General features: G+C 46.2%; 3 protein-coding genes across 6 annotated transcripts; all 3 read right to left on the reverse strand.

Moving 5' to 3' along the window:
• Window positions 1-1,024: 1,024 nt before the first annotated feature.
• RFWD3 (ring finger and WD repeat domain 3) lies at window positions 1,025-33,794 on the reverse strand. Of its 2 annotated transcripts, XM_020889184.2 has the most exons (13): window positions 33,653-33,794; window positions 28,684-29,263; window positions 23,766-23,968; window positions 22,898-22,968; window positions 16,774-16,965; window positions 16,583-16,674; window positions 12,738-12,852; window positions 12,035-12,257; window positions 9,570-9,720; window positions 8,616-8,792; window positions 7,763-7,977; window positions 6,329-6,540; window positions 1,025-3,441 (listed from the first exon to the last, which is right to left on the reverse strand). In XM_020889184.2, the coding sequence occupies exons 2-13, from the start codon at window positions 29,259-29,261 to the stop codon at window positions 3,298-3,300; spliced, it is 2,373 nt and encodes a 790-aa protein (XP_020744843.2). In that variant the 5' UTR covers window positions 29,262-29,263; window positions 33,653-33,794; the 3' UTR covers window positions 1,025-3,297. The 2 variants fall into 2 exon arrangements, with proteins under 2 accessions (XP_020744843.2, XP_070318975.1); XM_070462874.1 differs by lacking the exons at window positions 28,684-29,263; window positions 33,653-33,794 and adding an exon at window positions 26,333-26,496.
• Window positions 33,795-37,820: 4,026 nt separating this feature from the next.
• MLKL (mixed lineage kinase domain like pseudokinase) lies at window positions 37,821-66,770 on the reverse strand. 3 transcript variants are annotated; one of them, XM_070462875.1, is made up of 11 exons: window positions 66,546-66,770; window positions 61,661-62,126; window positions 59,629-59,700; window positions 58,334-58,529; window positions 57,194-57,291; window positions 55,998-56,133; window positions 53,493-53,577; window positions 50,636-50,787; window positions 50,259-50,308; window positions 49,885-50,025; window positions 37,821-43,210 (listed from the first exon to the last, which is right to left on the reverse strand). In XM_070462875.1, the coding sequence occupies exons 2-11, from the start codon at window positions 62,112-62,114 to the stop codon at window positions 43,179-43,181; spliced, it is 1,416 nt and encodes a 471-aa protein (XP_070318976.1). In that variant the 5' UTR covers window positions 62,115-62,126; window positions 66,546-66,770; the 3' UTR covers window positions 37,821-43,178. The 3 variants fall into 3 exon arrangements, 2 of the variants coding, with proteins under 2 accessions (XP_070318976.1, XP_020744847.2); XM_020889188.2 differs by lacking the exon at window positions 66,546-66,770 and adding an exon at window positions 66,155-66,539; XR_011486093.1 differs by lacking the exons at window positions 37,821-43,210; window positions 66,546-66,770 and adding an exon at window positions 66,155-66,539 and having other exon boundaries at window positions 49,977-50,025; window positions 50,259-50,787.
• A 4,705-nt stretch (window positions 66,771-71,475) lies between these two features.
• FA2H (fatty acid 2-hydroxylase) lies at window positions 71,476-127,322 on the reverse strand. The gene is made up of 7 exons (XM_020889189.2): window positions 126,989-127,322; window positions 96,461-96,553; window positions 84,025-84,167; window positions 83,195-83,301; window positions 75,798-75,970; window positions 74,268-74,520; window positions 71,476-72,901 (listed from the first exon to the last, which is right to left on the reverse strand). The coding sequence occupies exons 1-7, from the start codon at window positions 127,256-127,258 to the stop codon at window positions 72,822-72,824; spliced, it is 1,119 nt and encodes a 372-aa protein (XP_020744848.1). The 5' UTR covers window positions 127,259-127,322; the 3' UTR covers window positions 71,476-72,821.
• Window positions 127,323-143,522: the final 16,200 nt, after the last annotated feature.

Below are 143,522 nucleotides of genomic sequence, written 5' to 3' on the forward strand. Positions count from 1 at the left end.
AATGCTAAGTATAGAATATGTAAAGTAAGTATAGGATATGTAAAATTTAATCAAACGCCACCTACATGTTTTCTCTCGAACTTGATTTTTAACCTATTTCTTCTCCTATAAATTGGAATAACAATATGTACTCCACAACATTGTTTAAAAATGAATGTATTAGAAAGGGGCTGTGTAAACTACAAAGGGATAAACAAACAAGAGATTGTTACCAACAAACAAACTGATTAAAGGACAAGGACACACAAATGCTTATTTTTATAAATTTCACTTACAGTCAACCACTGAGATGAGAAACCAAGGAAAGAATACTATGGAAGACAAACAGTGGTGTTAGGTTTCTTAGTAATTTGGGGTTTACTTCTTTACCAGGCACTTTTTACCTTTTTTTTTTATTGGAGCACATGGCTCCATGACAATATTAAACTTATGGATTTAGTCCTCCTGCGATCTAGTGTACTCTGTTTGCTGTTCAGCTGGAAAACATTTTCAGCCTTTCCAGTCTAATCCCAGAACACCATGATTTACAGCAAAAGGAATTCCTGAACTGAACAAAGAAATTGAGGCAAGTGGCCAGAGCTGTGCTGAGCAGAAACCCAGGAGTCCACACGTGCCCAGTGCCGCTGCCACTACCAGGAGCACTGCCAAAGACTAGGAGAAAGAGAAGAGGAAGTCCTCTCCTCCCCACACAGAAGCGTCTTCTGGACTTAGAGACTAATAGGAAGCCAGCAAGCAAATGTAGTTTACAGGATTTAGACCCTTGAATCTGAGAGTAAACAGACAAGTGACCAGTGCTGGGGACTTAAGAGGCAACAGTAAAAGAGAATTACCAACTACTGCCTCAACTTACTTCATTAATTTAAATAAGATGTTTACTTTCGATCCAAGGGCCATCCTGTGTAATTCTGACCCAGTACTACATGAAATGAAGAAATCTACAAGGCAGTCTGGGATTAGACCCCTTTTCCAAAAGGCACACAGGTTCCTGCCTCTAGCATTCAAAGAGACACAAGACATCAGGAGCTGAAACATATGGTAAATGCTTTATTTTCATATTTTATGTTAAAACATAAAACACAAACATTAGAACATAGGACATGAATAGAGACCCCACTGTCTGGTTTTCAAAGCAGGTACAAGGATACAGATAACAAGAAAATATTTTTGAGTCTGTTTAATTCCAAACCCTCAAATGGGAAAACAATCTCAGAGACTGGGTGAGGGAAGATGGTGGGGCAGAGCCTGCATCTATAGATGTCATCTCCGCTGCCAGGCGGAGGGGAGCAGGGGTGAGGGGAAGTTCTTCCATTGGAGACATCAGTCACAGTCACAAAAATTTTTGTTTCTCAAACATCTAAACTTACTAGGGGAATGCAAGGACTGGTAAGGCATGAGATTCTTCCAACTTCTCTAATAATACAAGTCCCTTGGTTCCTACGCTTGGGGGTGGGGATGGATCTCAATCAGCATCAGCTAAGTGTACTTCAACTTTAGCCAAATCCTAACCCTGTGCCACATTCTGCCCTAGCAAAAGACAATGGGAGCCAGGGCCTGACCACTTGTTTCCTCTCTCTTATCATCTGCTGAAACCAGATTGTTTTTTAATTCAAATCCTTTTCTGCCCCTGATGCTCCAGGCCTGGGCAGTTAATCTTAATCATCAATGTATCAAAAGGTTATACCTCTTCTAGAAAGGGGAGGTCTTTCCCAGGTTCTGGAAACTGGCTTTTTGAAAGATGTCCTTAAATAGAAGGAGGCCATTCTTTAAAAAACACAACTAGAACATGGAACTCTGGGGAAATCTACTGCAATAAGCCCCTGCTGGTGAGAAATGCTGGCAACAGCTCAGGAGTTGACAGATCAGAACTGTTTTAAAATAAAAATAATGATAACATTTCTACAACAATTATTTAAGAAAATCACAGTTAGTCATCCTGCTCCCAAGAACAGGGAGCACGCCTTGAGACACGTTCTGTGGTGGACAGTAGTTTAGTAGAGTAGCCTTTTGCAAAGCAAACAGATATAAACTGAACCCTCTACTGGAGAAAAATACAGCTCCAAAAGTGGGACAATCCAGGGTTGGAATGAAAGCTGGTGGGCATCTCCCTGCAATCCACGCAGGCCTCCAACCACTGTTATCTTCCTGAGAAAAACTATTTTACTAAAAACATTTTCTTAAAAAAAGTTAGGGAAGGAGGCAAATCAGAGGAATTTGGAATCAAACATCAGATTCACCTGGTGGCAGGTTTCAACCTGGGAATTCTAAACAGGCTCAAGAATAGCTCCTTACTCCAAGGGGTGGACTTTATTCAGAGAGAAACTCTTTAAAAATGCGAGACAAGTCCTCTTCTGCTTTCAACAGCAGTCTAAGCAGCTTCTCTTTTGTACGCCTCTCTTGGTGAGCCCCTTGCTCCTGATCTCTCATACTAGTAAGAGCTTTGACATATGGCTCATCTTTTCCTAGTGAGCACAAAGAGTGGCTTTCAAAGCACTGGCTAATATAAAACCAATCCTGAGATCTTAGCTGGCTAGAAAAAAAGTGAGTCTTCCCCACTGCTCAAACAACTGGTCTCTCTCCTTGATTCGCAGTGTGATGAACCCCATACGCTGGCATCAGCTGCGCCATCACTGGGTTGACCGCTGCTCTGGCACCGCTTACCTGAACAAGGCTGCTCCCGCTACAGAGCAGACCAGATGAGCTCTGCCACACAGTCTGTGGGGCTGAGACCAAGTTACCGAAAGATTATCAGCCTACACGGTCAGAAACAGGTCAAATCCTTCAGAAGACTGTAGAGTGCCCTCTTGTGCTCAACTGAAGACTTCTGCATCCACGCTGCATCCAAGGAGCATCAAAATGGTTAGTCCCATCAGGAACATAAGCATTCCCAAGTCATGCAGTCAAGTGACAAGACAACTTGGGTGGGATGTCACGTCCGGAGATGCTCAGTGTACATTCATATCCTAAGTGACTGCAGGGAGGATACTCTCTCCAAGGCCCAGTAGAAAGTCTGGTCAAACATAATGATTCTCAACAAAGATTCATGAAGGCTTTTAACCCAAGAAATGGATAATGTTGATGGAGTACCCGTCACTTACTCTTTTGATGGACCTTGAAGATACACCATCTATAGTGTTTTGTTGACCTGGAATCCCAGGATCATATTAACCTAATGGAACCACGATCCCACAAGTTCTAGGCCACAGACAATAAGGACAGATCTTGCTCAAGGCTGTGAGGTACTAGCAAATAACATGTAGCATTAACCAGCAACATGATTGATAAGTTTCAAGACCATGGTCACTCCCACCTATAGACGTGGACTGTCTTTTCTGTTAAGGTAGCCAAGTAGCTGTTATGATTCACCTCAAATGGGCAGATGTCCAAGACAGGCTGATCGGCCTGCAGATCCTGAAGCAATGAGCCACTGGCAGCATCCCACAGCTAAAAAAGAAGAGATAAAGGTCATGAGTCCTTCAATTCAACTTGGGACTTGCAGTCTTTATCATCACACAACTCTGAAAGCACTGCAGAGACAGCACTGCCCAAGGAGTAAAACAGAATGTCCCTAACCTTCACAAGGTTGCACAAAAGCAGCATATCTGACATAAGTCACGCACGGCCTCACCTACTATAATTCGCAAATACGGTCTACCTGTGAGTGGATCTGAAAACCAAGCCTAGTATTCTCCCCTTCAGTCTATGTGCCAAGAACTCTCTTAGGGGAAACAAGGATCAACAAGACAATAAGTCCCTATCTCTGCCCTCATGGAACCTGTATTCTAACTGCTGCTTTCTTCTCCTTTAAAAAAATTTTTTATTATGGACAAAAAATTCATGTAATAAAAAGTAGAATAGTACTATGAGTCATCACCCAGATGACTAAGTTTTTACCATACCTGCTTTATTGTTTTTCTCTGTGCTGACATCATGTCATTTTACCCTTATACACTTAAGTATACATTTCTTAAAAACAAACATTTTCCTACATCTCAATGTCACTATGCCTAACAAAATGAACAGTAATTTCATAATATTCTCTAACATATAGTGCAAAATAAAAATTTTCTGATAGTCTCTTTTTATATTGGTTTTGTTTGATTCAGGATTCAAATAAGGTCCACATTACCCTTGGTAGTCATAAATTTTAATAAGCCTCTCTTAATTTGAGCAGATCCAACTTCCCCACTCTTTTCTCCTTCTGCCACTGACTTGTGGAAGCAGGATCTGTTGTCCTACAGAACGTCCACAACCTAGATGTTTGTTGCTTTCTGTGCTATTACTTAACTTATTCTCTTATCCACTGCAATTCCAGTAAATAAAAGCACTAGACTGAAGAGTGACACTATCCAATATGGCTGCCATTAGCCACATACACCTCTTTACATTTAAATTACATAAAAATTTAAGAATTAAGTTTTTCATTCACATTAACATTTCAAGTGATCACGTGGCTAATGTGACTTAACTGGACAGTGCTATTCTATGGGTTCAAGGACACCTAGGCATCATGTACTTCATTTTGCCTTACACCAAGAGGCAAATTATTTCTGCTTAAGCCACTAACAGTGACACAATAGTTGATCATAGGTGGTAACAGGCTGACTCCTCCACTGTAAAATTCCCCATCAACCTTTCATCTGTTACTGTCATCTTGAATTGATCAACTATTTTATAGAGGTTTCAGTAGTGCCTTTTTCCCCCTAAAACATATAGCTATATGTCTATCATCACAAAACTTTGAAAGCACTGCAGAGAAAGCACCCCCTGGGGGGTAAAACTGCCTGTCCCTAACCTTCACAAGGTCGCACAAAGGCAGGATATCTGACATAGGTCACGTAAAACACTACAGCTCACATATAAAGAATGATGTCAATCTATAGATATTGGTATGGAAAGATAACCAAAACAGGAAGTTAAATGGGAAAGCAGTATGTACTGGGTTGGCCAAAAAGTTCCTTATGTTTTTTTTTTCCCCTTATGTTTTTAAGTAAAAATAAAAGACCATTTTCATCAAGAACTTTCTCAAAAGTTTTGTTATACTACCTTCTGCCATTTTTCAGGCAACTTCATAATTCCATCTTCCAAAACTTTTTATCTTTTTGAGCAAAGAACTATTCCAGGTGCCTTTTACAGTCTTCCCAGGGAATTGAAATTTTTTCCATTAAGAGAATTTTGTAAAGACTAAAATAAATAAATGGAAATACAAAGGTGCAATGTCTGGTGAATAGAGCGGATGAATCAGAACTTCCCAGCCAAGCTGTAACAATTTTTGCCTGGTCATCAAAGAAACACACAGTCTTGGATTATCCTGATGGAAGAGTATGTGTTTTCCGTTAATTCTGGACACTTTTCATTGAGTGTTGATTTCAGTTGGTCTAATTGGAGCAGTACTTGTTGGAATTAATCGTTTGGTTTTCTGGAAGGAGCTCATAATAGAGGACTCCTTTCCAATCCCACCATATACAATATCACCTTCTTTGGATGAAGATGGCCTTTGGTGTGGTTGGTGGTGGTTCATTTTGCTTGCCCCATGATCTCTTCCATTCCACATTATTGTACAGTATCCACTTTTCACTGCCCATCACAATTTTTAAAAACAGAACATTTTCATTACATTTAAGTAGAGAATCACATGCAGAAATACAGTCAAGGTGTTTTTAACTTACGTGGAACTCAGACACCAAAGTGATTAACATAATCAGGCTGATATAAATGATCTTCCACACTTGATTTGGATATTTTGAGTATGCTGGCTATCTCCTGCATGGTATAATGTTGATTGTTCTCATTTAATGTCTTGATTTGATTGCTAACAACTTCAACTGACCTACCCGACTGTGGAGCATCGCCCAGTGAGAAATCTCTAGCACAAAACTTCGAAAATACTTTCGACATGTTCAGTCACAGCACTTTTTCCATATACTGCACAAATCTGTTTCTGCATTTCAGCAAAGTTTTTACCTTTCTTGAAATAATAAAGCATAATATGCCAAAAATGTTGCTTTTTTCCCTTCCATCTTCAATATTAAAATGGCTACACAAAAATTCACCAATTTTGAATAAGTTTTTTTTTTTAATGCACACTGATATGACAGCTGTCACAATACAATCTAACAAAATTGTTTCAAATGAAGTTAAAGACAACTAAGTGCTACTAGAGCCACCAACAGAAAAAAACAAACTTTTTGGCCAACCCAATAAAGTGTGACTTCTATAAGAAATAAACTAAGCAACCACACATATACACATATGAAGGTACGTGCAATTATGGAGAACTTTGGTTTTTTGCTTTATACACATCAGTATAAAAAACTGACTGACTACTCACCAGGGCCGATTTTGATGCTTCATCCCCGGTACACACCAGGATGCTGCCATTATTCTCTGGATTTTGGAAAATGGCACTCTTGGTTAGCAATTTGCAGGAAGGTCCCCCAAGGAATGTTTGTACAGGATGGCAGGAACAGATGGGCTCTCCAGCATTATCCAGTTTATAGGACATCTCCATGAGCACACTTCGTAAGGTGTTGTGATTTTTATCTAAGAGAAAGAGAAATCAGTATTGATCTGTAGGGATGGTCCAAAGAAATTAAGCAAATACCTAAACTTGGCTGTAACTCAGTTGAGTAGAAAACGCAGTTTTATCAAGCCATCATGAATAGCTACCAAACATAGTAAGAACAAAATGATATAGCACAAATCAAATTCAGAACTCTGGGCTATAGGATGAAGTAACTTATCTACAATAGGTTTTGTCTATGAGGGAAACAATTCTGAGAACGAGCTAGCCTTTTTAGGAAAATCACTGTATCCAGCTGGATTTCTGTTTGGGTTTTTATCTTCCTTAAGGGTTCGGGCTACAAGGTCTTTCCCTCCCCCCAGTGAGGACCTCACTAATACCCAGAACTGTACAAATACAGCAAAAGCATATTATCACAGAAGGGGAAACGTATCACTGTGGTTCTGCTGAGAGACAAACAAAAGCTAGAGAACAGAATGGGATCTCCAAGCTTTCTACATATCATAGCAAATCCATGGAGATAGACGACCTAGGAGATGGGTCCAAAAGGGAAAGGAGAGTCTGCTGACACAGCTTCTCAGCTCAAACAAAACTTAAAATGATTAGGTCAACCCACAACTAGCAGAAGTATGGGCACTTTAATGACTATTTCTGACCAAAACATCTACTTGACCATCAATATAGCTCACCAGATTAGATTCATTATCTTTCAGCTAGAAAAAAAACCTGTGTATTTAAGCATAGTTGGTCAAGGGTTGCAGTCCTGGGTCTGGAAGCTGTGAGAAGTTCAGCTGGCTAGGACCACCATGGTTGTCCATCTACTCCCCCACTTAACTTTGGGGCCCCAAATAAGGAAGAACAGCTAACAGCTTAGCGTCTGGGCCCTCTACATGACTGCTTTCATCTGGGCCTTCCTTGTAAGTGAAGTGAGTGGCAAGCAGAAGACATGAAACTGATGTAAGGGTAAGCTCAGAGGCTGGAAGAGCAGGTCTCCTAATTCCATCACTGTTGTAAGTCAGAGAGGATCCTAAAGCAGCTAATTCCACTTCCAAGGAGTACCTGGCCAAGTACGTCCCAGTTCACACAAGCGAGGGACAGGGAGGCAGGCTCCACAGCAAGAGCTGTGGGTCCGTGAGGGGCTGACTGGCACCACCTGAAAGCTAAGGCAAGCTCTCCTTTCCTCCCCTCTACCAACCTGCTTACAAACCAGCCAAGCCATGAGGACACCCCAACGACACTCACCAGGCCTGTAGGTCACAAGACAGTGGCAGGTGCTGCTCTCTACCTGGAAGTCTACACAGCCCCCAGGCTCCACGGGCAGCACATGAGGCCAATGAGTAAAGCCCATTTTCAGCTCCCAAAAAGAGGCATTCTCCAACGTTCCAGCCAACACTCCACCATATGGAAATGCAGCAGAGGCAGCTCTGGGTACATATGACAGGGATACCAGCGGGCATCTGAAGGGAGAGGAAGGAAACAAAGTCTCACCTGCCAATATTTGAACTACTTCAGGCCCCACTATGAGGAGTCAAGGACATTACTACCTCTATAGAAGAAATTTCTGTGAGTCACTGTCCTCTGATATCTGATAAAAACTACCAACCCACTCTGTAGGAACAAAAGGGCATATATATAATATTCCACACCCAGATTCAGAGGAGATTCTGCATGCTCTAAAATCAGTGTGGAAAAAACGGAGTAGGAAATTTAACAGTATAAGATTACAAACACAAGGTAGCCTGACTGGTGTGAAGCTTCTGGAAATGGGGTTAGACACACACACACAAGAAAAGTCAGGAAGGAAATTCAGCTCATAAATGGTAGAGCTGGGTTCTGAACAAAGTAGTGATTTTATTTTGGCACACTGTGACATGTAATTCTATTAATCTGGTTATACTTGGTACAAGGACTTTCTGCCATGTCAACTATCATGAACACAAACTCTAGGATCTTACTGATTCTGAAGTGAGAACAGATCAGAGGACTCAGAGGTCTGCCCTCTGTGAGAAATTCTGATCAACTGTGAAACACTAGTAAAAGAGAGGATTAATATAATAGTCCAAGAGAAAGCTGTTACTTTCAGGTGGCTCCCTACCTAGCTCTCTGAGGTACTAACTCCTGGACGTGAGAGCTTGTATTTCGAAGGTCATACAACAGAAGTGAACCATTGACCAGTCCAGCATAGACGTAATTGTTTTCATCGAGACACCAGCAGCAGCTCCAGACAGGCCGCCCAGCATTGTAAGTCTGGACCACGGTATTTGTTTCCAGGCTGTAGAGTTACAAAAGACTTTTACAATTATGCATTACAAAAATCAAATACAGACAAAGATGTAAAGATAAGAACACACCCACACACCAAAACTATATGGATTCCCAATTTGCCCTCAGGTCTGCAGACAGAACTCTTAATTTCACAGTATTTGTTTTGGAGGATACAGATTTTCCTCTTAAGCTGTAAGGAAGAATAAGTTAAAGGGACAGATAAACTGTACATTCCTTCCCCTGATCCTATATCCTTCTCCACGGCGACCTATGACACAGGTATTCAATATTTAATACTGAAAAATTAGAAAACACATATAAGAAAAATAAAAAGTTATAATCCAACTATACAGAGGTAGTCATTAATGACACTCTGGTGTTTAACCTCTCTTTTTTTCCTTCTATTTTTCAATACTACTAAAATAAGTCAGAGCATATATATAAAACATAACAGAATTGATACACTGAGTTTTGGGGTAAAAGTAAGCTGAAGCATTCTTGAAAAGTCAAAATATATATATCTGCATGGTTTAAGATATATTTTGTAGCATATGTAATTTTAAAAGAAATGGACCACCACACATTCAGTTTTGCAACAAGCTGTGTCCACTTCTTAAAGCAATACATTTAAAATTCAATGAACCTGGATCTGAGAAAACAATGCCTTGGACAGCTCCCATCCCATCCCCACCCCAAAAGCCAAGGTCATCATAACACAGATACTAATTTCCAAGCTATTCAACACTAGGCATCCCAAGGCCCATCTTCCCCACAAAGCACTCACCTGGTCAGTTTAATTGTGCTGTCCAGGGAAGCAGAGAGAAGTAAGCCTTTGGATCGACTGCTGAAAGCCAGTCCACGTATTTGTTTGCCATGCATAGGAATATACTGACTGCTTTTCATGTTGGCAGTACTCAACATCTTAACACCAAAGCCTGCCAAATTTATGAGAGTGAAACAGATCACTGAAAGTCGATTTAGGGCAAAGAAAACTACCATTTCAAGCAACACCTTTGTTCACCTTTCTTGGCATGTCAGTTTCTGGGGAAAAACTAGTCGAACAAAGAAAATAACTCCCAGGTTATAATTTATTTTAACAAGTACATGCTATACCAAATGTCTATCAAGTATATGAGAAACCATCATATATACATACAGTGGAATACTACCTAGCAATAAAAAGAAATGAACTACTGACAGACACAATAATATGGATAATCTTTATAAAGTTATGTTGAAAGAACCCAGACAAAAAGATTAACACTGTATGGCTCCAGTTATGTACAATTCTAGAAAATATAAACTAATATATTGAGATAGAAAGTAGATGCCTTGGAAGGAACAGGTGGATGATGGATTACAAAGAGCCTGAGCAAACTTTCAGGGCAACTGATATGTTCATTACCTTGATTGTTACGATGGTTTTAGAAGTGTATACATATACTGATACACACACCAATACTCACCAAATGGTATATCACATTAAGGATGTGCAAGTTTACTGTATATCAATTTTACTGTAATAATAAAGCTTTTAAAGGAAAGCGAGAGATTAGTCTTTCTGAACCACAGAGACTCAAAAATGTAGATGAGAGAGTGAACAACAAAGAATGGAGATAAGTAATTTCTGTGTCATGTGGTCAAGACGCTACATTTTTCTGAAACAGAATGAAAATAGGTAAAATCAAGTATCTTAATGTATATCATTCCAAGAGGGGAAAAGAAAGCCAAAAACTTGTCCTTTTATTTGTTACTCTGTTCTCTTACCACATTTATTTTATCAAGTATATATTTTATCTGAGTTATACACTAACAAAATTTGTCAAATCTTAGATTTAAGAGATCCTTGAGAGACTTCCCTGGTGGTCCAGTGGCTAAGAATTTGTCTCGCGATGTAGGAGATGTGGGTTCAATCCCTGCTCTGTAAACTAAGATTCCCACATGCCACAGAGCAACTCAGCCCGTGCACTTCAACTACTGAAGCCTGTGCACTCTAAAGCACGCTAGTCGCAACTAGAGAGCTCAAGAACCGCAAGGAAAGATGCCGCATGATGCAACTAAGACCCAATGCAGACAAATAAATAAGCGAGTTAAGATACTTGAAAAAAAGATAGCCTTGAATCACACTTCTCCTTTGCTAGGGAATCAAGCGAGAGAAAGTTTATTGTGATTTCTGCTAAAACAGAAATAGCAGAGCCAGAGAAACAAACACGGAAACCATAGGTTTTAAATCAACAAGGCAACTCGAGATTTTGCCTAGTTAATCATTAAAGGAAACAAGAAATTAGCATTATCAGTCTATCAGGAAGAGCTGGCTGGGCAGGACAGGATACACTAAGAAATACAGGAACAGATTACACCCAAATAGGGGAACAACTGGAATAAATATTTTTCCAATTAATGGGGAAGGTTTCACTCGAAGATAAACCTCTCTATTAAAACTGTGAATGGAATATAGAAACATCATGAACAATCCTTTTACTTTCCCCCTCAGTTGGAGCCTCCTGTTAGCCTCTCAGTGTCAGTGAATAGACAAGTATATGACATTCAAGGGACTCCACCACAAATCCTGTACATGCCTCAGTATGGGGACACAGCTGTGAAGCATCTGAAAGGACTCTAAGTGGGGAGATACTAGGTCAGGCAGAAGCTAAGGGACCTTATTATACGCTGAAGAGAGCAGGAAAAAACATCTACAACACTGGGCTGTGAGGTTTGGTTTTCAACACTAAGAAAACCTAAAATGAAACTTGAAAAGTGCACAAGAAAGAGAAAATCAGTACAATATTAATAAAATAATAATGTTCCCAAATTCTTTTACTTGGACTTTGTCAATGTGCACACTACTGAAAATAAGCATTCAATCTTGTTTTAACTTGAATTAGACTTTGGGGTAGTGTTTTTTCAAACATTTCTAGTCTAAAATTAATCTGTATTTTAGCAGGACATGCAAGCAATTATAGTCCTTATCCTTGGACAACTCACACTTCTAAGTACGTCTTCTCTCACTTTACCATGGTTCAGCATCTCTGCCCTTCTGGTGAACAAATTTAAAGTGAAACAGACAGTACAGGCATCTTTGTAGTACCCTCAAGTATCTATATCAAGGAAACTAACTAGGAAAAAAGTGATCTGGTGGGCTGTGGACAGTGTTCACCTACTAGTGAGTCCTGGATTATCCAAAAAGGGAGGAAATAAACAAATAGACTCCAACAATGAACATAAAAGTTGAGGTTCTGGACTATTCACCTGGAAGGAAGGCGGCCTGAGGAGAAGGTTGTGACACCACCAGGCAGCTCAAAGCATCACAGTATGTCATGACTCGACAGTTTCCTGTTTGAGACACTGTGAATGTCTTCTGGAAATGGTACTTCTGTTGAGTCTGGCTGGAGGGCAGGCCACTTAGGAAATGTGGTTGGGAACCCCCAGGCTGTTGTGAGAGCTTATCCTGACCGATAAGTTTTTGCAAGTCCTAAAACATAAAAGATTTTGAAGATATAAAGCTATTTCATCTGGTATTACCCTCAAATACAATCCCTTGGTCTAATACAAGGATATGTATCCTTTACATGAAAATGTTAACATGAATTCTAAAGAACTGCTGCAGTTTTCACAATATTTCAATAAGCAATTGAAATAGGGAGAGCACAGAATCATAAAGGGCTTAAAGTCTTAATGATTTAGAAAAGTCACTTTATTGGTAGATTCAAGGAAGTGAAATGACCTAAACAAGTTGTGAATTATCAAGGTGGCTGTTCAATTTTTTTTTTTTTCTAATTCAGGATACAGTAGAATTCATCATAAAGCACATATATAAGTTCTAATAAAGTTGATCATGTTTCCTTCCTGAAAAACTTGGTAAATCCTATTTGTATCTGAGTGAAACTAAATATTTAGGTGCCTTCTTAATTCCTATTCCAACAGGATTTTGGGTTAGAAGAGGCAAACTTACCTGAACACGACTTTGAAGCCTGGAGCATTCATCAGTAAGGGCTTGAAGCTGTAGCCGACACTGTGCCGAGTCTAACTCGGCCTTCTTCCTTAGCTTCTGCTCCTTCTGTAAGGAACTAACGGGGAAAAGCCAGCAACAGGTAGAGATTAGAAAGGCTACAAGACTTCGCATCAAGATGCATGGTGAATTTATGCTGTGATAGACACACTTTGACTATAAATATGTCATGATAGGGAATAAAATATAACAAGAGAAAAATCTCTCAAACCGAGAAACGTCACAGAATAGCAGACAAGGCTGAGCTCATCAGCCTACTGGAGTTGGTCTCACTGTTGAGGTAGGCAAGGACCAGGAATTTGGCTCTTACTAAGGAATGGGGACACAAAATGCAAAATGAGGGATTAGAGCCAAGCTCACTGCCTGAGTTAGAGCCAAATTAAAAAAGAGCAAAATGACCTGTTAAAAGACCAAGATCATCTACCAGATAAAAAGAAAATCAGCTATTAGATGTTAATGAGATATTAAAATAAAGAACACCATAAAAAGAGGTTGTTAAAAAAAAGTATACACCAGGGAAATGCTAAAAAAAAAAAAAAAAAAAAAAAAGACTGATCACAATTAAAAAGGATGGATAAGCATAAAGAGGAATAATGTACAATGAAAGGACACATTCATAGGTATGAAAATCATAAATTCACATTTCAAAATATGAAACGCAAATAGATATTTCCACTCCAATAAGATAGGAGAGAAAAAAGATGAACATTGGAAAGGAAGGGAAAAAGTGGCTCTTATTTATCTTCATAGAAAATTCAAGAGAATCCACAAGCTATTAAGAGTTTAGTAAGGTTACTAGAGTTAAGATCAAGAAAATTAGATCAACAGCATTCCCATAAACCAGACAGGTTATTTGTAAATGTAACAAAAAAAAATTCTTTCAAAACAGCATTCTAACAGCAACCTAGGAATAAAGTTAAGGCCTTTAAGAAGCAAAATACAGTTATAAAAGACACAAGGAAACACTGAATAAGTGAAAGGATATTATATGTTGATGGCTAGAAAGACTAAACTGAAGCACTAGAACTAACAGATCCTAGAACAAAAGAGTAGTCCATTTATAATATAGAAACTTAATTGAGAATAGAAGTAGCAATTGAAATTTATAGATAGGACATACTTCGCTAAAATTAAAAACTTTTTCAACAAAGGATACCATAAACAAGTCAAAGAGACAAGTCAAAAACTAGAAGATGGCATGTGCAATGTGCACAACCAACAAAGAGTTAGTGTAAGGAAAACAAAGAACTATAAATCAGTAAGAAACAAATAAATAATATATTTGGCTCAATATAAATGAGTAAAATATTTGAACACAACTTACAGAAGAGTATGTTCAACCTCATAAGCGACTGAGGAAAAACCTCATAAGAAAAGCAAACTAAAGTAAATGCTATTCCACTCCATGAAACTGGCAAAATTAAGTCTGATAATATAAAGTAGATGAAGGGATGAAAAAAATGAGAAATCCCTTACATTACTGCTGCTGGTATAAACTGGAAAAGCCTCTAGGAAGAGCAATTTGACAATATCTAGTAAAGTTGAAATTACATGTACCCTATGATAAAGCAAATCCACTTCTAGACATAATGAAGCTCTCACCCATTTCTCTGCAGCATGGCTTATACTAATGAAAACTGGAAACTATCTGTCTACCAACACAAAATTACATATAGGAAAACTACAGAACTAGAACACTTTATAGAAATTAAAATGAATCAACGAGAGCTACATGTATCAACCAGGATATGTGCCTCAGAGTAATAAACAAAATCAAGCTACAGAAGAAAAACTATAATCCAATAACATTTGCATAAAATGTGAAAACCTTCTAAATCACACTGTATGTGCTTTATGGCCGTAGATCATCTGAGGAAAAAGATGGAATTAAGAAAAACTTGGTGCACAAGGAAGTCTCTTAGGTATTTATAAGGATATATTTCTTTTGTAGAAGACCCAAAACAAATACGGAAAATGTTAAGATTTGATAAAGTTGAGCCTGTGGGTATTTATCTTGTTAGTCTCGGTATGTATCACCTTTTTGAAATTCTTCTCAAGAGGCTAAGGAGTACACCGATTGTAGTAATCAGCCAAGTTTTAAATACAGTTTTAAATACATGCATTACTAGCCACCCCTACTGGTTTCGCCTTTTCAAGAAAATTTCCCCCACCACATACCTGTCATTTTAACATACAACAAATAAATATTCGTTGGAGTGAAATTAATACATCTGTAATTCCATTTTACAGTGACTACTTACATGTTTTTTCCAGTTTGCAAAAATATAATCACACTAACAACATGCTTTCACATGACAACATACTATATGTACTTTAACATCAGTTTTAATCAATGTATAGTGTTTCATCACATGGATATGCCAGAGTTTACTCAACCAATCAATCTTCTGGATTGGTTTGGATTATTAACTAAATGAAAAGCCTGATTAAACACATTTTTGTACATATCCTTAATCATTTTTTTAGAATGCCTAAAGCAGAATTACTTTTAGACTTCTGAATTATATTGCCAAGGGCCTCTCTAAAGGTTAATATTTATGTACATTTTTACCAGTAATGCATGAGCGAACCCACCTCCCCGTACTCTCAATGCAGGGGGGGTTTTTTTTGGCTGCTGCGGCATGGCATGTGGGATCTCAGTTCCCTAACCAGGGAACAAGCCCGCCTCCCCTGCATTGTAAGGCTGATTCTGAACCACTGGACCACCCGGGAATTCCCTATCTTTACTGTTCTTAAAGCATATTTTATAAGTAGTGTTTTTAGCAATTGTCCATGGGCTTCCCAAATCCCAATAATTTCTTGCATTGTATTGCTTCAGTTATGAGACTTCTTTGTAGAATACTGTGGCAGGAGGTCTTAGGGACACAAGAAGCAAAAATTCTCTTTTTAAAAAAGTATTTTTAAGCCTAAGCCTATTCTAACGACAAGGAGGTTGAGACCTGGAGTGTATTCTAGATGGCCGTGAATTGGCTACAATGAGTAACACAGGAGATTCCCTGATTCAGTGTTCACCGAATTTAGTGGCAGAGGCAGGCAGTAAAGGTAATCCCTTAGGGAAGAAGCTGGGCAGGCTACCAAAAAATCCAGGCTATCTTTATGTGTGGGTCTGCTGCCCAGCTTAGGTGTGAGGTATTACTGTATGGCTAAAGGTTTCTCTATGACTTGATTTTACCAGACCACGTCTTGGCCTCCCCAAGTCACATTACCAAAGACTTAAGTCTTAGCGCTGACTCCAAGGTCACAGGAATGCCAAAGTGCTCCTGCAGAGCCACCTGCTCCGATCAGCACACAACCCTCAGGCCTGAAAATGGAGGCTACGAGGTGCTGAGCACACAGATGAGCGCAGCAGTCCACCACCTGTTGCTCTTTTAGCCCCTGTCTTTCAAGAAAGGAGATTTTCATCCTCTACTTCTCAGCTCTGTTTTCTTATGCATTGACTTAATTTTCTGATAGTCTATACTAGCTTTTTTCCCTGAAGAGTTCACGCAAAAGTCCTGGGGCTTACATTCATTGAGCTATGTGAAGGCACAATAATTTATTACTCCAGATCATCACTTTTAATCCTATATGGAGAGTAAACCGTGCATCACGTGATCAGACATGTATCGTAAGTCACAATTATAGATCGCCAACAATCCCCAGATTCCTAGTCACAGTTCACGGAAAGCCTCAGAATCACACTAAGAGTGACTCATACCCCCTTTTTCAGATGAGCCTACAAAGAACCAAAAGGGAATATTCCAGCTAGACAGACTCTTTCCACCTACCTCTTCATGAGCTCCTGCTCACTAGTGTCCAAAGCTCTCAAGGTCCGGGCATAAAGGACAACGATATCACTTTGCTTGGCTTTCTTGTTGCACTAAGGAGCCCAACAGGACATAATTAGTGTGGTTCTAGGAGTCCTCCTGGCTTAACATGTTGACTGTGCACATACACAGCTCTTAACTACAGTCTATACCTGGGGACATTTTCGGGTCTGTCCTCTGAGCCACTTCAAAATGCAGTTGTACCCAAAGAGGTGACCACAGCGCAAGGCCGAGAGCCGGTGATCCCCAGCATTGGTCCACTGCTCCAAACATATCGTGCAAGTGTCCCCTTCTTCCTCATCCACAGACGCAGGAGTCAGAGGAGGGTTAGACTTCTGGGGAGACTGCAGGATGGAAACCAGAATACATTCAAATAGAGAAAATGCACAATCTTTCTTGAATATATGAAACTAACAAATTAACAAAAATCACACAAAAATGAACAAGCCCAACTGAAAAATGCCAAAGGAAAACCCAACACCCATGAATCACTTCCCATTCTTTCCAGATTGCAATCTTGTCAAAGATAATATAAACCGTGAAAATATCATCATCCTTTGAACTCACGAAATTCTTGATTTTTTTTCATTCAAATGACAAAAAGGAGCTATATTTACGAAGATATTAAAACCAAACAAACCCAGAAGTGATCCAGTTAAAAAACAACAGAGAATATTTCTTTTATACATTCAAAATTAGGTTCATAATTCAAGTAGCTATAAAATATCTGGTTCATGTGAATAAAGAAAAAAATACAAGGGAAAAGAGAAAGGAATATAAACAGCTCACACAAAAATACAAATGGTTAGTAAGTGTTTGGCTATAATTAAAGAAACAAAAATTAAACTGTTTTTACTTCTTTTCATCTATTAGATAATGTCTGGTAACACGAAGCACTGCGGGTGAGGGAGAGATGGGCATGCTTACATACCGCTATTGCAAGTAGAAACTGGCACAAATTTTCCAGAGGGCAACTTGGCATTATCTATTAAAACTAAAAATACAAACATCCTTCCTTTGATAAAGCAACCTCTCTGGAAGAAATATATCCCATGAATATAACCACAAATATTTGCCAAGACAATAATGCAAAGATGATCAGTGCAGCATGATCTTAGAAGGAAGCAAGAATAGTGCACACAGCAAGGGAAGAAGTAACTAAAAATTTATTCCCATGTAAAAACACTATGCAGCTATTACTACCAGTAAGAATGAGGTTCACTTTTATGTTGGACAGTCACTAAGTCACTCTTTGCGACCCCATGGACTGTAGCCCACCAGGCTCGTCTGTGCATCGAACTTCCCAGGCAGGAATACTGGAGTGGGTAGCCATTTCCTTAAATTTTATGTACTGACAATAAAAAACTCTCCAAGAGAAACTTCCCTGGTGGTCTAGTGACTGGGAATCTGCGTTCCAATGCAGGGGACATGGCTTTGATCCCTGGTGAAGAACTAGGACTCCACATGCCACAGAGCAACTAAGCCTAGGCCCTATGACGACTGAGCCTGTGCACTGCAGGGCACAGAGGAGAAGAGAAGCGTGTGCTGAAACTAAAGAAGCCCCTGTGCGCTGCAACAAAGACCCAGCACAGCCAGAGTCAATTAAAAAAAAATAAAAAGACATGGCAAGGATCAAGATTAGTTGAGCAATTAATCACACATTTAATCACCTAGTCCTACAATTAAAAAAAAACCTCTCCAAGATACAAGTCAGAGGGAAAAGAAACAAGTTCTGGAACAGGATAGTATGCAATCTCTCTTGTGTAAATTTTAAAATAGAGCATTTAAATGAATTCAGTAAAGTTGAAGGATACAAAATTCACCTACAGAAATCTGTTGCATTTCTACACACTAACAATGATCAGAGAATTAAGAAAATATAACCCCATTTAAGAACCGTATTAAAAAGAATACAATAAACTAGAATTTAATCTAACCAAAGAGGTAAAACACCTGTACTCTGAAAACTATGACATTGATGAAAGAAACTGAATATGATACAAACAATTGGAAAAACACATTATGCGCATTGGAAGAATTGGATTGGAAGAATTAACACTGTTAAAATAATCACATTCCCATCAAGGCAATCTACAGATGCAATGCAATCCCTGCCAAAATATGAACAGCATTTTTCATAGAACTAGACTAAATGATTTTAATTTATATGAAAACATCTTTAGTATTAGTCCTTCCAATGAATATTCAGGACTGATCTCCTTTAGGATGGACAGGTTGGATCTCCTTGCAGTCCAAGGGACTCTCAAGAGTCTTCTCCAACACCACAGTTCAAAAGCAGCAATTCTTCAGCGCTCAGCTTTCTTCACAGTCCAACTCTCTTATCCATAGCAATTCTTCGGCGCTCAGCTTTCTTCACAGTCCAACTCTCTTATCCATACATGACCACTGCAAAAACCATAGCCTTGACTAGACGGATCTTTGTTGACAAAGTAATGTCTCTGCTTTTCAATATGCTATCTAGGTTGGTCATAACTTTCCTTCCAAGGAGAAAGTATCTCTTAATTTCATGGCTGCAATCACCATCTGCAGATATTTTGGAGCCCAGAAAAATAAAGTCAGCCACTGTTTCCCCATCTATTTCCCATGAAGTGATGGAACCAGATTTTAGTTTTCTAAATGTTGAGCTTTAAGCCAACTTTTTCACTCTGCTCTTTCACTTCCATCAAGAGGCTCTTTAGTTCTTCTTCACTTTCTGCCATAAGAGTGGTGCAATCTGTGTATCTGAGGTTATTGATATTTCTCCCTGCAATCTTGATTCCAGCTTGTGCTTCCTCCAGCCCAGCGTTTCTCATGATGTACTCTGCATATAAGTTAAATAAGCAGGGTGACAATATACAGCCTTGACATACTCCTTTTCCTATTTGGAACCACTGTTGCTCCATGTCCAGTTCTAACTGTTGCTTCCTGACCTGCATACAGAGTTCTCAAGAGGCAGGTCAGGTGGCCTGGTACTCCCATCTCTTACAGAATTTTCCACAGTTTATTGTGATCCACACAGTCAAAGGCTTTGGCATAGTCAATAAAGCAGAAGTAGATGTTTTTCTGGAACTCTCTTGCTTTTTCGATGATCCAGTGAATATTGGCAATTTGATCTCTGGTTCCTCTGCCTTTTCTAAAACCAGCTTCAACATCTGGAAGTTCACGGTTCACATATTGCTGAAGCCTGGCTTGGAGAATTTTGAGCATTACTTTACTAGCGTGTGGGATGAGTGCAATTGTGTGGTAGTTTGAGCATTCTTTGGCATTTCCTTTCTTTGGGCTTGGAATGAAAACTGACCTTTTCCAGTCCTGTGGCCACTGCTGAGTCTTCCAAATTTGCTGGCATATTGAGTGCAGCACTTTCACAGCATCATCTTTCAGGATTTGAAATAGCTCAACTGGAATTCTATCACCTCCACTAGCTTTGTTCGTAGTGATGCTTTCTAAGGCCCACTTGACTTCACATTCCAGGATGTCTAGCTCTAGGTGAGTGATCACACCATAGTGATTATCTGGGTCGTGAAGATCTTTTTGTTCAGTTCTTCTGTGTATTCTTGCCACCTCTTCTTAATATCTTCTGCTTCTGTTAGGTCCCTACCATTTCTGTCCTTTATTGAGCCCACCTTTGCATGAAATGTTCCCTTGATATCTCTAATTTTCTTGAAGAGATCTCTAGTCTTTCCCATTCTGTTGTTTTCCTCTATTTCTTTGCATTGATTGCTGAGGAAGGCTTTCTTATCTCTCCTTGCTATTCTTTGGAACTCTGCATTCAAATGGGAATATCTTTCCTTTTCTCCTTTGCTTTTCGCTTCCCTTCTTTTCACAGCTATTTGTAAGGCCTCCTCAGACAGCCATTTTGCTTTTTTGCATTTCTTTTTCTTGGGGATGGTCTTGATTCCTGTCTCCTGTACAATGTCATGAACCTCTGTCCATAAGTTCATCAGGCACTCTGTCTATCAGATCTAGTCCCTTAAATCTATTTCTCACTTCCACTGTATAGTCATAAGGGATTTGATTTAGGTCATACCTGAATGTAATTATCAGGGACATGCAAATTAAAACCACAAAGAGATATCACCTTACACCTGTCAGAATGGCTATCATCAAAACAACAACACACAGTAAGCACTGGCGAGGATCCGGAGAAAAGGAAACACTTGTGAACTGTTGATAGGAACATAAGTTGGTGCAGCCACTAAGGAAACAGTATGGATTATGGACAAATACCATATGATCTCACTTACATGGAATCTGAAAAATAAAACAAGAAAAAACCCACAGACTAAGAGACACAGAGAACAAATGGGTGAGTGCCAAAGGGAAGGGAGTGGGGGTGTATGACAAAACAGGTTGAAGGGGATTAAGAGGTACTAACTTGCACTCATCTCACACGCTAGCAAAGTAATGCTCAAAATTCTCCAAGCCAGGCTTCAACAGTACGTGAACTGAGAACTTTCAGATGTTCAAGTTGGATTTAGAAAAGGCAGAGGAACCAGAGATCAAATTGCCAACATCCGTTGGATCATCGAAAAAGCAAGAGAATTCCAGAAAAACATCTATTTCTGCTTTATTGACTATGCCAAAGCCTTTGACTGTGTGGATCACAACAAACTGTGGAAAATTCTGAAAGAGATGGGAATACCAGACCACCTTACCTGCCTCCTGAGAAACCTGTATGCAGGTCAAGAAGCAACAGTTAGAACTGGACATGGAACAACAGACTGGTTCAAAATGGGAAAGGAGTATGTCAAGGCTGTATATTGTCACCCTGCTTATTTAACTTATATGCAGAGTACATCATGTAAAATGCCGGGCTGGATGAATCACAAGCTGGAATCCAGATTGCAGGGAGAATTATCAATAACCTCAGATACACAGATTGCACCACCCTTATGGCAGAAAGTGACGAACTAAAGAGGCTCTTGATCAAAGTGAAAAGAGGAGAGTGAAAAAGCAGGCTTAAAGCTCAACATTCAGAAAACTAAGATCATAGCATCTGATCCCATCACTTCATGGCAAACAGATGGGGAAACAACGGAAACTGACAGACTTTATTATCTTGGGCTCCAAAATCACTGTGAGATAGTGACAGCAGCCATGAAATTAAAAGATGCCTGCTCCATGGAAGAAAAGCTATGACCAACTTAGAGAGCATATTTAAAAGTAGAGACATTATTTTCCTGACAAAGATCCATCTAGTCAAAGCTGTAGTTTTTCCAGTAGTCAAGGATGGATGTGACAGTTGGACCACAAAGCTGAGCGCTGAAGAATTGATGCTTTTGAACTGTGGTGTTGGAGAAGACTCCTGAGAGTCCCTTGGACTGCAAGGAGATCCAACCAGTCCATCCTAAAGGAAATCAGTCCTGAATATTCATTGGAAGGACTGATGCTAAAGCTGAAACTCCAATACTTTGGCCACCTGATGCGAAGAACTGACTCATTGGAAAAGCCCCTGATGCTGGGAAAGATTGAAGGCAGGAGGAGAAGGGCATGACAGAGGATGAGATGGTTGGATGGCATCACCAACTTGATGGACATATGTCTGAGCAAGCCCTAAGGAGTTGGTGATGGACAGGGAAGCCTGGTGCGTTGCAGTCCATGGGGTCTCAAAGAGTTGGACACAACTGAGTGATTGAACTGAACTTCCAGTTATAAAATAATAAACCATGTGGATGTAATATATAGCATGAGGAACGTGGTCAATAATACTCTAATAGTTTTGTATGGGGACAAATGGTTACTAAATTTATTGTGGTGATCACTTTATAATGTATGCAAATGTCAAGTCACTTTGCAGTACACCTGAAACTAACATATGTAAACTATATTTAAATAAAGTAAAAAATTATACATGTAAGTAAATTTACATGAGCTAATTTTTCTAAAGAGAATAAATAAAAACAGAAACATGCAAAAAGTGAATCAATGATGTTTCCAAACTGGCAGGGTCCACAGTTTATATAAATACATCTCATATTAAGGACAGTGATGTTATTTTTAAAAATAAAAACAGTTTATCTCATAGCAAGCATTCTGCCAGACAGTTCATAAACTGCATTCATATTGGCTGTTTTAATTGATACATAACCTTGTTAGGTGGGACGGACAAATATTCAAACCTTCCCCTACCCTCTGTTTTTAAACCTAAGGGTAGCACTCACACAAATAATGAGTAACATCTGGGCCCCCTGCCTACAAAGTCTGTGAGTTTTCCATTTTAGCCTGCCAGTCTCCTTTTTAAATGTAAATACAAATCTAAAAGGATGTTCATATTACCTGTTTGCGGAGAGTGTCTTCTCCCCCAATACATGTAACTTCTTGGTCTGTTGAGATATCTTCTAGTTGCTCTGCCAAGTTGTTTCCAGAAATGATGGGACAGGTAACATATAAAAGAAGATATGAGTCAGGTATGAGGCTGGCAGGAGAGCCTAACTCACCACAGCTTTCCCTTTTATGGCAACACTAGAAATGGCAGGGAGAGCAGATTCAGTCTCTGGATGGGGAACTAAGATCCTGCATATCAAGGAGCCAAAAAAAAAAAAAAACCCAAAAAGAATTCATTGATGCTATTTCAATCTAAGACCCTATGAATACATTCATTATTTTTTTTTAATGCTCAAATTGCCCCAAAATGCTCAAAGTGCCCTAGGCCACTAGGTTCTCTTTCAAGGTTGCACCTATGCCTACTGACGTAACTGTAAGACAGGCTTTGCTTTCTACCACAATAAAATGCCCTAGGCTCATCTTGTATATCTCCTATCACAGACTTGGAAAAAAGTGACCAACTCAGTGGGTCACAAATCACATAAAACTGCAAGCCAGATAAAATCCTTTCTGTATAGTTATGGCCCGTGTAAGCTCATGGCATCACTAACTCAACGGCCACGAGTCTGAGTAAACTCTGGGAGCTGGTGACGGACAGGGAGGCCTGGAGTGCTGCAGCCCATGGGGTCGCGAGGAGTCGGATATGACTGAGCGACTGAAGTATCTGACTGACCGAGTGTAAGCTCTGCACTGTAAAGCAGTAATCTATGACATCCGGCGTGAAAAGTAAAAGTATCAAAACACAAGTCTAGAGTTTCTAGCCTTCTGGAGCCTAAGCTTGTCGGCTGCTGACCTTGTAGTCTGGAGAAAGAGTACTCACCTTCTAAAACAACAGCTTCAGGCTCCTCTGCCGGAGCACCTCCCTCCTCAAACTCTGTGGAGCTGTCACTGTCGGAAGCAGAACTGCCTGATACCTGCATGTCATCAGAGACAGGATTCCTGGTCTCTGAATCATGAGAGGTGGCTGACGAATGAGGCTGGGTCCTGCTCGCTTGAAAGAAAGCATCCAACGGTGCTCTCAACCTATGCACGGAGAAAGACAACAGAATTCTAGTACAACATACTAACATCACAAGAATAATCCACAGTAATCTGGAGGTAAATCCTAGTCATTTTAATGCATCACCAGGCCATTAAATGTTGAAGTAGGAACAGAGATTCAGGCAGATGCTGACTGGACTACATATGCTCTTTCTATTCAATTATTCCATCAGCTCACACTGAAGCTTGACCCTTCTGCTAAAAGCTAATCTTACTTTACTGGTACTTCTTTTGTCAATATCTTTTAAAGACATGACTCATTAATACATTAAAAGAAAGAGAGAGAAAACTAACTTAGCAATTTGTCTGCTAATATTAGGGGGCTGAAAAGAGTGGGCAAGACAAAAAAACGGCCCTATTGATCAAATACAGCCTCATAAATTCTGTTGCTGCAGCTACTCAGACCAAGGTCTTTGGGGGTATTAAGTCTGGCTACAGTCATTATTGTTTCAACTCTCACTTTAAGCCATTTTTCTTTTCAAGTTAAAAATGCTTAAAAAAAAAAAAGTTAAAAGCTCTCTTTTGCCCACTCAAACTTTCTGCTGAAAGTCTGTGTCAACTCCAGTATTTCTACTTTGTACATTTTTATAACTTCAGTCTCTTTATTAAAATTATCTATCTGGTGACACAGTGTTTTATCCTTTGCTTTAGTTTTTTTAATATATTTAAATAATCTAGTAAGTTCAACATTTTGGTTTCTTCATAAACTTTGTTTTTCCTGTGTAATGACTATACTTTCTTTACACATCTTATATTTTCTTGAAAATTGGACATCTCATAAAACATAATGTGATAACTCTGGAAATGAGAATTCATTGTTCCCAGGGTTTGCTGCTGTTATTTCTTATAGTTGCTACTGTTTGTTTAGTGACTTTCTGAAGTAATTCTATAAAGTTTGCACTCTTTGCTATGCGTGCTGTTTGGTTAGCTTTGTGCTCAGTTCATGACTAGACAGAGATTTTCTTAAACACCTGGAATCAGTAAGGCTCCCAGTCTTTGCTGAGGTATCTGATGTGTGTGTTGGGGCACATCAATAATCAGCCAAGCAGGTGACAACTCTACGTTAGACTTCATTTCTTGCTTATGCAGAGCCTCAAGGTCAGCCAGAGATGAGAGCTAACTGCTTTAGTGCCTTCTGAGGCCTGCCCTGAGCATGGGTACAGCTGCACACAGCCCTCGACATGTATGTGGCCTTTTAGATTCCCAGGAACATGTCAGAACTTTTTAAAACCCCATATGAAGATCACATTCCCCAGCTTTTCCTTTTAGGCTTTTTGGTTAGTGTAATGTTTGCCCCAGTGACCATCCACTGCCTCAGACAGATCCTGGGGAATAGGCTTTAAGCTTTTAAGACTAAGACAAGCCAGGAATAACCTTTCAAGTGGCATCTTCCAGGAAACCACTAAACAGGTGAAAAAAGAATTCTTTGGTATTGAGGTTTCAAAGTACCTCCAATTCCATTCTACTCTCTCTAGTTGCTTCTAGGCTACTGGCCTTTCACTGTGATTACAGGCAGTTTTCAAGACTACTATGGAGCTGAAGAGGAGAATGGGAATAGGGAATGCCACAAAGCTCACAGTTCTTACTGAGACTCAGCTGGCTTTCTTCGAGACTCACTCACTGAACTGTTACAAGCACTGGATAATTTCCAGAATACTGAAAAAGTTGATTTTGATAAATGTTGCCAGTTGTTTCACTGATTCGATACAGAGGATTTTTCTGAGGTCCTTATTCTGCCATTTGCACTGATGTCACTCAGGTTTGCTTTTTTAAGAAAATGCTAAGCAAGTTTTAAAATTTATTTTTAAGAACTGTGCATGAGCAGCAGCTATAGCTATTCATGAAAATAAGCACATAAGAGCAGCACTGCCTAAGAACATTTGAACTAAATGAAACATATAATAAAGTTAATCTATTACATGCATAGGGCTTCCCTTATAGCTCAGTCAATAAAGAATCTGCCTGCAATGCAGGAGATCCAGGTTCAATTCCCGGGTCGGGAAGATCCCCTGGAGAAGGAAATGGCAACCCACTCCAGTATTCTTGCTTGGAGAATCCCATGGAGTCATAAGAGATGGACATGACTTAGCAACTAAACCAGCACCATTACATGCATATCTGTAGCATTCTGCATAGAAACCAGTAAAAATTAAATGATTAACTTTCTTTAAAAAATCACTCATTAATATTGCTTTTATTAGCAAATAGGCATTTCCAAGGTCAGGAGGGGACTATGAAAAGCAACTGGGAAACAGTGCTTAGGAGTATAGTCCTGTAATTTTCTTTTCCTGCACTCATCATCTCTGGATTAAATAACAGTAGAATAAATTCTTGCCCCTTGCTTACCCTCTGTAGTCCTAGATTCCATAAGCTCCATGAAAACTGGTACCCTGATCTGTCCTGTTCAGATGTATATATCTCCAAGGCAAAAGTTCAGTTTTTCACATAGTGGAGTGTTACAAATATTTGACGAATGAATGATGACGCTGACAGTCAGAATTAAGCAGCCTCAAACAAAGAAATAGGAAAGGAGTTTGTGACCTTGACTGAGAAGTAGTTGGGAAAAATATCCCATTAGGTAGGTTTCCCCAATGTGGTGGAGCCTGAGGCAAAAGCGTCTCACCTTGGTCCAGGCTCTCAACACCTGGCGCAGGGGTAGTGTCAGGTGAGTAAATGCCACCAAACACCATAATGAGAAATTCACTTCAAGATATTCAGAAGGTATAAGCAAATCAGTCCTGGGAAAGCTCAGACTTCTGTGTGAATTTAGTGTGGAATTAATTTACAACACAATATTTAACAGCAAGAAATTTTAATGTCTCATTTATCAGGCTCCAGAATCCATGTTCTCTGCACACAGTGCTTTGCCTTGAAGGTTTATTCTCTTTGTGGAGACAAACTGACATCATTTAACATCTAAATTCTGTAGCTCAATCCCTGAGCACAGATTCTACATACATCAAGAAATTTTCTGATTATAGAGTCTGGCTTCTGTGTGTCAGTACCCTCTAGGAGAACCATGCTGACAATGCCAGAGAATCTGGTCTCTGTGCTGTTTCTAATTTTCTCTGTAAATTGGCATCTGGTTTATGAGTGTCACTCTCCTGTGAACTCATTACACTAATGTCCCCAACCAAGTGCAATCCCCTCACCCACTCACCCAATGTATGAACAACCAAGCCTGAGGACAATTTAAGAGTCCACTTCACAGTTCCGGAGGACACCACTCTCAACTCTCAGCCCCCTTATTATTTCAACAGGGTCCCCAAATTGCACTACAGGGTACCTTCGTCTATGACACAAATATATGAAATCCTACTTTGCTTTGAAAATCAGCATAAATGGCACCTTAAAATAACAGAGTAGCATGGACTTGCAATTCCTGTCAACACAGAATGAGGCTCTTCTCATCCAGCACTGACCAGGCATTAGAGACTAAAGCCACAGTGACAGCAGCCCTGATACACTAACAGCAGGATCCACTGAAAAGGATGCTGAAATCCAGAATCAGAAGGCACAACTTCAACTCCAGAGTCATCTTAGTCAAACCATAAATCACCCCATCATCTTCCTCATTTGCAAAACACAGGCAACAGATGGCCCAGCTACCACTTTTTAGTGCCATCTCATTCTTTTTGATATTTATTTTGTATTATTTACTTGTTTGGCTGTGCTGGGTCTCAGTTGTGGCAGGCAAACTATCACGTGCCACACGTGGGATTAAGTTCTCTAACCAGGGATTGAACCCAGGCCCCCTGCATTGGGAGTGCAGTCTTAGGCACGGGACCACCATGGAAGTCCCTCATTATTTTCATAGTGTTAGAAAAATGGATCTGATTGAAGCTTCCTTTATTTGCTTTTGTAGACAACAGTCAGATCCAGGTTCCAACATCAGCTCTAACCTCCTCTGTACTGTCACTCTGAGACCCTGAATAAATCAATCTCTCAGGGTCCAAGTTTCTTTCACATTTAAAATGAAAAGGTTGAATTCAATCTCTTTCAACATTATGAAGACATTTAGAAAGCCAACTATGGAACTAAGTATTTCAAACAAAGCAGGAGAAGTTAAAAAACAGATTAAAATATACACAACTGTTATTCTTCAAAATAACTGTCAAGACTTGACAGCTAACCCCTTCAAGAGGCAAGTTCAAACCAAAACCTATGGAAGAAAATTATTTTTAACTCTGCAACACAGTATCAGGTGAGGAGAGCTAGAATGTTTCCTACTAAGTCAGATAAGTTCTATATTAATTCACACTCTACTTTTCACAAGGGTTCTCTAAATCCAGCCTGCCCATCTTACAAAATCTACTGTACCACTAAGTGGAGTGCCAATGAACAATGAATCTCAGGCAAGTGGAGTGGACTTGCAAGTTAAATATATATGTATATATATTTGATGTACAAGAGACAAATGAGCAAAAGAAAAGCCAGCCTCTACAGACACCATTGCCAACAAACTACCAACAAGTTTCAAAACATATCTGTGTACCTTATCCTCTCCACTACTTTGTGAAGTAAATAAACCAAGTAATTTTATTTTCATCTGATTTATGAGGTACTGGGGGTTCAGAAAGGTTACTCGACTTGCCAAGTCACAACGCCAATTCCTGGCAGCACTGGGGCTATCATCAGGGCCTAAGGTTCATAATTCCCAATCAGGTACTAATCCCACTATTTACACATCTATTTACCTGGCACTGTTTGTCCTCTGGGACCCTCCTGTTCTTGTCCTCCGTGAAGCAGAAATCCTCCTACTCCTCCTCGCTCTCATGGGCCCCACACTGCGGCCTGAAGTCGGTCGCAGGAACTCCAGCATGCCATGAAGTCTCTGCAGCCCATTGATGAAGCTGTTCACTGAATCCAATGAAGGCACTTGGGGAGCGTCGTTAGCACCAGATCTCGGCCTAAACTCCTCTAAAACTCCTGGACTGAGGTTCCCCACAGTCTCTGTTCCTGAGAGCTCCACTTCCTCTGTCAGATCAACAGATATCTGTGGAATAGGCGGAAGCAGCGGCACTCTCTCTGGGCTGTTGAAGATCTCCTCAGGAATGGGTTGGAGCAGGGGTGGTCCTCCTTGGATGCTGACCACCTCAGCAAGTACAGGACGCAACACGGGTGGTCCCTCCTGGCTGCTGACCTCCTCAGTGTGAGGAGGCCGGAGCAGGGGTGGGGCCCCTTGGCTGCTCACCACCTCGGCAGGAGCAGGCTGTTCTGCGGCACCATGATCTAATTGCACCTGAAGATCATATCCCACCGCTTCACGAGCCATCACTGAGGAAGTAATATTTGCAAAAAGTATTAGCAAAATGTATCAGCTATGTGGCATGTTTTATCTAATTATGTCTATCATTTAATGTTTCTGTTTAAGATCATTCTTGACAAAACTGAGAAACTTAAAAAGATGATTTTAGCTCTTTTCCTATAATAAGGACTTTTAACCACTTATCCTGTTTACACTTCGAAAACATAAAGTCATGTGATCATAGCACTGGTCTTTAAAAGAATCTATAAAATAAGAGAATTGAACTATTGAAAATAATCCCTCAGACCTCTTGCAGTTCTGTCATGACCTGTATATGGACATTTACTACAACAAATGCATACAATGCTGTATTTAATTTTAGTAGGCAATATTCACCTTTCATGGCACTGAAGCGCAAAGACTAAACACAGAAAGAACACTTCCATAAAATAACTCAAATGATAACTCAAAATAGAAATTTACCTATTTCCCCCAAAATGCTGGGCAACCTTTATTTACTTCAACTTTTTCATTACTTTTGTTTTCTGTCTCTAAGTCCATTTGTTAGTCCGTTCAACAAATATTTATTAAGCGCTAGTTATGTTCCTTTCATTATTTGTTTCCTGTCTCTACTCCACTACATTAGTCTATTTTTCAAGAAATATTTAAGCATCTGTCATATAGTCAAGACACTTCACAGAGGCAAACAGATAAGTAGATAAGACCCAGCGTAATACAAGTTACATTCTAACAAATGAGAGAATAAACAAATCAATGTGAAAATTATATATTGTGCCATTTGGTTTTAGGAGTGGGGGGCAAGACACAACAGTGAGAGGCCGCCTCTTATAAGACAAGAAGGATTAAAAGAAGTTGGTCACATGAAGAGCCAAGAAAGAGTTTCAGAAGAAAATCAATACAAGGTGTCTGCTAAGTATGGGTTTAGTGCATCAGAGAAACTAAGAAGCCCAGCATGACGAGCACAATAAGAAAGAGCAGACAGTATGAGGCTGAGTATGAGGAGTGAAGTTGAAGATACATGACACTTTCACTAAAAGGGCTTGGTAAGGAGTTTCTTCTGTGTTAGGAATGGACTGTAGGGGAGGAAAAGTGCAGGCAAAGTGACCACTTTATAGGCTATTATGGGAGTGTAAACTAGTGGTCACAGAGGCAAGAAGAGTAGCAGTGGAGATGGAAGAGTAGACAGCTTTAAGAATCCTCAGTATAGTCATGCTACTTAAAATCTTGGGATAGATAAACTACCTAAGAAGGAACTGAGATAGAAAAAAAGCAGGCCAAGGACTAATACCAGAGACATTAACATTAAAAGGATAACAGCTTTAGGAAGAGAACCCAGAAACCAAGATCATGAGGTAGGAGAAAACCTGGGAGAGTGTGGTGTCTTAGAAGAATGATGCAAGGAGGGGACAGTCAGGTGTGTCAAGTGCTACTGAGGGGAAGAATAGCCACTAGATTTAGCAATGTAGAGGTGACAGATAATCTAGAAAAGAGCTGTTTCCCCAAAGTGATGAGTAGAGGCCAGACTGGAGTGGTCAGCATAAACGCAGAGAATTCCAATAAACACAGCAGATGAAGTATGTTTTTCTTTCTTAGTCATTCCTGAAAATCCATGAACATGACCCCCATCCCCGTGCAAGAAATAGCAATAAAAAAAGGATAAATCACAAGCACAAAGCAAAGACAGTATGAGACATACGAATCAGTTTTCTGTACCAATAACTGGTAGGACTGTGTGCTATTGAAAAGCAACCTAATTTCCACTGAGCGAACTGTAGAAACCACATATCACAGAAGATAGCATTGAAAGATGGAGATGGACAGGAGGATTAGCTGAAAGTCTATGAAAGCAATCTGTTCCTCTAGGAAACAACAAAAAAAACACCTCCCCCGATGCTGCAGAAAACTGGAATTTTGAACCACACAGACTTAAGACCAGCAGTAAAAACAAGGAGTTAAGTAAAATTCTACAAACTTTCACAAGTGTGAAACACTTCCAACCCTTCTCCCCAGCTGCACAAATCCAGAACGCAATATTCTGGTTTTTACACATTCTCTATGCCTCAAGGCAGGAGACTAGAGGACTGTTCTCTAGAGAAAACCGGCTGAAGAGAAAAGATCTATAAATACTAACACTTGTAAATCTCAAGAAAATGGCTGGGTCTCTGTCCTTATATCTAATGGTAAAAGTCCCTTGGTTGGTAAGGTTCAGTCATTCATACAGAGCTTCCAATCTTTTCTGAGGGAAGTGAAAGTCGTTCAGTTGGGTCCAACTCTTTGCGACCCCATGACTAGAGCCCATGGAATTCTCCAGGCCAGAATACTGAGTGGGTAGCTTTTCCCTTGTCCAGGGGATCTTCCCAACCCAGGTCTCCCGCATTACAGGTGGATTCTCTACCAGCAGAGCCACAAGGAAGCCCTTGTGTCCTTATATCTAACAGTAAAAGTCCCTTGGTTGGTAAGGTTCAGTCATTCATATAGCTTCCAACCAGTTTTCGGGGGCGGGGGGGTCTCTCTGCAAAACAAACAGCTTAAGAACAACTGACATTCAAGAAAAACCTCCAGCATGAGAGGAAACCAAAGCAGACCAAGAGAAGAAACTTGGAAAAAAGAAATGTGATGCAAGAAATGGTAATAAGTAAGTAAATAAAATAAATCCAAACTTAAAAAAATGCCAAGGGATAAAAATAAGTTAAAATCAGAATGCAAGAAAGAGGTCTTAGAAATTTTACAATCAAAATAAAAGCTTCAATAGAAGGACTGTAAGATAAACCTGAAGAACTCTCAGAAAACAAGACAGTAAAAATAGTAATATTAAAAGGTTAAATCAGAATACTTGACTAACTGAAGTACAAGAATGAGAACTCAAAACGGAGAAAGAAGTGAAGCAAAACCTCTGGTCAAGATGGAACCATAAACTCTCTTCCAACTAAGAATACCAACTCAGTAAATTTCCTCAAAAACTATACTGAAAATAAAAAAGCAGACTACAGATGAAACTCCATTATTAATTCCATCTTTAGGGCACTTAAAAATATGCAAAACCACACTACTATATGGTAGTATAAAACTACTTTATATTAAAGTAGTTTATATAAAAGTAGTTTATATAAAACTACTTTTTCAAGCCCAGGCATGAAAAATACCCAATTCAGGAGACGGAGGGTGATGGAGTACACATGAGGCTTTGACTATAGAATTTATTTATTTAAGAATAAGAAAGAAAGAAAAACTCTTATCAAAAGGTCAAAGTCAAGATTTGTTAGATAGGGGTGGTGAATGCACGAATCTTTTAAAAATTATTCTGTGCACTTTTCAGTATGGTTAACATTAAAAAGTGAAATTTCTTCCCATGATATGTCAGTTCTGATTAGAGAACAAAAGTTCTGATGAGATGTGAAAGGCCCAGAGCCAAATCCCAGCCTCATTCATCGGTGTATCCTACACAAGTAGTACACAGTAGATGCTAAATACTTACTGAATTACCCACCATACATACACCTAAAAACTCAAGACCAATCAACTTCTAAGAACACATCAGCACCCAATATTGACAGACAGAAGAGATAGAGAACGTCATCCTGGAATAAAGTTCTCTACACGGCGCTGTCCTGGAGCAAAGTTTCCCCATCAATGTGGGCCAACACAGAACCCGCCAGGCCTGGGGTTTAGGAGGGGGGCGTCGGCGGGCCCCCTCCATGCCGTGAGCAGCCCAGTCCTAGACATCCTGTGGTTTTCCCAAGCTTTCTTACTCAGATTTCAACCAATGTCCACGATGGGCGCGATGAAGACTACAAATTAAAAAGAAGCCGAGGCGCGAGCGGGGAGTCGCGCCGACCTGGGTTCGAATCCCTGCTCGGTCACGTCCTACCTGAGGCCTACTTAGGACGGTTGCCCAGCTTCCCTGTTCGACTTATTCGTCTTTAAAATGTGGGGCTAATACAAGTATTCACGTCACAGTGCTGCTATGAGGTAAAGTTGGATAGAACGATAGGTCTTTCGTTCAACTTGAAAGTGAGGCAAGCAGCGGGCACTCCGTGGGACAAGTTACTTGCACATGAAGAGTCCGAGGTCCCTGGAGAGCGACCAAGGACCTCTGACTCCGGGCCGGCGAACTCTGCTCCTTCCAGGAATCCGGAGTTCCTTCCGGCCCCGCCCCGACCCGCACCTCGGGGGCCGCCCCAGCAGCCCCGAAAGCACGGGAATTTAGGTGCCTCGGCCCCGACCGCTGGGGCCGCTCGGAGCGGCCAAATCTGCGACCACCGGGTTCAAGCCCGCCTCGCCCCCAGCTCAACTCGGGCCCTGCGTCCACGGACCCAGGGGAAGTCGTCCCGGACCCAGGGGAAGTCGTCCCGGACCCAGACGCCCAAGGCCTGGGGAGAGGTAAGTGCCCACCTCACCTGAAGCCAGAGCACACGGTCAGACTCGCCAGGTCGCCGGAGGCGCAGCAACCCCCTTAGAAAAACTTGCCAGACTGGCTACTATAGCCACTTGCCAGCAGCTCAAGCTGCCCGCCCGAAGTGCTGGCTCGGTCTGCTCCTATTGGGCAGCAGTTCCAACCGGTAGCCAATAGCCTCTCTTCTTCTTTCTTTGGTCGCCGGCTGACTGAAACAGCGGCGCTCTCATTGGCTGACCCTTCGTAAACGAGGTAGGCAGGACCTTGCGCAAGGAAGTCTCGTACAATTGGTAGAAATCAACGTCCGTCAACACGCGCCCAGCCCCCAAAGAGAAAAAAACGGAAGAAGGAGTTTTACCGCTCTTTATTTGAACTTTGTGGCGGGAGAAAGTCGTAAGGGAAAGATTTCTTAGTCCATTTTGAAAAGATGAAAATATTCAAACTGTGCCTCATGCTGTTTCTCCTAAAGTCTTTGGTGAAGAAGATGCCTATCACCAAAGCCAACCTTAGCATTGTAATTTTTTTTCATCTTCCTGCCTTTAAGGGAGCTTCTACTGAACAATGGAGAAGGAAATGGCAACCCACTCCAGTATTCTTGCCTGGAGAATCCCATGGACGGAGGAGCCTGGTAGGCTACAGTCCACAGGGTCACAAAGAGTCGGACACGACTGAGCGACTTCACTTTCACTACTGAGCAAGGTTAATAAGAGGAGAAAGGAATTTTATTTTGTAAACAAATACAAATGTTATGGAGTAGAAAGAAAAACATTTTGAATGATTCTCACTGTTGTATAAGTAATGGCAGAGGAGGCTCCAGGGAGCGGAACCTCAGACTTTTCATGTGCAGATTAGACAATACATAGAAGCAAAAAAGAAAAACTGTCTCCAGAGAAGTCATTGTTAACTCTGTTTAAAATCTTCATCTATCTTAATATGGATATTTAAATATAGATGGAATTGTTTTAATCCATAATATATCTTGAATTGCTTTCCTTGTCAATGAATACGTAGGCACATCATCAAATACGGAATGATCCTTTAAAAATTTTTTAGATTAAAAGTTAACAGGTAATACATAGCAAAACATTTTGGAAAACAGAAAGAACAAAATTTGGACAATTATGAACCATTCTGAGAGTGTATTCATTTATGATCCACCTAATGGTCATGTTTACTAATCAGGAGAATAAGAGAATAAACACACAAGCCAGAAATTTATAGTCTTGTCTCCAACCTCCAAAAGTTTCCTATAATTAGAGGACAAAAGTGTTGGTTGTGTTCCATTTTAGGGGAGAAATTCCTGTTTACAACTTAGTGGGTGATTACTTACAACACCAACCCCCTGTTGCACTATGCACCACTTCACAGAAGAGTTGTTTAGATGTATGTCTTTTTTTCCCCTTCACCAAAAGATATAACTAATGGGTGCCCCGAAACTACATGATGGGAACTACTGTTAGGGATCTGAATGAATAAATAAAATAAAAAATTTGGAAGAATTCTCAAGGTTAAAATATGCCAAAGAAACTTAACACTTTTGGTAAGCCTTCTCCCCAGGCTCTAGGGAAAGCCATTAGTTTTTCTGTAGCATTAGGAGTACCATCATTCATTCATTTTCTAGTCCACTGAGTCAACAAATACTTTATTAAACCACTACTTGAATCCCAGCTCTGGTCTATATGGTATATTATATATACGCTTAGTGGTTCAGTTGTATCCAGCTGCGACCCCATGAACTGTAGCCTGCCAGACTTCTCTCTTCATGGAATTCTCCAGACAAGAATACTGGAGTGGGTAGCCATTCCTTTCTCCAGGGGATCTTCCCCATCCAGGGATCAAACTCAGGTCTCCTGCATTGCAGGCAGATTCGTTACCACTGAGCCACCAGGGAAGTGGGATATGGTATAGAAAACAGAGATGACTCTTGACTCAATGGAACTTACATTCTACTAAGTGGGGGTAGGTCATAGACCAATAAACAAGAATAACGTAGGTAATTTCATATGGTAAATATGAGGAAAGAGGAAAATCCTCTTTTCAATTGAAGGTTCAAGAAAGGACTCTCTGAAGTGCTGATATTAGAGCTGAGATCTGAAGACCTCAGAAAATGTTTGAGAAAGGTTCATAGTCCATAAATGACTATAATAAAAACAGAGTAAAGTAAGTGCTGTGATGGCCATGTGTGACTGGATAAGACTTCAGTACACCTGGGTCCTGCCTCTCCTTCCTGATCATTGCCACTATTTTACATGAGGTGCTGCCCATTTTTGGACCTCATTTTTTGCATGGTAAAATGAGGTAGCTGGACTAAAATGAAAAGTTGTCCCTGTTTTAAGTGCAGCAAATCTAGAAAACAACAAAATGTTGCAGAAGTTCAAAGCAGGTTGAGGAAAAGAAAATCTCCTCTACCAGATATTAACAACCAGAACGATGGTGGTCTGAAATTTCTCTGAATCGGCCTTTTGGAATGCTATGGGAATTGAAGTGTGCACAGGTTGATATTAATATGTACCAGGAATTTATTCTCCATGTCACCACTATTCTACTAATATAGCATGAGGTCCCAGGAAGTAGCCTTGAGTGGATGCAGGCTTCATGAGGCTTGATGCTTAATGTGGAGGAACCTCTTAAAAACTAAAAAATTAAGGACTTCCCTGGTGGTCCAGCGGCTAAGAATCTGCCTGCCAATGTAGGGTGCATGGGATGCATGGGTGCATCTTCCTTTGGCCAGGAAGATTCCATATACTTTGGAGCAACTAAACCTGTATACTACAAGTGAGCCCAAGCTCTAGAGCCCGCAAGCCACAACTGAGCACGTGTGCCTAGAACCCATGCTCCGCAGCGAGAAGCCACCACAATGAGAAGCCTGCACAGAGCAACGAAGACCCAGCACAGTCAAAAATAAACAAATATTTTTTTAAAGGACTACACAATTTAAAATATAAAATTACTTCCAAGAAAGGCCAACCATCTCCCGTTAGGCAAATCCTTTAACAGAAAATAAATAAAAGCTCTGGATAAAATATTAAAAAAAATAATAAAGCTACCTGGAGGCACTGGAAAGCAGCTAAAGGCAGGTAGAAACTAGAAGAGCAGGGTCTATAATTGGAAAAAAAAGACAGCAGTAGGGGAATCTCCTGCTTTTTCATGGCTTTTATCCCGAGGGTAAGACCCCGTCAGCCCATTTGCAGTGGCTAAAACTTGGAGAGAAGCTCTCAGTCTAATTTGGTTGACAAATCAGAGGACAAAGTTTGGAGCCACCACAGTAGTTAGAAAGTGAGAGGGAAAATTCAGGAAGGGAGAAAGCCAGAGAAGAAAAGCCTCAATTCTGTATATAATCTCTGCCCAAATCTCTATCTTACCTCTGAGTTAGGCATGTGTGGAGCAGATTTCAAGCAGCCAGCTAAGCCTAAAAGACGGCACAGCGATTTCATAGGTATGCAAGTAAAGGGGAGACACAGTTTGGAATTTAAGTCCAGCCAAATTAATTGTCTGTTAAAAAATATTCTTTGAAAAACTATGACACAGTCCATACTCCCTGTAACTATCAGGAAAGGTATCCAAGAAAAATTCCAAATTACTGGAGGTATGAAGATACTTGAAACATAATCCATAATCAAGAGAAAAGTCCATCAGTGGATACTAACCCCCAAATGACCTAAATGTTGGCTTTAACAGACAAGGGTTTTGAAGCAGCTATTGTAACCGTTGTCAAGGATGTAAAAGAACACATGTTTATAATGAAGGAACATGCAAGAAACCTCAGCAGAGAAATAGAAATAACAAAAATAGGACCAAATGGGAATCCCAGAACTTAAAAATACAGTATCTCAATTTAAAAACTGACTGGATGAGCTTAATGGAAAGTTGGAGACAAAGAAGAAAGAGTCGATTAACCTGAAGCTACAGTAACAGAAGTTATTCAGTCTGAAGAACAGAGACAAAAAAGTAAAAGAACAGACCTTCAGAGATCTGTGTGACAATATCTAGAAGTTTAATATGTATGTAATTGGAATCAAAGAAGAGAGAATAGGGAAGAAAAAATATTTGAAGACATGAATATCCACATCTTGCCCTCAATATAAAATTAGCTCAAAATAAGTCATAAACTTAAGTATAAATTCTAAAACTATAAAATGTACAGAAGAAAGCAAGAGAAAATCTTCATGACCTTGGGTTAGGAAAAGATTTATTAGATAACTCCTAAAGCATGATTCAGGAAAATAAAAACTGACAAGTTGGACTTCAAAATTAAAGACATAAATGGAAAAAAAGAAAAAAAAATTAAAAACGTATGTTCTTCAAAGGATGTTGTTAAGGTGAACTGAATCCTGGTAGAAAATACTTGCGGGACTTCCCTGGTGGCCAGTGGTTAACACTCTGTTCTTCCACTGCAGGAGGCACAGTTTTGACCCTAAGATCCTGCATGCCTTGTGGCATGATCCACTCCCTGCCCCCCCAAAAATGAAAGCTGATAAAAGGCTTGTATCCAGAATACTATATATAGAGAACTCTCAAAACATGATAATTAGTAAAACGAAACAACCTATGAGCAAAAGCTTTGAACAGACCAAAAAAAGAACCAAAGAAGATACATATAGATGGCAACATAAATGAAAGAATGATTAATAAATGAAAGGATGATCAACATCATTTGTCATTCAGTTCAGTTCAGTTCAGTTGCTCAGTCGTGTCCAACTCTTTGCGACCCCATGAATCACAGCACACCAGGCCTCCCTGTCCATCACCAACTCCCTGGAGTTTACTCAAACTCATGTCCATCGAGTCGGTGATGTCATCCAGCCATCTCATCCTCTGTTGTCCCCTTCTCTTCCTGCCCTCAATCCCTCCCAACATCAGGGTCTTTTCCAATGAGTCAACTCTTCGCATGAGGTGGCCAAAGTACTGGAGTTTCAGCTTCAGTCCTTCCAATGAACACCCAGGACTGATCTCCTTTAGGATGGACTGGTTGGATCTCCTTGCAGTCCAAGGGACTCTCAAGAGTCTTCTCCAACACCACAGTTCAAAAGCATCAATTCTTCAGCACTCAGCTTTCTTCACAGTCCAACTCTCACATCCATACATGACCACTGGAAAAACCATAGCCTTGACTAGAAAGACTTTTGTCAGCCAAGTAATGTCTCTGTTTTTCATATGCTGTCTAGGTTGGTCATTGCTTTTCTTCCAAGAAGCAAGCGTCTTTTAATTTCATGGCTGCAGTCACCATCTGCACTGATTTTGGATCCCCCCAAAAAATAAAGTCTGACACTGTTTCCACTGTTTCTCCATCTATTTCCCATGAAGTGATGGGACCAGATGCCATGATCTTAGTTTTCTGAATGTTAAGCTTTAAGCCAACTTTTTCACTCTCCTCTTTCACTTTCATCAAGAGACTTTTTAGTTTCTCTTCACTTTCTGCCATAAGGGTGGTGTCATCTGCATATCTGAGGTTATTGATATTTCTCCTGGCAATCTTGATTCCAGCTTGTGCTTCCTCCAGCCCAGCGTTTCTCATGATGTACTCTGCATATAAGTTAAATAAGCAGGGTGACAATATACAGCCTTGACATACTCCTTTTCCTATTTGGAACCAGTCTGTTGCTCCATGTCCAGTTCTAACTGTTGCTTCCTGACCTGCATACAGGTTTCTCAAGAGGCAGGTCAGATGGTCTGGTATTCCCATCTCTTTCAGAATTTTCCACAGTTTCTTGTGATCCACACAGTCAAAGGCTTTGACATAGTCAATAAAGCAGAAATAGATGTTTTTCCAGAACTCTCTTGCTTTTTCGATCATCCATTGGATGTTGGCAATTTGATCTCTGGTTCCTCTGCCTTTTCTAAAATCAGCTTGAACATCTGGAAGTTCACAGTTCATGTATTGCTGAAGCCTGGCTTGGAGAATTTTGAGATCATTACTTTACTAGCGTGTGAGATGAGTGCAATTGTGTGGTAGTTTGAGCATTCTTTGGGATTGCCTTTCTTTGGGATTAATCATTAGGGAAATGCAAACTAAAGGCTCAATGACATAGCTCTCATGATATACCTATTAGGATCACCAAAATTAAAATGTTGACTGTACCAAATGTTGACAAGGATATAGAGGAGCTCTATATGCCACTCGTGGAGTGGAAAATAGCTCTACCATTCTGGAAAACAGTTGGACAGTTTCTTAAAAAGTTAAATGTACACCTACCACATGATCTAGCTGTTCGGTTTTAGATATCTATCCAAGAGAAATAAAAGTATATACCACCTGAAACTATCACAACATTGTTAGTCATCTATGCTCCAATATAAAATAAAAAGTTTTTAAAAATTTTTAAATAACATATATTCAAACAGACTTGTACGTTAAAATCCATAGCATCTTTATCTGTAATAGCCAAAAATAATAAACAACTCAAATGTTCATCAGCAGATCAAAGGATAAATAAATGGTTACACTCATACATTGCCATAGTTTTCAACTGTTTTTCAGCTAGAAAAAGGGAATAAATTAAGGATACATGTGATTACATGGATGAATCTCAAAATAGTTATACTGAAAGAAGGCAAACTTATCATATATCATATGATTACATTTATATAAAAATTTAAAAAATGAACTAATCAGTAGTGATAGAAAGCAGGTGAGTGGTTGCCTAGGGAATTGGGGGTGGTGGAGTGGTGGGAGGGAGGGATTATAAAGGAGCATGAAGCAGCTTTGGGAACTGATGCACATGTTCATTATCTTGATTGTGGTGGTGCATATATATGTCAAAACATCAAATCACACATTAACATGTGTAGTCCACTGTGGGACAATTACACCTCAAAAATGCCATTTAAATCAGAATTGCGGGGCAGCAGTGAAGAGGGGGTTTGACTGTATGCACACAATAGGACTTTTGGGCATGATGGTAATGTTTGTCATCTTGATGGGGTCTGGATCAGTCATGTGTATGAATTTATTAAACTCATCAAATGGTATATTTAGGATTTGTGTATTTCACAACATGGAAACATTACCTTCCCCCATCAAACAAAGAATACCACCCTGTAAACAAATATTGAACTGCAGTTAATATAAATGCTGAAATGTTTAGTGATGAATTATGTTGATATTTGAAATTTTCTTCTAAATGCATAAAAATTAAGGATGGATCAACGGTAGGAAGAAGAATGGCTGAATTGATAAGTATGTGATAAAATATGGTGAATTGTTAGGTGTAGAATCTAGGTGGTGACTATTCAGATGTTCAGAGCATAACTCTACTGACATTCCTGAGTATTTGAAAATTTTTATATTTATAAATGTTGAGGAAAAAAATAGGTATAGGGCTTTGGAAGATGTCTTGTGAGAGTCAAGGGTCCCTGAAGATTAAACTTTATTACTAATACTTTCACAGTGAATCCGCCTCTGCGTGTGGGTCTACCAGAACATGTATAACCTATAAGGGAGAATTTATGCCGTAGCCCCTATAGCTACAGAGAACATAAGATTTCAAAGATGAAAATAGTAGTACCCTATGATTAGCTCAAGAAAAGCCTCATTTTCAGTGTTCATTCTGTCCTTGTTGATTCTTCTCTCTTTTTTAACTTAAAAATGTTCTAGGTTTAAAAACATCAAGAATAAATAAAAGATAAAAAGGAATAGAAATGAACCACAATTTTATTCCCCAGAGATGATTACCAGATTATAAGCTCCAATTTATTTTGCCTTTTTTTAAAATTTTAATTTTATGGAACTATAGTTGTGTTAGTTTCAGGCGTACAGCAGAGTGATTCACTTACACATATAAATATATTCCTCCTTTTTGAGATTCTTTTCTCATAAAGGCTACCACAGAATATTGAATAGAGTTCCCTGTGCTATTGAGTAGGTCCTTGTTGGTTATCTGTCTTCTATATAGAAGTGTATGTTCATCCCAAGCTCCCAACTGACCCCGCTCCCTGCCCCGTCTATTGCTGTCTCCTCAGTGATCGGAACAATGCCCAGCACATTCGCTGTTGAATGGTTTGGGAGGAGTTCAGGCGGAAAGAAAAGCAGGGACAAGTAGAGGTCCCCTTACCAAGAGCAAAGGTGTAAAAAAATTCAGAACAAACAGGTCACATCCAGGAGACACGGGTTTCTGAGAACTCTTAGGCTGATATATTTTGTTTGGCCTGTACAGCATAAAAATAATTCTTAATGAAGTGCCAATCTTTAAAAAGATGGACAATTTACCAAAAATGTGACAAAGTGGATGGCTCTGGAAACACTGGGGTCCCGTTCCTGTCTGATAAAAATAGGCTGGAGCTGAGCAGAGGCTGGCCTTTCCGCACAAAGCTCAGCGGTTCCCTGAAGTCTCTCCTTCAGGCTCAACTCACTTTTTAGGCTCCCACTAGACCTCATAGGTGTCAGAGTTTGCAGTCTCTGGTGGGAGCACTCTGCGACCGGATACTGGAGATCAGGTTGGCGTCAGAGATAAAAGGCCTTGGGGATCCAAAGCGGGATTCTGGACTTAGTTCAGTGGGAAAGAGGAAGGATCGGCATTTGCCCAGGTGTTTACTGCTATGTCACAGTTCACCCCGGAACTTAGTGGCTTAAGACCAGAGTCATTTATCTAGCTCGTGTTTTTGTAAATGGGCCGTCTGGGCTGCTTCTGCTGTGTGGTTCTTCTGGTCTCAACTGGATTCACCCCTGTGACAGCTGCTGGCCTGGCTGGTCTAGTATGACCTCGGCTGGGCCAGGCTGTCTTGGCTGCGCGTGGTCTCTCCTTCTCCAGCATGCTTGCCCAGCTTGCTCCCGGCGGGGGAGGGCTCCAAGAGACGGGGTGGGAGTTTGTAAGGCCTCCTGAAGCCTGGCCTTGGAACCAAAACACCATCACTTCGACATTCTATTGGTCAAAGCCAGTTACAACACCAGCCTAGGTTCAAGTGGTGGGGATGTAGATTCTACTTTAAAAAAAAAAAATCTTGTTTATCTTTTTATTTTTAGCTGTGATGGGTCCTCACTGCTGCGCAGGCCTTTTCTCTAGTTGCAACGACTGGGGGCTTCTCTCCGTTGCAGTGAGCGGGTTTCTCCTTGCAGTGGCTTCTCTTGTTGCAAAGCACGGCCTCGAGGGTGCGCGGGCTTTAGCAGTTGGGCTCAGTAGTTGTGGCTTCCAGGCTTAGTTGCTCTGTGGCATGTGGGATCTTCCCAGACTAGGGATCAAACCCATGTCTCCTGCATTGGCAGGTGGATTCTTTACCACTGAGCCACCAGGGAAGCCCTAGATTCGACTTCTTGATGGGAGGGGCTGCTAAGTCACAATGCCAAGACGTTTGGATCCAGAGAGAGAGAGACACATTTTTTTAAAAACAATCAAGTTATTATCAAAGGTGTATTTTTGACAGCATCATTGGGAGTGGGATGGATTACTGGAGCTGTTTTCTATTTGTTACAGAGAAGTGCTGCCTCCCTGTATCCATAAATAAATCCATGCTGAAGGGTTTGAGAGAAAAAGATGCCCAACTCCTGTTCTTCCAGCTCCTTGTTCAGGGACACAGTTTCAGTTTCAATACTTGGTTTAACAAAAGGGAGACAGTCTCTTTAAGATTTCTGTGAATGAATGAACAGAAAGTTAGACAAGCTCAGGAACTGACAGTCATGTTAGAAACAAAGACATTTCCATACTACAAGACAGTGTAGAAACTGCACTCCCCTTGGTCTGGCTGGAGTCTAAAACACCATCAGCATTTATGCCTTTGGAATGTGATGTTCTCTCTCACTTGGACAATTTTTGTTAGTTTATTTTTATTTTATTTTTGTAATTTTACTTGGACAACTTTTAAAATACAACTAGCTTGTGGGAGATGTAAGCTCACATCTTAGTGTGAATTAGTCTCAGGTATTAGATTCTCTAATACCAGGAGGACCTGGGTTTAAGGGAGCCTGGAAAGAGGAGGAAGAAAACAAAGGAGAATTTGGAGGAGAGGAAGGTACTGTAGAAAATACTGTCAGCTTCTCATCCACCCTGAAGGATTTTTCTTTAGGAAGCACCATTGAGTCTGCTCTTCTGTGCTGTGAGGGCAAAGAGAAAGTTTCACATAGAAGCTAGGCCAAGGTTTTGATTTTGTTAGGGAAATTAAAATGGAAGTAGTCTTGTTCAGGCTTCAGAAGCAGGAAAGCAGGCTACAGACTGACTTCTGACCCTGCCTGGACTACGTGCCTGCTTGCAAACACACCAATTGTTACCAGGAAGCCAAGCGGCACCTTAGATCAGAGAGGGAATGGGTCTTGGATTTCCTTGAGCCCTTGGAGGCCTGGCCTGCTCCCTGGGGTTCCAGAAAATCTTGTGACTCACGAGGTGAAACAAACAACATTGTAAAAGTTAAGGAAAAACCATCACTGCATTTTTGCATGCAGACTGATGCTCGTATCAGTTGGCAGCCTGGGATTATAAGCAGATGGGGTTGAGAGGGACGGAGTCAGCTCTCGACTGAAACCGACAACTTTATTGAGGAGTAACATGCTTATATATGCTAACAGGACTCGCTAAATTTAGATCAAGGACATGTATACGTGCAGAATCGCAGGCATTAGTCTTCGCTCAGGAATTTTATCTCAACTCTTTAAGACTATCAGAGCAAGGGAGTGGCGTCTTAGTATGATTACAATCAGTTAAAAGATTATCATGATTACAATCAATTAAAGATTATCTAAAGATTACCTAGACATAAACCATACACAGGAGCCTGACAATCTCGTCAGGAAAATGGGTAAAAGGTCGCTACAGCAATTTCCTTGAGGGAGGTGAGAAAGGCCAACCTGCACTTTAATAAATCAGGGGTGGCGGGACAGAGAGGGACCTCTTGATCTCTCTCAGGGCCAAGAAGGAGCCTGAGCAGTCAGGCTGGCTCCCCGCACTCTATTAAATATTGAAATTGTTTATTTGTGTGTAACAAGCAGTTTCTTTTGTTAATGAATCTTTTGAACCTAAAATGAAAAGTAAAACTTTTGGCAAAACAGATTTTCATTCCAAAAGGTAGGGATGGGGGCAAAGGAAGGGGAGGGATGAGATTACCCTCTCTAACATGACTGTTAGCGTGATTCCCAATGGACCACCAATGAAAAGGCCTTGAAGGACGTCTTTGTGCCAGAGACTTCTGTAAATAGTGGCCCTGTCCTTGGCGGGGACTTCCCCCAAAGCCTGGACGCCTATCTTTTTAGTTCTCTCTCTCAAGGCATTTAATCTTTATTTATTAATACACTTCACCCCCAGGTCTCTAACTCAGGATATTCTCACCTGTGTGTCTCAGGATACATACACAAGAATGTTTAAGGGTGAGGTTCTTAAAAGGACGATTAAAATATCCATAGATAGAGGAAGGGGTAAGTAAGGTGCATGGTTATCTAAGTGGCCTACTATACAGCAGTGAAAAAGAATGAGTTGAAACCATCACATTGGCATGGATGAATTTCAAATCATTTCTTCACACTAACTGATCAACTGAAGAAAGTTGTGGTAGAATATAGCATGATACCACTTACAAAAAGTCCTTATACATTTGTGCTAAGTCACTTCAGTCATGTCTGACTCTGTAGCCCACCAGGCTCCTCTGTCCATGGATTTTCCAGGCAAGAATACAGGAGTGGGTTGCCACTTCCTCCTCCAGGGGATCTTCCCAACCCAGGGATCAAACCTGCATCTCCTGGGGCTCCTGCATTGCAGGCAGATTTTTTTACCGCTGAGCCACAGGAAAGCCCATAATTTAGTGTACCTTGGTTATAAAACGATAGACAAACTTTTACCAGGAAGTCAGGATAGTGGCTCCTCCTGGAGGAGGGGAGAGGAATGTGAAAGCAAGGGACAAGGAGGTGGTTTCTGAGTTAGTGGTAACCTTCAAGTCTTTAACCAGGAGGGGATTTGTGATACTCTTTTTCTTCGACTTAAAAAAAATGCACATATATATTTAATCATTGCTGTACTATGATACATATCACAATAAAGATAAGAAAAACATGATTTTGTATCTTTGAAAGCTGTAGCAACTTCAGTGGAAACACTTCCCCAGTACCTAGATATATTGCATGTGAATCAAGTTCTCTTGTATCTGGAGCTTCTTTGGAAAGCCTGAGAGATCTGGATCTAGAGTAGGGGAGGGGGACATTCCCATCGAGGGAGATGGTGTAAGAAAACTACGGAGGAGCAGCTGATAACATGGTGAAATAAAAGTCTGAGTAAAGGAATTTACCCCAGGGTGTTGATAAAAGAAAAGAAAAGGAAGAAAGGGAGAGAAAGAGTATCAGTTCAGTCACTTAGTCGTGTCCGACTCTTTGCGACCCCATGGACTGCAGCACACCAGGCTTCCCTGTCCATCACCAACTCCCGGAGCTTATTCAAACTCATGTCCATAGAGTTGGTGATGTCATCCAACCATCTCATCCCTGTCGTCCCCTTCTCCTGCTTTCAATCTTTCTCAGCATCAGGATCTTTTCCAATGAGTCAGTTCTTTGCATCAGGTGGCCAAAGTATTGGAGCTTCAGCATCAGTCCTTCCAATGAATATTCAGGGCTGATTTCCTTTAGGATGGACTGGTTGGATCTCCTTGCTGTCCAAGGGACTCTCAAGAGTCTTCTCCAACACCACAGTTCAAAAGCATCAATTCTTTGGCACTCAGCTTTCTTTATGGTCCAACTCTCACATCTGTACCTGATTACTGGAAAAACCACAGCTTTAACTAGATGGACCTTTGTCAGCAAAGTAATGTCTTTGCTTTTTAATATGCTGTCTAGGTTTGTCATACTTTTTCTTCCAAGGAGCAAGATTGTCTTTTAATATCATGGCTGCAGTCACCATCTGCAGTGATTTTGGAGCCCAAAAAAATAAACTCAGCCACTGTTTCCCCATCTATTTGCCATGAGGTGATGGGACCAGATGCCATATCCTAGTTTTCTGAATGCTGAGTTTTAAGCCAACTTTTTCACTCTCCTCTTTCCCTTTCATTAAGAGGCTCTTTAGTTCTTCTTCACTTTCTGCCATAAGGGTGGTGTCATCTGCATATCTGAGGTTATTGATATTTCTCCTGGCAATCTTGATTCCAGCTTGTGCTTCATCCAGTCTGGCATTTCACATGATGTATTCTGCATATAAGTTAAATAAGCAGGGTGACAATATACAGCCTTGACATACTCCTTTCCCAATTTGGAACCAGTCTGTTGTTCCATGTCCAGTTCTAACTGTTGCTTCTTGACCTGCATACAGGTTTCTCAGGAGGCAGGTAAGGTGGTCCAGTATTCCCATCTCTTTCAGATTTTCCACAGTTTGTTGTGATCCACACAATCAAAGGCTTTGGCATAGTCAATAAAGCAGAAATAGATGTTTTTCTGGAACTCTCTTGCTTTTTCAATGATCCAACGGATGTTGACAATTTGATCTCTGGTTCCTCTGCCTTTTCTAAAACCAGCTTGAACATCTGAAAGTTCACGGTTCACATACTGTTGAAGCCTGGCTTGGAGAATTTTGAGCATTACTTTGCCAGCGTGTGAGATGAATGCAATTGTGCAGTAGTTTGAACATTCTTTGGCATTGCCTTTCTTTGGGATTGGAATGAAAACTGACCTTTTCCAGTCCTGTGGACACTGCTGAGTTTTCCAAATTTGCTGGCATATTGAGTGCAGCACTTTCACAGCATCATCTTTTAGGACTTGAAATAGCTCAACTGGAATTCCATCACCTCCACTAGCTTTGTTCGTAGTGATGCTTCCTAAGGCCCACTTGACTTCACATTCCAGGATGTCTGGCTCTAGATGAGTGATCACACCATCATGGTTATCTGGATCATGAAGATCTTTTTTGTATAGTTCTTCTGTGTATTCTTGCCACCTCTTCTTAATATCTTCTGCTTCTGTTAGGTCCATACCATTTCTGTCCTTTATTGTGCCCATCTTTGCATGAAATGTTCCCTTGGTATCTCTAATTTTCCTGAAGAGATCTCTAGTCTTTCCCATTCTATTGTTTTCCTCTGTTTCTTTGCATTGATCACTGAGGAAGGCTTTCTTATCTCCCCTCACTATTCTTTGGAACTCTGTATTCAAATGGGTATATCTTTCCTTTTCTCCTTTGCCTTTTGCTTCTCTTCTTTTCTCAGCTATTTGTAAGGCCTCCTCAGACAACCATTTTGCCTTTTTGCATTTATTTTTCTTGGGGATGGTCTTAATCACTGCCTCCTGTACAATGTCATGAACCTCCATCATAGTTCTTCAGGCACTCTGTCTATCAGATCTAATCCCTTGAATCTATTTCTCACTTCCACTGTATAACTGTAAGGGATTTGATTTAGGTCATACCTGAATGGTCTAGTGGTTTTCCCTACTTTCCTCAATTTAAGTCTGAATTTTGCAATAAGTAGTTTATGATCTGAGCTACAGTCAGCTCCCTGTCTTGTTTTTGCTGACTGTATAGAGCTTCTCCATCTTTGGCTGCAAAGAATATAATCAATCCAATTTCGGTATTGACCATCTGGTGATGTCCATGTGTAGAGTCTTCTCTTGTGTTGTTGGAAGAGGGTATTTGCTATGACCAGTGTGTTCTCTTGGCAAAACTCTATTAGCCTTTGCCCTGCTTCATTCCATACTCCAAGGCCAAATTTGCCTGTTATTCCAGGTGTTTCTTGACTTCCTACTTTTGCATTCCAGTCCCCTATGATGAAAAGGACATCTTTTTTGGGTGTTAGTTCTAGAAGGTCTTGTAGGTCTTCACAGAACCGTTCAACTTCAGCTTCTTCAGCATTACTGGTTTGGGGAAAGTCTTGGCATTCTGTGGTATTGATTGGTTTGCCTCGGAAACGAACAGAGATCATTATAACTCAATGAAACTAAGCCATGCCGTGTGGGGCCACCCAAGACGGTCGGGTCATGGTGGAGAGGTCTGACAGAATGTGGTCCACTGGAGAAGGGAATGGCAAACCACTTCAGTATTCTTGCCTTGAGAACCCCATGAACAGTATGAAAAGGCAAAAAGATAGGACACTGAAAGATGAACTCCCCAGGTCGGTAGGTGCCCAATATGCTACTGGAGATCAGTGGAGAAATAACTCCAGAAAGAATGAAGAGATGGAGCCAAAGCAAAAATAACACTCAGTTGTAGACATGACTGGTGATGGAAGTAAAAGTCCTATTCTGTAAAGAACAATATGGCATAGGTGTTGTGGCCAGCACAGTGGGTAGGGCTCAAAAGTGGCTGACGCAGCATTTGGGAAAAAGAAATTAGAGACAGAACTAAAGTTTTAAAGATGGGGCTGGGAGACTCAAGACCTCTTGGGTCAAGAGCCCTGTTCCTTGGAGCCACATCACTTTTATTTAGTGTCTTGGCAAGCAGAAAGTATCTGTTGTGCTATGATGAAGTCAGCCTCCTGTGTCCCCGGTCACGTCTCCCATTTTATTGATTACTTTAAACTATCTTTGTTATTTTCTTGTACAAGGGCTATCACCTAGCTGGAGGTCATAGACCCACATATGCCTTGGGAAAACATCTTAGTGTGTGCACAAGCAGTGTTCTGAACTTGCGCTGACCTGGCGTTCCAAGGTCCACACTATGTTTTTCCTTAGCTTAGCAGGGCATGACAACCCCAACTGATCAACCTGATGTACTTTTATTTGGGTTATGCTGTATTGCTATATTTTGCTTTTATTCTTTTCCCATGGTGATTTTCTCATGGCTTAGCCAGAGCAACAGGTGGCTGACTATTAACCCCTGCACATAGGAACCTGGAATGTTAGGTCCATGAATCAAGGCAAATTGGAAGTGGTCAAACAGGAGATGGCAAGAGTGAACATTGACATTTTAGGAATCAGCGAACTAAAATGGCACTGATATGACACTGAAAGATGAACTTCCCAGGTCGGTAGATGCCCAGTATGCTACTTCTCTGAGCTACAGGAAGAGTATAGGCTGGAGTAATCTGCCTTCCCAACCCACTTTAGACTAAACAATGCCATTCGGCCAGGGTTTCTGAACTCCAGTGCTACTGACAATCTGGGCCGGATAATCGTTGTTGGAGGGGTTGTCCTGTGAGTCCTAGGATGCTGAGTAGCTTCTGTCCACCAGATACCAGTGGACATGCCCACGCCACCCCACCTCCCCTGACCTGTAACTGCCAGAAATGTCTTTAGACATTGTCAGTGTCCCCCGAAGGGCAAAACCACCCCTGGTTGTGATACACAAAGAAAATGTTCCACAAATGTTAAGTAACACATGTGGTCCATGCTCTTTAGACCAGAAAGAGCCCTACCTTTAACAGAGGGCCTCCTGGAGGGTTCATAGGCACGGCAATCATCAATGATCTCCTGCAACTGTGAAGGGCAATCTTCACCCACTGGCTCTCGGTGCCGGGACTCAGCCACCAGCTGGTAGATCTTCTTGGAATCACAACCTGGTGTGGAAATGATATGACGGGAGGCTTAAAGGTTGCTCTGGCACCCACACATCCCTCTGGATGCTGCCGGCTGGCATCAGAACTAGGGACTCTGAGAACTGGAGACACAGGAGCTTCCAGTGACCCCACCGACCAGCGCAGGCAGTGCCCACATTGAAGAATAAAGCGTCCAGAACAGCACTGCTGTGTAACTCTAGTCTCCCATCTGAGTCAGCTTTCACACTGGTTACCTTCAAATGGGCTCTTCCCAGTGGCGATCTCCCAGAGAACAATTCCAAAGCTAAAAGAGAAGCAGGAAAATGAGCAGTGATAACAAGTTTCCTTTTTTCCGTGCCCCTGGAGCCATTTCCAGAAAACACAGAGAATTTTCTTTTCTTTTTTTTTTTGCACTGTGTAGCTTGTAGGATCTCAGTCTCCCCAACCAGGGATTAAACCCAGGCCATGACGTGGGAGTGCTGAATCCTGACCACTAGCCCACCAGGAACTCCCCACAGTGAACTTTCTCATTACCATCAATTACATTCCACAGATGCTCCTCCCTAACAGCATTTGATTGGGACTTTCTTGTCAGGTTCATCTGAGAACTGGCATGAGAACATGAACATACCTGTATATTTCAGCTTTTATGTCGTATTTACTATACACATTTTCCAACCTCTGAGGTGAGATGTACGCGGCAGAATTGACTCTCTCCGCTTCTTTTCCCCCAGTTTGTCGGCTGATGGAAGTCTGTGTTTTGCTCAACTCAAATCCTGCAAGCTGGAGAGAGAGGCGACTCAGAGGCAGAAGGAAAAGGCATGATCTCGGGTGGGAAGAAGAGGGCAGGGACTGGTGCTACACGTGACCGTCAGGGGATGGTCTTTTTCCTTCGAGATGTTTCCAGTGAGGTCTCCTGGCCGTGCGGCTCCTCTCCCGGGTTCAATCTACTATGGTGCATTGACCGAGAGAAACATAAAGAGGTTTCTCCTCTGTAAAAATGAGACAGTGAGGATTACTTGAAGTGATGGTTGTCAAGCACCTGTAAAACTTGGTATGTTTTTAAAAAATTAATTGACGGATTTTTGGCTGTGCGGGGTCTTTGTTGCCACGTGTGGACCTTCTCTAGCTGCAAAGAATGGGGCTACTCTCTAGTTGCGGTGCTAATCTCTAATAGCGGGGGGCTACTCTCCAGTTTCGGGCTTCTCACTGTGGTAGCTTCTCCTGTTGAGAGCACAGGCTCCAGGCGCATGGGCTTCAGGAGTTGCAGCGCGCAGGCTTCAGCAGTTGTGGCTCACCGCCGCATAAGACTTGGCATGCTGTAGTCATTCTAATATTACATTAGATATGTACAGGGCTTCCTCAGTTGATAACCCAACTCCACTGTGTTAGGATGGACAGGGGTGCCTGGAGCTACCAATGGCTCATTTTCTCTTGGAGGCAGACAAAACAAAACAAAATCGAAGAAACAAAAAACCTCCAACGAAGACACGGGGGATCCTCTCTGTTGTATCTGACCCCACGTGGCCAATGCCACGCTCTTAAAGAAGGCACAGCACAAGTCATGGGAGGCTGTGTTCTTGCTCCGTGTACACCTGTCATCAGCACCATGTGTGCAGAGGGCCGTCTGGGCCAAATGCAGCCAGGCAGCCAAAGCTAGTGGCAAGAATTAGACGCTTATGTGGCTCCTCCCTCTTTTAGTCACAAGTTCAGGGAGCGCTGACATCCTCTGACATCGGGCTCCACACTAACCACCAGGGGTGAGGAGCTGAATAGGACATGTTACAGTCACCAAGATGAGCACCAAGAAAGTGGCATAGACACCGTGCTTTGGGAACACTTACTTATATTACACCAATGGCGGGGAGATCAACCAGTCCATCCTAAAGGAAATCAGTCCTGAATAGTCATTGGAAGGACTGATGCTGAAGCTGAAGCTCCAATACTTTGGCCACCTGATGAGAAGAGCTGACTCACTGGAAAAGACCCTGATGCTGGGAAAGATTGAAGGCAGGAGGGGATGACAGAGGATGAGATGGTTGAATGGTATCACTGACTCAATGGACATGAGTTTGAGCAAGCTCCAGGAGTTGGTGATGGACAGGAAAGCCTGGTGTGCTGCAGTCCTTGGGGTCACAAAGAGTTGGATATGACTGAGTGACTGAACTAAACTGAACTGAGTGGTGGGAAAAGACATCTGAAGGGCAGAAAAGACCTGTCTCTTGATATTCAGAGAAAGCTATCTACAGATGACAAAGAATATATTCTTTTAGCATTTGAAAACTGTGGACATGGGGTTAACGAAACCCTTTCCTCATCCACAGGACAATCTGAATGTCAGTGAAATTTTTAGTTCTATTCCCCTGGGAACCTGTCAAAAATAGACTGCTACTTATGCTCCTAAGTAATATATATTGCTGCTGATTAATAAATGACCAGTGATTAGTAAGTCATTTATGGACGGGAGGTTGGAGCAGTGGGGACTATGAAGAGCTATAGGGATGCTGGGTTATGTGGTGACGCATACCTGGCATGCCCTTTGTGGGGATGCTGGAAGGCATGCCTACGGAGTTGTTATAAAAAAGAACATCGAGGACTTCCCTAGTGGCCCAGTGGATCAGAATCCACAGTGGATAAGAATGCATGGGACACAAGTTTGATGCCTGGTCCAGGAAGATCCCATGTGCTACAGAGCAACTAAGCCCGTGTACCCTAGAGCCTGCAGGCTGCAACTACTGCAGCTTGAATGCCTAGGGCCTGTGCTCCACAACATGGAAGCCTCTGCAACGAGAAGCCCTCGCTCGCTGCAACTAGAGAAAGCTCTTGCAAAACAACGAAGACCCAGTGCAGCCATAAATAAATAAAAAATGCAGTGATACCACACACACACACCCAAACTCCTCCAGTTTAAAAAAAAAGAATATTGACTCCTGTGAGTCGTGAGGCTCCTAAGCTTCTCCTGCACCTGCGGAGAGGAGCCTCTTTCTGTCGAACTTGGGGTGAGGGCAAGGAGATTATCTCCTGGAGGATTGTGGGGGCTCCCATTGGATGGCAGGATTTGATGCCGCCTAGGTGGCATGCTGTTTCCTGCACGATACCCTTCTGATTGCCTCCAGGTGCCACACGCGGGCCACGGCCAGTCTGTGAGTCTAGATGCCTCCTTGGACCTAAGACGACGCCCTTGTGGGTGTTGCAGGGACACCGAAGCGGTGTCCAGGCATCTAAGAGGCGACGGCTCTTAGCCCGCCCCTGCTGGGTGGACGGGAAGAGGGAGGAGACGAGCATCAGACGGGCAGGGAGGATTGAGTCTGTCCAGTGGCAGGGGTGGGGGGTGCGGCGCTGTCCAGGCATAGGAAGCGCAGAGCTCAGTTCCACAGCAAAGGCCGAGAAACAAGCAGGCACAGGCTTTCAGGGAAACACGCACGCCTCTCCCAGCACCAAACAGTCACATGGGTCAACTCAGAGGGTGCCCGCAAGGCCACGCTCACCTTCACGCTGTAGTCTTTAGTCACCAGGAAGCTCGTGCTGCTGATGTTCCTGTGGAGTTCTGAGGGTGTTTCCGAATGGTGCAGCCTGACGTGACCAAAGGCAGGGTATGTTAGTGACCTTTGCACAGACTTTCTTTCTTTAAAAAAAAAATTTTTTTAATTTATTTCATTTTTGGCTGCGCAGGGTCTCTGTTGCTGTGTGGGCTTTTCTCTAGGGGCGGAGGGTGGAGGCCACTCTCTAGTCGCAGTGCTCCTCTCTAGTTTTGAGCTTCTCATTGCAGTGGCTTCTCTCGTTGCGGAGCACGGTCTCCAGACACATGCGGGCTTCAGTAGTTGCAGCATGTGAGCTCAGTAGTGGCGGTTCCTGGGCTCTAGAACAGAGGCTCGGTAGTTGTGGCCCATGGGCTCAGTAGCTCCGCAGCATGTGGAATCTTCCTGGACCAGGGGTCAAACCCTGGCAGATGGATTCTCTACCACTGAGCCACCAGGGAAGCCCCTGCACAGGCTTTCTTGAAAGGCATGACAGTCACTACCAGGATAACGACGTTGGTCAGTACCAAGCCTTCTTCTTGGGTAGGTATCCACGGGTTAGTGGGAAAACCAGGATGCAGAGGTGAGATCTGACAGCTGTGTGCTGCACGCTTCTGTGGGGCTCTGCCTGGGAAGTGCTGAGCGGAGCAAAGGGCTGAGGCATGGCTGGATGGTTAGGCCATATCTTGGACCCTTCTGCTTGAAACAGAATGGAAAGCTGGGGTTTCCACCAACTCAGTAAGTGGTGGGGACTTCCCAAGTGGCACTAGTGGTAAAGAAACTGCCTAACTTCTTTGGATGAATGGAGTTCCTGCCTCCCATTTTGGACTTCTATTACAGAGTCAGCCTCAGGTTGGATTCTCCCAGAAGCAGATCATGAGCATGGACCGTACAAGTGACTGATTAGGAAGGTATTTCCAGCAATTAAGCTCTCATGCCACAACTACTGACGCCTGAGCTCTGCCACGAGAGAAACCACCGCAGTGAGAAGCCTGGGCTTCACAACTGGAGAATGGCCCCCACGCTCCACAGCTGGAGAAAGCCTGTGCAGTGACGAAGACCCAGAGCAGCTAGAGATAAATCAGTGAGTGAAACTTTAAAAGAGAAGATAGTCCCAGGAAACCAGTGAGGGAGGTGTGGAAGCAGGGCAGAGGAGGAGGAGAAATCAAGCAAGGGCGTGACTTCAGGTGAAGTTCCAGGCTCAGCCTAATCCCATGGGGACCTCTGGAGCATGACTGCCCCTCAGGGTTTGTTCTGCATGAAGCAAAGCAGCTGGACTTCTGTACCCACACCGGGTGTTCAGTGACTATGGGCTGGGGTGAGGGAGGGGAGGAGAGAAACAGGGGCAGGGGCAGGGGCTGTAAAGTTCCTGGGCGTTTTCAGCTCTCAGGGCCTAGGCGCGCTAGCATCCGTAGATGTTCCTCTACAGATGGTGGCGATGAGCTGTTAGCAAAGTGTGCTGAGTGGTGGGTAAGAGTGCAGATCAGGTAAGAAGGATCAGCGGTCCTCTGGATAGGCACTGACAGTGTCCCCTACAGTCCAAAATTCCTTCTCACAAAACCCACTAGTGTACAAAGTTAAGAAGGAATAAACTGTATGATTTCCAAGAAAGAGCTAAGGAAGTATTCCCCAAAGTATGGGATAAGTGGTATGCAAGGTGATATAGTAAGAAAGGTATTCTTCTTTTAATTCCATTCTTTCTGATTACGTCAAGAAGAAAGTCTCGGTTTAGTGCTAGATGTCTCTGACACTTCTCTAAATCTGCTAACATCTCCTCTGAGAAAAGATAATGCTGGTCTGAATTGCAGATCTTTTGCTAGGCAGAGACATTTAACCAGAATTTAATGACATTGTTTTGGTTTTATTTGTGGTCACCTATTTGTGCTAAGTGATTCTGGTCTCTAATTTATGGTAGTAATAGAAAATGTCCCCTGTTTTTTCCTAACTTATTTAGGTGTTTTTGTTTTTTTCTTTTTACAAAGTGAGCTAATTGAAAGGAAAATATTAAATAAATAATATTGGCATTACTGTGAATATGGTAATAACTACATATGTGGTCTGTTAGTGACTGACTTTTGGGGGGTCTTGGGCTAAAGGAACTATAGATTATATGTGAGAGTAGGTAGAGTTGGTGGATAAAATATAGAACATCCAGATGATTTTGAATTTTGAAAAATCAATACTTTTTAAAAAAGAAAGTACTAAAAATGTATAGGGTTTATATGGAATTCTGTATATCTGAAATTTCAGTAAAAGTATATCTGGTGTCATATTTGGAACATACTTACATTGTACTAAAATTGTTTATTGCTTATCTGAAATTCAAGTTTAACTGGACCTCTTGTATCTTTATTTGCTAAATTTGGTGATTTGCTCAAGGAGGCTTCCAGCCTCTTCTCTGCTTGTCTCTGAGTCAAGCGGGAAGGGAGGCAGACTCATCCTCTCCCTCTGGGCGCCCTCTGCCCACGCTGGTACCTGTACAAGCCTCTGGCTGCCCCCAGGGTCAGGATGATGCGCTTGGCCAGGGTGAGGTCCTTTTCCCGATCCAGCAGCTCCCTCAGGGTCCCGAGCTCACAGTACTCCATGACGATGGATAACTGGGGGGGTGTCACTGATGGAAAAGAGCCGATCGCTGTGAAGATGCATCCTGCTCAGAGGTCTCTCTGTAGCCCGTCCCACCCTCTCTCTAAGAGACAGACGCGGCTCTGCTGTGCTTCTCCATCCCCGTCTCACATGGTTTGACTCCCTGAATGAGTCCAGTACCCACAGAGTCCCCGTATCTCTTCTCTGTGGCATTTGGCATGTCAGAACTCTACACTTCCCCTAGTTATTTGAGTAACTGACTCCCCGACTCAACACTACAACCCAAGAGGGCAGGGTCTGCTGTGTCCAGACAGTGCTCACGGGAAGTTGAATGAATATGTTGAGGAGGGGAGCTGAGGCCTCAGGGCAGGAAGCTGAGGCCTCAGGGCAGGGCCATGAGACGTGTAAGAACTGACGTACACAGAGTGAGTCAGTCACCTTGCTGTCACCCAGGAGGATAAATGCTCGTAGAAGTTTTCCTTTAGCCTGGGATTCTGTGCTCCAAAGTCAGGTCACCTGAACCTGTGCAGAAACTTCCAGAGGGGCTAAGAAGGGAGCTGTTCTGTGCCCTCTGTAGGCAAAAGCAGCAAAACATAACCAGCAGGAGAGGTCACATTGTGAGAGGAAATGCAGCCACATTAAAAAAAAAAAACAAAAAAGAAAATGAGCCTGACAAATGAAGCTCTTGGTAAAGGGCAGGCTAATTTAGCTTTTAGATTCGTTCTACACTAATGATCAAGGTTAGATTCCTTATTTGGGTCAGTCAGCTTTGCAATGTTTTATTGCAACAAAATACACTCATCACCCAGGTCAGCATGTGAACAAGCATCTCCTTGGTTCCCAGGGAATCAGCAGGAAGAGATGTGGTTGCATTAGTGCAAACCAGCCCTCAGGCTGAAGCCAACTTCAGGCCTCTTCTCCTGAAAGAAGATGGGAACCTGCATCGTGGGATGCGAGAAAATGAATGTCAATAATAAAAGCACCATGCAGATGCCACCCTTTGAGCTGCTGTAGTGAAACAATGCAGGAAAGCACAGAGATATATGACAGACCACAGAGAGCATGCCCAGTCCTAGAGGCACCCTTACCTGCTTCATCAATGCAAATCCCAAACATGCGCAGGATGTTGGGGGAATCAAACTTCTTCATGGTTCTGATTTCATTATTGAAAGTATGCCTCACTATTCTATGAGAATAAAAAGGGAAAACAGGCTTTCAGGACGGGGAGGTCCTTCAGAAAACCGTCAGTGTAGTGACCGTCTGTATGCACGGGGCTTGAGGGGTCACTGGCCTTCCCCGGTGGCTCAGACGGTAAAGTGCCTGCCCGCAGTGCAGAAGACCCAGGTTCGATCCCTGGGTCGGGAAGATCCCCTGGAGAAGGAAATGGCAACCCGCTCCAGTATTCTTGCCTGGAGAATCCCATGGGCAGAGGAGCCTGGTAGGCTACAATCCATGGGGTCACAAAGAGTCGGGCATGACTGAGCAACTTCACTTTCACTTGAGGGATCATCAGCATCTCCCAGGGGTGAGGATAAGACATATACAACCTGTTCTAGAGTCACCTGGTAATTCTTAGTCAACTTAATATATGCATACCCTATGATCCATCAGTTCCTCTCCTAGCAATACAGCCCCAAGAAATCCCCATACAGGGCCATAAAGGGATATCTATGGCAGCATTATTTTTGATGGGCAAAAGTTAGAAGCAGGTTGTGTTCCATCACTGGAAAAAGAGGCAAAATGTGGATTTCCACCATGGATAGCAGTCAGAAGGAAACGACTACAAGCACAGTACAAGTTTCACGACGCTAAGTGAGAAGGGTAAGAATAGCAGGCGGCAGACATGTCACACTACCGTCTGTGAACATTTAAAACCCACACATAAAAAAAAAACTGCACACATGTAATAACAGCAAACATTTTGCAAGAACACATACAAACAAAATAATTTATCATCTGTGAAAGGGATGGGAAAGCAAGCAACAGGAATGAAAGGGAATCTGCCTTTAAAAATATCTAAATACATGAATAAACAAGAGACGTTTCTAGAGTTGACTTTGGAAGACATACCTTCAAGTCTAGACTGTGTTCCTTAATAACAGAGAGCAAACATTTAACCCTCTGGGATCTGAGATCCCCCTATCAAAACATGGAGACAGTCTGCCCCTCTCCTTGAGGAGTTACAGACAGGAAGTAACTAGGGGACAGAACCATACAAAACAACTCACCCAATGCCTTGGGACTGGGAGTTGTTGAATACTTTTATGGCCACTGGAGATTCGTGGTATTTTCCTTCATAAAGTGTGCTGGATTCATTTTCCTTTAGTAGGATCCAATCGGCTTCTGGAAGCTCCTCCTTCTTAATCTCCTTGATTTGATCTTGTGGGAACCCCTTCTTGGGTTTCTGTGAATCCGACCTCATCCCTAGGACAGAAGGTAATAAAGAGTCAATAGCTGAGGAGGGTGTGTTATGAGGGAAGAGGCATCTTAGCAATGCTTGAGGGGGAAGCCCCACCTAGTGAACCAAAGCTGGGTCTGCCTGGAGCTTCTGATTGCCTCCTCCCGGGAGAGAGGTCCCAGTGCCTCTGAGTGATCGGTAGAGACACAGCTGATGGTAACAGAAATGTCTCACATACTTCTCTCCCCTCTTCTTCGGGTCCTGCCTTCTCCACCCTACGCCCCATCTCAATCCATCTCTCTCATCTCCTCCTACTGCACAACAGCTTGGCGCCTGGGCGTTGGCACCTTGTCTAGTGAGTTCAGTCCTAACAGGCAGGTACACAGTTTAAGCTCAGTAACCCCACTGTTATGCGTCTTTCCTCTCCCTTACTCTGTGCCATGGCTGGGAACTCGGAGAAGGCAGTCTTCTATCTTAGTTTCCTCTACACATAGGCTCTAGCATAAAGCAGAGACTCACAGATGTGTAGAATGGATAAGCATTTTTAATTTGATTTGAATTTCTTTTTTTTTTTTAATTTTTAAAAACTTTTAATTTCGTATTCAGGTATAGCTGATTAGCAAACAATGTTGTGATAGTTTCACGGGTACAACAGAGGGACTCAGTCATACATATACACATATCGGATTTTGAATTTCTTCTTGGAAATTTCAGCAAATGAGTCGAAGCTTTGATGCTATCTAGAGAAAGTCATCAGGGGACTTCCCTGGAAGTCCAGTGGTTATGATTCTGAGCTTCTACTGCAGAAGGCATGGGTTCAATTCCTGGTCAGGGAACTAAGATCCCACAAGCCACAAGGGGAAAAAAAAAAGAGAGAGAGAGGAAGTTGTCAGCACTTTGACAGGTGCTGGAAGATATCTTTCTGGTCAAGAAACCCTCTTCAAACACAACCCCATGCACAAAAGCCTGGGCCAGCCATGAACACATCCCCCAAACCTATGGGCTGCTTGCAGCCATCCAGCCCAGAAAAAGGACGAGAGTGGGGTGGGGGAGCCTGAAGTTCCTAACAAACTCAGGACTTCTAGTTCGGGGCAGCCAGAAGCAGCAGGGCACATGACAACTCACAGCTCCTCACAGCTTCAATGGTTTCCTTCATGTTGTCCAGTTGCCTCAATAAAGATTTTACAGTTTCTTTCTCTGCAAGAAAAACAGCAGCAAACACTCAAAAACAGAAACGCTCAGTAAAAGCACACTGAGATACTCCTTTCTCATCTCTCATGTTCGCTACAGTAGGAACGATTACTGTTCACAAATATCTGGCTCTCCACTTCTAAGCAGACAGGAAGTGCCCTGATGCATGACTGCTTGCCTTGCTTTGGCCAAAAAATGAAGTGAAAGAACTTTTCAGGGAAGTCTGTGTCAACAAGAAAGTGCCACAATACTGAAACATTCGGGAGGATGACAGCTACCTGAGCGTCTCCTGGACTTTCTCTGAATGAGAAAAAGATATTTCCTTCTCTAAGACACTGAGGTTTTTTTTTTTAACCATGGTATAATCAAATCTATCCTGACTTATATATTCAGAAATATGTTAAAAATGTATCCTATACTAGATAGGGTGACCAACCATCCTAGTTTTCTCAGGACTGAGGAGCTCTGAGGATAGGAGACCTTCAGTGCTCAAACCAGGAAAATCTCATCAGACAAACACATACATGGTTTGTAGCCATAATATTTCTATAACCTATGTGGAAGTTAATCTGGCAACCTGTATCAAAGTTTTAAAATGTCCGTACTTTCTGATCTAGCAATTAGACTCAATAACTCAACTTCAAGGAATTTTCCGTAAGGAGATCCTGAAATACAAACAAAAAGACTCACTATAGAACTATTAACAATAGTGGAAAACTGGACACAATTTAAATGTCCATCAATAGAGAGCTCCTTGAATATATCTGGTCCCTATAAACCAAGGAATACTAGACAACTCTATGGGTATTTATATGGAAGAATATTTAATGAGCTTATTTGATGAGAAAAACAAGGAGAACAGTGTACTTAATATGCTATTGATTGTACAACAACAAGAAAGAAAATATATACTTGACTCTCCAAAAGGCTATTCAAGAAACTGGTAGGACAGCATGTGTCTGGGAATGGAACTTTGCTGTCAAGGGTGAGAGGCAGATTTCCACCTCATGCGGGGTCCTTTTTGTGCCTTCTGAATTTTGTCCTATGTGAAAGTATTACTGAGTCAAAATGTTTTCACACAATTGCAGGAAGTATAGCCTTTCCTCCAAGTTGATGACACCGAGGTGCCTCCTTCTACCAGAAAGTAGACCAATGAACGCTAAAGATGAGGAAGGCCAGGGACCAACCCTGCTCTTCGGCAGGATCAGCTGCTGCGATGCGTTCAACCTCATTTCAACCCAATTCCTGACTCCAGTTTTCCTCAGTGGTAGGTGTTTGGTTGAGGGAATTAAAAATGCCTCACTCTTCCTCATCAAAAAAACAAGCAAACAAAAAACCGTTTGCCTACAGGTCTCTTCCGTATCCAGTTTGTGATGCTGGAGATGCCGGCGCACCTGACTGAGGAGGCACCATCTTCCACATCAAGGGGGAGAACGGTTATCCCTCTGAGTTCCAGTGCCCAGAAGGTTCATTGAAACTCTCCCCTTAACTCCTCTCCCTCCACCCACACCCCTGATAAGAGGGAGGGATCTGGAATTAACATCATCACGATCTGCAAAAGTGTAAAGTCATATCTGTGTCCATCGTTCCCTCTCCAGCCCAGCCCGTGTCTCATCCCCTTGGAGCCCTGCCCTCCGCTCAGTCCAGCCCGGGCCACTCTGACCCAAGCCCGTGCCACGTGAGCACAGCCTCTGACGTGGTCTCCTGTCGGCACTCGCACCTCCACTCTTGCCCCAGGTCTTCGGAGTTACTGGCCCCAAGCCTTCACTCCCATGTCGTCGCATCACACATCCACACTCTGGCTGTAGCCTCATGGCAGGCACCCCACTCCACTCAGATGTCTGGAATTCTAAGTCTCATCGACAGATACCTGCCAAAACCTCTTCAAGCTTCCTGATTTTCCAGTAATCCAAAATGAGGCTGATACACCTGCATGTGCATCCCCCCACCTGAAAAAAATCCTCACCACTCAGTCCTTGGAGAGCTTTCCTGTCCTCCTCTGCATCCTGTTGATCTTCCTGTTGCCAGGACGCTCCTGGGCTGAGGCTTGAAGTGTGCCTCCACTGATCCACCTGGAGCAGCAGAGAGAGCTCCTCCCAGACATTGCTCAGCCTCTGGTTCACCCCACCAAAGACTATGCTGTCATGCCCGGCTGTTAGAAACTTCTGGATATTGGACTTATTGCTGAACTTGTCTATCCGCTCCTTAGCTTCCTCTAGGGCAGCCTGGAAACGGCTCAGCGCAGCGGTGATCTGGGAGGGCAGGTTCCTCTCTCCGTGGTCCTGGAGCATTTGCAGGGGCTGCAGCAGGCCCTGGACGCGGTCCCCTAGACGTCGGCACTGTTTCCGGCAGTATTGCATCTCCCCACACTGGTTGTAGATAAGCTGGCCTAAGGAGATGATCTGCTTCAACTGATCCATACCTGGAAGAAACTGATGGGATCTGTGTAAGTCCTGGGACCCTCTTTCATATTTACTACTGGGATAAGGGAACGTCAAGGGTGTCTGTGATTTAAATGGCTGAAGAGGTCTTCCTATTGCTTTCATGTAAGGTAGAGATGGCTTGTGTCCACCAAAAGCTTCCAGTTTTAGCTTTGCCAGGGGCTTCCCCAGTGGCTCAGCAGTAAAGAATCTACCTGCAATGCAGGAGATGTGGCAGGAGCTGTGGGTTCGATCCCTGGGTCGGGAAGATCCCCTGGAGGAGGAAATGGCAACCACTCCAGTATTCTTGCCTGGAAAATCCCATGGATGGAGGAGCCTGGCAGGCTGCAGTCCACAGGGTCACAAAGAATCCAATATGACTTAGTGAATAAACAACAAATTGGCTCAGCTAGGAGTACATCTCCCAAACTTTCCTGCAGCTTGATGGGGCCATATGACTATTTCTCACCGAAGGGGTATGAGCAATAAAGTGTTACTAGGGGTTTGAGTCAGGTTTGTCTCCTCCACCCACTGTCAGCTGGTAGTATAGGAGGATGTAGCCCTGAGTGTGGTGGAGCTCCGGAATGAAGAATCCTGGATCCCTGAAGCATTGCTTGGAGGAGAGCTGCTCATAAACCTGGAATGACTGTCATGGACTGCTAAGTGAGCAAGGAATAAACTGCTATTGCATTTGAATCATTACATTTTGGGGTCAGTTTGTTAAAGCAGGTCAGCCTATTCTGACAAGCATATCCTGCCAAAGTATAGGCGTGATCATAGGACAGTGGGTTGAAATGCTCAGATCTTGTCTAAAGAAGGTAAGGATTACCTAGTAAAGTCAACAGCTGCTGCTCTTCAAGGATAAAGGGCCCAGTGGTATAAGATCTTCTAGTTTTTAGAGAGCAGTTAGAAATCTGGATTTTTAATCTCTCAATTTAAAATCCTGCAACCAAGTCAAAAAATGTTTTAAAAACTATGCAGTCCAAGACTGTATTGGTCAAATAAACTTTGTTGGCCAACTGAAGATTGCCTTTGAAGCCTCAGTTTACAACCTTGACCACAGCCAGCTGAGGACATTCAGGACTGTAATAGAAGCCAGCTTCTGTTAATCTCAAACTTTTCTTTCTGTCTCTTTCTTCAATGCTTGAGCATGCCTGCCTCCGTGGTCCACACCTTCTTCCCTCTCTATTGTGTTTTTAGCACTCTGTAAATTTGCTTCACCCTCTCCACTGGCCGATGCATCAGTAAGACTTCTTGTTATAAGTGCTGGTCCCTCCGAGGCATTTGCATAAAGACTAAGAAATTTTCCAGGCTCAGAAGAGTTGCGGTAGACATTCGTGTTGCCTACACAGTATCCATTTCTCTGCTTCCTAACGCTCTGTGTGTGCTCAGTTATGTCCTACTCTGAGGCCCCATGGACTGTAGCCCACTAGGCTTCTCTGTCCATGGGATTTTCTAGGCAAGAATGCTGGAGTGGGTTGCCATTTCCTACTCCAGGGGATCTTCCCAACACAGGGGTGGAACCTGCATCTCTTGCCTCTCCTGCGTTGGCAGGCGGATTCCATACCACTAGTGCCACTTGGACTACCTTCACATTTTCTGTGACAATCTGTTCCTCCTTCAATCAGCAATCTGTTTGTGGGGCTCTGGTCCTATCTCTGGTTCTAAGGGTGAGGCTTGATGTCTCTAAGCCAGAGGTTCTAAACTAAAGGTGATTTTGCACCACCACCACCACTGGGACTTTTGGCAATATCTGGAGACAGTTTGGTTGCCACAACTGTGGAGTGGGTGTTCCTGACACCTAGCAGATAGAGGTCAGGATGCTACAATGCATAGGACTGACCCTGCTCCCAACAAAGAACTATCCAGCCCCAAATGTCATTAATGCAGGGGTTGAGAAACCTTGATCTAAGCCATCAGACAATTCCTCATAGCTTATCACAGTGATTGGTTCTAAACTAGGCATCTGGGCTACTTTGAGGGGAATGTTTGCTGGGGAACTTCCTGGCTCCTCTAAGACAGCCCAGGAAGCCAGCTTCTAACTCTCAGTCTTTCTCAGAATATGAATAGAACTCTGATTCTAAAGCTGTGGAACAAGGCTAACCTACAGATGGCAGAATGGAAAGAAAAGAACTCAAGTCCTGATGACAATATTGAGCCACTGGTTTGAATTAATCCTGAGGTCTACCCCGTTACTCAATTACAGGCTTCAAGAACCAATAACTGTCTCTATTGCTTAAGCCAGTTTGAATCATATTTGCTGTACATGCAACCAAAAGCAACTAGGCTCAGTAATGAATGATGCTAACAGCGAGGATCACGAATCGCTCTCTTCACCTGGTACAGGCTAAGTGATTTGGAACCAGGAGGTCACAGTGGTTATCTTAATTTTGTAGATGAAGATACTAAGTCAGGGACAAGGTTGCATTTAAATAAGTACAGGGCCATGGAAACAGTATCCAAGGCAGTTTTAAACAAAGTTAATCTCAACAGTTCAATGAAACAGGTAGGAGTAGCAGTACTAGTTAGGAGAAAGTAGTTGGCCTGGGACCAAATCTGGCTTAAAGAGGCAGTAAAAAATTAGTAGAAGTGAAACCAAATAAGCAACTAATTGATCCTTTTTTTTGTTATTGTCTTAGCATTACATTGATCTAGGAAGGGAAGTTACAGGTGTTAGGGCATGCCTAAAAAAGATTCAAGTGGTCTCAGGCTACCCAGCTATTCCTAGTTGCTAAGCAGAGAGATTCAAGGCCATTTTTTGGGGACTCCTGGGGGCAGTAAACTTTATGCCTTTCTCTGGTCTACTGGAGACAGAAGCAGATGTGAAAGTGTTGCTCAGGAAAACTTGAGGATTTCAGCTTCATAGCTCCACCCTCCAGTTCTTATTCAAAAAAGCCATATCTCAGTAATAACTAGTCAAAAGATAATGGGGAAAATACCCAACTCATCTTAAGTTAAGCAACTTAAGTTAAGCAACAACTTAAAAGAATTCATTTCACAGGAAAAGTGATGACGTGGTATGAAGAAAACCATGGAAAACAAAGCCTCAAGAAATGGAGAGAACTATTATTTATTTTGGATGGAGAGATTAAAAATTATAAACCTGGAAATCCTTTTCAAATATAAATCTAATTTAATGCAGTTCCAGTAAAACTCTCAATGGTACATTCTGGTATTGAAACTAAATGATCCTCAAGGTTCATTTGAAACAGGAAATTAGTAGGACTAGTCAGGATTTTTGTAATAAAATAGGGACCCATCTGTCAGATATTAAAATTATAATAACTAAAATTGTTTAGGGCTTATTGAGTATAGGATAAAGATATCAAAAGGATGAAAGGGAATATAAATACATATACTTTTACTCAACAATGTGAATTTCTAGGAATTTGTGCTGGAAAGAAGCTCCTTTGTGTATAGATAGATGGATGCTAAGGATGCGCACTGAGGTGCTATTTATAATATGTAAAACTGCTAACATCCCTAATAAGGATATGTTCATAGGTTCCTTGCAGGAAAACAATGAGGGGTAAAAGTCACTAATTTTAAAAGTGAAAAATCTTAAAATGGTTAGTAACAATATAAATCCATGAAGAATTCTGATGCCATTCCCCCTCTCCTCCAAAAACTGGCATCAAGCATCCTTTTCTGATGAGACTTTAACACAGAGTTATTCCTCTTGTGCCTAAAACGGGCTCTGGAAAAGGAAGGGAGCATTAACCATCAAGACGTGGGATCAGCTCCCGGCATTTCCGCACTGACTGCCCGCGGCGGGGCTGTGCAGGGCAGTGGGCCGGCTTCCGGAGGCCCCTCCACGGCGACCCCCACGCGTCCCCTCCCCTACACCGTCCCCACGTGTCCGCTCCCCTACACGGCGGGAGAGGGAGGCCGCACCCTCGGGGCCGAGGAAAAGAAACCAACCGGTTCTGAGTTCCGGGAAACGGGCCTGTGGCTCCCCGCTCACCGCCCCGGATCCCGGCTGCGCCCTGCAGCCCGCGCGCCCCGGGCACCGCGCCCGCCGGGACGACCGCCGGACTCACCCCGCCCTTCCCGGAGCCGTCCAGTCGGTCCGGCTCGCGGTTCCCGGAAGGCACCGCGGCTTCTCGGACGTTCAGCACCCCCGACGCGAAGTCTGCGGCTGGAGACCGGGGGAGGTGCCGCGTCGCGTGTCTTGTGCCCCGCCGGCCGGCAGGCCCGGAACAGACGCCAGCGGCGAGGGGCGGGCGGCCTTCTGCTCGCCGGCCCTGCACGCCGCCCTCCCGGCGGGCCCCGTCGGCCCGTCGGGCGGGGAGTCTGACGCCCTGCTCGGAGCTGTCACGGGGAGCTCAGGCGCCTTGGTTCCCTAGACCTCTTTCCAGGCGCTTCAGGCAGAAGGCTCTCGCTTCCTCCTGGTATTCCGCCCCCGCCCTGTCCACCTCTCCCCCACCGTACCAAAATTTCTCAGCAACTCTTTCGAGCGCTCCTGGTGCCACGTCTTCTGCTTGGGGCTGGGGACTCAGAAAAGAATAAGGTCCCAGAAACTAGTGCAGCGAGCACCCAGTATGGGAAAGATTAGGTGAGAAAAAAAAACAACCCAACCAAAAACAGAACTAGAGAGGAGGTGCTCGTGTCTGCTTCTCGGTGCTTGAAAATATCGAGTGTGGGGGGAAACAGGCAAGGAAGAGACACACAGGCGGGATGGGCTCAGGAGAGGTGTGGGCGGGTGTGGGCGCGGCGGAAGCCAACTTCTTCCTCCAAGGTCGCCGCAGAGACTTCTGTTGCGGTGTGAGCCGCGGTTTTCGTCCATGGAATTCTCCAGGCAGGAATACTGGAGTGGGTTGCTGTTTCCTTCTCCAGGGGATCTTCCCCACCCAGGGATCGAACCCAGGTCTCCCGCATTGCAGGCAGACGCTTTAACCTCTGAGCCACCAGAGAAGCCCTTATTAAGGCTAGATGGGTCCTTAGCTAGGAAGTCTGAGCAATGTCATTCATTAACTCATCAGACTGTTCCCTCCGAAAGGATAGAACTGGATTGTAAGAGAAGACTTTTTGAGTAGGGAAGACCTGGGTGGAGGATGCCTGGGGTGTTTATTCATTTACATTCTCTTGCTATTGTTCTTCACCTACTGCATTGTCAGTTTTCTTCTTAGGTCAGGTTCCCTGGAAGTCTGCGGAAAAGAATCAGGTCCATGTGATTTACTGAAAAAAGCCTCTCAGGATGGAGGGTAGGAGGGGCAGTGGGAGAAAACTAGCTCTGCGAGGATAGCTGGTCTCCGTGGAGACTAGCTTCAGCCAGACTCCATGGAGAAGTCTGGAGGAAGCAGCTGTGGAGCGAAAGCAAGCTCTGCTCTGGATAGATCAGAAGTTAGGTCACAAGAAGTCTTAACAAATTGAAGAAGACTGAAATCATATCAAAAGATGACCATCCACCGTGGACATCTTTTCTGACCAGAGTGGAATGAAACTAGAAATCAATAGCAGAGGAAAACTGGAAAGCTCATAAATATGTGGATATTAAACAACTCTTGAACAACCATTCTGTCAAAAAAAGAAATCCAAAGAAATTCAGAAAGTACCTGGAAACACAAAACTTAGAAGACGCGACAAAAGCAGTACTAAGAGCATAGCAATACACATATATAAGTTCATCGCAATACACGCCTGCATAAAATAGGGGAGAGGGCCTTCCCTGGTGGCCCAGTGGTGAGAACCTGCCTGCCATGCAGGAGACAACTTCAGTCCCTGGTCTGGAAGGATCTCACATGCCACGAGGCAACCAAGCCTGCACACAGCCACTGAGCCACGGGCCCTGGAGCCCGTGCTCTGCGAGCAGAGAGGCCACCACCGAGGAAAGCCGAGACGCCACAGCGAACAGCCCCGCTCACCGCGCTGGGCGCCCCTGGGGGCTCAGCTGGTAAAGAATCCGCCTGCAGTGCGGGAGACCCTGGTTCAATCCCTGGGTCGGGAAGATCCGTTGGAGAAGGGCTAGGCTACCCACTCCAGTGTTCTGGCCTGGAGAATCCCAAGGACTGTCTAGTCCACGGGGTCACAGAGAGTCCGACACAACTAAGCAACTGTCACTTTCACTTTCACTTTCTCACCACAACTGGAGAAAGCCCAGATGCAGCGAGGAAGATCCAGGGCAGCCAAAAATTAATTAAGAAAAGGAGAACGATCTCAACCAAACTTTACACTTCAAGGAACCAGAAAAATAAGAACAAACTAAGCCCAAGGCTAGCAGAAGAAAGGAAATAACAAAGAGTAGAAATAAATGACATAGAAAAATAATAGAAAAAACATGAAATGGAGCTACACTAAGGGGAAAAAAGAGAAATTTAAATAAAAAGAATCATCAGTAAAAGACATTACAACTGATATCGCAGAAATAAAAAAGAATCAAAAGACACTGTAATGAGGAATTCCCTGGTGGTCTAGTTTTCACTGCCATGGGCCTGGGTTCAATCCCTGGATGGCAAACTAAAATTCCACAGCACAGACAAAAAAAAAAAAAGACACAGAGCGACTCTGATGGACGATCAATTATATGCCAACAGACTGTGTAAACTAGAAGAAACAGGTAAATTCCTAAAATATACAGCCTCTTAGGACTAAATAATGAAGAATAGAAATTCTGAACCTGCTTGCTCAGTTGGTGAAGAATCTGCCTATAATACTGGAGACTCGGGTTGGATCCCTGTGTCAGGAAGATTTCCTGTAGAAGGAAACGGCAACCCACTCCAGTATTCTTGCCTAGAGAATCCCAAGAACAGAGGAGTCTGGTGGGCTACAGTCCATGGCGTCGCAAGAGTTGGGCACAACTTAGCAACTAAACCACCACCATCATAGTTAATAATGGAGACTGAATCAGTAATTAAAAACCTCCCAACAAAGAAAAGCCCAGGGCCAAATGGCTTCACTCGTGAATTCTACCAAACACTTAAAAATGAATTAATGTCAATCCTACTTAAACTCTAGCAAAATAGTGAAGAAGAAAGAACACTCTGAAGCGCATTTTATAAACTCAGCATTACCCTGATACCAAAACCAGACAAAGACTTAAGACAATTACAGGCCAGTATCCCTGACGAATATAGATACAACAATGCACAACAAAATACTAACAAATCCAACAACACATTAAAAGGATCATACACCATAAGCAAGTGGGATTTATTTATGGGATGCAAGAATGGTAACATATGAAAATCAGTTAATGTGACACACCACATTAACAGAATAAAGGATAAAAACATATGATTGTCTCAATAGGTGCAGAAAAAGCATTTCACAAAATTCAACACTCTTTAATGATAAAAACTGTCAACAAATTAGGAATAGGAGGAAATTATCTCAGTATAACTAAGGCCGTGTATTATACTCTCAGCTAACATCATACTCAATGCTACAAAACTGAATGCTTTTCCTCCAAGATCAGGAATAAGGCAAGGATGCCAGCCTTCACCACTTGTAATTCTCCCCCATATTCTAATCCTTCCACATCTATAACTCCTTATTTTTTCAATTGCCTCATAAATAAACCACTTGCATCTATATTCTTGTTTTAAGATTTGCTTTTTAGGGAACCTTAATGAAGACAGGCTCCCACCTTTATGTTTTCATCAAAACGATATTTTTTCTTCTTTTTCTCATCACTCCTTTCCCCTGGATATAAGATGATAAGGTGTCTCAGATGGAGAGCAGATGACAGTCTTGTCATTTTCCAAATTTCACATTCATCCCATAGCATCCTTAATTGGTAAGTTATTCATTATGCTGTTATTACTTCTCTGTAAAGAAATCTCTATCAATTTTTTGCAGCCATCATATCTTTATAGAAAATTAGAACTGGAAAGTCCATATATATAGTTCCAGCTTTATCTCAAAAGTAGTAGATGAGATAAAAATAATAAGTTACGAGAACAGGTAAGGTGGAAAAGAGATGAAAATTTACAATCACCGATTCCCAGTCACAAGGGCGCAGAGCCTCATGCTGTCGTCAGGGGGCAGCATAGGCCAGGGGACAGGTGGAAAACCCAAGCCCGAACTGAGATCTGACAGAGACAAAATAAGTGAACAGCTCTGTCCTGTCTGACTTTGCGAACCCATGGGCTACAGCCTACCAGGCTCCTCTGCCCCTGGAATTCTCCAGGCAAGAATACTGGGGCAGATAGCCATGCCTTTCTCCAGGAGATCTTCCCAACCCAGAGATCAAACCGGGGTCTCCTGCCTTGCAGGCGGATTCTTTACTGCCTAAACCACCAGGGAAGTGACAGAGACAAGACTAACATTTACTGGGGCCTGTTATGAGATGGGCTTTGTGCTGGGCACAATTAGAAATAGTACAAAGTTCAAAGGCAGAGAAAAAAATCACATGCTCCAAGTTTCAGGCTTTTCCATCACGCTAGACGTGTTGGCATCTTGATAATGTCCCCTGATGGCTTTAGCATTAAATCTTTGACCCCTCCTTAGGTCTCTTGCACTTGAAGATAAAATTTTTAACTCTAGCAGATGATCACTGAGTAGTGGACCACACTATGAGTGCCAACTGACTTGAGGTTAAGGGCGCTTGCTATATTAGTCTTCCCTGTAGGGTGGGGCTCATTCTCTTTCTTCCCAAGGCCTTGTGGAAGTTCCTACCCCCCTGGAAAGTTGTAGCAGGCACAGCAGGAAGCTCTGGGAGACTCTGTCTAATATTCACTGAGTGGCCCTTTTCATTAACAGATTGGCTTTCCCACTCCCCAAATCTTATTAACATGCTACAAACTCACATTTATTTTGGTATTTCTTCCTAGTTCTGTTTCAATCTCTTTAAAGAAGGCTTTTGTTTTCTTCCTCCAATTAACTTTTTGCTCAAACATGCTCATCTTAGACCTGCCTCCAGTGAACTCCCGTATTTACAACTAGTTGGTTTTCTCCTTTCCCTGGGGAATGATGCCTGGTGGTTGGATTCGCAGCACGTTCTAGGGAATGGAGGTTAGGTTTCTGCTGCTTGGACTGCTCGGGTCCAGCAGCTTGAGGGATGAGTGGCTCAGTCAGGTGGCCCTAACCTTCAGGCTGGGAGCGGGTGTCCCTCCATGGGCCAGAGTCTTGCCAGCATCACCTTGTCTCTGCTTTCATTTTTGCCTCTGCATGCTTGGGCAGGCAAATCCAGAGCCCATCTCTGCCAAACTACTGAATTAGACTCTGAGTGATGAGGACTTGGAAAACAGTAACGAAACCCAGTAAGACAAGGGTTGGTCTGCTTTTTATCATAAATCTACACAAATTGATCAGTGATCAAGTCAATACTCCTTCCTGCGGGACTTGGCCACCCCCCTCCCACCCTTCTGCGCCCCTTGGCCTTGACCAAGTCTGTGAGTTGCCATCAATAAGTAGCACCTCATTTTTGGTAGTTTCTTTTCCAATGTTTTTATTTTTCAAAATATACAATTTATTTACACTTTTATTTCACAATGGTAGTTTGCATATTTATTCCAAAATCTTTAAATAACTCCGCAGTAAACAGTACAAATCACAGGATCGGTCCAACTGCTTCCTTTTAACCTTTACACACATTGAGTTTCAAGTAGTAATGGTTTGTGGGTAAGAAGGAACAAAACTAAGACCAAAAAAAAATTTTTTTTTTTTTTTTTACATAAGCTTGACATGTAGGATTAGAAAGGGCAATCTGAGCAGCTACTTGGTCCAGGGCCCAACTAAGGGTATTTATATAGTTTATAAATAAGACCCTTTTATGGGCATCGAGGGTTTTGGTTACCAGGAGGAAAGGGTGGGAACACACCGCCGGGCTGAGGCGGGGTTTCTGGGAGATAAGGCACCGTGTCAAGGCTCCTTCTCGGCTCGAGGAGGCACCGGCTGGAAGGGTCCTGAGTGATGCGGGCAGGGGCCCACCTATGCCAAGGGGAGGCTGAGAACGCCTGGGGACGGGAGAGGGTTCCCACGCACGGAGAGGTGTTTAACCTCCTTTGGGGGAAAAGCTTTGTGATTCTGGAGGCCAGGAGAGATGGGAGAGCAGGTTCCTAAAGAGAGGGCTGCCGGCTCCCTCCAGCCTTGAGACCACCTGCACAGAAGTTGAAGGCCAGTGTGTGGACGCTGGAGGTGTATCTGCCCAAGGCACCTGGTGGTACAGCTGGCGCTGGTCATTGGTAGGGACAGAGGCATCGCCCCAGGATTGGCTGTGGGCCGCGAGAGGCTTCATGCTTTCTCTTCTTCTGAAAGCGCTTCATCCATCTCTGTGTTCTCCAGTCCAGAACTGCTACACCCTCTCCGGGAAGGGAAGGTGGGCCCCACAGACCCCCTCTTCGCTGTGCATGCAGCAGCTCCAGGGCGGCGGGGGCAGCTCCTAGGGAGCCCAAGATGTTAAGACACAGGCCTGGGCCCAGGGGTCAGTTGCCGTCACTCCCCTCAGGGACGTCCCTGCCAGCTAGCTCCTGGAGCAGTCCTGGGGGCTGGGGCTCTGGGCGGGTGCTGGCAGAGAGGCTGGGGTGCTCCAGGGAAGAGCTGGTCCCCGAGGGCTCTTAGGCCACCCAGCAGACGGGGCCTTCCTGCGCCGGGTCAGGAGGGCAGGCTCAGGGTCATCCTTGGTCAGGGTCTCCCCAGGACCTTCCACCGAGCCCGAGGGCTGGACAAAGCCTGCGCTGTCTGGCCAAGCAAACCTTCCTTGCAGGATCTGGGTGGGGTGGACTGGGGTAGCGGCCAAGTTAGGGCTGAGGGCGGGGCGGGGCGAAGTCACTGAGTCTTCAGGTGGGGCTCTTCCGGAGTGAGGGTGTGGAAAAAGTGATCCCAGAGTTTACTGCTGATGCCGAACCCTAGGGCGGGAGACAAACGGGAGAAGGTGAGGCACTCTTGAAGGAGTGGGATCTGTTTGCTCGGAGGGAGCTCAGGCGCGGTGAGCACGTGGGCAAGTTTCAACATCACCCCCAACGACCTTCCCAACTCCCGGGGCCATCCTGGCAGAGGTCAGGAGCAGGGTACCAGTGTGCCTAGGCTCCCAGGGATCCTGTGGCAATAACCCCAAGGCTCATATCTGGACTGCCTTCCTGGGAGAGCCTGGTGCTGCCTGCCTCTTCCTCTCTCTCCCCCGCAGTCCAGTCGGCCTCCTTCTCTCTGAAGATGCAAAGTTCATTCCTGCTTCAAGGCTTCAGACCTGTTGCTCCAGGGATGCTGTTTCTCAAGACGTCAGATGCTGGCTTCTCCTAATTTAGGCCTCAGCTCTAACGGTGTCTGTGTAGTGACTCCTTCCTAGACCACTTCAGCTAGCTTTCTGCTGCCCAGCAGGGTAGGCACTAACCCATGACTCCTGAGGATTGGAAATGTGGCCCTGGGCTACAGTGGGACTGAATTACTAATTTTATTTAATTTTATTAATAATTAACTTACATTCCAGTGTAAAAACCTAAACTTGGTTTAGTTATTGAAAAACCTATAGGCACACTTGGAGCAATTCATGTATGTGAATCTACGTTTTTGACTGTCGATTTTATAAATTCTAAACATGGATGAAGTATTTCCAATGGAGATTTAGCCCTTGAATGGAGATGAGCTTGTAAGTGCAAGATACACACCAGATATCAAAGACTTAACAGAAGGAAAGAATGTAAAATCTCTCATTAAAAATCTTTTTAGCCACGCTGCACGGCTCGTGGGATCCCAGTTCGCCAGCCAGGGACTGAACCTTGGCCCACAGCAGTGAGACTGCTGAGTCCTGACCACTGGACCCCCAGGGCATTCCCAATAGTGTTCGATCACATGCTGAAATGATAATATTTTGGTTATATTTGGCCTGACAAAGTACCTTATTTGTATTAACTTCATTGGTTTAGTTTTACTTGTTAATGTGGCTCCTAGAAAATGTGAAATCCCATCTATAACTCAGCCTGCATTTTATTAACGATGTGTGGGACCCCTGCCACTGACATGGTTTCCTGACCGTCGCCTTGCTTTCTTTTCTTGCTGGCTCTTACCACTGCTCTGGAATGATCTTTGCTATTATTGGTTTCCTGGTGTTTCTGTCTCTGCACAGCCCCCTGCTCCAGGGCCTAGGATGGGCGTCCCCGGCTTGCCTTTCTGACTGTGAACCCCCGGAACCAAGGCTGGCCCCGGCTGGAAGCTCAGCGGGGGCTGTCAAATGGGAAACGAGCCGCTGAGGGAGGGGGCGCCGCGGTGGGTCCTCACCCGACTGATGGTGTGCAAAGTGGTGCTTGACGTGGTGGGCCTTCAGGTGGTACAGGTAGGAACCCTTGTGAGGGGAGCCGAAGTGCAGGTAGTAGTGGGTCAGGTCGTAGATGACGTAGCCCATGAGGCTCCCCGCAAACAGGGTGCCCGCCACGGCCGCGGACAGGATGAGCCGTAACAGCAGGTAGAAGAAGCCTATCACCAGGGAGGCCGGCACGGGCGGGAAGACCAGGCGGGAGGTGTCGAAGGGCGCCTGCGGACAGAGGCTCACACGTCAGGACACGGCCCGGGGCCCCAGGGCCTGCCTGCAGTCACACACGGCAGGCTGGCTGGAGGCGCTCCTTCGGGAGAGGTGCTGGAGTTGCCCAGACGGGCGGCGGCTTGGGGAGGGCAGGCCAGCAAGGCTGAAGGCCTGGAGAGCCTGTCCGGCCCCAGTAAGCCAGGACGGGAGCTGGAAAGCTCCAGGAACAGGGGGTGGGGGTGGCGTGGGCAAGATGCTCGCAGGTCAGAGTATCTTGCTTCAGATGCTCTGCACTCAAGAGGCCACTTTGGCTCTGGAACTTGCTGGGTGTGGACAGGAGCCCCCACCCCACCCCGAGTACCATGCAGGGCCCCTAGCCCGAGGCCTGCGGGTGATGAAGGCACACGGGGTGATCCTGGAGCTCTTAACAGGAAGGACCCCCCCAGGTGGCCTTCTTTGCCCCAAGGAGGTGCTGTCGCATGGAACCAGACCACGAAAGAGCCCAGCCTTTGGTCCTGAGGCTTCAGAAGCCAAGGGCCTGGCAGAGGCAAAGTTTAGAGGCTGTGCAAGTATTCCGAGACCCTCTCTGGACTGAGAGAGGAGAGAGAGGGACCAGGTGACCGAGACAGGGCACCACTCGGATGTGGGCCCCTGCCCCTCCGCCCGGAGCAACAGGACCTGCGTGGCTCCGGGCCTGAACCGGCTCCTGGTCAAAGCGGAAGGAGGGCAAGGGGGAGGGTGGGAACCCTGCGGCAGGACGAGAACAGCGCGGGGCAGGGCCGTCCTCTGGGCCGACCTGGCCTCCAGTGCCGACTGCCGGGACCCTCGTGTGTCGCCCCGAAGGAGCCCCAGGGTGGGTGGATGACCGACAGCATAGACTGTGGCGTCCACAGGGGACGACATCCTAGGGTGACCTTGGGTGAGTGCCTTAGTCCCTTTATTTCCCCACGCCTCAGTCTGCCACTCTGTGGAACGGGGAGAACGGCAGCACCCACTTCAGAGGGAAGCTCCACAAGGTCAGTGATTCTTGCCTGTTTTGATGGATGGTGTCCAGAACAGCACATGGCCCATAGTGAGCGCTCAGTGAGCATTTGTTGAATGAGCAAATGAATGAGCTGTTGTGAGGATTAGCAGTGGACACGCATGCTCACTCTGTCCACAGCTGGTTCAGGCTTGGACCCAATCACACGCCCTTGACTTCTCCTCGCCCTCAACCCACCCCGCAGCGAGATGGGCGCTCCTGAGGGCGGGCGTCAGCAGCATGGCCTGGGGGGCGCTGCGCCGCTCACCTTGTGGTGCTGGCCGTGCATGGCGAAGTGCAGCATGATGAGGTAAGCGCTGTTGCTGGGCGGCTTCATGTGGAACAGGAAGCGATGGATGAGGTACTCCAGGAGGCTCCAGACGAGCAGCCCCAGCAGGAAGAGGCCTGGGAAGGCAGACTCGGGCATGGCCACTGAGTACCCTGCATTGGGCGCAACAGAGGGAGGTCAGGCTGGAGGCTCCAGAGGTCCAGCCCCGTCACCTTGGGGGCTGCTGCCCTCGGCTCCGCAGCTGTGGGGCCCACCCCCACCACCGGGGCCTGAGAGTCAAAGCAAGGAGGAGACGGTGAGGATGCGTGTGGGCTTATTTAGGAGGCGTCCTCTCGGAGGACGACTAATGTGGTGGGTCACATCGATTGCAGGTATTGACCCACCCTTGCAGTCCAGGAATAAATCCCATTCCGTCATGGTGCATAATGCCTTAATATGTTCTAGGATTCAGCCTTCTGGTATTCTGTTGATGACTGTTGCATCTGGATCCATGAGTGATACTGGTCTGGAGTTTTCTTTCTTGTGGTATTTTTGTCTGATTTTGGTATGACGGTAAGATTTGACTAGAGATCTGAGATCTTCCTTAAAGGGACCATAAGAGGAACAGCTATGGCCAGTGGTGGACCTCTGGTGGTGCTACGGTCTGAGTGTGTTTTCTCAAATTCATATGCTGAAACCTGACCTCCAAGGTGATGAGAGGTGCTTAGGTCATCAGGTGAGTAAGACTAACTCCCTCATAAAAGAGGCTCGAGAGCATCCTCCCCTTTTTGACATATGAGTATACAAGGAGTCTTTGACCTAGAAGAGGGCTCTCGCCTGACTATGCTGGCACCCTGATCTCAGACTTCCAGCCTCTAGAATCATAAGCAATCAATTTCTGTTGTTTACAAGCCACCTAGTCTGTGCTATTTTGTTTCAGCAGCCCAAAGGGACCGACACCAGGAAAGAGTGACCTTGCCTCAGTGGCCTGGAGGAGAGGGAGGGGTGACCCTGATGAAGCCAGCAGATCTGGGGGCTGTTGTTGGAAGATGTTAGCAACGAGGGACCGGGGACCAAGAGGGTCAGGAAAACCCGAGGAGTGAGAGGTTCATTGAGAACATCTGAAACCAACAGCATATAAGGGAGGGAGATGTGGAAAAACAAAAGATCATTAGCCTGAAGACCAGAAGACTGGAGTGACGTTATTGTCATCAAGTGCGAGGCCCCCGCGCCCAGCCCTGGCCTGCAGTCCTCCCAGCCCTCGTTTCTTTTCTCCACTTCACTGATTCTCTAACTTCACAGGGACTTCAGCTCTCACTGTTTTCTTCAGGTCTACCCTCACCCTCTAAGTTTTACTTCTTTTCTCCACTAGCCACTGCTTTGGTTATACATTCTCTCTCTTTAAAAAAGTGGCAGCTTTACTGAAATATAACTCACATATCTTACAATTTGCCCATTTAAAGGGTACAGTTCAGTGATATTTGGTATATCTGCAGTTGTACAACAATCACCATAATTTTAGAGCCTTTTCATCACCCCAGAAAGAAACCCTTTACCCATTAGTAGTCATTCCAACCTTTGTCATTTCCCAGAGCCAGGAAACCTCTAATTTACTTTCTGTCTATTGTATTTTCTGATTCTGGACATGTCATACCAATGGAATCATATAATGTGTGGTCTTTTGTGACTGGCTTCTTTTGTTTACAATATTTTTAAGGTTCATCCATTTTGTAGCATGTGAGAACTTCATTTCTGGTTAATATGGATGCACCATAATTGTTTATCCACTCACCAGCTGATAGACAGCTGGGTGGTTTCTGTTTTTTCTGGCTATTCTGAATAATGCTGCTATGAACAGGTGTGTTTTTAGTTGTCTTGGGTATAGGCCTGGGAGTAGAATTTCTGGGACCTTATTGCAACTATGTTTAACTTTGGGGGCACCACCAAACTGTTTTCTAAAGCTAACCATTCTCTTGACCTCAGCTGCCCCCATGACCTCCCAAGCTTGGATGAGCACAAAAGCCTGTCTCTGCACCCCACACCCAAGCAGCTGAAGATGGAGGAGGAGCCATGTGTAGCCATGAGTCTGGTGCCTTCAACCTCAGCTAGGCCTCAAACACTGCCTGGAGCTCCTTTCATGTCTGCAGGCTCAGCTCCCTCCTCACTGCCCGCAGACACCCCCTTTCCCTTCCGTCCAGCTTCCTACTTCACAGGAAAAAGACTCCTTGGGGTAGAAGAGTGGAAGGGGGAGAATGGCTGCTTCATAACCGTCCACCTTCAACCACCCTTGATTGTGCTTCAACCCTGCAACTTCGTGCTGCTCAGAGGAGAAGCGTGCACTCAGGTGCCTGGGCACTGGATGGTGGTGAAGGCACTAACAATAGCAGCAGCAGCAGCAAATGTGCATGCACCAGCCCCTACACGCGTGGCGCCACTCAAGTGCTTTACACCTCATGTTCGTCTCACTCCAGCTCGATGAAGGAAGTGCTGGCATTGCCCTTGTCACTGAGGGTGTGGAAGTACAGACAACTTACATCACTGACCAGCTCACCCTCAGTCTGCCCCCCTCCACCCTCTTCATCCCACAAACTCCTCTGGGCATCTTCAACTTCTCCCCCACTGCTCTTGTGCTCATATTTAAGGCTTTCTCATCATAGACGCAGTCCCTTCACAGCCAAACCCCTGAAAAGGTCAGTTAGACTTAAGTCTACTTCACCTCCTTCCATTCGCTGAAGCCCCTAAAGTCTGTCTCCTTCAAAGAACTGTGAAAGCCATTTGTGATGTATTTCTTGACAGATCGAAGTAGTTTTTTCAATTCATCTCTAAAATTGGCTGTGGCATATGACACCGGTGACCACTCTATTTTTGAATCTGTAAGCACATAAGTCCCCAACCTGAGGTTTAGGAACGCCCAGAGAGTCCTTGGCTGGGTTTCAGAGTGAACCTGTTGCCATGGTATCCCAAACAGTGCACCTGTGTGCATCTTTCTGGGGCAGAGCCACAGCTTTTCAGACTCTCAGAGCACCTGGGACCAAAACGACCTGAGCACAGAGCTCCGCTCCCTGCCGCTGGAATACTTGGCTCTTCTCCTCCTCTCACCTTTTTTCCCTCTTCCTTTTCTTTCTTTCTTTCTTTTTTTTCCTGCCACGGGGCTTGTGGGATTTTTAGTTCCTCAACTAGGGATTGAACCTGGGCCTTCAGCAGTGAGCCAGCAGAGTCCCAGCCACTGGGCCTGCAGGGAATGCCCTCGCCGCTTCTCTAGAGGCCCTCTGTCAGGCTCCACTGTGGAAACTGCCTCTGTCTCCAGGGTCAAAACCTTGACCCTCCCTTCTCAAATGCCCTCCGTTTGATCTAGGACATCAGTCACACCCACCTGTTGACAACCCCCAGATCTGTGTCTCCAGCCCAGCCTTGGATAGCCACTTGCTACTGGGCATCTCCATGAAGCTGTGCACAGGCCCACCTCCAACATCAGCAGCTTCCAAATGAAGCTAATCATCTCTTCTTCCTTCCCACCCAACCTCACCTGAGGGGGAGGTTAATGACTTCCACACATTACCAAAGCCTTGACTTATTCCTCTCTCCCGTGTCCAACCTGGGTCACCAAGCTCTGTCAGCTCCCTCTCCTTAATATCTTTTGATAGATAAAGTTGTTAAAAAAAAAAAAAAGCCAGACACAAAAGACCACCTATGTAGCAGTCCATTTACATGGCGTGTCCTGAAAAGGCAAGTATGCCCAGAAGCAGGTCGGTGGCTGTCAGGGCTGGAGGAGGGGGAGTGGGGAGCAGCTGCTCAGAGGGATGGGGTTCCTTCTGGGGTGAAGAAAATATTTTGGAACTAGACAGAGTGGCGGACTGAATCATTCACTGCAAAATGGTTAATTCTGTGTGTATCTCATCTCAGTTAAAAGTCTCCTGGGTCAGTTCACCGCTCTCACTTCTCCATGACCTAATCAGCACCCACAGCAGCTTCCTGCTCCAACTCTCTGCCCCTGCGTGCTGCTAAAACCCTCTTCTGGGGCCTCGTTCTCCTCAAGTGAAGTCCAGCCCCACAGCCTGGCACTCAGGGTCCCTTGAGACCCAGCCCTGTCAGGCACATCCCTGCCTCATCTCCCTGCCACCCCATCTGGGGCCCACTGAACCATGTGGGACCCCTGGGGGCCCCACGCTCCCCTCCCCTGCCCACACATCTTTCCTTCACTGGAATCCCCTCCCTCCCTTCCTCCGGTAAGAAACCGCTGCAGATGCCCTCTGCCCTGACCTGGGCAGGGTCTGAGCCAGGCCTTTCACATCATCCTTTCATCATGCTGAGCTGTGGCCCTGTCTCACTCGTTTGTCCCCACCAGGTTATGAGCATGTCATGGGCAGAGTGGGTGTTCTGTCTGCTGTCTCCTGTGCCGTTAACACAGCAGGTGCTCAGACACTTGTGGGAGACTCACGGGCCAACCCACGCCTCTCTGGAGGGCTGGACATGGATAAGACTTGACCTGTGCTGTTCCAAAGGCAGCCTCTGGTTCTGTTTAGGGAAGCACTTCTGAAGGGCTGTGCCCAGGGTGAATGGCCACAGGGAGTCACTGCAGGAGAAAGCCCAGGAAGGTGGGGGGGAGGAGAGGTGACTTTCCAGCTCTCTGCACCAGATTCCGGGCCATTATGACAAAGGATTCCAAGTGAGTCTCTAAACTAAGGAAGGATTCTTCATGCCTCACCTGGAAACTAACACATAACACGGCCAAGATTCAACCCCCCAAGGACTTGAGGATCTCTCTCAAGTCGGGTGTTAAGCTGCTCTGATGTCTCTCATCAGCAGGGCCTGTGGTGTCCACACCCGGGCCTGACACTTGCCTTGGCTGGGCGGCTCTGGCTGACCAGGCCCCCCCTCTGAGGGATGGCAGCCACCTCTAGGGTCCTCGGGACACCCTGCTGAAGTGCAGGATTCTGGTCTCCGCCCTGTACTATCCACGTGTTTTCTCAACAGTAAAATATCCTACCAGCCGTGAAGGGCTGTTGCTAGAACCCAGGGAATATAATACATGGCTGTGTGATAAGTATGTATCTCAGAGGACCCCGGTGGGCTACTGTCCAGGGGGTCGCAAAGAGTCAGCCATGACTGAGCATCTTCACTCTCACTTCACTTATATGTAAGAATAATATACTGTATATGGACACATGATAGTAAATAACACTTTTCACATGTTACAGGTCGCTGCTATGATCTTTAAATATCATCTGTCAAAATATGTCCAGCCACAGTCCTCCCTGGGCTGCATTTTCTCGATTCTCCTTGCAGGGCTCTGGAGGGTCCCTGGTTGGGGGAGAAGGAGTTTCCCTCCTAAAGTGCAAGAGCCCTTCCTTGCTGCGTAACTCACTTCTCAGCAGGGAAAGGACTGGGCATGCAAAAGCATTCCCTGGCCACAGACTGTGGTCTCGACCTTTGCTGGGGCTCCCACCACAATCCCTGCCTAGGATGCCGCTTGGCACCCACTCTAACGCACCTCCAGGAACTGTCTGGAGGCCAGCCAGGAGGTGAAGACCCTCTCTGCTTCCCAAAGCATTTTCACACACGTGCACCTGCGACTTTCAGCCTTGAACTGCTGCCTCCGCGCAGCTTCCACTGCTCCTTGGCACCCTGAGTTCCTGCATTTCCTACAGCGCATCTCACGTCCCGGAGCTGCACCAGGACCCTGCCGAACCTCCGCACGCCTCACTTCCTGGCTGTTTTCCCTGCCTGGGCCTGGGCCTTGCCCAGCGAGTCGGGGGTGAGGGAGGCGTGTGCGGCTCTCTCGCCACCATCGCTGGCATCCTGGTCACAGGCCCACTAACCCCTACACTGGATCTTTATTAGACAGCACATTTCAGCTCTCTGCAGTGCCGTCAAATCACCTGCCCGGCCTCGCACCAGAGTCGCCTCCTATAGGTCAAGGCTCTGCCCGCCCCCTCACCCCAGCACCACCCCTGTCGGCCCATCAGGCTGGAGCTGGTACCAAGTGGCATCTCCGGAGGACTCCTGCAGAGGGACCTGGGCCAAAGCTCCGGCGTCCCCTTCTCCCTCTGGCCCCAGCCCTGTCGGCCCTGCCACTGTTGGCGATTGTTCGGGGAGCGCTGGGCAGAAACAGTGGGCGATTCAGTGAGCAGGCCGTCTGAGCAACAAGGCCTGTGCTGTGCCTGAGCTATTCAGCGTGGGCAGAAGTGGGTAACCTTGGCTTGAGGGGTGCACACATTAACCCTTGGTGTCTGGGAGCAGCCTTAGCTCTGGGGGACTTTCTGCAACTGGCTCAGCCCCACCCCATTCTGGACCAGGTGGGAAAACGGGCTCCCTGCACTGTGGCCATGACCTCTCTCATCTAAACCATTCAGCCCTCAACTTGTCCTCCTGGAGGAGGTGGGCAGGAGAGAGCCCCGGAGTGTGGAGAGAAGGAGCTTGCATTTGGGCACACAGGGGTTCAGAGGCTCACAGGAACGCAACGTGTGATCAGGAGAGGAAAGCCCTCCTGAACCATCCTCAGCACCCTCTTCTACCTGTCCCCCCTACCTGGCTTCTGTCTGAGCCACTCACCATGGGCGAGCACTCTCCCAAGGCGGACTGCGCCAGGATGGGCAGGTTACCTGGGCAGGTGGTCAGACCTGGAGGCCCGAGGTGGGTGATGAACTGGGGAGGCAGGCTGGCAGCAGATGTCATGCCCACACAGTGCTGCCCTGAGACTCAGCCTCACAGGCTCCTCTCTGTCCCCTGCCTGCCTGGTGGCGCCTGGCAGCTACATCCTAGCCACGCGACCCTGACCTGCTTGCTTAACCCTCTTATCTCTAAAAAGGTGTAATGACAAGTCCCTTGCTTGTGGGCTGTTGGGAGTGTTAAATGACATGGTCCCTGGAAAGTCCCAGGCATGTGATGACTGCTCAGCAGAGGTTACTGGGGTGACTCCGAGTCAGGCTTCTGCTGATGGGCCTTTGCCCGGGAAACACTCTAGGTCACCTATGATCTGATCTTTGTTTCTAATCTTTCCCCTCCAGGTTCTAATCTCTGCTTTGTTCGTGTTTCAGCTCTGTTGTCCTACCTGGTGAAATGACTTCATTTAGTTTCCCGACAAACAACCCCAGGTCATACTTTTTGTATTCTTCGAGTCAATGGAAATCCCCTTCTTTATTGCTATACCACTTGATGAAATGATTTAATTTAATGTGTGGCCGTTTATTTTATTTTTTTTTTTAGTTCCTCTTCTGGAAGGTGGGGAAGTCTGACCTTTCTTTTGGAAGAGTGTTTCTACAGATAGACCTCATTTTAAAATGCTTGTGATGTGGTTTAGGGTTCTAAGATCTCAGAAACTCAGGAGCAGGGAGAGCACCAAGGTCCCCCACCCCCAGGAGCCACGGGAACTGCAGAGCACGAAGACCAGACATCACCTGTGGCGAAGGGTGCCAAGAGCGGGACGTTGCCCTGGGCGAAGGCGCCGTAGTAGGACCAACTGAAGTAGAGGACCAGGGGGACCCAGACGATGGGGACGCTGTACCTGCAGGAAGACCATCAGGGTGAGCGAGACAGGCTCAGCAGCTTGAGACGGCCCAGCTTCCTAAGAGACTCCTCTCCACTAGAGGGGGGCGAGAAGGTGCTAAAGCAGGTGCAAAGAGCTCATGGAGACCTGCGGTCAAGGGACACTGCTGCAGGGGTGGGGAAGAAGACAGCAGCTGAGTCTATCTCCCTCAAGTCTCCCAGTGACCGGAACGGAGCACGAGAAGAATCCCTGTGGCCACTGACAGGGCTGCTGTATAGGTGCTGACCTCTCGTGGCAGAGGCGGTAATTGCAGGCAAAATAGCCCCCCGAGGGCAGCAGAGGCTAAAAACGCCTCCTAGGAGTCGGGAACAGAACAGGCTGCTGCTGCTAAGTCGCTTCAGTCGTGTCCGACTCTGTGTGATCCCATAGACGGCAGCCCACCAGGCTCCCCCATCCCTGGGATTCTCCAGGCAAGAACACCGAAGTGGGCTGCCATTTCCTCCTCCAATGTGTGAAAGTGAACAGTGAAGTAGGGACATTCAAAGCAGTTTCTGGCTAATGTTGGGTTGCCACTCGGTGGAAAAAACCACGCACAGGAATAGATTATGTCCATGGCATGTTCCACTGTCTCCAAGAGCTTCAGTACAGCTCTGGGCTCCAGGGAGGGACCCTTCCCCTTTGCATCCGGCTGGCACCATCAGGAGAGGGGACAGCCCACCATGACCCCAGAGCAGGACTCACCAGACGGTCTTGCTGAGGGCCTCGACAAAATCTGAGTGGAAGAGGCGGATGGGCCTGGATACCGGCTGGTGGACCCACTCATCGTACTTCTCTCCCAAGTGGCCGACCTGCCACAGGAGGGGCTTCTGCCAGTCCACCAGGTCCTTCAAGAGACAAAGCCAAGCGAGCACTTGAGATTCACGCCTCTTTGTTCTCCTGGTTACAGCATCCCATCCCCAGCTCCACCTCGACTCCCATGGTCCGTATGGAGCGACCCACCCTCCCTACTGCAGAGATCAGGAATCAACAGTTCGTCCCAACCCTTGGGCCACAGAAATGGGATCCAGGACAGGCCCATGGCCTAAGCTGGTGCAGTGAGCCATCGGACACCCTTTCCTCTTGCTGGGATGGCTGGGTTGGTGGGGCATGACCCTGGAGTTGCCAGGGGAGCCTGTCTGAGGACTAAGTCAACACAGAGGATGGTCCAGCCAGGAGCTGGAGACATCAAATTCTGTTGATGACATCTGAGTGCCCAGATTCAGCACTGTATGCCTGAAGCTCGAAGTCTTAACCAGGATTCTTTAAGTACAGGAATCAGTACATTCTGTAGGAGGAATCAAGGAGGCCCTTTCTCCTCCACCAAGGCCTTTCTTCTTAGCTGTGGCCTATGCAATTCATTCGTTCATACATTCAAACAATCGTTCATTCAGCACTTTGCTTGATATACGTGCCAGTTGCTGGGAAAAATAAACAACAACATAAAAGATCATCTTTGCTTTACATAGCTTAGTGCTGAAGCAGAGTTCAGACTCTAGAGTCAGGTGCCATCACTTCCTGTGTGACTCGGAGGAAATTACTTAACTTCTCTGAGCCTCAGTTTCCCTAGCTACCAAATGGAAGTAATAATAATAGCACTTGCATAAAGTACTCAGCAAGGTGAGACAAGCCAGGCAAGATAATTTAATGGTGATGTAGGCAGGCTGAGGTTCAGAGGCGAATGATTGGTACAAATGTCTGAGTCTAGGGTGGGAGAGGAGGGCTTTGCACAGAAACTGGGGTTGGGGTTGGGGCTCATACAGTAGGGAAGACTTAGCAAGAGGGAGAGGGAAATGGAGATGGGCAGGGAACATGGGCATCAAGGTGAAGTTGAGAATGACTGGGCCCGTTTGGTTCCTTGACTTTGATCTGTGGGGCAGTAGAAAGAAATCTGCTGAGGGCTTTAGATGACAGAACGCCCAGTATCAGGCCCAGGGGTTGTCACTTCATCCTCCAGGTCAGCTGTCCCCAAGGTGAGGATGGATATGTACCCCAGAGGTACTCACAGGCTGATTCCCAGGGGTGGGGAGAAAATATTAGAGACTGCTTTTGATATATTTCTCTCATATATAAACCATATTTGAATGCTTTCTAATGTACATAATACAAGAATACATAAGTTCATGCAAATAACCTGTGGATAATTAAAATGGACATATAATGAAGAATATGCTCAAAATGTTTTACTTATACGGGCGCAAGATCAAAAAAGTATGGAGGTCACAGCTCTGGGCAATGAGCAGCCCTTGAAGATTTCTGATGAGTCAGTGTAGTGAAGATTAATCTAGAACAAAATCAGTAAAAAAAAAAAAAAAAATCCTTGTAGTCAGGCAACCCCCTTCAAAGCCCGACCCTGCCATTTATCAGCCGTGGGATCCTGGGCAAGCGTCTACCTCTCAGAACCTCTCGACTCGCTTTTGTCTGGGAAGCCAGGTGTGCCTGGACCCCCCACGCATGATAGGAGAGAGGGGTCCATGCATCCCATGTCTGGTGCACAGGGGGTTCAGTGAACCTCCAGTGCAGGGAGTCAGGCTGCCCCCGCGAGTGAGAAGGGAGGCGGTGTCCGGAAAGGAGCGGAGAGAGCGGATGTGGATACGTGTGGAGGACGACCAGAGAAGACAGGGAGGAAGTACCAACTGGAATCCACAAGCCTACCTTCCCACAGCCCCAGCTGGAACCTGCTCCCTGCACAGGCCTCCACACCACAACTGGCCCGGGCCCAGCAAGGGTCCCCGCCCTGCCATGACAGCCTTGGAGCAGGGGCAGAGGGTCTCAGGGCAAGTGGGGGAGGTCCCCAAGCATTCTCTGTGTGCCTGAGCCTGGGGGACAGGCCCAAAGATGCTGTGGTTCTGGCCACGTGATCCTGGCAGGTCCCAGGTGCTGACGGCCTTCACGCCTCTCAGGCTGGAAGATGACCCAGGGCAGCCCAGAGCCATCCCACGCAGCACCAGTTACACCAGGCGACCGTCCAAACCCTGCCAGCTGTGACACTCCTCCTGGCCCCAGTCTCACGCCTCCTTGACTTCATGCCTTGGTTCTAGCAAACAGATCACTGGGCGCAGGCTGACTCATTCCTGTCATTCCTCTGCCTCTTGTCAGACACACACACACACACACATTCTGTGTCTCCCTTACACATACCAGCAGAGAACTGGAGGAACCAGCTAGTGGCCTGTGTTTACATCTTATCTTGCAACAGACCACAGAACCCCACCTCAGAGCAGCTGGGTCAGGAGCACAGCAAGAGCGCGAGGCTTTGTCCCTGTTGGGCCAACACCGAGGGTGGAGAGTCACAGTGCCCTGGTTATGTGCTGAGCGTGGCTCTGGGTCCTTCACGGGAGCTCAGCCCTCTGATCCCCACCAGACCCCTAACCAGGCAGGTGCGGTATCATTGCTGTCATGCAGATGGGGAAATGGGAGCGGAGTAACTTGCCAAAGACCGCTCAGTGAAGACATTTTGATGAATTGGCCCCTTTATCACTGGGAAATACAGGCTCTGGTAGGACTTCTTGTCCTGGGTCTGTTTCATCTGACTCTCGTAGAAGCTTCCTCATGCTTACTGTCTGCATGATCTACCTTGCCCACCCTTTCCCTTTCACCTTGCTCACGTCTCACATTCGAAGTGCATCCTTTGCAGACAGTGGATAGTCGAGTCTGACTTTTCCATCCAGTCACTCTCTGCATTTTTATCTTTAATTTTTTTTGGTCCTGCTGCATGGCATGTGGGATCTTAGTTCCCTGACCAGGGATGGAACCCGCACCCGTCGGACTGTAAGTGGTGAGTCTTAACCTCTGGACCACCAGGGAAGCCCCCACTCTAACTGGAGTATTCAGTCCATTTACCTCTAATGTTGTCTTGCTATTGCTCTGTTCTTCACTTCTTGACTTGTTTGCATTGATCAAGTATTAAAAATATTCTAGATTATCTGCTCATCTTAGGATGCCTTTTTTTTTTTTTTTGTATTTTTCTTAGTTGCTACCACCTATCTTGAGTGAAACTACTGCTTTTTATGTGTTCCACTTTTGCATACACACAACACTTAATTCAGACTCAGCTACCTTAGACAAGAAAATTTCCAGCTGTGGCACAGCACTGCGAACACGTAGACCTCTTTCTTAGCCAAGAAGCAGTTTGGGCAAAATTTTCCTGTTCTCCCTTTATTTTGTGAAGCACGCAGAAAACAGCATGGGATTTGTGAGCTTAAATCAGCTGAGACCCAGGGAGAAACATCTGGGTGAGCAAAAAGCAGGGATTCCAGCCCAAACGGGAAGGAAAGCGACCCTTCCACCTTAAGCATAGAAGTTGAGGTTGGCTGACTTCCTCCCCACTTTGAGAACAAGGACTCTGAGGCCCAGAGGGGTTAGGTGACTCTTGAGATGGGGCTGGTTGGTCCATAGCAGGAGCCTCCCTTCCCGCCTCCCCCAGCCCTTAGCATCCTCCACAAAATCTCCTAAGAGACGTAAGTGTGTCTTCTCAGTTCTCTTCCAGTCCTGCTCACTGGGGCTTCCCAGGTGGCGCTAATGGTAAAGAACCTGCCTGCCAATGCAGGAGACATAAGAGACACAGGTTCGATCCCTGGGTTGGGAAGATCCCCTGGAGGAGGGCATGGCAACCCACTCCAGTATTCTTGCCTGGAGAATCCCATGGACAGAGGAGCCTGGCGGGCTACAGTCCGTGGGGTCGGGAAGAGTCAGATACGACAGAGCACTCGTCAGCAGCGGCAACGTCCTGCTCACTGGCGAGCGTCTGAGGTGGGTGTTGGAATACACTCAACACCCCTCACTCGCTGGTCATTTCCAACATGCAACTAGCCCAGAAGCGACGACAGCAAGACACGAAAGAGATGACCGCTCGGGCCCAGTGAGGTGGGAAGGGACTCCGGATAAATGTCACTTCCTGCTCTACCTGGCCAGGACAGCTTGGCCACTTCACACACACACACACGCACGTGCACACACATGCGCGCACATGCACACGCGCACACAACACACACACACACACACACACACACACACACACACACACACACACACACACACACACACACACACACACACACACACACACACACACACACACACACACACACACACACACACACACACACACACACACACACACACACACACACGGCTCTCCCTCCAGAGCTGGACCTGCTCCTGGCCCCTTCCCACCCCCTACTTCCTGAGGTTCAGGGGGCACAGGGAAGGTGTCGGCAAAAGTCTCCCGGCCTCAGAAGAAGGGTGGGTGAGGGACAGGAGGGGGGACCAGCCCAGGAGTGTGGGGGCTTCCATTGCCCCCCTCACAATAGCAAATCCTCCTCCTACAGCAGTGGAACCGGACGGTCGGAGAGAGTGGCTGACCGACTCAGTGCAGCCAGCTAAAGCCAGACCACACAGATGAGGGTGAGGACCCGCCCAGACACAGCTCTGGAGTGCGCTTGTTGGGGGACATGTGTTGGGGGGAGAGGCTGGGATGAACGCAGAGACCTGGGGCCACAGGCCAAGCCACAGGAGGCGCACAGCAGTCAGGGTGAGCTGGCCCTGCATCCCCCTCCCTGCCCCACCAGGAGGCAGAGGGCGGGAGGCTCCCGGCTATGCCAGGAATGCAGCTGCGGCAGTGCTGGCAGGGGAACAGGGCAGCCGGCCGCCCGGAGGGCGGGTGGAAGGGTGCTGCCAGGGTGTGCAGGGGGCCTCTCTTCTGGCCTCACCCGCTCCCCAGGGGCCCCTCATCCCGGGCGGCACGGGCCGGGTAGCAGAGACCTCTTTCGGGGCAGTCCCCGCTCAGGAGTGGGAACTGCTCGTCCCAGGGCAACGCGAGGCACAAACGGGGTGGGGGTGGGGGTGAGGGGAGCGCCGAGGGGGCGGCAGCTCTGCGTCAGCAGCTCCGCCCACCACCCCACAAGAGCGGAGGCGATTGTTCCCAGTAATGCGCACCCAAGCCCCAAGCGCACCGCTCCAGGGCAGCTTTCTGGGCCAAGGAGGCGAGGACGTGCTTCCAGCCCGTGGGACGGGAGGAGGGAGGAGAATTCCACCCCGTGTTTCTGCAGGTTCAGACTCCAGGTCTATACTTGAAAGCCAGAATGTGGCGAGTCGACGCCTTTGATGAGCCTATCTGACAGATGAGGAGATTGAGGCTACAGGTCGGCTGTGAGTGCTGCTCAGCTCCGGGCCGAGGTCCTAACCTCAGCTGGTCAGGGCCCCCCGGGCAGTGAATTCTCCTGCACAGAGGCTGTGAGGGACCCAGCACCGGAGTCTAGTCTGTGTGACCCACGGGGGCTCTTGGTGGCCTCGCAGGGGTCGCTGCAGACCCGTCCCATGAGGTCTAATTGGAGTCTCCCAGCTGGACAGGCTCCAGCCCACCGGAGGGGTTCTGCCCCCTGCATACAGGTTCCCTAACCTCCCTGCACCGGAGGAGGGGACCTCAGTCTCGCTCCGGTGCTCCAGGAGACAGGCGCAGGGAGGCCCGCGGAGAGGAGGCGGGACGGCGCACCACCAACACGCCCGTGCCCTGCAGCCCCGCCCAGGCGCCCGGCCCACACCGGCGGCTGGACTTTCACCGGCAGCTCATTTTCTCGTTCCCGTTCCCGTTTGTAGGTTCTTCCAGATCCTCCCGACAACCCCACACAACACGGGGCAGGAATAACCTCCTCCTCTTGTTGATGGGAAAACAGAGCGGAATTGTCTGTGGTCACCGGTCGGCACCTCCTGCCCCCAGCCTGCCTGGCGTCTCCTGCAGGGCCCCTGCAGGGACAAAGAGGGCAGAGCCCAGCCTGCCTGGCGTCTCCCTGGCAGTAGTTTCGAGCACTGCTGAGCTCTTAGGTGAGGGTTTCCTGGCGAATCAGTGGTAAAGACTCCACCTGCAATGCAGGAAACCTGGGTCCGATCTCCGGGTTGGGAAGATCCCCTGGAGGAGGGCATGGCAACTCACTCCAGTATTCTTGCCCGAAGAATCCCATGGACAGAGGAGCCTGGCGGGCTGCAGTCCCCTGGGTTGCAGAGGCTGAGCGACAGAGAATGAGCATACTGGCTGGATCGGCGGTGGCGGGGGGCGGGGGGGAGGAGCAGGGCAAAAACTGGGCCAGGAGGGCAGTCCTGGGGAAGCCCCCACGGGTTCCTCCGCAGCCAGGCCCTCCAGACTGCTCCTCTGGGGTGGGCCAGAGGGAGGGAGGAGGCTCACGGGGGCCCCAGGTGACTGCGGGTCAGAGTCCTGGGGAGACAGCCTGGACCATGATGTCAAGACCGGCCCTCTCCCGGGGAGCTGCAGGGGGGCCCTGGTTCCAATCCAGGCTCTACTTGCCCGAGTTCTCAGTGACTTACCTGGGGGCTGTGAAAATATAAAACCAGGTGGTCAACATCAACATCTTTGCCAGGCAGCCCCTGATGCCAACAGTGTGTGTGTGTGTGTGTGTGTGTGTGTGTGTGTAGGGGCAGGGAGGATGGGTACCTGCTTTTTGCTCTGTGACGTGTGTGTGTGTGTGTGTGTGTGTGTGTGTGTAGGGGCAGGGAGGATGGGTACCTGCTTTTTGCTCTGTGACATGTGTGTGTGTGTGTGTGTGTGTGTGTGTGTGGTAGGGGCAGGGAGGCTGGGTACCTGCTTTTTGCTTTGTGACGTGTGTGTGTGTGTGTAGGGGCAGGGAGGATGGGTACCTGCTTTTTGCTTTGTGACGTGTGTGTGTGTGTGTGTGTGTGTGTGTGTGTGTGTGTGTGTGTAAGGGCAGGGAGGTTGGGGACCTGCCTTTTGCTTTCCGACGTGCCTGGCTAGATGACTCTACCTGTCTCTTAAAGGAAGAAAGTGGCTCGCTCACACTGGAGGCCTCCAGGAGCCTGAGGGAAGCAAGCACTGCTGGAGTCTGGCTCCCCCTGGGGAGGGATGGGAAGAGGCCTCCCCGAGTGCCTGCTCAGACCCCCCTCACCTTCTGCCACCCCCTCTCCCTGTCACAGGCCTCAGGGTCTTATTCTTGGCCAGCTGTCAGGGTGAAAGTGTTCTAGGACCCATGGAAGGGGCAGGTCAGGGGGCTTAGCTGTGACCCCTAAGCTAACTAGCAGAGTGACTTTGACCTTGGGCAGGAGACAGGCTCTTTCTCATGCGTTAAATCAGGATCATCATCTCTTTGTGTTGTTGGAAGAATGAAATCAGACCGTTGTTTAGTTGCTCAGTCGTGTATGACTCTTTGCGACCCCATGGACTGCAGCATGCCAGCTTCCTTGTCCTTCACCATCTCCTGGAGTTTGCTCAGACTCATGTCCGTTGAGTCAGTGATGTCATCCAACCATCTCATCCTGCCCTCACTCCTTCCAAGCATCAGGGTCAGCTCAGATTTGAACCAGATCCCTTCTGGCTAAGCTAGAGGGGTGTGCGCGCGCACGCTCAGTTGTGTCCAACTATTTGCGACTCCATGAACTGAAGCCCCCAAGACTTCTCTGTCCATGGGGTTCTCCAGGAAAGAATCCTGGGATGGGTTGCCATGCATGCCTGCAGGGGAGATTCCTGACAGAGGGATTGAACCTGAGTCTCCTGCATCTTCTGCATTGCAGGTGGGCTCTTTACACATTGAGCTACCCGAAATTAGAGAAAAGATAGTATTTTTAAGGAACCTGCATACTGTTCTTTGTAGTGGCTGTATCAATTTCACCAACAGTGTAGAAGAGTTCCTTTTTCTCCACACCCTCTCCAGCTTTTATTGTTTGTAGATTTCTTGATGAAGGCCATTCTGACCATGTGAGGTATTCACTTCATTATATTGCATTTCTCTAACAATTAGTGATGCTGAATAACTTTTCATGTGCCTCTTGGCCATCTGGATGTCTTCTCTGGAGAAGAGAAGTGTCTAGTTAGGTCTTCCGTCCATTTTTTTATTGTTTTTTTTTTTTTTTTTTTATTGAACTGCATGAGCTGTTTGTATATTTTGGAGATTAATCCCTTGTCAGTTGCTTCATTTGCAAATATTTTCTCCCATTCTGAGGGTTGTCTTTTCATCTCATTTATGGTTTTCTTTGCTGTGTAAAAGCTTTTAAATTTAATTAGGTCCCATTTTTTATTTTTGTTTTTATTTTCATTACTGTAGGAAGTGGGTTAAACAAGATCTTGCTGTGATTTACATCAAAGAATGTTCTTCTTATATTTTCTTCTTATATTTTCTAAGAGTTTCATAGTGTCTGATCTTACATTTAGGTCTTTAACCCATTCTGAGTTTATTATTTTTAAAAATAATTAATTAATTTTGCTGCAACAGATTTTTAGTCGTGGCATGTGGGATCTAGTTCCTGGATTAGGGATTGAACCCAGGCCACCCACATTGGAGCATGGAGTCCTAGCCACTGGACCACCAGGGAAGTTCTGAGTTTATTTTTGTGTATGGTACTAGAGGGTGTTCTGATTTCATTCTTTTACATGTGGCTGTCCAGTTTTCCCAGCACCAAGAGACTATCTGAAGAGATATTCTTACTGAAGAGACTGTCTTTTCTCCATTGTATATTCTTGCCTCCTTTGTCATAGATTAATTGACCATAGGTGCATGGGTTTATCTCTGGGCTTTCTATCTTATTCCATTGGTCTATATTTCTGTTTTTGTGCCAGTACCATACTGTCTTGATGACTGTAGCTTTGTAGTATATTCTGAAGTCAGGGAGCCTGATTTCTCAAGCTCTATTTTTCTTTCTTAAGACTGCTTTGGCTATTCAGGGTCTTTGTGTTTCCATACAAATTGTAAAACTTTTTGTTCTAATTCTGTGAAAAATGCCATTGGTAATTTGATAGGGATTGCACTGAATCTGTAGGTTGCTGAACTACCATATGATCCCACCATATGATCCCACTACTGGGCACATACGTTGAGAAAGCCACAATTCAAAAAGACACATGCATCCCTGTGTTCACTGCAGCACTATTACAACAGCCAGGATATGGAAGCAAACTAAATGTCTACTGACAGACACACAGATAGAGACTTGGTACATATAGACAATGGAATATTACTCAGTCACAAAAAAGAATGAAGTTGTGTCATTTGTAGGGATGTGGGTGGACTTAAAGTCTGTCGTACAGAGTGAAGTAAATCAGAAAGAGAAACACAAATATTGCATATATTATGGGATCTAGAAAAATGGTACAGATAAACCTATTTGCAAGGCAGGAATAGAGATGCAGACATAGAGGACAGATGTGTGTACACGGCGGGGGACAGAGAAGAGAGGGGGGATGAACTGGGAGGCTGGGATTGACATACATACACGATCATGCATAAAACAGGCAATTAGTCGGCACCTGCTGTATACCAGGGGACTTGGCTCAGTGCCCTGTGGTGACCTAGACGAGTGGGGTGGGGGCCGGGTGGGAGAGGAGGGGATACATGTGCACATACGGCTGAGTCACTTTACTGTACAGCAGAAACTAACAACATTGTAAAGCAACTATATACCAATAAATTAAAAAGATAACATGTAGTTGAGAATGACAACTTCAAAAAAATAATATTGTCAAAGTGTTTAGCCTACAGTGTTTGGCACAGGGTAAGAGCTTAATAAAAGAAGAATTAATTCGGTGCTAACTCCACTGTCCAGGGGGATCTGGGCAGGGGGTTCTGCAAACCTCTCAAACCATACTAGTTCAATCTGGTTCCCACTTCAAGTGGGAAGCCCTGCCAAGGACAAAGTGAAACAGCAAGGACGGAGGGACAAATAGGACAGGTGTGCCCAGAAGCCAGGAGCAGTGGGAGCTCCAGCAACTTCCACTGGGTAAGGCTCCACACAGCCTGGTGTCCAGGAAACAGGGAGATGTGTAGGACAAAGTGTGAGGTGAGGAGCTTACCTGGTATCTTGTCCCACAAGGAAACTTGGGGTCCTGCCCAATAGGTGATGGAAGGTATGATTTAAAAATAACTCCAATAAAATCTCATGCAGAGCTTGAAAGCCAGACGATGCTGCAGCTTTAAGCAGGGCAGGGCCCGCTGGGGTTGCTTCCTGGCCCTTTCCTTTCAGAACCTTTACCCTATGTCTCAGCACCCCATCCCTGTTCCCCTCATTCTTCTCAGCATGGCTGACTCTGTCCCCAGCTTCCAGGGCCAGGAGGCTGGGCCAGGGGACCTGAGACGCCCTTCCTTAGCATGAAGGGTTAGCTTTGGCAAGTCCACCCCAGATCCCTGGTTTCAACACAGCTCCTGTCCACTTGGCCTCTCTCGAGAACTCCTCAAGGCCCCTGGACTGGGTCAGAAACAGATGGGGGTCTCCCAGCCTCTCGTCTCCCCCGAAGGGCTGGGATGGACCACACGGTAGATGAATTTAAAAAAGGGAAAAAGCAAGAAAAGCACGGTTCGCTCTCCCTGGGAAGTGAGCTCCTTGAGCTGGGTCTTCTTGGTGCCTGGGGAAGGCACGAAGCTGACCCCCTTGCTCGCAGCGGGTCTCCACGGCCTCTCCTGCACCAGTCCTGTCCCCCTCTCTCAGCCCAGGGACGCAGGAAGAGCGACAGGAGGAAGAGAGAAAGTGTGTGCAAGAGAGACAGACAGGCGGGGCGCGTGAGTCAGGTGTGACCTGGGCGTGCTGGCGAGGGACCAGGGGCTGGGCCTGGGGGAGGGGAGGGGACCTGTCTTCCCCTGATGGGGGTGGGGGGGGGTGGCGGCACAGGCCCGGGGGATGTGGCTAGGGGAGCCCAGGGAAATCAGGAGGACCCCTCCCCAGCACAGGGCTGTGATCTGCCTGTCCTCAGCCAGGCTCATGTGACAGCCCCCTCTCTTCTAGGGCGATTGATTCTTTCTGGCCACCCAGCCCAGGCCCGGTCAGCTTTCTTGAGGGTGTTTTCCTTCCAACATTCAGTCCCTAAGCCAAGCCCCATGTGCTGGCCCAGGGCCCCCTCCATGGGGCCCTCTGAGCACGGCCCACCGGCGCTGAGCGCAGAGCTGGGCGCGCTGGCTTCCCCCGATCCTGCCTCGTCCACAGCCTTCTCGGCTCCCACCGCAGCACCTCCTCTCTCAAGTCCAGGTCCTGACTTCACTAGCTTGAAGGCCTTGTCCCTTCACACTGGCTGTCTCCCGCTCTATCCTCGTCACGTCAGAGCAAGTCCAGAGTCCCAGAGCTTCCAGAGAAGCCAGCCCTTCCGAAGCCCCCACCCTCTGTGCCAGCCTGGGCGATGCGCAGGTGTGCCCCAGTCTGGCGTCAGGGTCAGGAGACAGGTCCAGCGAGCCCTCTGCGGACACACTGCCCTCGACCTCCCCTTGGGTCGCAGGCCTCCTTGAAGGGAACGGGGCACAGGGCCGCTTGTCCTGGACTCTCCATCGAAGGATGCAAAAGTGTCTTTGCCCTGGGCTGACGGGCTTCCCTGGAGTTGGTGCCAATGCCATCTCTGGGTCCCTGGGGTCGGGGGCCTCAGAACTCCTGGTCGGACGGGCCCTCTGGTCAGTGGTGCTGGGTGTGCTTCTCGCATCTCCCCGTCTTGTAATAACATGTTCTGGGGGAGATCTGGCCTCCTCACCAAACTGTCAGCTCCCTGAAGGCAACGGCCTGTCCTGCCGGCCTTTTGCTCCCAGTGTCCAGCACAGGTTGGGAACACTTAAGGACGTAAACCCTGTGTCTATTCTGGGAGGAGATGGCAACATGACAGTGGGCAAGTCCCACGAAACAGGCTGGAGGGACATGTACCCAGCCTGCTTCCCTCCTGCGCCCCAGGCAACGCCACCACGCATGTCTCAGCTCCACTGCCACCGGCGACCACCCAGCCCCTCCAGGACCCCCTGACCAGCACGTGGGTGTGCCTAACCACGGCCGGATGCTGGTCTCTGAGCGCCGAGAGAGGCGAGTGGCTGGGCTCTGCACCCGCCTGATGCGGACGGCTCCTGCCCCGTCCCACCTCCTGCCAGTGGCCACTCTGCCTCGGCACTGGTCAAGCTGGGCATGTCTGCCCCTTCTCAGCTTCAGGGATCCCTGTGGGGGACCTCCCTCGGGGGTCTTCGCAGCCAGACCTTGCATTTGGTTTCCAGGAACCCACCACCACTGTGGGCCGAGTTTACTGCCCCAGGTCAAGCTTGGGAGCTGCAGGTGCCTGCCCCCGGACCCTCATCCCCCTCATCGTGAACAGCCATGGCCCGTAGCCCCCCGCCCCGGCCCCACGAGCCCCAGTCACCACCCTGCCCTGTCCCGTGCCCGCTACCTTGTCCCAGTCCACTGCTTTGAGCTTTGGCTCCATCACAGGGTCTGTCTTCTGAGTGTTCGCGGAGGCCACAGACCCGTTCTCCACGGGACCCTGGGGAGGGAAGACAAGAGGGGGTTACCGATCGCAGCAAGGAAAGAGAGCCCCGAGTCGGCCTGTGACGAGCCAGGATTGGCAGGAGCACAGTGTGGGGCAGGGTGGGCGGAAATCGAGGGTACTGATTTCACTTGGAAGTGTGTATGCACTGATGTGGGCAGTCTTATTGCTGGCACCTGTCTTCTCGCTTAGAAATATACATCAAAGCGAGAGGCAGAAAGGTCCAGGGGAGAAGAGAAGCTGGCAAAGAGACTGGAAGGAAACGAGAGCCGTCAGGGGGAACGCCCTGGCCCAGGGGAGCCCTGCCAGCCCCTCCCCAGGCTCCTGGCAGCTGCCAGGCCAAGAGTTGCAGGGTGGCACCCAGGGGACCTGGCAGGCTTGCCGGGTCACGCCTGCTGACGACACACCGGGCCTCTCTTCCTGGTGAGTCTACGGGGCTGGTGAGCCACAGGCAGGGCATCTAGGGCCGCATGCCCGCAGAAGGAGAGCCAGCAGGGCACGCGGGCCAGCCCTCCAGGAACTCCCAGGTACGGTCAGCAGCGGCACACGGGGCGGGGCTGGCAGAGGAGAGCCCAAATGGGCTCAAGGTCAAACGGAAGGGGCGCAGAGGCAGAGGCGGGAGGAAATGGAATGTACCGCAAAAATCACATGGCCCCAGCTGGCCCTGATGTCATGCGGGGTGAGGCTGGAGAGGCTGGCTGGCACGCAGGTGGGGCGCGCGTTTCCCTCCAGGAGGGGTGGGGAGAGCCCCCGCCCGTAGCAGAGGCCTGTCCTCTGAGTCCCTGAGACCAACGGAAGCTGTGGGGCTGGGGGCCAGGGAGGAGGGGGCCGGAGAGGTTGGGGAATTGCAAGAAGCTGAGAAGACTGCCTGAGCAGCCAGTTGGTGTTTCTGCTGTTAGGATTCTTACGTTTTCCTTTCCAGATGAGCCAAGAGACCCTGATGGCAATAGCGATTCTGTCATTTACCGGGAAAGCCCATGTGCAATCCAAGTAAAAGGGGCTTTGTGGTCCTGTCTTGGTCTGGGTATCTCAGTATTTTTAATTTGTGTCACCATGTTAATATTCGAATTTTTTTTTTAAAGCATCTCTGAAGATCTCTTGAGGACAGAGAGGATTTTATAGTATTTCATACAATGAAATTCCCTAACTACCCAATATAAAAATGCCATATAATAATCTTGTCCCTTTTAATTTTGTGATATCCTCAAAACATCCCTGAGCACCTCTAACCATGGTCCTCTCCCCATCCCGCAAAGTTTCTGTCTCCCGGTCCATCCAGGTCTTTTCTTAAGTAGGGTGATCTAATCCTTCTCTGCACCCCAACCCCACTCACTCACTCCAATTCCATCCATCTCTCTCCACAAAAGGCTTGTCTTGGGGTCCGCCCATCCCAAGCAGGGAAGGGGTTATCACTTGAATCAGCATATGATTTTTTTTGTCTGCACTACACTTTTCAGACATCCCTGAGTGGCAGACACAGATCTGTTTAGGACATGTGCTTTGAACCAACCACTGGAAGCAGAAGGAAGGGTCCCCGTTTCCCAGCACTGAACTCAGCACTCACCTACCCATCCTGTGCTTCTGCTCACACAAGGCCTTGGGAAAATCTTCCCTCTGCTCAGCTGCCTCAGCGTTCAGGGACAACTTCTGGCTCTTGCCCTCTAGGACTCTAGCCTGTAAGGCTCTTTTCACCTGGTAGCTTAAATATACACCCAAGAACAGACCACTGTCATCTGCTTTTCCCTAAGATCCCCTTAGGACATATTAGGGTCTCTACAGGAACTGGTTCCTGTTCCTCCTCCAAGGTGGGTGTGATTGGGGATGCAGGCAGCACCCTGCAAGGCCCATGCCTCCCCGGCATGGAACATCCTATTTCAGGCCATGGGAACAGAGCTCCCATCAGCACTTTGACCACCATCTCACGCGGCTCATTTATTTAATTTCTGGCCACCTGAAGTTGTTTTCTTTTTTTTTTTTTTTAATGGACTGCTGCTGCTGGCATGGTGTTGAGAGCTGGTGTGGCCCGGGAGGTGATTCAGACCTGCAAACCTGTTCACTCTGATGAAGACTGGGATGCCCGGAACAGTGATGAACGGGAGGGCAAGAGGCAATGGAAATCAGAGAAACCCTAAGAAATGGGATCATCGAGGGGAGTTTGCAGGGATGGAAGCCCCGGCTCCGTATCTGCCTCCTCTTCAGGGGCTGGCGGTGTCAGGAGCATCACTGTGGTCATCTTCCCTCCTACATGGATCTCATCCACACCCACTGCCCCCACCCATTAATCCACAGACAGGTGTCTGAACATCTGCAGCATGCTACCCACGCATCAGCTCAGAAGACTCTGCAACGTCCCTCTCTCTAACACTGGTCCTACTGCTCATCCCAGGGAGTATGTTCCCAAAGGCTGACAAGATAGTCTGATCCTCTGACCACTTTTCTAAGAGTGACCACACTAGTACCCTCTGCAGGTTGGCTTGTCCTTGACTTCCCTGTATTTCACATCCTTCCCTCATTATTTCCAAACTCTTCTCCTGTTATGCCCTTGAATTAAGCCAGACTTTTCCCTCAAGCAATAGGGAGTGGTTGCCATTTGCCTGAAACTTTTCTTCTCAAATGTCATCCTACCTAGCATGACAACAATGGTTAATGTGCACGAAGCCTTACCATGAGCCCAGCCCTTTCATCTTCATAACGACTGTATGGGAGAGGCATGATTATTATTCCTACTTGACAGGTGAGCAGACCAAGGCATGAAGCAGCCCACAGTTCATGAGAAAGTGGAGCCAGCAGCTGGGCTCAGGAACATTTTCTTGACCACCATATACTTTACACCTAACCATTCTAGCCAGAAATGATGTCTTCATTTCCCAACTTAGGAAAAAAAACACCCTTTCCACGTGTCCCACTGCCTCAGTTGGTAGTTATAATTTTCTGCCTCTTGTTGTTTTTGTGTGTGGGAGCCATGATCTTGTTTGTCCAATGCTGCTACAGATTCCAAAAGGGCAGGAAACTACTGTTTCCTCTCCTAGGTACCCAGGATGGGCTCTTGAGCACACTTCATGCTCCACTCACATTTCTAGAGTGGACCATGTTTTGGTGTTGGCTCTCTGCAACCCAGTCACGATCCCCTGAGATTCCAGATCCCTGAGTCATGGCAGGGGTCTCAGGGGACCCTGGCTGTGTTACTGGGGTGGAGCCCTGAAATTCCACAGGGCTCCTGCTCCTTGGAAATGTAAATCGAATGGTGTGAGCACGTCTGCTTGGAAGCGATGTGGCGCAGGATGCTTAACAGGCCACCTGGGGATGCCGCCTGAGGCTGGGTGGGACAGCGCCCAGACGCAGGGTCAAATTCCAGAAATCTGACCCATTTGTCATCCTCAGTGCCCTTTGCCCCCATCCACAGGACAGACAGGTACAGAACTGAAATTACATTAGTCTGATAACGAAATGACAAGCATCTTATTTTGCCAAAATAAGATGTATTTTTTTAAAAGTATTTTTTCAAAAAATTATCATTAGTAGCATTTCATAAATGAAAGAAGTAGGTAGAAAACACACACTTGCAGCATAAAAGGCAGTTCTTCCCAAGGAAGGGCATCTGGCAACTTCACACAAGGATTAAAAAAAAAAAATTCCATTTAAAAATATTTATTAATGCAGAAAAATGACAACCTAAATTTTTGTTCTGTGAGCATTAATCGTACGTCATCATTTTCTCGGTTCACGGGGGTCAGTGTGGGGGCTCTAATCTCTGAGTAACAGGAAGTGGATCAAAGGCGCTCTTTGTTCCAGCTCTAAGGTTTTCTTAACAAATTACTAAAAATCTAATTTCACTGAGAGATGTTGGCTGAAAATGAAAACAGGACTTTCAGGGGACTTCGTTGCTGCTGTTGTTTGGCTGGAAATACTTCAGGTGAAACGAGGGAGAAGGAGGGAGGACCCCAGGCTCTTGGGCCCTCTGGTCCTGCCCAGCGCGGGCTCCCGTCTGCCTTCCCAGCCCCAGGCAGTCATGCTGCCCTTCAATCCTGCCCCGGAAGGTGGGCAGAGGGGGAAGCGGCAGGAGAAGCTGCCTCCTCCTGGCATCCCAGCCCCAGGTAAGCACAGCTGGAGGGTCCTGGAGGCACCTGGCAGTCCTGTCGCAAGTGAGATGCTTTCAGTCAGCAGATCCCAGGCCGGCAGCATAAGCAAGGTGCTTTCTGGGTGGCCTCATCTGGACCACAGCCCTCCCTGGGAGGAGCCCGGGTTTATTAACCACAGGATTGTACTCGGCTCTAACATGGGAGGAGATTTCAAGGAGAACCAGAGCAAGCAGCACATGGGAACTGCCACAGGCAGAAATGCCCTCAGGGACAAGGAAGTGTCCTCTAGTTGACTCTTTTTCCAGAGTCTAGTTGTGAGTTTTCAAAAGGTCTCCCATTGCAACTTGGGCTGCTCCCATGCAAATCAGGGCAGGGGTGAGTGTTCCAGGAAGGAAGTCCTTCCGGTAGCCATCACACCACACCACATATACTGATCTGGGCCATGCCTTCCAGACTTCCTGGCCTCTGTGTTTATTTAATAGGTGAGCTGGGCTCAGCCTTGAATTCCATGGGCAAACTTCAGCTATGAATCAGAAGTATGTAAAGGTCATTCCTAGGGACTGAGGTACAACTCAGACTTTAAAAGACCTCTAAAAAGAATTTCTTAAGACACTTCCACAATGCGTTATTTAACAGACTCTCCTGATCCTGGAAGCAAGCCTTAAAACCAAAAAGCCTTAACCAAAAAGCATGAGCAAGTTAAGAACACTTGTGCACTTTTCCAGGTTTAGGACGTTGTTCTGGGTCCTGCCTTCAGACTGTACAGCCGCAGACTTTGGGGAAGGGAAGTGAGGAGTTCTGTAGTCAGACACACAGCGGCTTTTTTAAGAATGATCAGCCCCCGTGCTGACAGGTGAGGCTTGATGTGGGTGCTCAACTCACCTGTGCCCGACGACAGCTTTCCTGGAGGGTCTACCCAAGTGACTCCAGGCTGTCCCAGGGTAGCAAGGATGGAGCTCCTGAGCTTTCCACCCTGGGAAGGCAGGCGGCCGACCTGGCTAGAAGCACATGTTATGGTCAGGCCCAAGGCTGTTTGCAAGCAGCTGGTGAGCTCAGCAAAGGCGTTCAGGGTCTGAAAGCATGTTGCTTTGCTGTGCCTCTTCCGTGGACTGCCCCCCAAGTCAGAGTGCAAGCCCCACGAGGGTAGAGACCCTGCTGCCCTGCTCCCTGCTGGGCCCTCGGCTGCAGGCACGGAGTCAGCATGCGAATGTGTGCTGAATGGGACGCCGTGCCTAAACGGCGGCCTGGTTAGGTTCTGGGGGTCCCAGGGGAGGGAGGAGGTCAGTATACCCCGCTAAGGAGACTGGGTAGGCGGCACTGCCCACCCACAGCTGGAAGCCACTGGCCGTGCTGGGCAATATGGGTGGGGGGGGAGGAGGGCCCCTGATCTCCTTCGGGCCTCCCAGCCACGGCCCCAGGCCACAGGCAGAGACCTCGGTGAGACGGCAGCACCAGCGCCGTGTTCTCTCAGCGTGGCCACTCCCGGATGTCCTCCCGGGTCAGCCCAGGCTCCTACTGCTGTCTTACGGGGATGCTCCCGCAGACACCACCCCCCACTCTCCAAGACTCCCTGGGCCGCCACCTCCTCTCTCACAAGCTGAGTTCAGACGTGAGCTCACAGGGGACCCAGGAGTGGTTCCCTGCTGGCTCCCTGAAGTTCCAGCCATGTCCCCCAACACGCCTGCCTCTCAGGGAGGCAGCTTTCAGGGAGAAGAGTCCAGGCCCAGCCGCCCAGTCCAGGCCCTGCAGATTCACTCTACCGCAGAGACCAAGTTCTAGGCCCACCTCCCTCATCGACCTGCTTTGTGACCTCAGGGTCTTCTTCTTGGAACAAGAAATGCTTCTCTCTGGCAAAGGCACCCCAAGTTCCTGCTCTCCTCAGAAGCTGGGCAGGCGCCACCCACGAGTGAAGCAGGCAGAGTGTGGTGCATGATGCAGAGTCATTTTGTTTGTAACTAAACTCATAGGAGTACTCGTCACTTCTTTGAGGAAAGAGGCTCACTCTCATTTTTCTTAGAACACGAGGCACCAAGAAACAAAAAAAAAACAAGCAAAACCATGAGGAGCCCTTTTGCTAGAAACAGTGATACAGAGAAAAAAAAAGACACGCAGCGTGCACGTACTCGATGGTCGCTGCGTTGCGGTCATGGTGTGGGGAAGGCTTAGGGGAGGGCGGGCGCTGCAGCAACCTGGAGGGGTCACCCCCACGGGAAGGGGGAGCCCTGACTTAGGTCCAGGTCAGGTGAGGATGGGGCCCAGTGCTGTCAGACCTTCTGATTTCTAAGAAAAGCTGAAAAACTAGATTTCTCTGTGAAATCTCCAGAATTTAAAAATCTGCCTCACATTTAAAACTAATGACGTGGGCCAAACCAGTCTGTCTGAACGCAAGCACAGCCCTTGGTCTGCCGTCTGCAGCAGCTGGGGCAGCTCAGCCCTCCCGCCCCGGGGGAGCCGCGGGGAAAGATGGGTGTGGACGGGAAGAGCAAGGCCTCTGTCCCCTGGGGACCCACGGGGCATCCAAGTGCACCCACCCAGCTCTGCCAAGGCCCCCAGTGGGTTGGTGACAGACTGGCTCCCGGGGGAGCAGAGCCCCGTGAAGTTCAGTGAACGGCAACTGGGCCGCACCCTCTGTCCACTCTAGGCGAGAGGATCGGTTCCAAGGACAAGCAGCGGGCCAGGAAGTGGAAGCGGGTGGGGGATTCTGACTTTCACTGCCCCTCTTCCCCCTCACGGTGCCTGGAAAGGAGGCAAACCTGCGGGACTGAAGTGACTGCAGGGGAGATGCGGCCGGGCACCAAGGATGCGCCTCCAGGGTTCCCTTCCCTGAGAGGCCTGACCTGGTCCTCCACACGCCCAGCCCACCTCCAAACTCTCGGGCTGATGTCCTGAGCCCCAGGGCACCAGAACGTGGCCTTATCTGAAACTCAGGTGTACCGAGTGAAGACGAAGTGACTCAGGGGGCCCCAATCCAGTATGGCTGATGCCCACGCAGAAAGGTGAGACGTGGAAACAGACACACGTCCTGGAGAGCACCCTGTGAAGAGTCAGACCAAGCACCTGCAAGCCCCAGGCCGCCAACCAACCGGCCACAGCCAGGGCACAGCCTGGGACGGTCTCCCTCACAGCCCTCACTAGGAGCCGGGCCCGGCCGCCCGGTCTGTGGGACTCCACCGCAGCAGCGCCAGCAAGTGGATCAAAGACCTGGACCAGTTTCCCCTGGGTTTGACTTGGGGCCCAGAAGGAGAATGAGTCCCACAGGGTGTGAGAGCAGATGATGGAGGCGTTCAAGGAGACGAGGGAGCGGGCCCCGAGGCTGCGGCAGATGCTGGGGCCTTTCAATCTGCACAGCCCTCCCGCCAGGCCCCTGGCAGCCCACACACATGGCCCTGGAGGGTGGGCATTCGGGTACCCCTCCCCAGCCCACCGGCCCCATCTAGAGCCAGGGCGGCTGTGCTCCCCTTCTTCAGGGCCTGAGCAGTCTCACTCCAGCACGTGGAACGCTATGTTGGGGTGGCAGGCTGGCCTGGGGCTCCGGTGGACTGCAGTTCTCTCTGATGTAGACCTCGGCCTCTGATGTAGACTTGGCCAGCCCCACACCCACTACAGCCGTGTGGCTTCCGCTCCTCAGCAAGGGCCATTCCCACCTGGGCGTATGGCCGTCAGCTCACAGCCATCACCACAACTCTCCCTGAAGATGTGTTCCTTGCAAGAGGGAAACTGAGGCACAGAGGGTCTAGTCACTGATCTAAGGGCTTGCCAACGGCTGCTGGGAGCGTCGGCCTGGAAGCTGCTTCCAGCGCTGTCCCCCCGACGGCCTCCACATGCTCACCGTGTCCCCACCGGGGGCTCACCGGGATGCTCCGAGCCCCTGCCGTGGGCGCCCCCGGGCCCGCGCCCAGGCCCTAGACTGTCCCCAGAGAGGGTGCGTGAGGGGGAGAGCAGGGAGAAGAGCAGCAGAAAGCCTGCACTGTGTGCCGCACACAAACAAGCCGACCACAGAGGCGCTGAAAGGAGGCTGTGTGCGGCGGGCGGCGTGGGGCGGGGGCGCCGCATAAAGCTGTGTTGTTTGGGAAGGCCGGGGCTGGGCACCGTGGGGCAGACAGGCGGCCTTTTATCCTGCAGCCTGGGCTTGGCCTGAAAACTCTTTTTCTGAAATGGGATGGTGCCCCGGGTCCTGTGTCCAGCTCTCCCCCACTCCCCGGGGACCCAGCGGGTGCTGGGGGTCCGGGTGTCTCACGATACCTGGGTTGCAGGTGGGCCAGGCAGGCCCTGGGAGAAGGGGCACCGGAGCTGCACCAAGGGGCTTCCCCGGGGAGAAGCCTGTGTTAACAAGCCCACCCCGCGGTCCCCAGGGAGCAGCGTCCCTGGAGGTAGAAATGAAGGCGGCAGGACCTGCTTGCTGCCATCCCCAGTAGGCTGCCATGCGATGAAGTCAAAATCAGAAGCCAGGTTCTGTGGCCTATTCGAGCTGAAGACATCGTAACAAACCCTTGACGCGCAAAATCCCAAAACCGAAACCAGGCCTGGCGGATGACAGGCCGCAGAATCCCCAGAGCACAGCCACATGCTGCCGGCCCGGTCGCTGCAGGGGGACCAGCTCTGCCGGCCGCTCGCCCGGTGTTCACAGTAGGAGGACCAAATGAGAAGAGGCAATGGGCGGGAACAGGAAGCGTGTCCGGAGCTGTGACTCGCGCCTCCACAGCACAGGTGGGCATTCCAAGACATCAGGAAAGGGGGACAGTGGATTGAAAGTACTGAGTTACCACCCCAAACTCACAACAGTGTCCCACTAGTTTCTGGGCTACTAATTTGACTCTACTGAGTCCTGACATGGACCGTCTGCATCCAGGCAGATCACTTCTGCTTGGATGAGGGCACCATTTCCAGGAAGTCACCAAGAGGCGCCTCCTTGGTCCTGCCGTACCAAACACTGCCTCGCCTGTAGTGGTCGGATGGTTGGGATCAAGAGCTCCAGCTCTGATGAGCAGCATCAGCAACTACGGCACACGAGCTGCTCAAGGTTCAGCCTTTCGAGATTCGACGGGACATCTCTAGACTTCTCAAGTCTGAGACCTCAAGACACCTCAGGTGGGCTGACAGAATGTGCTGCCCACAGGGAAGACACACTTAAGCCATCTAAAATATGTTATCTGCTCTCGGGCCCTACTTACATAAAAAACCAATTTCAGATGTAACACTCCTTTCTGTAAGGATTAACCTCAAAATACTATTTTGCTGTTTTATTACAAGAGAAGCAAGGCCATGGATTTACGAATAACCTCAGATGTCACTATCCCAGAGGCAAAATTTCAAAACGTGCCTTTTATAATCTAATAATTTAATAAAGAAAATCACCGCTGTTCCCCTCTGTTTACAAAATGGCAGAAGATTATATTGCCAGAAACAATAAAAGTCACTGAGCTGTTTTGTAAACAAAGCAATAATAATAATAAAAAACAACCTAAAAAAAAAAAAAAACCAACCTGTTTTATACCCATTACTTCTTTTACTGATTCAGACAATTTCCCCTCTCCCTGCCAGGCATGGAATTTTTCCCCATTTACAATTGAGGATGCTGATGTACACAGAGGATGACTGGCTTATCTCCAGTGATACGGTTAGTTCAAGAACACAAGACTGTCTAACTCTAAACCTGTTTTCTTTTCCACCCTCATTTGACCTGACAACTTCCAAATCCACTGCATGTTTCTTAAACTAGCCAAGTCCACACAGTGAGCCCCAGAACTAGTACCTCTTCATGAGTTATAGCCTACACTCCTCGGTTTTATGCTCATTAAACACCGTGTTTATTCTCATCACGCTAACGGTGCTCAGCCTCAGGGGGTGAGGTCCTTGAACAGCCCCAGAGCAACTTGTCCTTCTGCGTGGCCAGTGCCTCTCCGACAAGGCCACATGTTGGGGACGTCACTGAATACATGATCTGGTGTGATCAAGAAGAGGGAGAGATGACAAGAAGGAAGCAACTGTGAAGGAGGCAGGGACATCAGCTTCCTGGACCAGAATCACCAGGTCAGGATGCCACCAGCCCGGACAGAAATGCCTTGTGACTCTGGGCCACAGCTCTTAGATCAATGCTGCCCAAGGGAACTCTCTGCAGTAACAGCAATGTTCTAGATCCCCCCGTCCAGTACAGTAGCCACCAGCCACACATGTCTACTGAGTACTTGGAATGTGCTAGTATGACTGAGGAACTGAATTTTAATTTTATTTCGTTGAAAATTAAATTGCCACATGTGCCTCGGGGATACGTTACTGGGCAGCAGACTTCAACTACCATTTGAAATCTCTCCCTGGGTGTTTCCTGGGCCTCTCACATCCAACAGGGCCCCAGTGAACTTTAACTTTCCCATCCCAAACCTGGACCTCTACCCCAGTATTCACCATTCCCACAAATCAAAGTACCTAATTGCTCAGGTCAAAACCATGATGTTACCCTCAACTCTTCTCTTTCCCTCACTCCCAGCATTTATCCCCTCAGCAAGTCCTACTGGTTTTACCTCCAAGACATTTCTATCTACTTCTTTCCACCCCAAAGGCCACCCAGTCCAGGGCACTTCTTTCTGTCATCTGGACCACAGTGACGGCCTCTTAGCTCTCTTTCTGTTTCCGTTCTTGACACCCTTCAAGCCACTATCCATGTGGCAGCCAGAATATTCCAACAAGCTACAGAGCGACGGTGTCAGTGTTCCACTTACAGTCCTGCAGCCCACTGTCCTCAGAGTAGACGCTGAGCCCCCACAACGACCAGCGAGCCCCCCTGAGGTCAGGCTCTGGCTCACTCCCCACTCCCCCCAACCCCACACTCTCCCTTGCCCGCCACGCTCCCAGCAGCCCCAGAGCTGCCCTCCGATTCCAACCCTGCCATAGCCCGGGGCCCTTTTACTTGCTGTTCCTCTGCCTAGAATGCGTTTTACCCAGTTCTTATGACAGCTCCTTTCCAGTCCCCCAGACAGGCCTTCCCGGACCACTCCCGCCAGAAGCTGTGGCTGTCATTCTGTCGCAACCCCCTGATCTAAAGTTTATTTGCTATCTATTCATCCACCCATCCATCCATCCAAAGAATATTCTGTTACAGCTCTAACCACCACCCATTATTGTCCTATCTTCCTCCTCCATTCCACGGGCAGGTCCGCGCTATGAGGACAGCAACCAATGGTCTCTTTATCCCCAGCGTTAGGCTCAGCGGGGGCATGAGGAGCCTGGGACCACTACATTTGCTGCTGAACAGAGGAAGGAGAGGAGGCAGCCCTACCAGCCCCGGGACCACTGGGGTGGTTGCCAGGCTCTGTTTTGGAGACCATCTGTCCCTGACCAGGGCACGTGTTGTCCAAGTGAAGACAGAACGAGGGCAGAGGTCAGTGCAGACCCCACCTGCCCTCGCTGAGAGGAGAGGCAACTCTGAGAAACTGAATGTCGCCACCTGCATGCAACTACAGGGGGTCAGCAGCCTGACCCAAGAGTCTGAGCATGTAGCAACTTAGACTCTAAAACCACGCATTCCTCACTGCCTAAGAGGAAGCTGCCTTTTCTTAGCAGAAGATGGGCTGAGAGGGCTCATAATCTTCCCATGTCAGTTAATCTCCATGCTCCGTTTTACAGAGCTCACATGATCTCACTGTAGCCACACAAAATCCTGCACTGGTGCAATGAATGGGGAAATAAAGGCCAGGAGAGTTTTCTGACTCATGCGACGTCACTTAGCTGACGAGAGGCGGAGCTGGACCAGAGTTACAGGTCCCCGGACTCCCCCACTCTCCTGGAAGGGGACAGGGTGGGCGGCGCGTTCAGCACCCACTGCACAGCTGCTCTGCACGGAGCTCCGCGCTGGCAGCTCGGGGACGTGGATTCTTCAGTAATCCCGAGACCTGCCCACTAAGCCGCTTTCAGTGACTCCAGCTCTCCCATCTCCATTTCCCCTCCGCCCTTAAACTTCCAGGACAGTGGGTTGCAAAGTTTATGTTGCTTCTGAAGCACACAGGGAGCGTGTTAAAAGCACAGGTTTCTGAGGCCTTGCCTTCAGAGATTCTGATTTTGTAGATTTGGGGGATGGCCCAAGAATATGAAATGTATATATGCATATAGACACACACACACACACTACATCTATCTCCTTGTTAAAGTGAAAGTGTTAGTTGCTCAGTCATGTCTGACTCTTTTGTGATCCCATGAACTGTAGCCCACCAGGCTCCTCTGTCCATGGGATTTTCCCAGCAAGAATACTGGAATGGGTTGCCTTGCTCGGCTCCAGGATATCTTCCTGATTCAGGGATCAAACCCAGGTCTCCTGCATTGCAGGCAGATTCTTTACCATCTGAGTCACCATGGAAGCCTGTGTATGTATGTGTGTGTGTATATGTTATATATGTATATGTGTGTATATATATATTATATGTGTGTTATATATGTATGTATATGCATGTATGTTAATGTATATGTATATGTGTATATATGTATGCACACACACTCTCTCTCTCACACACACATCTATCTCCTTGTGCTAATTATGTTAATTAATCCTCTAATTTAGTTATATTTGTATTTTTTCACCCCAATGAAACATCAGACTTTCCATAAGAGTCTTAAATAGAATCTCTGTTGCTACTAGAGCCATTTTTCTGAAATACAGCACAATTCTCCGGTGCCTATCATATTTATTTCCGTCGAGGTTATTGGAGTGGCAGAAGTTATTTAAAGATATCTGTATTGGGAGGAATAGTATCTCTCTGCACGAGATACAGGTTCAGTCCCTGGGTCAGGAAGACCCTCTGGAGGAGGGCATGACAATCCACTCCAGTATTCTTGCCTGGAAATCCCATGGACAGAGGAGCCTGGAAAGCTACAGTCCATGGGGTCTCAAAGAGTTGGACAAGACTGAAGTGATTGAGCATGCACAGACGCCACCCATGTCAAGTTCATGTCCATGCAGAACCTTGTGAACATGACTTTATTTGGAAATAGTGTCTTTGCATTCATCACGTTATGATGTGGTCACACTGGGTGAGGGTGGGCTCTAAGTCCAGAATGACTGGTGTCCTCATAGAAAGAGGGGAAATTTGGACACAAACGTAAGACACAAGGAAGAAGGCATGTGTGAGATTGTGGCAGACTGGAGTGAAGCATCAACAAGCCAAAGAAAACCAAGGGTTGTCAGTCCCACCAGAAGTTAAGAAAGAGGTAAGTCCCCTTAGAGGCTCCAGAAGGAGCCAACCTGGCCAGCTCCTTGATTTCAGACTTCTCACATACAGAACAGCGAGAATAAATTTCTACTGTTTTAAGTACCCAGTCTATGGAGTTCTGCTAGAGCTGCTCTGAGAAAGTAATACAGGATCACTAGAAAGGTGATGCCTTGTTGCACGCAACCATTCACGTGCTGTTACCTTGTTTAATTCTCCCACTCATTCTTTAAGAATTTGGGGGTGATGTCCATAAGGCAGCTATCAGTATTTTTCCAACATTTTATTGTGAAACAATTTAAATATGCACCCAAGGTGAAAGAATCTTACTGTGAGTCCCTGTATTCCTACTACCTAGATCCTACCATTCACATTCTATTTCTTTTAAAAAGACTTTTTTGTGTATATCTTGATCAAAAAAATAGCGCTAAAAAGTGTTAACTATCACTTGGGCCTTCAGTGAGTTACTATATTTTTGCTGGAAGAGGGTTTGAGATACTGCAACAGTTACCAAACCATGACCCAGAGACACACAGTGAGTGGGTGCCCATGGGAAAATGGTGCCAACAGACGCGCTTGACGCAGGGCTGCCAGAAACCTTCAAACCACCACAGTACCTGGGAAGAGCGACAAAGCAAAGCACAATGAGGTCAGGTCTGCGTATACAGACCATGTGATTCCACTTCTGTAACACTCTGTTTATGTCTGAGAGGAAGAAGATAGAGGACAAAGCCGCACCTCACAGTATGTGGACACTTCTCAGTAAAATGCTGACCATGCACCTCCCTACCTGCTAATCTCATGGCCCTCCCCCGGCTCTTGGACACCCACTCTCTGTGTCACAGCATGCTCCTGGACCCACAGGACACCTCCCTGCTACCTGGAGTCTTTCTCCAAAGTCATCTCCTCACCACAAAGTACAAACCAGCATTCCCTCCGTGCCCAGTTCTAGTAGGAAAATAAATGATTTACATGATTGATATTAAGATCTGAATGACCAGAGACAATTCCTTTAACCTGTCAGAGTTTTCATGTTTTTAATTGAGCGAGGATTTCTAATCTCTAGCTGATACATAATTACCATTAATGGTAAAATGATCAAAGAGGTGGGGGAAGCAATTCTTATAGGCTGGTGCATACCAACATCTAACTCTTACAATCATGAGGTCATATCTTTAGAAGCAAGTTATTTGCCTAACCTAGAGCCAGACATCCTGGAATGTGAAGTCAAGTGGGCCTTAGAAAGCATCACTACGAACAAAGCTAGTGGATGTGATGAAATTCCAGTTGAGCTATTTCAAATCCTAAAAGATGATGCTGTGAAAGTGTTGCACTCAATATGCCAGCAAATTTGGAAAACTCAGCAGTGGCCACAGGACTGGAAAAGGTCAGTTTTCATTCCAATCCCAAAGAAAGGCAATGCCAAAGAATGCTCAAACTACCGCACAACTGCACTCATCTCACACACTAGTAAAGTAATGGCTCAAAATTCTCCAAGCCAGGCTTCAGCAATACATGAACCGTGAACTTCCAGATGTTCAAGTTGGTTTTAGAAAAGGCAGAGGAACCAGAGATCAAATTGCCAACATCCACTGGATCATCAAAAAAGCAAGAGAGTTCCAGAAAAACATCTACTTCTGCTTTATTGACTATGCCAAAGCCTTCGACTGTGTGGATCACAATAAACTGTGGAAAATTCTGAAAGAGATGAGAATACCAGACCACCTGACCTGCCTCTTGAGAAACCTGTATGCAGGTCAGGAAGCAACAGTTAGAACTGGACATGGAACAACAGACTGGTTCCAAATAGGAAAAGGAGTACGTTAAGGCTGTATATTGTCACCCTGCTTATATGACTTATATACAGAGTCCATCATGAGAAACGCTGGGCTGGAAGAAGCAGAAGCTGGAATCAAGATTGCTGGGAGAAATATCAATAACCTCAGATATGCAGATGGAACCACCCTTATGGCAGAAAGTGAAGAGGAACTAAAGAGCCTCTTGATGAAAGTGAAAGAGGAGAATGAAAAAGTTGACTTAAAGCTCAACATTCAGAAAACTAAGATCATGGCATCTGGTCCCATCACCTCATGGGAAATAGATGGGGAGACAGTGGAAACAGTGTCAGACTTTATTTTGGGGGGCTCCAAAATCACTGCAGATGGTGACTGCAGCCATGAAATTAAAAGACGCTTACTCCTTGGAAGAAAAGTTATGACCAACCTAGACAGCATATTAAAAAGCAGAGATATTACTTTGCCAACAAAGGTCCATCTGGTCAAGGCTATGGTTTTTCCAGTGGTCATGTATGGATGTGAGAGTTGGACTGTGAAGAAAGCTGAGCACTGAAAAATTGATGCTTTTGAACTGTGGTGTTGGAGAAGACTCTTGAGAGTCCCTTGGACTGCAAGGAGATCCAACCAGTCCATCCTAAAGGAGATCAGTCCTGGGTGTTCATTGGAAGGACTGATGCTGAAACTCCAATACTTTTGCTACCTCATGCGAAGAGTTGACTCATTGGAAAGACCCTGATGCTGGGAGGGATTGGGGGCAGGAGGAGAAGGGGACGACAGAGGATGAGATGGCAGGACCGACTCGATGGACATGAGTTTGAGTAAACTCCGGGAGTTGGTGATGGACAGGGAGGCCTGGCGTGCTGCGATTCACGGGGTCGCAAAGAGTCAGACACGACTGAGTGACTGAACTGAACTGAACTGAAAGGAAAATGGGTATTGCGCTTCCCTGGTGGCCCAGTGGTTAAGAATCCACCTGCCAATGCAGGGGACATGGGTTCAATCCCTGGTCTGGGAAGACCCTACATGCCTGCAAGACAGCTAAGCCCCATGACACGCCCTGGGGCAGCTCAGCCCCTGGGCTTCAACACTGCGCCCAGGTGCCTACACCCTGCGCCCCGCGGCGAGAGAAGCTACCAGCGCAACTGGAGAGGAGCCCCTGCCGCCGCCCCCAGAGAAAGCCTGCACGCGGCAACGAGGGCCCAGTGCTGCCAGAAGCAAAGAGGTGAATAAATCTTAAACAGAAAGAACGAACGAACATTGGGTATAAATTTCATATAGAAAAAAGTCACCAATCTTAAGTGTACTGTACGATACGTTTTGACAATTAAATGCCTTCTTGTAGCCAATGCCCACATCAAGATATGGAACATTTCTGTCATCCCAGAAAAGTCCCAGGAATCTGCTTTTAATAGGCCTCATTTCACTTTGATGAAAGGAAGCTGGAGGTGGATAAGTATGCAGTTCCCCTGACCAGAGGCACGTGAAGTTTTAGCTCTACAGGGCTTTGCAAGAGAGCCTGGGTTCCCTCGCCGGGTGCCCCCCAGCTCCCCGAGCTCCCCCGCCCTCCATGCACACTCAGAACTTGACCTGATGGCCCTCCTCCAACCACAGGCTGGGGACACAAGGCAGGAAGACACACAAGACCCGCCCCCACGGAGGCAAGGCTGCCTGCCTGCCCGCGCTCCCCCCACCCGTCTCCCCATCTCGGCAGAAACAGCACCATTCCACAAGCACTGCGTGCTCAGTCTGTGCTCAGACTGTGGCCGCGCCCTGCGTGGGCTTCTCAGAGCCACGGTCCCCCTGCTCCAGCCACAAGACCCCAGAACCAGGGCACCCTGGTCAGCCAAAGCTCCTGAAAGGCAGACTTGACCGCGTCCCCCGCGGCTGGCAACGCGACCCAGAGCTGTTGCTCAGGTCTCGGCCTGCCCTTTGCTTTCTCCAGTGGAGCAGGTGGGAGCAGCAGTCTGGCTGGAATAGAACAGAGGAGCAAAGAAGGGGGGAAAACCTAACGCCTAAAACATAATAAAAAACGAGTGCAAAAAAAAGAAATAAAGTAAAACGAGTGCTTTCCAGGGAGCTCAGCCGGGCACTCTGTGACAATCTAGAGGGGAGGGCAGGGAGGTTCAAGAGGGAGGGGACATATGTATACTTATGGCTGCTTCATGTCACTCTACAGCAGTAACCGACACAACACTGTAAAGCAATTATCCTCCAATTAAGAATAAATTTAAAAAATGAATGATTTCATTAGCATGGAATAGAGTCCAAGAACAGACCGAACTTCGGAACTTCTCTGGTTGTCGAGTGGCTAAGACTGCACAGGGGGCCCAGGTTTGACCCCTACTCAGGGAACTAGGTCACATATGCTGCAACTAAGACCTGGCAGAACCAAATAAATACATACTAAAAAAAAGAATAGTCCAAACTATGTATGTGAATACTATGTGATTGTTCAGTCACTAAGTCATGTCCAACTCTTTGTGACCCCATGAACTGTAGCACGCCAGGCTTCCCTGTCCTTCACTATCTCCCTGAGTTTGCTCAAACTCATGTCCATTGAGTCAGTGATGGTATCCAACCGCCTCATCTTCTGCTGCCCCTTTCTCCTCTTGCCCTCAATCACTCCCAGCACCAGGGTCTTTTCCAGTGAGTCGGCTCTTCAAATCCAGTGGCCAAAGTATTGGAAGCTTCAGGTTCAGCATCAGTCCTTCCAATGAGTACTGAATTTATTTCCTTTAGGACTGACTGGCTGGATCTCCTTGCTGTCTTCTCCAGCACCACAGTTTGAAAGCATCAGTTCTTCGGTGCTCCTTCTTTATGGTCCAACTCTCACATCCATACATGACTACTGGAAAAACTATAGCTTTGACTATACGGATCTTTGTCAGCAAAGTGATGTCTCTGCTTTTTAATACACTGTCTAGGTTTGTCACAGCTTTTCCAAGGAGCAAGCATCTTTTAATTTTGTGGCTGCAGTCACCATCTGCATTGATTTTGGAGCCCAAGAAAATGAAATCTGACACTGTTTCCACATTTTCCCCATCTATTTGCCATGAAGTGACAGGACTGGGTGCCATGATCTTTTGTTTTTTGAATGTTGAGTTTTAATGTGTGGAAAGGTGGGTTTCTTTTCCTTAGTGTGAAAAGAGAGATTATTCCATAAACCTACTGGGAAAACCAGTTGGTCATTTAGAGAATTTTGAACCCCAAATAATCTCTATTTTGTCACTTATAACACCTCCCCTCCATTTACAGTAGATAAAACATTTAAGCAAAACCAAACAAATAACAGAATCATTAAGGATAAAAACTATGAACAGGACACTATTTTTATTTTTATATATAAAATCATAAAGTAGAGGTGATCTTTCTAAGAATGATGATAGCTAAAAGGTTTAAATGGAGGAAGAAAACGTTAAACAGGATAAAAGACAAATGAGAGCTGGAAGACAAGTAGTAATGTGCATGATGGATAAAGGCTCATATACTTTATATATAAAAAGTGGTATAAATCACTAGGGCTTCTCAGGTGGTACAGTGGCAGAGAATCCACCTGCTAATGAGGAGACACAGGAGACAGAAGGGACCAGGTTCTATCCATGGGTCAGGAAGATCCCCTGAAGTAGGAAGTGGCAGCCTGCTTCAGTATTCTTGCCTGGAAAATTCCATGGACAGAGTAGGTCTGGCAGTATGCAAGTCTATGAGGTCGCGGAGAGTTAGAAACGACTGAGTGAGCACACACACACATAAATTAATAGGGAAAAGATTAACTACCCAATACGGACGGACAAAGGGCCTGGACAGGCAGCTTACCGAAAGGGTGTAAATTATTCAGAAATGTGTAAAATATACATTACAAGACTTTCTCTTGTAATTCGTAGAAGTGAAGTGAACAAGGGCAAAGATTAAAAATACTCATAATATACATCTATGGTGAGGATGTGTATGATTTCAGAGGGAATTTAAATTGGTACAACCTTTTCAGAAAGCAATTTGGCAATATTCATCAAAATACAAAATGGACATAATTTTAATAAATAAATTTCAAATCTAGAATTCTATATTACAAATTTATTTGCATGTGTGTGCAAAATGATTATGTAAGGACGCTTCTTATAGCACTGATGTAATAGGGAAAAACACCAATAGGGAGAGCTACTAGAAAGAACATTGACAACCTAAAAGAAATGGACAACTTTCTAGAAACATACATCCCACCAAAACTGAATCAAGAAGAAATAGGTAACTTGAACAGACCAATCACTAAAAGTGAAACAGAATCTATAAAAAAAACTCCCTACAAACAGCAGTCCAGGACCAGATGGCTTCACGGGAGAATTCTACCAAACACACACAGAAGAACTTACACCGATCCTTCTCAAGTTCTTCCAAACAAGTGAAGAGGCACAGGCATTCGGTTAAGCCACTTTAACCCCGACACCAAAACCAAGCAAAGCCGCCACCAAGAAAATTACAGACCAGCATCTTCGATGAATACAGATGTAAAGATTCTCAACAAAATATCAGCAAACTGAATCCAACAACACATAAAAAATATACCCCACAACTGAGTGGAATTCTTCCCAAGTTCACAAGGATGGTTCAACATGTGCAAGTCAATCAATGTAGTACACCACATAAACAAAGTCAAAAACCACATGATCATCTCAATAAGTATAGAAAAAGCACTTGACAAAATTCAATATCCATTCATGATAAAAACTCATATAAAAATGGGCAAAGAGATAACATATCACAATATAATAAAAGCCACTTATGACAAACCCATAGCGAACACAATACTCAACAGTGAAAAAAAAGCTGAAAAGCTTCCTGCTAAAATCTGGAACGAGACAAGAATGCTGACCCTCACCGTTTATATTCAACATAGTATTAGGAAGTCCTAGCCACAGTAATCAGAGAAGGAAAAGAAATAAAAGGTATCCAAATTGGAAGAGAAAAGGTAAAATTGTCACTATATGCAGATGACATGATACTATATACAGAAAACCCTAAGGACTCCACACAAAAGCTAATAAATGAATTCAGCAAAGTAGCAGGATACAAGATTAACACTCAGAAGTTGATTACATTTTTTTTACATTAACAATGAAATATCAGAAAGGGAATGTAAAAAGACCACACCTTTCAAGATTGCACCTGTCCCCACAACAAAGCCCAGGAATAAACCTGACCAAGGATGTCAGGAAAGGACCTGACCAAGGAAAGACTTATATGCTGAAAACTATAAAACATTAATAAAGGAAATAAAAAAGGATTCAAAGACATGGAAAGATAGTCCATGTTCTTGAATGAAGAAAACTTTCATGGCTGATGTGGAAGGAAGTAAAAAATATGTCATTAGGTTAAAAAAAAGCAGCAAGTTGCCAAGGAGCCTGACCATACAACTCCTTTACATGGGAAATAGAAAGAATAATATATGTGCTTCTCTGAGGTCACAAGGAATTGTTGATAGTGTTTACACAGGGACTAGGTTGGGAGGGGCACCCAATTTTTTTTGCATATTCCTTTTAGTGATTTTAATTTGTGTATGAACGATGTTCACAGGTAATTGTGACAACACAGAAAAGGAGGGACAAGCTGATGGCTGGGGTTACTATCATCTGACAATATTACAACGTAATAAAATGAAACCTGACTGCAAAGTGAAAATTCAAAATCAATGCAAAAACTTAGAAAATTTCATGAAGTCAATGAAAGTGAGAGAAAACTGTTTTAGTTACAATTCCACAGTTAAATAAGGATCTGGCAAATGTAGGCTGTTTAACACTGAAACACAGGCAATCAAGAAAGGATGAAGCCCTTCAAAAGAGGAGGGCTTGTTTACCAGAGATCAAAAGAGACCCTCAGCCCTTAAATACTCTTGCTAAAATGACCCTCTTTATGATCATGGTGTGAACAGCCAACGCAAAGCTTAGAATGTCACACTGCTTTCATACGTTTTGTCAAAAAACCACACATGTAAAACAACACTTCAGTTCAGTTCAGTTGCTCAGTCGTGTCTGACTCTTTGCGACCCCATGAACCACAGCACGCCAGGCCTCCCTGTCTGTCACCAACTCCCGGAGATCACCCAAACCCACATCCATCGAGTCGGTGATGCCATCCAACCATCTCATCCTCTGTTGTCCCCTTCTCCTCCCACCTTCAATCTTTCCCAGCATCAGGGTCTTTTCCAGTGAGTCAGCTCTTCACATCAGGTGGCCAAAGTACTGGAGTTTCAGCTTCAGCATCAGTCCTTCCAATGAACACCAGGACTGATCTCCTTTAGGATGGACTGGTTAGATCTCCTTGATGCATTATTTGCTCAATTTAAGAATAAGCAGCCAAGCGCAATCTTAATTTTGCTGTCACTTTTTTTTTTTTTTGGCCTGCCAGGGAGGCTTGTAGAATCTTAGTTTGAGGGTCAGGATCAGCGCAAGCAGAGCCCTAACCACTGGACTGCCAGGGAATTCCCTTGCTGTCAGATTAAAGTAAGATTTAAAAAAAAAACACACAACTTTTTAGTTTCATTTTTAAAGATAATCAATTTCCTTCTCCCCTTGGTCCATTTTCTATGAAATTTTGGCCTTCATTTAAAGTAGATTCACTTAACAAGACCTCTAATCATAAGAGTCAAGGACCTTCCCTCTCAGGTTCAAGGAACACCTGAATTTTCTATGGCACACTGTCTCCAACCTGCATAAGGTGTTATACTTGCCACTCTAAAGGTCTTTTTAATAAAAATTAATTATTATTCATTATCTGGGCAGTGCTGGGTCTCTATTGCTGGTTCAGGCTCTCTCTAGCTGCGGGGACGGGCCCCTCTTTATTGCAGTGCTTCGGCATCTCATTGCACTGGCTTCTCTTGCAGTGGAGCATGGGTTCTAGGAACGTGGACTTCAGGAGTTGTGATCTACGGGCTTAGCTGCTCTGCAGCGTGTGGAATCTTCCCAGACCAGGAATCAAACCCATGTTCCCTGCATTGGCAGGTGGCTTCTTAACCACTGGACCACCAGGGAAGTTCCCCAAAGGATCCTGCCTGGGACAAGGGGAAGCAACTACCAAATTAGGTTGGTCTGCTGTGGTCCCTAACTTGGGATCATGGATGCTGTATTTATTCAGCCAAATGTAACTGCTCCTTATTTCTCCATGGCAGTCAGTCTCAAAGTGTGGGCCTTAACTTGACTTAAAAACGTGAGATCTTCCTTAGATTTTTGTGGGTAAATGATCTTGTTTCATAGAAGTTCATTATTACACAAGACTGAAAGTGAAAGAAAGTGAAGTCACTCAGTCATGTCTGACTCTTTGCGACCCCATGGACTGTAGCCTACCAGGCTCCTCCGTCCATGGGATTCTCCAGGCAAGCATACTGGAGTGGGTTGCCATTTCCTTCTCCAGGAGATCTTCCCAACCCAGGGATCAAACCTGGTCTCCTGCATTGCAGGCAGACACTTTACCATCTGAACCCACCAGGAAATGGGTTATTATGGACTACTAACATTCAGAATTTATAAAACAAAACTAGCCATTACTAAAATCTCCAATTCCATTTTCCAAAGGGAAATGTGAGCACTGCACAATGCTAAACAATGTGAAAAAGGTTCTGTTGAGCATATAAGAATGTACAGAACTACTCCCTTTAAATTCTACTTGTTTTAAAGGAGAAAGTACAACCAGTTCACTTAGGTAATTATCAACCACGTTTGATGTAGATTGCATGGTTCACTTTTAAGTGTGTAGTCACATGTAGTTACATCAATGGAATTTTTGGCTACTAGCTTTCTTCTAACAGGACCTTAAGACGTTCTGTACGCATCACAGTTCAAATATGTTAAAACAAGTCCTCCCAAATTTGCTTATTTGGTATTGCTGTTTTAACACCTTGCAATATACTATCGCAATAAAGAAACAATGCATTAACAGCATAAATGCATAAACAGCGCATTTAACAATGCGCTAAAACACAGCACAAGGCTTCACAACAACAAATCCTGAGTATGATGTTTCTGCTTCTCCATGACAACTTCACAGCTCTTGCTAGCATCAGGTTTGGTGTTCTCCAACCTCACTATCATGACTGAGCTTGGGTTCCACCAGAGGGCAAGAGCAGGTGGGACGAGAGGTTGTTAGAATTTTCTGCCATTTTAGATGAGTGGCAATTAGAGAAGACTGAGAATCACAGTTCGGAGATGACACGCTTTAGAGTTTTGCATGAAAAGACACAGGAAAGAGTCAACAGAACTGGAAACCCAGGAACGGTTCTACCGCCACACATCATCCAGACACTTACACACAGGGTTACAAGTCACAGTGCTGAGAGGAAGCAGGGCTCTCAATCGGCATTTCCTATGGTTACTTTTACTTCTACCCTTGCCGGGGACTCAGGGGAAGGGGTGAACTTCAGTAGCCTCATGTGGAAGATGTTTTGCCAACTTTCAGGCTAATGAAATACTGAGGCAAAGGCAAAAATGAGGGACTCACTTGATAGTCCTCCATCCTTTCCATCAACTCACCTTTCAGCTACTGAAGAAAAAACTGGAAAGAGGTTTGTGTTTCCACATCTTACTACTTGAAGTATCTTGTGTGTGCTACTGTCACCACTTTCCTTGTCAATTTGCCACCTATCTCGGCATTTGGAAACGTGGATCGAGAGTTGTCCTTGCTCTCTGCAGGTCATTCATCTTTATTTAGACATTTATTACTTTCTGTTGACAGGCACCAGTGTGCTAGTGTCTCCCAGGGAAACCCAGATGAGTTAGGCAATTTCAGCCTTCAGAGAGCTTACAATTTAGTCAAGAAGTTAAGACATGTAGTGAAAACAGTGAGTAACAAAGAATATTTTGAATGCTGTAATGTAAGTAGAGGCCAAGTGCTATGTGAGCGTGCGAGAAGGAAAAACCTAGCTCTAGATGGGAAAGGAAGGAGTCTGAAGAAGTAGAGTGGATAGTTACCTGAATTAACTCCAAATTTAACTAAATTTTCTGGGCATGGAGCTGTGGATGCAGCAATTGGGAACCACTGAAGATTCAGGATACCGCTGTGATATAACCATGTGCTCTTTGGAGAGCATCACAGGCCATGGGCTGCAGTGAGAGCTGGCAGAGAGAGGCCTGCCCGGGAGACTGCTGCAGGAATGAGCATAACGAGGCTCTGGCCACGGTAGGGGAGCAGCGGGCAGACGTCTGAAAGGAAGACTAAGGAGGTCCATGAGGATGAGCAAGGCTCTGCCCCAGCCACCAGTATGCTTTAACCCCACTCCCTTCCACAGCCTCCGGGTCCTTTAGGACGGAGCAGGGAATGGAGACAGCAGGACAACACAGATCACAGATCATCTCCCAGGTGTAGTGCTGAGTGAAAAAAGCTGCATCGCGGGGCACGCCACTGTGGTTCCGCTGAAGCTTTGTGCACTTTTCTGGGAAACGAGGAGCAAGAACTAGCGGTGGAGACTGAGCATAAACAGCTGGAAGGGGTGAAGCAGGTGGAATAATGCACCTCCCTCCAAAATGTACATCCCAATACCTGGACCCATGACTGTGTTACCTTACATGGCCTGGAGGACTGTGCAGAGTGGTTAAACTAGAGACTTTGTGACGAGAGATCCTGGATTGTCCGGTGTGTGTGTGGGAGCAAGGAGCGCAGTGTAACCACAAGGTTCCTCACAGGCGAGAGATGGGAGCAGGAGAATCAGAGGCCAAGAACGAGGAGAGACACGAGGGCAGAGGAGAGAGCAATGTGACTGACAGCTGGGGCCGGGAGCCAGGGAATACGGGCAGCCTCTAAAAGCTAGAAAAGGAGGGAAACAAATTCTCCCCTAGAGCCTCCAGAAAGAAGGCTGCCCTGCCCACTCACTTCTGACTTTTGACTCCAGAATCAGAAGAGAACATGTATGTGTTGCTTTACTGCACTGAGTTTGTGGCAATTTGTTACAGCAGCAAAATAAAATAAATGCAGGTGGAAAGCTAAAGGAGCGAGGTATCCAGAAGCCAGGTGAACACAGCCTATCAAGGACAGGGCAGTGATCACCATGTCGAGAGTTCTGTCAAGCCAGCTGAGGACTGGCCATCAGGTTTAGACAGGGGCAGGTCCCGATGACCATGACAAGGGCACTTTCAGTACCACAGTGGGTTTCAGAGAGAACAAGATGCTCACTACTTGTCTGTCTGAATGAATGGAAGGCAACGTATGGACCAATGGTGAATGTGTGTCTTAAGATAAATAATAAAGAAAGTGAAGATGATGGATGCTGCTCAGGCATCACTTTTGGTTCTCTGCTGGGAATGTTTCCAGAAATGATTACTCTCAGGTGTTTCTGAGATTCCTGTCTGTTTCTTTTTATTTCCCCCATAGAGTCCTAACTTCCAGTGAAAGTGAAAGTCGTTCACTTGTGTCTGACTCTTTGTGACCCCGTGGACTATACAGACCATGGAATTCTCCAGGCCAGAATACTGGAGGGGGTAGCCTTTTCTTCTCCAGGTGATCTTCCCAACCCAGGAATCAAACCCAGGTCTCCTGCATTGCAGGCAGATTCTTTATCAGCTGAGCCACAAGGGAAGCCCTAATTTCAACCTTCCCCTTAATTTAGGTCTCGAAGCCCCTTCTCTGAATTCCAGGGTAACATCAGGGAGCAGTCTTGGAGCCTGTGTTTACCCCATGTCACATGGAACCACATGGCTTGGGTCCCTGGCTCTCTCCCAGCTGGCCCTAGCTTCATCCTCCTGGTAAAGCCCACCTGCCACCACAAGGCCCTGGCAAGGAGCAAAGGATGGTAGCTGCTGATGGGCCAGGCAGGCCCATTTAGGGGGCCCTCCTGTAGGCTAAGCAAATCTTGACCCCCGTCAGTCAGCAGACTTGTCACGTCCACTCTGCTCTGCAGGTGGGGACAGTTTGGCAAGTTCCCCAAGCACCGGCTTTTATCTGAACTCTCAGCTCAGACCGGTGCTCCAAGCTGCGCTGTGCTCAAGCTGTTCCGGAGCCTGGGGTGGGGTGGAAACCCTGAGTCTTCCTGCACTTAGATCTCCTCCTTAATTACTCAAGCTCTGAACCTCTGAATGTCTGGACCCTCAGAGCCTGGCAGAAGCACACATGGCACAATCTGTGGATTTCTCAGCCACTCAGAGATATGCCTTATGGGACTAGGACACGACATCCAGAGACATTCAGAAGGCAGGGTTCGCCCAACAGCAGGGGCTGGGAGTCAGGGCTTGCGTTCTTCCAGGGTCTCCTCAAACAGGGCTTTTCTCCAGGGGCAAGCTTAGATGTCTGCCCACAAGAAGCATTCTTGAGGTCCAGTGGTGTGAGATGGTGGGGGGGGAGTGTGGTCTGCCCTTTCACAGTTATTTTCCTTATCGCAGCAGGTCTGGAGTGAGGGAAGGATTCTGGTTGGACTGTGACAAAAGCTGTAGCTCTCTCACCAGAAAAATGCACAACCACACGTTTTTACACATAATTTCATCTCTTCCATCAATCTCAGAAAATACTCCGCAGATCACCAGGGTTAAGAAGCTCCGCTTTAGGTGTCTTCCAAAGTGTGATACTTACTCCACTGATGGTGCTCAAGATTTCAGGGGATGGGAGGATGAGCATTTATTTTAACAGCTCTATTTTCAAAGTGCATGTAAAATCTGTGATTTCACTGGTAATAATGCCTAGGGCAAGTAAGTGGTAAAATAGAGAGTGAGTCTACTTATAGATAAACATTAAATAGTTCAAGTCCTATGCCAATTTGGAAAAAAAAACTGGGACACTGATTCATGGATAACCTACGTCTGGGAAACACAGTTTCCATGGCCTTGGGAGGTCATTTCTTTCATATTTCTTAAAAAAAAAAAAAAAGTTGGTTGCAGCTCAATCAGTGGGCTTCACATCCCCTAACAACGTGAGCCACTCTTACCTAAGCTTGGAGTGAGGAGCCCGGAGCCCCCGGCTGAGAAGAGGGCCAGCTTCCCTTCTCAGCCATCCCTAATTCACCTCCTCAAGTCTGCTGCTGCCTGCTGCTGCTTCAGTCGTGTCCGACTCTGTGCGACCCCACAGATGGCAGCCCACCAGGCTCCGCCGTCCCTGGGATTTTCCAGGCAAGAACACTGGAGTGGGTTGCCATTGCCTTCTCCGCCTCAGGTCAGAGGCTATAACAAACCTTGTCTCATCCCACAGTATGTTGGCTCAAACAAGTCTGACCTGTTTCACGTGTGTGTGCTTTCCTGCGAGTGTGAGTGAATGTGTGTGTAAGTGTCTCTACAGAGGGGCTGTGGTAAAGTGGGGAGCAGGGGAAACCCACAGGGCTGAGTCTTGTCCCTGCAATTTCACGGCAGAGGTCCAGCAGGCTCCTCGCTGGGGACTACACTTGGGAAGGAGGATTCTGAGGATGGGCACCATTCAGAAATGAGCCCCAAAGAAGAGAGCTGGTTCATGATACTCCCCTTCCCTGTCAAGGCCCCTCCTTGTCCTCACGTTATAGGAGCCGGGTTCTAGCCTCAACAGGTGTCAGCGTCCCTGGTCAAGTCTGAGGAGGGGAGAGAGGTGGAGAAGGCAGCACAGGGCTGCTAGGAGGGCTTAACCAGAGAGAAGAACAGAAGTGTCTTCTCTGTGTTCAGGCCTTACAAGGAGGGCTTCTCTCTGACAGGATAGCTTCTCTAGATTTCTCCTCTGGCTACCTCTCCTCCTCAATATAAAGACAATCCTACACGTGTTTCCAGAATAGAAATCTGCAGACAGAAGCTGACAAGCAACTGGAGTACTGGGTGATTATGGCCGTAGGTCAAGTTTGGGCCATGGGTTTGTAAGTATGATGTTAGTTTTCTCCCCCATATCCTCAGGCAGGGGCCCAGTTACAAGGACACCTGAAACACGGCACACTGGGACTCTTGCAGTGACACGTGAGGGCAAGCGTAGGAAGCAAATTTAGACTCAGTATTCTCTGAAGGTCAGCTAAAGCAAAGCAAGTGAAAGTGAAAGTCGCTCCGTCGTATCCGACTCTTTGCGACCCCATGGACAAAACAGTCCATGGAATTCTCCAGAATACTGGAGTGTACCCACTTCTTCCTTTTCCTTCTCCAGGGTATCTTTCCAACCCAGCGATTGAACTCAGGTCTTCCGCATTGCAGGCGAATTCTTTACCAGCTGAGCCACAAGGGAAGTCCAAGAATACTGGAGTGGGTAGCCTATCCCTTCTCCAGGGGATCTTCCTGAACCCAGAAATTGAACCAGGGTCTCCTGCATTGCAGGCAGATTCTTTACCAACTGAGCTATGAGGGAAGCAAAGAAAAACAAAGCCAAATCAAACCACAGTGCTGGGTGGCTAGCAGAGCCAGGAGGTGGGGCCATCTCAGGAGAGATACTGTGGACAGCGCTGGGAGGAGAGGTCACACCCTAGGCTCCTGTTGATAGGTTACAATTACAATATAGAATGCCTTCCATAAGCCATCACATGCCTAGAAGTCTCTAGTATTCTGGCCTATGCCTCTCATTTCCTGCACTCAACTTCAGTTAAACCTACGGCTAAGCCCCTTCGGCATGATCTGACACCAAACGTCAGCTTCCAAGATTAAACTGGACTCCTGCTGCAGAATAGTGTCCTATCATTTTACCTATGAAGTCTCCCAAATTCAACCTTCCCCTCTTCTTGGTCAAAGCCAGTGTTACCTCTCACTGGGGCTACAGGCTAGCCTCCTGCCTGGTCTCCGCACACCCATTTTGGCTCCCTCCACTCCTCCTCATCACTGCAGCTGGGATGGTCTTCCAAAGATGCAAATCTGAGCACGCTATATCTCCTCTTGAATCTGTTCCCTGCCTTTCGGTTGTTCTTAGAATCATGACCCAAATCCTGAGCACAGCCGCCTGGCTGATCGGCCTCCTTCCACTTCCCTCTCCTTGCCCACCAGCTTCTGGTTACATTGGTTTTATTTCTGTCCCTTGACTCTGCCAAGTCCTTACCCTTCAGAGCCTCCAGGTATTCTGTTCCCTCTGTCTGGAGTGTTGTACTCACCACACTCCACCTGGCTAGAGCCAGGTATCCATTGATTAGCTCCCAGGGTAAACAGCACTTTCTCCAGAAAGTCCTCCCTGATTCACACTCTGATGGCACCAGGTAATTCAAGAACTACTGTAGCCTGTTGGGTCCATGAATGAGACCATATTGTTTTGTCCATTGGTACCTCAGTCCCTTGGTATCAGTGCCTAGCTCAGTGCTGCCAATCATTAACATATCAAGAGAGTGAGTGAATCAGTGATCAAAGAACTGGGCAGGATGGCTCAGTGAAAAGACACCTGGAACAGTGAGAGTCAAGTCCTTTCATCCAAAGACCTAAAAGCATTTGCTGGGGCCATCTTGAACGAAGAGCTAGAAGCAGGGAACAACTGTTGGTTTATGTCCAAGCATGATGGCTCCACTGTCCTCAGTCCTGCAGCTGGGCCTGGGGAAGGCCTGAAAGGTCAGTTTGCCTCAGGCCCAGGCCTACCTGGAGCCCAATAGATAAGATCCTCTCCCACACCCAAAGGTCCTTGGAATGGACAAGGTACTGATTTTGGAATCAGACACACTTGACTTTTCTACTATCTAGCTCAGATTCCCTCAGATCACAAACTGACCTCGAACTAGTGTTTCTTTGGGCCCCAGTTTCCACATCCTAAAATGGAGATAATAAAATGGAGAAAATAAAATACAGACAGCAGTTTGAATACCATCATGAGCCTGGAATGCACAGCTGCATGCAGCTCAGAGTGCTATTTCCCTCTCCCCAGCAAAACTGGCTTACCCCGTCACGTCACTCTGCTGGACACCCAGGCCAGCAGGCAGGGCATGAGACGAAGGGAGGTCTGAAGGGCGGGAGGACACAGGCCGTCTAAGACACTGCCCCAACTTTTCCACTCGGCCAGGGAAGCCCTGGCACAACACAAGGGTGGCACAGAGAAATCCAAACTAACTGAGAAGGGTGACCAGTCTGTGCCTTTTGGAGGCAGGAGCAGTGAGATGGGGAGGGGAGGACAGGTGAGCCTGGAAGCTATTATTCAAACAGAAACGAATAGTAGCTGCAAAAAGGGAGAGGCTGATAAGGGAACAGGAAGGAAAGACTGGGTGTGTGAGGGGCTGGGAGGGAAAAAGTGATCCAAGACGTCAGACAGCCAGAGGCTGCAGCAGGAACCAGTATGAAGAAGGAGACACCTTGGGAGGTGGGAGAAGCAGCAGACAGCAGAGGGTCAGGGGAAACGCTGGAAAGGGGCAAATTCCTGGTTGGGGAGCCAGCGGGGGCTAGCAGGGGCTTGTTACTGGGCCCTCCTGGAGCGCAGGTGCACCGGGCTCTCGGGCAGTGGAGAGCCGGTGGTGGGGGGAGGAAGCAGGGGTGTGGGACCACCGCCCGGCTGTACCTGGGGGTCTCCTTGCAGGTCGCCAACGTAGTACTGCTCCAGCCAGCGGCGCGCGTTGGCCGAGTGCCGGTGCGGCGGCCCGTCCAGGTCGGCGCTCACGTCCTGGCCCGCGCGCGCCCATAGCAGCTGCTCGCCCCCCGGGTGCTGCCGCACGAAGCCGGTGAGGTCGTAGAGGCGGGCCCCGCGGCGGACCCAGCAGGCGCCGGCCGCCAGGCGCCGCTGGACCTCAGCGGCGGAGAAGCAGGCGGCGGGGGGCGGAGCGGGGGCCATGGCGGGAGAGCTGAGCTCGCGGCTGGCTCGGAGGCTGCCCGGCGCGCCTCTGGCAGCCCGCGGCCGCCGCCGCCTTGACGGGCCGGCCGCCACCGCACCTGCTCATTTGCATGCCGCGCTCCCATTGGCCGCGCGGCGGGACTCCGCGGGGGCCGCTTCGCCATTGGCCGGCGGGACGCCCGGCAGACACTAGCGGGGCGGGCCGGCGAGGGCGCGCTCGGCCAGGTGGCCGGAGGCAGGCCGGGGCCCGCGCTGCACCGGGTGGTCCTAGGCAGGCCGAGGGCGCTCCCGCCGGGTGCGTCTCGTTGCACGAGAGCACAGGGGCAGGCGGTTGGAAGCGGGGCGAGTCCTCCCTTCGTCGGCGGCGGTCCAGACAGACGTGCTCCTTGGCCAGATCGCCACCGCTGCTGCCTTATCTCCGCCGATCTCCCAGATCGTCACTTGGGAGAAACCTTCAGGTTTCCATCCTTAGGCTTCAGGAGTGGGTGACGAGAAGGAGAGGCAGGGTGACAACTAGAGTAACGCAACCAAGACGCTGGCCTCTGGCGCCCCCAAACCCTGTAATCACAACACATAATATTTTAATAATAAATAGATAAATATTTTAACATTTAATAATGGGTTTCCCTGGTGGCTCAGAAGCTGAAGAATCTGCCTACCAATGCAGGAGACTCAAGAGATGTCAGTTCCATCCCTGGATCAGGAAGATCCTTTGGAGAAGGAAATGACAACCCACTCCAGTATTTCTGCCTGAAAAATTCCATGGACAGAGGAGCCTGGTGGGCCACAGTCCATGGGGTCACAAAGAGTTGGACATGACTGAGTGACTAAGCACACACAATATTTTAATGTAATATTTTTTAAAATTATGTAAATGGGCTTAATGCCACTGAACTGTTTTAAGATGGGTTAAAAGGTCACTTTTATGTCTATTTTACCAGAATAAAAATATATATAATAAAAAAAAAAAAAAAGGAGTACTGGCAAAGCAGTCAGTGGGCTGGCCACCTGCTTTTGTAAAGTTTTAGTGGAACTAGGACTAGTGAGAGGAGTGAAGCAGGGTAGTGAACATGAAGGGTTGGATCTGGTCTTTAATGCTTTAAGTTTAACTATTTTGTTCATCATGGATTTTTTTGCACTAGCTTTGAATTTTTAAAATACTGCATTAATATTATTATTGCCATGCCGAATTTGGGATCTTAGTTTCCAGACCCAGGATTGAATCCTTGCCCCCTGCGGTGTAATACTCAGTGTAACACAAGAGTCTTAACCACTGGACCACCAGGAAGGTCCCTAAAGTATTCTTTATCTTGATTACTGAGATTTTTTGGCATACCCTTAAGTTTTGCAAACAGAGCGACTGCCTGAGTCGCCTCAGTCTAGTTTCAGCTTCTGGAGAGGGCTCTGAAGGAAGAACAGAGAATGACATTGCCATTACAGAAAAAGAAATAGGGATCTAAAGAAGTGAAGCCCAGTGACCATGAGGCTGGGGGAGGGAAGACCAAGAGTGCTCACCCAGGTTTGTTTATAACAGGGAAGAACTGCACACAACTTTGCCCACTTCAGCTCGTGGTTGGTAATAAAAGGATCCTGGTACTGAGGCTGCATCCATTTAACTGGTTTTGTTCTCTCCCAGAAAAAGGTATTTTCAGGGTCACCTCTGTTTATGCTGTTGTGGGGGTGGGCCTCTATGCTGGGTCAGTGCTGTGGGAAGCCTAGCTCAGATGCCCTAGTGGCTACCCCAGCTACAGACATGTCCAAGGTCAGGTGGCACTAGTTGTAAAGAATCCGCCTGCCAATGCAGGAGACACAGGAGACATGGGTTCGATCCCTGGGTCAGGAAGATTCCCTGGAGAAGGAAATGGAAATGGCAACCCACTCCAGTATTCTTGTCTGGAAAATTCCATGGACAGAGAAACTGGCGGGCTTCAAAGAGTCAGACACAACTGAGCACACACACACACAAGGTTAGGAGCGTCGTCCTTTCTTCTTTCCCTTCCGAGCCTTTCCTGGCTCACCCTCCGGGAGAAGGCAAGAGTTTGGCTGAGTCCACAGGTTGGCTGTGAAATTGCTGTCTACCAGCCATGGAGGGAGGCCTTGCGTCACTAATGTTGCTTTCTCAAATAGTGAATACCTAAACAGTCCCTCTCACACCACTTTGACATCTACTCTGATCCAAATATCTTTCATGTGCAAAAGCATTCTAGCACTCATGGGTATCCTCAGGGACTTCCTGATGGTGATATCTGTTAGGACTTCCACATTTGGGTTTTTCACCATTGCCTTAAATTCCTATTATCTGAAGTTGAAGAAGCAATTTAGTCATCTATTCAGAATTATAACACATTTCTTACCATACTAATTCCACTACTAGAAATTTAACCTTTCAGCTTACTGTATAAAGATGTGTAAGGGGAGGAAAAATAATTTTCCTTCTATCCTTTTAGGTTCTGGGCTGAGATACCCTCTGTAATAAAATAAATATTAACAGAAGAAAAACAAATTTAATTTCATATGTATGGGGCCCCACATCTATGAGAGCCGAAGAAGTGACCAGGGCAGGCAAACTTTGTAGTTTTTAGACTAAGAAAAAATAAATTTGTGAAGAACTGATAAGACAAGTTTGAGCTTGGAGCAGTAAATTAGTAAAGAAGTAACAAGATTTGTTTATATAGCCTTCTCAGCCCTGAATTCCCTGTTTCTGATAAGGATGTCTCTCTACCTTCTGGTATAGGAAAGGCACATTTCACTTGGGAGATTTATTTCCTCCACTTAAGGTGATGAAGGAAGGTCAGAGTGCTTTTCTTGTACCAGCTGTTTTTTAAGTAAATTTAATTCAAAATAGTCAATATGCCAAGTGAAAGTGAAAGTCACTCAGTCATGTCTGACTCTTTGCGACCCCATGGACTATACAGTCCATGGAATTCTCCAGGCCAGAATACTGGAGTGGGTAGCCTTTCCCTTCTCCAGGGGATCTTCCCAACCCAGGAATCAAACCAGGGTCTCCTGCATTGCAGGTGGATTCTTTACCAACTGAGTCACCAGGGAAGCCCCAATATGCCAAAGTGGCCTATTTTGTTGTGGCCTGTCCTGAACTCCATCAGAGGTGTGCATAATAATAATTGCAATACTGCTTATAGATAAAAAACACCCAATATTCATCCTTAGGGTGGACTGATTAAATAAAGGACAGTGTAGTCAGTGGAATACTAATCATTAGAAAGAAAGAGGTATACCTACGTGTACTGATAGGGAACAATCTCTACGCTATTTTTAGTGGAAAACAAGAATAATCAGTATGCTAATGATTATTTTACTATTTTAAATTATTTAATTTTAAAAATATTTTAAAGGTTTATAAAAGAGTATATAAAAGTTTTAAAGCAAAAATAGTATAATTCAATGAATTTGCCTCCCAACTCAAGAGCTGCGTGCATGCATGCTCAGTTGCTTCAGTTGTGCTCAACTCTTTGTGACACTATGGACTGTAATCCTCTGTCCATGGCATTCTCCAAGCAAGAATACTGGAGTGGGTTGCCACGCCCTCCTCCAGGGGATCTTCTGAACCCAGGGATTGAACTCGAGTCTCCTGCAGCTCCTGCATCTCAGACGAAGTCTTTATCACTAAGCCACTGGGGAAGCCCCAACCCAGATACCAAAATCTGCAGATGCTCAAGTATTATATAAAATGGCATAGTATTTGCATATAACCTACATACATCCTCCTGTATACTTTAAATCAGATTACTTATAATACTTATAATACCTTATAATACTGAGGTATTATAAGTTGTGTCCGACTCTTTACGACCGCATGAACCACAGCATGCCAGGCCTCCCTGTCCATCACCAGCTTCCGGAGTTCACCCAAACCCAAACCCATGTCCATTGAGTCGGTGATGCCATCCAATCATCTCATCCTCTGTTGTCCCTTTCTCCTCCTGTTTCCAATCTTTCCCAGCATCAGGGTCTCTTCAAATGAGTCAGCTCTTCGCATCAGGTGGCCAAAGTATTGGAGTTTCAGCTTCAACATCAGTCCTACCAAAGAACACCCAGGACTGATCTCCATTAGGATGGACTAGTTGGATCCAGTACTTATAATACCTAGTACAATGTAAATGCTATGTAAATAGTTGCTGATGCAGCAAACTCAAGTTTTGGTTTTTGGTACTTTTGCAATTTTTTTCCCCCAAATATTTTTGATTTGCAGTTGGTTGAATCCATAGATTCAATCCACAGATATGGAGAGCCAACTATACAGTTCTATGAGTTATGGGGATCTTTTATACTATTATAAAGATAAGGAATTTTTTTTTGTTTCTCCTTTTGCCAATACTACATTGTCTTTATTATTATAACTTTATAATAAATCTTGGTATCTGGTAAGTCTACTGTTCACACCCTGTTCTCCTTTAGAGGGTGTCTTGGTTTCTATTTGGGTTTTTCTTTTTTCACATAAACTTTAGAATCAATGTGTCAATGTCCATGAAAAAGCCTATTCAGATTATTAAAGGAACTACATTGACTCTATAGATTAATTTGGAAAGGACTGATATGTATGCAAGGTGGCACTAGTGGTAAGGAATCCACCTGCCAATGCAGGAGACATAAGAAATGCAGGTTTGATCCCTGGGTTGAGAAGATCCCCTAGAGAAGGAAATGGCAACCCACTCCAGTATTCTTGCCTGGAAAAATCCCATGGACAGAGGAGCCTGGTGGGCCACAGTCCATGGGGTCTCAAAGAGTTGGACACAACTGAGCACATACACACACACACACACACACACACACACACACACACTAGGTTTACAGTACCAAGTCTTCCTATTTATGAACTTTATTTATGAACTTGAGCTATATCTCTACTTATTCCCATCATATGTGATATTGTTTCATAAATTTTAAAATTTTATGCATACAGGACTTACACATATATGTTAAATTAACTTACAAGTTTACCTTATAGGGTTTTGTTTTTGCTATTGTAAATGGCTTTTTAAAAAAAAAAAAAGTTTTTTCTTGTTGAAGTATGACATCCATAGAGAAAAGTACACAACATCGTAAGAGTACAGTTTAATGAATTTTCACAAAATGAACACACTCTTACCAGAAGACAGAACACTAGCAGCTCCACAGAATTCTCCCTAATGCCCTTTTCACAGTTACTTCTTCCTTTCTTCCCCAAAGAAAATCACCATATTGGTTTCAAAAACTGTACACCAGTTTTGTCTGCTTTTGAACTTTCTATTAATGGAATCATATAGGTTGTGCTCTTCTGTGCTACTTCTTTCATTCAAATTATGTTCATGAAATTCACCCATGTTTTGAGGTGTAGTAATCATTTGTACATTCTTGTGGCTGCATAGTATTTCACTATATGAAAAAGCCAAACTTATTTATTCATTCTGTCATTGATAACTATTTGAATTGCTTTCAGCTTGGTGGTATTTAGAGTTGCTAATGAACGCTCTTGTATATGTCTTTTTTTTTAGTATAATTGACCTATAACAATGTTAGCTTCAAGTGTACAATAAATATAGTGATTCAGTATTTCTATACATTACAAAATGGTCACAAGTCTACCTACCATCTGTGACCAAAGTCACTCCAATATTATTAACTATATTCCCCATGCTATATACTTCATCCCTGTGACTCATTTATTTTGTACCTGGAAATTTCTATCTCTGAATCTCTCTCACCTAGTTCACTCATGCCCCTTCCCTCCCCTGCATCTGTTGGCCTTCTGCATGTCTTCTTTGGAAAAAGGCTCATTTTAAAATCATATTGTTTATTTATTTGATGTTGAGTTGTATGACTTCTTTGTATATTTTGGCTATTTAAACCTTTATCAAAATATATTGTTGGCAGACATCTTTTCCCATTCAGTAGGCAGCCTTTTCATTTTGTTGATAGTTTTCTTTACTGTGCAAAAGCTTTTTAGTTTGATGTAGTCCAGTTTGTTAATTTTTGCTTTTGTTTCCCTTGCCAAAGGAGACAGATCCAAAAAGAAAAAGACAAAATACTGCTTAGACCCATGTCAAATAGTGTATTAACGATGTTTTCTTCTAGGAATTTTATGGTTTGAGGTCTTAAAAGTTTTTTCTTAAGTCAGTAGCCCCCTCTAGATGGCCTTATTTCTGTCTGTGATACCACCACTTACCTAGCCCTGACATGCAAAACCTTAGAATCTTATAGAATCAAGACCTATACCACAGTCTTCGCCTTTAAAAGGCATCCACTATAACTCGTATTTTTTCATCATAAAAAGGACAGAATTAAAAGTGTCCCCAAAGAAGGTACATGGTTCAATTTTATCATTTGATGAGGAAGATGAGACCTGAGATCATAGAACTAGTAAGGAACACAGCTGGGGGCCAAGTTTAACTTCAAATTTAATGCTAATTTTTCTGTTGCCACTAGATGTGAGCAATTCAAGGGCAGGGGCCATCTTGCCTCCATCATTGTTGCTTTGCTTCTCACAGAGTTTCAGACACATAGTAGGTGCTTAAATGTGTTGAAACTGAACTCCACACTCTAATTCAGATGTTCCCCTGATGTTTAGACTGGTGCTGTAACCTCAAAGTCTCCTTTCCTTCAAGCTTTGCTTCTTCTGATTCAGCACCACTGAAGAAGTGCACATGAACTGAGCACACATCATCACGCTTCTCAGAAACTGTCGGAGGTTCCCTCTTGCAAAAATTCAAGCCGGGGGAAAGCCCCAATCACCTCCTCAGACTTGCCTCACCCTCCTTCAGATGGAAAGGCCCTCTGTCTCTGCCTGAGAGGCCTGACCGCCTGATCCAGGACCACCTCTCCGAAGAATCTTCCTGACTCCTCTAGGGTCTGTCCCTTTCATTCTGCCCTCACCAGTGGCGTGCTGTTACCCTTGCTCCCTAACGAGACTCAAAGGACTCGAGGGCAGGGAATGATTCCAAGTCAGTCTGAATCTCCAATCCTTAACACACACTAGAAAATCAACAAATATTTACTTAGATTGGGTTGGCCAAAACATTCGTTCCGTTTTTTTCATAAGGCATTACGAAAAACCTGAACAAATATTTTGGCCATCCCAATAATTATGCCAGTTAAACACAAACTTGTCTCAAGTAAACATACACACATTTCAAGTACTCCTTTTTTTGGCCACAAGGCTTATGGGATCTTTGTTGTCCAGCCAGGGACTGATCCCAAGTCCACAGCAGTGAAAGTGCTAAGTCCTAACCACTGGACTGCCAGCGAACTCCCTCAAGTGCTCTTTTCTTTTTTTCCAGTTCAAACTCTTTTCCCTTATTAAAGTCCAAGGTACATTACATGGTTTGGTATTCAACAAAGGGAAACTTGTTCAAATAAGGTAATTTGTTATCATCAGTATTTCTAGCTGACTGTTGATAATCAAGTAGCACTGTCAATAAATCCGTGGGAAGCCCAACCATGAGGTCTACACTTTGTGGAGGCCCGGTTCCTCTGGACTGGAGATTCCCAATTCATTTAAAGTTGGTTTAAGTTCCTGGATGACACAGGGATAGATTTCCTTATGAGGTCCTGCTTTGCTCTTAATGATCTCTATGATGTGAACTGTACTAGCAAAATCATTTAAGCATAGGTATGCTCACAAACCAGCAACAGTGATTTTGGGTTCTGGAACCAGATCATAGCCAACAAGTATATTCTTCCCTTTATGCAATTCTTGAGCACCAATACCTGATGTATTAAAATATGTCACCCAGGGAGTATCCCATTCCTCATCTGTCTCCTGTGACCCGTGGGAGTAGCAGTGAATTGACTGGATAGTGGTGGCAGGGGAGGGTGCAGGAGCCCTCGAGGGCTGGTCCCAGAGATCGCAGCTGCGGCTACTGGGCGGCAGCAAACAGCTTCTTCTATCACGATGGTGTGACAACGGCTGCCCACAGGCTAAGGCTGAGCTCAAGTACTCTTTTGAACATTGAACATTATGCCTATATTAGGAAATACAATCTTTTTCTTCCACATGTTATTGACTATGTACCTCCTTCATTTTGGGACAAACCCTAGGTTTGTTATTTATTTTTGGTGGCCTTTTTATTTGTTGGTTGCCTTGTTGGTTGATTGGTTTGCTAAAAGTCAACATTGTATACGATGAAGCACTGAGTGTGGGAGGTTTGTTTTTTCAATTTGATTGAGTTGTAATAGACATATATCTGTGTGTGAGTTGAAGGTGTCTAAGGATCCTACTTTGCCAACAAAGGTCTGGTCAAAGCTATGGTTTTTCCAGTGGTCATGTATGGATGTGAGAGTTGGACTGTGAAGAAAGGTGAGCATGGAAGAATTGATGCTTTTGAACTGTGGTGTTGGAGAAGACTCTTGAGAGTCCCTTGGACTGCAAGGAGATCCAGCCAGTCCATCCTAAAGGAGATCAGTCCTGGGTGTTCATTGGAAGGACCAATGCTGAAGCTGAAACTCCAGTACTTTGGCCACCTAATGCAAAGAGTTGACTCATTGGAAAAGACCCTGATGCTGGGAAAGACTGAAGGCAGGAGGAGAAGGGGACGACAGAGGATGAGATGGCTGGATTGGCATCACCGACTCGATGGGCATGAGTTTGAGTAAACTCCGGGAGTTGGTGATGGACAGGGAGGCCTGGCGTGCTGTAGTCCATGGGGTCGCAGAGTCAGACATGACTGAGAGACTGAACTGAACTGAAGGATCTTACTTCTGTGTGGAATCTTAAAAAACCAAAATCATAGAAAATATATAATAGATCATATTTGTGGTTATCAGTGGTGAAGCATTAGTTTTTTAGTCTGAAACCCTAAATCTGTTAGGGATTCCCTGATAGCTCAGTTGGTAAAGAATCCACCTGCAATGCGGGAGACCTGGGTTCAATCCCTGGGTTGGGAAGATCCCCTGGAGAAGGGAAAGGCTACCCACTCCAGTATTCTGGCTTGGAGAATTCCATGGACTGTATAGTCCATGGGGTTGCAAAGAGTTGGACACGACTGAGCGACTTTCACTTTCAACACTGACCCTGGTGAGTGTAGCCAGCTTCTTACACTAGTGAACACTGGTTTCTTCTTTTTTAAAAATTTAGTTAAAATTAACATAACATAAAATTCATTGTTTTAACCATTTTATCATGTATAATTCATTGTTATTTAGTGCATTCACAGTGTTGTGCAACCACCACTTCCACCAAAACATTTTCATCACCCCAAAAGGAAACCTCACACCCTTTAGCAGTCACTACCTTCCCCCCTTCCCCATTCCCTTCTGCTCCCTACCCGAACATCTGCTCTCTGTCTCCATGGATTGGCCTATTCTGGGTATTTAATATAAATGGAATCACTCAATTCATGACCTTTTGTATCTGTTTTAAGTAGCATATTTTTTGAGGCTCATCCATGTTCTACTATGTATCTATTATCTCATTCCTTTTTAAAGCTGAAAGTATTCCATTGTATGGATAGACCACATTTTTTTCCCACATTTAGTGTATCCGTTCATCAGCTGATAGATGTTTGGGTTGTTTCTTTTGGGTTGTTCACCTTTTGACTCTGTGAAGAGTGCTGCTATAAATATTTGGCTTCTTTCTGTTTAAAAATAGGGATTAAAACAAACAAACAAACAAAAAAAAAAAACACCCTGGCCTGGCTGTTGCAAGGACTATTGTGAAACCAAATGAGAGCATGTAAGAGAGCACCTTCTCAGCTGCCTGGCCCCGTGCCCGTGTGTTGCAGGAATGGCTGGTGGTGGAGCCTGTGGCTATAGCTATGCCATGGGCAGGAGCATCTGTGCTGGCCTCAGGGAGAGAGACAGGGGTCCTGAGACTTTGGCCTTCCGCTGCGCCACCTTGTCATCCATCCAATGCCCGGCGCTGGGTCTGGCAGAGACCAGCTGCTCGCAACTGAAGCTAGACATCCCTTTGCAGTCGTTTCAGATAAAGCAATCCTGGGCAAAGGGGCCAGCAGTGTACGAGGACAATGACTTGCTTCAGGGATCTGAGTCATAGTTTGATCTTGCCACCACTGGGCCTGAGTTATTCATCAGTGAGTGGAGTAACATCTGAGCAGACCTTCTGGGCGGGGGCATCTCGACAGGTAGGCTAGGCAGTGAGAGACTAGGGTTGTTGAGAAACTCCTCAGTGCTCTACGCTAGTGCAGAGCAGAGAGTGACCTTCATTTCCTCCATCCTGGCCGAGTGCCCTTTCTCTCCTGAGCTGGGGACACCAAGACAAGCCAAGAAAATCATCCCCTGAACACACGAAGCTAGAAGGTATCCGTAAAGCGCATCATTTTAAAAACTGTCTCAATTGCTATGGTGTGAAGTGCGGAGTGCAACGGGGGAATATGCACACAGTGTTACTGTAGGGAATCCTCTGGCCATCCAGGGGTTAGGGCTCCATGCTCTCACTGCTGAGGGCTGGGCTTTGATCCCTCAGGTCGGGGAACGAAGATCCCACCAGCCACACGACATCCGCACAGTCGACAGGATATACCCAGTGTGAGGTCAGAGGCTTCCTCCCCATCCTCTAGAGGGTAACACAAGCCACATGGCTCACCTCTCTGCTCACGCTCCCCCCAGACTGCAGACAGAAAGAGGGCCCCGGGGGCCAGAGCCATGGAGCCCCGGGCCCTTGTTGAGAGCGGGGGCTCTCCTGCCTCACTTCCACACACCAGTTTCGGCCGCAGTGAATCCGTACCGTGTGTCCATCAGCATCTTAATGATGACAGCTCTCCTCCTTGGCTGCTGGACACAGTGTCCTTGTGGATTCTGCCATGCCTCCTGACACTCTTCTAATTCTTTGCCAGCCTCTTTGATGGCACCTTCCTTTTTCCTGTTACTGGCATATTTTCTTTTTCTGACCATCTCCAAGGTGGAGATATTTCACAAGGTGTCCCCCATGTCTCCATGCTTCCCCTGTACTCTTTTTGGGTGACTGTCCACTTCCTTGATCTCAACAACCACTTCTAACTGATGAATTTTAAATCCACAGCTCCCCTGCTGATCCTCTCTGAGAGAGGTGCTTCTCTCTTTTTGGCCACACTGCGCATAGCATGCGAGATCTTAGTTCCCCGACCAGGTATCAAACCCATACTCCCTGCGGAGGAAGCACTGAGTCTTAACCACTGGACTGCCAGGTAAGCCCCCAACAAGGTATTTCTGATCACCCTGTGAGCCTTCTACATGCTCACTCAAACCCAATCTCTTACCCCTAAAACCAGCTTCTCTTATTGCTGCAGTGACATCATGAGGCTTTAAATACTTAGTACTTAATAATAGCTTAATAGCTGTGTCAATTGTTTCAGTTCTACCTCTGATGTACCTCTCATCTTCCCTGCACCTTCACCATCCAGACATAGATCCATCCATCACTCACTGGACCATAGACGCTGACATTATATCATTCAATAAAGAGAGTTGGGATAATTAGCTAATTACAGGGCAAATTAACGTATGTGAGTCAGTTTGGAGCAAACATGTTAGAGAAGTGTGGTCGAGCTGCCTATTTGAGAAAGTTGGAAGATGTTACCAAAACTTTATCAAGATGTTACTGGCACTTCATCTTCTGATTCCATATCATATTTCCTGCTTTTATTCCCCTGAAATGAGCACAGGTGGATAATGGGAAAAGGAAGAATAACCTTATTTAGGTTAATGGGTTTATATACATAGGTGATACACAAATGTGTTATTAGTATACAAAAGTTCTGTAAGAAACAAAAACCAGGTTGTTTTTGTACAAAAAACAAGAAAAGGGCTGGTGGGGAGGGAGAGGACTGACACAAAGGGGCATGAGGGGCCTTTGGGAGGAGGTGACAGAAATACTCTGTGTCTTGATTTTGGTGGTGGTAACGTATCTGTGTGTTTTTGTCAAGACTCATAGAATCGTATACCCGTTCAGATGAATTTTACTGTATATAAGTCTGGTTTTGGGCTTCTCAGCAGTAAGTCTTTTTGACTCAGCGGTAAAGAATACGCCTGCTAACGCAGAGACACGAGTTTGAAGCCTGAGTCGGGAAGATCCCCTGGGGAAGGAAATGGCAACCCACTCTTATTCTTGCCTTGGAAATCCTCATGGACAGAGGAGCCTGGCAGGCTACAGTCCTTGGGGTCACAAAGAGCTGGCTACAACTTAGCGACTAAACCACAACCACAAATCTGACTTTAGTGGCAAGTGTTACATACAATAGAAGTTTCAAGAGTAGTCAAGCAAGCCCCCTTTCAGCGGTCACATCCCCAGCCCAATCTCCCCAACTCTTCTTCTCTGACAAGAGAGAACCACTATTCACAGTCTGGCTCATTTCCTTCTAAGCCGTCTTTCCACCCCCAATTTTGCCCCACATATGCTTTTTTTTAATTGAGATATAATTGACATATTACATGTGCTGGCTTTAAGTATATAACAATGATTTGATATATGTATACACTGTGAAATGATTACCACGATAAGTTTAGTTAACATCCATCACCACAGATAGCTATAATTATTTTCCCTGTAACGAGAACTTTTAAAATTTATTTTCTTAGCAACTTTCAAATACATAATACAGTATTGTTAACTCTTGTCACCATGCTGTACATTACATCCTCAGGACTTATTTATCTTATAATTCGAAATTTGAATCTTTTGACCACCCTTACCTACATCACACTCTCCCCTACTCCCATTCGCTGTCTCTGCAACCACTCAATTGTTCTCTGTATCTATGAGTTTCTTTTCGTTTGTTTTAGATTCCATGAGATCATACAATATTTGTCTTTCTATATCTTTTTCACTTAGCACAATGCCTTCTAGGTCCATCCACATTGTCACAAATGATATGATTTCCTTCCTTTTATGATTGAATAATATTCCATTATAATCATGTATTATATATAATATGTTGTAATGTATTTATATTATAGTGTAATATATTATACATATTAATATGTATGTAGGTATATAAATATATATATATTTCATCCATTTATCCATGATGGACACTAGGTTGTTTCTGTATCTGTACTTTTCTTTTTCTACTTAACAATATAGCTTAGAAATGGCTCCGTATCAATTCATAGAGATATTCCTTATTTTCTTATACAGATTCATAGGGTTCCACTGTGGGGATCTAACATAGGTTATTAGACCAGTGTCCTTCCTGTTTAGATTATTTCCTATAATTCTTCCTATTTAGAGTATTACCAGTATTTTGAAATTAGCAACTGTTCCCCAATGTTCTCAGGCAGGCATGTTTTAGAGGGCAGGGAGAGCAGGTACTTTGAGGTCATCCTATGACGTGGCCTTATGCTGCTAGAAGCCATGCTAGCGCTTGGGCAAAGTCATGCGAGCCGGGCATCCTGCAGCTCTCAACACACACACCCCCACAGCATGTATACCCACCCCTCACCCCCACACACTCACTCTCATTTAGGGCCTTAGTCTACCCTAGCGCCATCAGATCCACATGCAAACTCTTTTCTCCTTTGGAAATCTTGCGGGTAAGTCTTAAATGGGGCAGTGTGTAGCCCTGAGGGCCAAATCCTGGCACAAACCCCCAGGCAGGGGCCTGCTAAGGAGGATACTGGCCACACAGTGAACTTGTGGGAATGAGGCCCAGCAAAGCCCCCCTTGTCTGCGACCACACCCTTCTTTGCAGTTTCCCAGGCCAGCGACACATCTAGAAACACACCAAGCGGCTTCCCAGTGTCAGCCCACAAGACAGACTCGAGGTCTAAATGGGGTAAGAGAAGCCCTGCAAACTATAAGTAGCCCGCCCCGCCGGCACCACGAGCACACACCCCGGGTCTGTGCCGCAGAGCGCTCTCCAGGTGCTAGTGCGGGCCTGCGCCAGCTGCTCCGTCTCGCCTCTCTCCACGTCCCCAAAAGGGGGATGAGCTTACTGTGACAACACTGAATGCCAGGCCCTTGTCAATTTTTCCGCCAGCCCTTCCTGTTGTGTCAAGGAGAACACCTCTGTCTGACGCTACCAAATGCTTAACAGCTTGTGGAAGCTTAGAGTCTTCGGATCAACTAAAGCCTAGCTAGTATTTATTAACAATCATGTCATTCATTTGCCTTTGTTGTGTTTGTCTTTATAGTTACCTTATATTTTTGGCAAGGTATATTGCCTTTTCCATTTGTGATAGTGGTATAAAGCTTTCTTTTTATATGTATTTATTTCAGTTAAAAAAAAAAGTGAGTCCTTTAATGGCTATATATCACAGCAAGAGGAAGCAAAAAGAAAAATAAAGGAACAGAGTGAACTGGTGAATACATCTCACAGAACAGCCTTTGCCTTCTCTCCAGCTATGGAGCCAAGGAAGCAACTTCTGCTTCCAACACTGCAAAGAATTTTCATGTATCCTTTGCTCAGATTCACCAATTATTATTTGTTTCATTTTCTTTCTTCCTTTTTATATGTGTGCATAAATGTATGATATATGGGATACAAAAATGCACATATTTGCATTTATGTACATGTACACACACACACTTTTGCAAAACTATATGAAAGTGTATTAGACACATTATATTCCTTCATCCCTAAACACGTCAGTGCGTCTTTCCTAAAAGCAAGCACATCTTACACAGCACCACTGTCGGGATCAAGAAATTTAACACTAATATAACTCTATTGTTGGGATATTCAATTCCACAGCCAGCCATTCAAATCCATATTCAAATTTCACCTATTTCCAATAAGAGCCTATAAAGCAAATTTTTTTTTTCCTGGCCCAGGACCCAAGTCAGCTCATCACATTGCATTTAAGTTTCCATGTCATCTCTCCTTCCATCTGCAGCTGTCTTTCATGACCTTGACATTTTTGAAGAATTCATACCATTTACTTTGAGATGATCCCTGGATTTGGGTTTTGATTTCCAACATTGTTGACCCTCTTATGGAGAATGACATCAACTGCAAATCCCACAAACAGACCTAAACTTCTAAGTTCAGAGAAGAAGTGGAGGGGAATTCCCTGGTGGCCCAGTGGTTAGGACTCCAAGCTTTCACTGCAGGGGGCATGGGTTCAATCCCTGGTTGGGGAACTAAGATCCCACAAGCCCCTCAGCACAGACAGAAAAAAAGAGTGGAGGAAAGGAGAAAGTACTGTGGGGATGCAGAAGAGAGGAAGAATAAAGCGAGAAGCTTCCACCCAAGCATGAGAAAGCCAGCCCTGCAGTTCTGTGCTTGGAGACTTGCACTTGATTGCAAAGCTCTTCTGGCTTTGGGCTGTTGCTTCGGGCCTGCGAGAAATGGTTGCACAAGGCAAAGATTTTGACAGGAGGAAACATTCTGGCTGGGGGTCAGGCCCTAGGTTCATTCCCAAGGGCTCCCCTCTCCCAGGTCTGTAGAAGGGGGGGGAAGCTGGTCCTCCTCCACCAGCACCGCTGGCTGAGCAGTCACACATCTGCATGTGGAGCACCTGGGCTCAGACCTCCCGGAGTCTGACCATCGCCACTGGGCCCGGGGAGTGGCACTGCCTAGGTCAGGGGGCCTGTGGGAAGATGCTGTCTCATTCCTTTTCAATTTCTCAGGGTCTCCTTGGTGAATGGAAGGTAACTGTGAAGATCTGTTCATCAATATTTGGGGCTCCCATAGGGCACTTGATCACTGCACCTCTGTGTCCAGGGTCCTTTGCCGCAGGTGGACACAGTGGTGCTGGTTCGCTGGCTCTGTACCCCACCCTGCAGAATGCACCTACTCTAGGAATGCAAGGGTGGCCACATCCTCACCAGCCCAGCTTGCCCACCTGGGCTCCCAGAGCCAGCCCCAGAGCTTTCACCTGAGCCCTGAAGCAGCTCTGGGCTTCCCCAGGGGGCCTGGAGCTGAGGGTCCAGGGGATCCTCATCAACTAGGTTAGGGGAAGCAGAGCCATGATGGGCAATGGCCATTGTCTGGCGCCCTCCTGGAGGACGGTTGGACAAGGGCTAAGTATTAAAAACTGGCAACTCTTCCTTGATCTGGATGCCTCCCCCAGCTCAAGCTGACTCTGCGCCCTCTTGCCCTCTCTGCCGGCTGGAGCCACAGCAGCAGCAGCACCCCCATCGCAGCGCCCCGAGAAGACCAAACAGTCCTGCTCGCCTGCTTGCCCAGATGCAGCCATCCCAGGGAACCAGGTATAAGCTCCCAGCTCCCCCGGTCCTGCGCTGCCCCGAAAGGGGACTGTGGGGCACTGAGAACTTTTCCACCTCCCCATACGCTCCTTCTTAAACCAAGAAACTCCCTGTTTGGGGCTGAAAGTGCATTTCCCGAAGAAACCTCTTTTACTCTACATTCACAGGCACACAGGTGAGAATCAT

Source organism: Odocoileus virginianus, unplaced genomic scaffold (assembly GCF_023699985.2).
Source record: "Odocoileus virginianus isolate 20LAN1187 ecotype Illinois unplaced genomic scaffold, Ovbor_1.2 Unplaced_Scaffold_15, whole genome shotgun sequence".
Lineage (NCBI taxonomy): Eukaryota > Metazoa > Chordata > Mammalia > Artiodactyla > Cervidae > Odocoileus > Odocoileus virginianus.

Coding starts and splice junctions, on each gene's coding strand:
- RFWD3 (XM_020889184.2), bottom strand. CDS start 29,261: ATGGCTCGTGAAGCGGTGGGATATGATCTTCAGGTGCAATTAGATCAT. Junction 23,969..28,683: donor CAGAGGACAAACAGTGCCAG/GTAAATAGATGT, acceptor CTCCGTGCATAG/GTTGAGAGCACCGTTGGATG. Junction 16,966..22,897: donor AAGACACTCTCCGCAAACAG/GTAATATGAACA, acceptor TCCATCCTGCAG/TCTCCCCAGAAGTCTAACCC.
- MLKL (XM_070462875.1), bottom strand. CDS start 62,114: ATGGATCAGTTGAAGCAGATCATCTCCTTAGGCCAGCTTATCTACAAC. Junction 50,026..50,258: donor TGGGAAGAGCCCATTTGAAG/GTAACCAGTGTG, acceptor TTTCCACACCAG/GTTGTGATTCCAAGAAGATC. Junction 43,211..49,884: donor CAGGAGGCCCTCTGTTAAAG/GTAGGGCTCTTT, acceptor ATTCATTCACAG/AAATCTTAAAGAGACTGTCT.
- FA2H (XM_020889189.2), bottom strand. CDS start 127,258: ATGGCCCCCGCTCCGCCCCCCGCCGCCTGCTTCTCCGCCGCTGAGGTC. Junction 84,168..96,460: donor AAGCAGTGGACTGGGACAAG/GTAGCGGGCACG, acceptor TGTCTCTTGAAG/GACCTGGTGGACTGGCAGAA. Junction 72,902..74,267: donor CTTTGCACACCATCAGTCGG/GTGAGGACCCAC, acceptor CTCCCGCCCTAG/GGTTCGGCATCAGCAGTAAA.